This window comes from Staurois parvus, unplaced genomic scaffold (assembly GCF_062004578.1).
Source record: "Staurois parvus isolate SC_StPar_1 unplaced genomic scaffold, SC_StPar_1.0 ptg000024l, whole genome shotgun sequence".
Classification (NCBI taxonomy): Eukaryota; Metazoa; Chordata; class Amphibia; order Anura; family Ranidae; genus Staurois; species Staurois parvus.
In genome coordinates, this window is record NW_028317820.1 from 2,183,228 (window position 1) to 2,317,007 (window position 133,780).

At 44.2% G+C, this 133,780-nt stretch overlaps 3 protein-coding genes across 3 annotated transcripts; 2 read left to right on the forward strand and 1 right to left on the reverse strand.

The window, feature by feature from the left end:
- The first annotated feature begins 10,057 nt into the window (after nt 1-10,057).
- CD19 (CD19 molecule) lies at nt 10,058-70,650 on the forward strand. The gene is made up of 12 exons (XM_089693483.1): nt 10,058-10,335; nt 21,608-21,835; nt 32,426-32,680; nt 39,064-39,171; nt 49,903-49,939; nt 50,896-50,954; nt 59,859-59,960; nt 62,989-63,045; nt 65,752-65,802; nt 67,536-67,610; nt 68,769-68,936; nt 69,035-70,650. The coding sequence occupies exons 1-12, from the start codon at nt 10,248-10,250 to the stop codon at nt 69,073-69,075; spliced, it is 1,269 nt and encodes a 422-aa protein (XP_089549609.1). The 5' UTR covers nt 10,058-10,247; the 3' UTR covers nt 69,076-70,650.
- Nucleotides 70,651-76,861: 6,211 nt separating this feature from the next.
- Nucleotides 76,862-102,798, forward strand: TCTN3 (tectonic family member 3). The gene is made up of 14 exons (XM_089693495.1): nt 76,862-76,992; nt 78,618-78,741; nt 80,406-80,521; nt 84,634-84,764; nt 84,842-84,947; nt 87,310-87,428; nt 89,372-89,407; nt 89,484-89,555; nt 90,598-90,720; nt 90,877-90,969; nt 95,048-95,136; nt 95,223-95,379; nt 97,953-98,087; nt 100,384-102,798. The coding sequence occupies exons 1-14, from the start codon at nt 76,866-76,868 to the stop codon at nt 100,597-100,599; spliced, it is 1,644 nt and encodes a 547-aa protein (XP_089549621.1). The 5' UTR covers nt 76,862-76,865; the 3' UTR covers nt 100,600-102,798.
- A 2,966-nt stretch (nt 102,799-105,764) lies between these two features.
- On the reverse strand, nt 105,765-116,869 carry LOC149472077 (serine/threonine-protein phosphatase PP1-beta-like). Its single transcript, XM_089693508.1, has 6 exons — nt 116,692-116,869; nt 115,411-115,641; nt 115,065-115,169; nt 112,268-112,491; nt 111,956-112,090; nt 105,765-109,437 (listed from the first exon to the last, which is right to left on the reverse strand). The coding sequence occupies exons 1-6, from the start codon at nt 116,852-116,854 to the stop codon at nt 109,336-109,338; spliced, it is 960 nt and encodes a 319-aa protein (XP_089549634.1). The 5' UTR covers nt 116,855-116,869; the 3' UTR covers nt 105,765-109,335.
- Between the last annotated feature and the right edge of the window lie 16,911 nt (nt 116,870-133,780).

Here is a 133,780-nt window from a genome sequence, read left to right on the forward strand (position 1 = left end):
CAATATATCCGGTCTCCACGGACCCCGCATTCAATATATCCAGTCTCCACGGACCCCGCATTCAATATATCCAGTCTCCCCGCACCCCGCATTTACTATATCTGCTCTCCCCGGACCCCAAATTCACTATATCTGCTCTCCCCGGACCCCACATTCACTATATCCGGTCTCCCCGGACCCCACATTCACTATATCCGGTCTCCCCGAACCCCGCATTCACTATATCCGGTCTCTCCGGACCCTGCATTCACTATATCCGGTCTCCTCGGACCCTGCATTCACTATATCCGGTCTCCCCGGACCCTGCATTCACTATATCCGGTCTCCCCGGACCCTGCATTCACTATATCCGGTCTCCCCGGACCCTGCATTCACTATATCCGGTCTCCCCGGACCCTACATTCACTATATCCGGTCTCCCCGGACCCTGCATTCACTATATCTGGTCTCCCACAGTACACACAACATGGAAATGCAATTATTTTAGTAAATATAAACTGCTAAATATCTTTTCTCATCAGCAGTATATAGCAGTCTTGTGACTTCTATCAGTGTCCAGCCGAGCACTGGTTAAAGCTTGTAGGAGTTTTCTCTCTGCTCTAGTAGGATGCAGAACCCCTGATCTCTGTCTGGACAGTGCTGATTGGCCCTGTGCTGATTACATGCACTCTCCCAAGAAAAAAAACTATCTAGCAATACACACCAAACTGAGCAGGTGCAGCTTGCCCCCAAGGCTCGGTTCTATAAGCAGATGGATTGGGGACAGTAGAAGAAAGGGAGGAGCAGAGAAGACAGGATCAAACAGTCTTTTTACACAATGCAGAGGATTAACCCCTTAGGTCCCACAGTGAGTATAACAAGCACGCTTTACTGCATATACAGACTGATTGTACTGTTGTGGGTTCAGTAACACTTTAAAGTAGAACTAAAAGGTAAAACTTTTTTTTGTAGTCTTGGATAGAGTGGAGAGAAACAGGGAACCCCTCTCAGTTTTTACTGCTGCCCATGAACCGGATTCCGATCATGTGACCTCTGTGACAGTGGTCCCCTAAATGGATACCAGTGTGGGTGGAAAGGGGTTAAATAAGGTAGAACCCCCCTTTAGTACACCAACATATGGGGACACCACTGTGCACACATCCTTCAAGCATCGTCCGCTATCATCCCGATATCAGAGCTATAGGACCTGGAAGAAGCCCAGTGTTCTGGTTTCCCTGGCTGCATGCTTGTTCTGCTATTAGATACTATAAGACTTTCCCTATCCCTAGAAGTGTTTTTGGTATTTCACTAGCTGCATGCTTATTATTAAAGGGATCTACCTATCTCTAGAAGTATCATCAACTGCACCTTCTCCTCCACCTGTCTGCATGGAGGGTGTGCACAGCAATCACTGACACATCATGCTTTCTCTTTCATTTCTGTAGGTGGAAGTGACACCTCTGATCCTGATCTGTACACACACAGCTCCGATCCACGTCTGTACACGCGCACCTCCGATCCACGTCTGTACACGCGCACAGCTCCGATACACGTCTGTACACGCACACAGCTCCGATCCACGTCTGTAATAGCGCACAGCTCCGATCGCCGTCTGTAATAGCGCACAGCTCCGATCCCCGTCTGTACGCGCGCACAGCTCAGACCCACGTCTGTACGCGCGCACAGCTCAGATCCACGTCTGTACGCGCGCACAGCTCAGATCCCCGTCTGTACGCGCGCACAGCTCAGATCCCCGTCTGTACGCGCGCACAGCTCCGATCACCGTCTGTACGCGCGCACAGCTCCGATCACCGTCTGTACGCGCGCACAGCTCCGATCACCGTCTGTACGCGCGCACAGCTCCGATCCACGTCTGTACACACACACAGCTCCGATCAGAACTTCTACAATGTAACAGATGTAGTATTGGATACAAATGATACAATGTATCTATTCAGAGATCGGACTGTACCACTCACCCTCAGGAATGGGGGGGATTCCGGCTCAGTATTGGGGATTCTCTCCTCAAGTCCTCCGCCGACCCGCAACTTTCCTCCCGAGCAGCTCCCTGTCTGCATCCGCATGGGACACGTTTCCGTATCCGCTCGGCAATCTCCGGCTCCGCTCGGCTCCCTTTCCTCCCCCTTAGAGGCACTGACTTCGGCTCTTTCCGCCGCCCGCTCGGCTGTTCGGCTCTTTCCGTCAGAGCGCTGAGACTTCGGTAATCTCCGCCAAAGACAGGCTGTCATTGTAGCCTCGGGTGACTCGTCCCCCGGCCTGGTGTGCCCGGTACAGGGAGATATTAATGGCTGTGATTTGTACGAGGTGACCCTGCCTAGCAGATCCAACGCCTCATATTATCGACGTTAGAAAACGCCAGTAACATTAGCTGTAGAAGGGGGCGTGTTAAAAACGCTACTTTTTTGCGTTTTTCAGCTTTTGCATTTTTTTAGCATTTGTTTTGTAAATCTATACTCCCGCAAATGCTTTTAGCCCTAATTCACACTGATGCGGTGCGGCATTCGCAACAATTTCTGTGCGAATTCCGCGCCACATCAGAATCGCACCCCGGTCATGCAAACCGCTGCGGGTGTGTATGTTAAGTTAGCAAACACCCCGAAAGCGGTCCACAAAACACAGTGCGATGTGCAGAATTGGATCGCATAGGTGTGAATACTCATGCGATCCGATTTTACCTCCGGTTCACATCTATGCGGCTGTGCGGGCCGCGTTTTGCACGGGCACGAGAGCTGATTCATTTCAATGGACTCTCGTGCCTCGGGACACGCAGAGAAGAAGTCCCTGCACTACTTTGGAAAATGCAGCCCACACGAGAACCTCAGTTCCCAGTATAGTTGCGTTTTCCAGTGCAGGTGGAGTGCCATTAGAAGCAATGGCACGCGCTCGTGGGTCCGCAATTCTCTCTGCGGGTGGTGCGGCTGCACGGGTTTTCGTGCGGATCCGCAGTGGCACCACCTGCACAGATGTGAACCGGGGGTAAGTACATACCCAAAAAAAGGGTCCTGCACCTTTTTGGTGCATGTGCGGTTCAATTAGAGACATACAAAATGTATGGCTCCAATCACACCGCACACAAATCGCATGTGATCTGCAGGGAATGTGGTGCGGTTCCTGTGCGAATAACATGCGATATACCGCACCACATGTATGTGAACCCAGGCTGAGACTCAAAAGCGCTCATAAATGCAGCATTTTTTAGAGCTTTGCAGCATTTAGAGCATTTTTACAAACTCCCCTTCAAACCCGCTAGTTCTGGGGGGGGGTTTACCAGCCAAAAAATGCTGATGAAAGCCTGTGTGTGCATGGGCGCATAGGATAACATGCTGGAGAGTTTACTGGCTGTAGGAAAAAAAAAAAACGCCAGAAGCCAAAAACTGCGGCTGTAAAAATGTCCCCTGTGCATGACTTCTAAGGCTGCATTCCCATTCGGAGTTCTGTGAATGCGCACAGAAGCCACTAAACACATGCGTTTCCACGCCTCCCTCACCCTTTTTAAAAATTTGTGCCGCAGCGAACTGCATAGTGCTACAGCATCTTGTGGTTTGTTGCCTGCAAAGACGCATGCGCTAGCAGATGCATGGGGGTCTCATTAACAATTAACCCCTTGCCTACAGGGCACTTATACCCCCTTCCTGCTCAGGCCAAATTTCAGCTTTCAGCGCTGTTGCACTTTGAATGACAATTGCGCGGTCAAACAACACTGTACTCATATGAAATTTTTATCATTTTTTTCACACAAATAGAGCTTTCTTTACGTGGTATTTAGTCACCGCTGGGTGTTTTATTTTTTTGTGCTATAAACAAAAAAGCAAAAAATGTGAAAAAAAAAGTTTTTCTTTATTTCTAATATCATATGACGCCCTCCCAGGACTGGACAACCGCGTTGTAGCCATCGCTCAGCTATAGCGCACTTGGCAAGTGGTTAATGGCACAGCCACTCATCTGCTAAAGGGAGACTACTTAAAACCCCCAGACACCTATTTCCTGAAAGCAGACACCCTGGAGAATAAAATGGTGGTCGTGGCAATAATATATGTTGCAGGATATTCGCAAGCATGCAAATGTTCTGTTAAAAAAAAAAAATTCACTTAAGTGAATTTCACGGCAAACAAACACAATAAATGACCCTATTTATGGTAAAATATAAAAGACGAGTAAATGGATACCAAACATGTCAAACCCTAAAATTGTGTATGCCTGTGAAAAGGTGACAAACTTCGGTACTCCAAGCTGTCCATAGGCGTTTAAAAGGTCATCAGTGTAGAGCTAACTGTGAAAAATGCCTTGTGCTGCAGTTCCTCTGCCTTTATAGCTAATGGAGGGGTGGTAAAAATGCAGGTGAACTGCACGTTTTTACCCCCAACCGCAACTCTAAACTAGCACTTGTTTACACATTGCCATGGTATTTTTCATCTGGCTAAGGACTATTTAAAGAGGACACCGTTCCATGGTGGATCCTCTCGCTGTCACAGTTTGTGAACCTACAAGCTCTGGGGATAGAAATGTGGACCTGAGTACATGGGGACAGCCATACTGGCTCATTATATACGAGACTTCAGGTTTATTTCTGTACAGATCTACAAGAAATGGCCCATCTCACTGAAAACAGAGCCAGCAATGCGCAATCTCTAATCATATGAAACAGCCAGGATACTGCTGCTAACTAGAGACTATGTGATGTTCACAAGCAAGCTTGGCCATTTTTTTTGTTTTGTTCACAGGTATTGGGTTATTGACAGGTCCACTTTACCGCCCCCCCCCCCCCAACACAAAACCGCACAGCTCATAATCTGATAAACAAACGCCCTCTACCACAAGCAAGAAACAGGATGCAGCCGCGGTTGGCAAAACCGAGAGGAAAACCTTCCACACTTCACTGACTTCCTATCTGGCCTGTGTGTGTGTGTGTGTAGCCTGCAATCCAGCTGCTGTAGCACTGCAAGTACCAGCATGCCTCCGGTATTAGACATTAGAACAGGAAGTGAAGGGAAATCTCCAAATGAGAAACAGGCAGAAATGAAAAGCTGCCATAGGTAAGAAAACAAAACAAAAAGTCTGGCTAGATATAAAAGACACAAAACAAGCAGCACACCACAACACTAGTATCAAGTGTAGATTTTTTTTCTGCGCAGGAATCTGTAACGTGTATAAAACTCATTGTAGCGCGCATGAAAAATGATGTAAAGTGATGTCTCTGCAAGTGAAATCTGTGCATCAGTTTCCATCAGTTTTTCTGCACACATGGTGTGAATGAGGCCTAAAACAACATCCTGGGTGCAGGCATGGACTGGGATAAAAAATAGGCCTTTTAGACTGATCAGCCCTTTTTGTTCTGTGATGTACCAGGGATGTGACTGGTTGGCAGGTGGCTAATATTGGTTGGACCCGGGGCAAACATCTTTCGTGGCCCCCCCCCCAATGCAATTTCACTCTCCACCTGCTCTGAGACATACAATAAATAGCAGCTAGGCTAAAAATCAATTTACTGCAACAAATCAGGCAGCAATTGCAATTGGTTGCCATAGATTACAGCACATCGTTTCTGCTTGAGGATTGGCTACTAGAGGTTACTGCACATCATTACTGCGCACTGATTGGTTGCTAGAGGTTACTGCACATCATTGCCATTCACTGATTGGTTGCTAGAGGTCACTGCACATCATTACCACTCATTGATTGGTTACTAGAGGTTACTGCACATCATTACCGTTCACTGGTTGCTAGAGGTCACTGCACATCATTACCACTCACTGATTAGTTGCTAGAGGTTACTGCACATCACTATACTGTATCTCACTGGCTGGCTGCTAGAGGTTACTGCATATCCTGAGCAGAGGATAACAGAAGGTAAAGTGAAGGCAGCATGAGCTCTGTATCAGCACACCAAAGAGTGTCTTTTCTTCTATCAGCCGTCTGCATTTACTTTCTCTCCCTGGCTCGTGGTGTCTGCAGCAGGCGGCAGCAGTGACACCTATCCCCGACATCAGGCCATCGGGTCTCCTCCAGCTCCTCCTCCTTCAAGGTCAGCCAATCTGTAGTTACCACAACCTGGATAGCTAAACTGAATGGGCTGGCTGGCCACGGAGAGGCCAGGTAGGAAATGTAGGCTCAAGCAGCAAGCTCATCTGCCGAACCTGCAGCTGCTTTGAGCCCCGAGGACATGCAGCCTGGTGGCTCTGAATGGACCTGAACTGGGCTGAATTGAATGGGCCAGCTGGCAGCTGTTTTGGGCCCCAAGGATATGCGGCACATGACTGTGCTGCTTCTCCTTCCAATGTCCAGTCACAAGTTGGGGATGGGTCTAGGGCAACCTGGACTCAGAGGAGTTACCTTTTAATGGGCTTTTCATTTTTAATTTGTTATTTTTGGCTGGAATTCTGCTCTAAAATGTATCTAAATTCCAAACTTTCTTTTTTCGTTACATTTTGGATAGAGCGAGGAAGGGTTGGAAACTTTGTCAGCCTTTTTGTTTCTGTCTGTGTCCCATTGTATTCAATGAAAATAATACAAGATGTGATTTTTGAATGGACAAGGTGATGAGCGAGCAACCTGCAGACATCCCTGAACTGTATGGGTCCATTCACGTGGGCATATGTGTATTCTCTGTATGAACGGACGTTCCTGCTGGCAGAAGATCCTGCAGAAAATATGGATCTAAAGTACTCATATTAAGACACATTTAGATGCATACAGTACAATCCTTTCATTTCAAAGAATAGCTACATATTTACACGTATTTAGGCCCTTTTGCGCATTCACATGTCAAATCTGCAGATCAGATGCAGAGGTGTCCTACTTTTTTTCTGCACAGCTAAACGCAGCACACATTTTCACAGAAGAAGCCGTGTGTATGGATTCATTGATTACTATAGTGCTGTGTTTATATGCGCACAAACGTATGCGCTGTGCACGTCTAACCCAGAATTTTTCTGCTTATGTGAATGAACCCTAAGTCTGAGTGGGTGAAGCTGATGGTTGACACAAACAAATAAATACATTAAAATAAAAAAATGAAAATTTTTATCATTATACATAACTTCTCTGGAACAAGCACTGCTAAAAAAGAAGTACATTTTGCCTGGAGTTCCACTTTAACATACAGTATATGTCACAGAAACAAAGCAGATAAGTTGGGTACAGAAGAGTAGGGGTGCATTGGATTATGGTTTGGTATAAGAGAGGATGGGTATATGGCTGTGATGGTTTAAAGCTTGATAGAGAAATGCTGTATATAGAACAATCACCTAAGAAATTATTATTATTATTATACAGTATTTATATAGCGCCAAAGGGTATGCTCAGCGCTGTACAGTAGCAAGGGGGACAGAACATGATACTAGACAGTAACAATACAATACACGAGGGGTTTGAGGGCCCTGCTCAGAAATTAATTATTATACAGGATTTCTATGGCGCCAACAGTTTGCTCAGCACTTTACAATATAATGGGAGACAATACAGCAACAATACAGTTCAATACAAGAGGGATAGGAGGGCCCTGATCCTGGGAGCTTGCAATCTAAGAGGGAGGGGCTAGTGGTACAAAAGGTAGTAACTGTAATGGCCTTCTATAGATTGCTATGCTAGAGGTGAGAAGTGCATAGGGGGTGTGGAGCAATAATAAAGGCAAACCGAAGTTGGATGTGTTAGATGCATTGGAAGCTCACCACTCACCCTCATCTGAAATCTGTAACCCCCTGAGGGGTTAATAGAGAATTCAATTAATCTGGGTCACAACGTAGTCCCCCCCACCGAGACCACACATGCAGGAAGGGCACAGTACAGTTGTTTTGGAATGTTTGTACGCCCCTTGAGGGTTAGGGAGGGACTGATGTGAATGTACAATATATATGTAAAGCGCTGCGTAAATGAATGGCGCTATATAAGTACCTGAAAGGCTACGTTCACACTGGCTTTGTCAGCAGGCATCAGACAGGCATTTGGGAAGCGTTTTTAACGCTTCCCAAACGCCTATGAAAATTCTGCACATGGTAATACACAGCACTGTTCATACTGAAGCGTTAGCTTCGCGTCGCAGCAAAACTGACCCTCAGGTTGAGTCAGGAAGAGTTGAAGCCTCCCATCCAAGTCTATGGTGCAGCTCCTCAAATGCCTTGCAGGCGTTTATGGGGTGGCTGCAAGGCGGTTGCGAGACATTTGCGTAGCGTTAAGACTATTTAACTTTATTATAGGCGTTTGTGGTGCAGTTTTAACGCTTGGCAAACGCCTATCAAACAGCTCAACACTTAGGGCATTTGGGGAGCGTTTGAGAAGCATTAAAAATGCTTCCCAAACGCCTGTCTAATGCCTGTCAAACGCTATAGGGGCGTTTGGCAAGAGTTAGAAATAAGTCAAGTGTAAACGAGCCCAAGAAACAAATTTTTGAACTGTTTGAAAACAAGACCTGGAATTCCCCTTTACAGATGAGTAGTTTTCTTTCATTTCTTCTTTGATATACTGTATATGAAAATTTCATAATGAGATCTATGAAAGGAAGCATGGAGTAGTGTATGTAAAACTGCTCCAACAGAACACCAAGTGATATTCAAATCCATAGGCTCTTATTCATCAAGCTTCAAGTGGAACATAAGGCACCTTAAACTTTAATCTTAGATATTATTTTTGTAGGTCATTTAAACGTGTCTCCTCAGCTAGGCATTCCTTTATCTGTTAGATCAGCCATTCCCAACATGAGTTCCTTGGAACCCTTGGGTTCCTCCAGAGATTGCTAGGAATTCTTTGAAATGTGGCTGATTGACCTCCCATCTGATGGTGTCTAAACAGTTCAAAGTCACTTGGAAGACCAAGGGGCATGACACCAGTGATCTCCTAAGCTGCCTCTAACGATGGCATTCTGACCACCCTTTTTCCCGCTGAACACCATTTTAAGGAGCATTCTTCCCACTGACCACCAATGTAAGCAGCATTCTTCCCACTGACCACCAATGTAAGGAGCATTCTTCCCACTGACCTCCAATGTAAGGAGCATTCTTCAAACTGACCACCAATGTAACGAGCATTCTTCACACTGATTACCAATGTAAGGAGCATTCTTTCCATTAATCTCCAATGTAAGGGACCTTCTTCACACTGATCACCAATGTAAAGGGCATTCCACTCCACTGATCACCAATGTAAGAGACCTTCTTCTCACTGTCCTTCAATGTAAGGAGCATTCTTCCCACAGATCACCAATGTAAGGGACATTCTTCACACTGACCACCAATGTAAGGAGCATTCTTCCCACTGACCACCAATGTAAGGATCATTCTTCCCACTGACCACCAATGTAAAGATCATTCTTCCCACTGACCACCAATGTAAGGATCATTCTTCCCACTGACCACCAATGTAAAGGGCATTCCTCTCCTCTGATCACCAATATAAGAAGCATTCTTCCCACTGACAACCAATGTAAGGGACATTCTTCCCACTAATCTCCAATGTAAGAGACCTTCTTCTCACTGTCCTCCAATGTAGGGAGCATTCTTCCCACTGACCACCAATGTAAGGGGCATTTTTAACACTAATCACCAATGTAAGGGACATTCTTTCCACTAATCTCCAGTGTAAGAGACCTTCTTCACACTGATCACCAATGTAAAGGGTATTCCTCTCCACTGATCATCAATGTAAGAGGCATTCTTTCCAGTAATCTCCAATGTAAGAGACCTTCTTCTCATTGTCCTCCAATGTAAGGAGCATTCTTCCCACTGACCATGTAAGAAGTATTCTTGCCACTGATCACCAATGTAAGGGGCCATTGACACCTAATGAATTGGTTTTGGTAAGGGTTTCCTAATCCTGAAAATTATTATACAGTGATTTTCAACTTCCACAGAGGCCCCACATATATACGTTATGGATATTCACATTGTGCCGAGCAAGACCAATGTAATCGAGCCATAAAATCCAAACCTGGAGTTCAGCTTTAGTAATGAGAACACAATGCCCTTTCCTGTTACATAAATCCTCCCAGTGCTGAGGCAGAATATGTTGGTGGAGCTTTGAAGGGTTAAGTTCCCTATTTTGTACTTGCGTTTTCCCTCAGCGAACTTTATGAGATAAGGTTTGTGGTGTTGTGCTGAGTTGACTGCTGAGAAATTCAGACACCCTCTTCCTCCCCCGTACGCCCACCAGGCAGGTGCAGGCCAGCTCCCATGGGTGCCTAGGCTGATGAGAAGTTTACGTTGAAGTGACTCTCCATTCTTTGGCAACTCTTGCACACTTTGTACCTCGCTCGGACCATGTTGGTGCTTGTACTCCTCTGTTTCTGCAGCGCCAACTCTGTCCATTCGTTAGAGGACTCTGGGTTCTTTACGGTTTCAGCTGAAGGTAAGAGGACCTAGATTAACCAGTCAATGTAGAATTCACTCTAACCCACAACTTTTGTAAAAGGCAGAAACATCAATAATTTTGTAAAACAACAATTTTGTATATCATATTGATAATGTATCTTATTTCATTGTGTGTGTGACGGCTTTTGAAGTATCTATTCTACCCTAGTGGGAAGGTTTAGCCTATTCTTGTTGCCAGAGGCATTATGAGTCCCGGGCCATTCTTTCCTATGATATCCTTGAATTCCTTGGGTGTTTTCTTTTTGTTGATGTCTCGGTTCCGCACCTTATATCTTTATAAATTTTGTAGCCTACCTAAACATAGCATACATTTTTTATTTCTTATGACAGATAGGGATATAATATGATAGCACACTTACATACTTATATATGTTTATTTTATAGGTTTTAATTAGGAATAAATATTTTCCTCTGATTCTTCCTAACTTTTTTTTTTATTCTTTTTATTATTTTAGTAAAAAAAAAAGAGCTTACAAAACATATCCTCTCAGCATTCCCCGGACACAATAGTACAGTAACAAGACAAAAATAAAACAGCAACATAAATATAACAATAGCTCATTCAACACCTTTGCTAACAAGTATTACTGTCTGATTGGTATTCAAGGATGATCAGTGTTCCTGGCAGTTATAGGAGAGCAAAAAAAAGAATATGTAGTGGGAGGGTACCCATTTCAGAGTAGGGTCCCTGGGAACAGCTAGAAAACATTCAGAATTAAAAAGAGTTTGGGGGGGCAATAGGATATAAATTACTATGGTCAACAGAAAGGGGGATCCCGCATTATAAGAGCCATTTCCCTTCTCCAGGATAAAGGAGTGTCCCATTCTCCTCCATTCAGAGTTCGCATCAACCGTAGAAGGTGACTCAAGCTAAACATCCCAAATTTTATTAAACTTTTTCAGGCATTTACTGGATATATAAATCAATTTATAAAACAGCAATGCAACTTTTATGTAAGTAGCACAACACCAGATAGGTGCCCCCAAAAAGAACCATCACAGACTGCTGATTAAAAGGATATCACATAAGTGTGGTTTTTTTGTCCCTGACTGCTGACAGTCCCAGCCTGAGTGCCGTCTGTGACCCGATAGAAATGCTGAGCCCCAAGTCCCAGGACTCAAGTGGTCAAGGTAGTTACAAAATAATAGGTGCCTATTTTAATGGGCCAAGCTAGCACCTTCCCATTTGGGCAAAATAATTGAAAAAAAGGCATGTTTCCCTTTAAATCTTCCCAATGCAACTTTTACGTAATTAGCACAGCCGCTGATATCTACCCCAAAATATGACCATTAAAGTCTGCTGATTAAAGTGATATCACGTGAGCGTGGTTTTTATGTCACCGAGAGCCGGGACCAGCCTACGTACCAGCCAGGACCTGGGAGAACTGCCAAGTCCTGATGCTGTTTTAAAACAGCACTCAAAATTCAAGTGGTTCAGGTAGTTATAACCAAACTTGCACATTCCTGATTTGGGAAAAATTGAAACAAATATTGCAAAATTATAAATAATTTAAAAAATCTGGATTATTCCAAGCATTCACACAGTTGTCATGAGTAATCCCTGTAATTTGTCTAATCAGTAAATTTTCCCATGACCGTTATCTCCATCTCGTGACCATAATGCAACATTTTCATGAAATACTGCCTTCGGAAAAATTCTGTACTATGACCTCGAGATGGAGCTGATTATTATAGGAAATACATAATTCAATGAGTAGACCCCTTTTTGTTGTCACCTGTATAGGAAAGAAGAGGGAATCCCTCTAATAGAGCCCTGGGTAACAGTAACCTTTTCCCACTCTATCCAAAAAAATATAACAAATGTGGCGACCTTTAGTAAAGGCATTTTAAAGATAGGGGTCTCCAAACTATGGCTGTGGGCCAAATCCAGCCTGCTACAAGATTGTATCCAGTTCTCTGATGGGAACTTTCCTGTAATGGGGACATTGATGGGAACTCTGATGTGAGGGTACTCCAATGAAGACCCTGATGTAATGGGTGACTCTGCTGCAGTGCTGGGACAAGGTCATCTATAGTCCAGGATGAACATGCCAAATTGTGCCTCCCCCCCAAGATGTGTGAGCATTGTGTGTCAGCAATCCCCCCCCCCAAAAAAAAAAACAAGCACTAATCTGCATGCTTACCATCCAGCATAAAGTTTCCCTCCTCCCATTACAAATCCACCACTCACTGAAATCCCCCCACCCAGCACAAATCTTTGCCCCCCCCCCCCCATACACACTGCTCAAATCCTCTCCCCATATGCCCCAGAACAAATCCCCCCCCCCCCCAAAAAACAAACTTTTACTTCCTAGCACAAATAGCCCCCAATTATGCCTACTAGCACAAATCCCCCACAAAAAACAGTTTTGCTCAGCACTTTACAATATAAAGGAAGACAATACAGCAACAATACAGTTCAATACAAGAGGGAAAGGAGGGCCCTGCTCTATATATATATTCATTTATGTACTGATATGTGAACATCAGATATTGGCAGAAAGTACCGGCAAAAAAATGCATGATGGGATGTATTCGCACATATGTGTACAAGCGTGTTAAAATCCTTTCTAGCTATTCTTGGGGCAGATTTTCACCTGCATGTACAGGCCCTTTAAAACAATGTGCTACTGAGATTATTAAAAAAATGCCTGAAGGACTAAAAACCTGGGGGTACATAGATATATATGAATAGATAGATAGATAGATAGATAGATAGATAGATAGATAGATAATAGAGAGATAGATAGATAGATAGATAGATAGATAGATAGATAGATAGATAGATAGATAATAGATAGATAGATAGATAGATAGATAGATAGATAGATAGATAGACAATAGATAGATAGATAGATAGATAGATAGATAATAGATAGATAGATAGATAGATAGATAGATAGATAGATAGATAGATAGAGAGAAATGAATAGATAGATAGATAGATAGATAGATAGATAGATAGATAGATAGATAGATAGATAGATATGAATAGATAGATAGAATACTGTATATAGATATATTTATTTATTTTTTAGCATACACATCACCAAAAGCCATGAAAAACCAAATATAAGCAGTGCAAATCAAACAAAAAGTGCTCAAGTGCTAATACTGTGCACAATAAATATATAAACAGATATCTAAAAAAAATTCAATCCATGACAGTGAAAGCAAGAATGTGCTCTAAAATCAAGGTGTAAGTCCACTGATAGTTGTGTTAAATGTCCTTCTTTCCAGCCAAAACACCATGTGAATAAATAAATCTTCCAAAATGAGTGACTGATCAGCCAGCTCCGCTTCTATAGCCTCAAACAAATCGCCCCCAATCCAGTGACCCTCACCAAATATTATGGCTTATCTCACTATTGATAAGCAAATTCACTTGTGGTGAATATCAATCCCAATTAGGGATTCTCCTCCATAACAGCTGTACTTGCCAGTAAACAAAAGCTTGTATAACAGTGGGATTCCTTTATCAACACCACCCCACCAAAACGTAAAGTATGTGCATGTCCAACATCAGTGGTCCTGCAATGGTATGGTGTGGCATCAACAGTGTCTCACCTGACCATCCTCACTGGCCGGGAGCTGAATGTCACTTCCGGCGGTAAATAGGAGGCAGACACTGGTTGTAGACAATTGTCATGCGGCCCGACACTGACGCATTTCGTCACCTGACTTTGATTTAAGAATATTGCATTCAATTTAAAGTAGCAGCAATTATTTTAGTTGGGTTATCACAAAATAAATCATATGTGAGCTATTTATATATTGTTGATAGATTAAATTATAGATTTTGAGGCATCAAAAAACACTCATTTAATATCATTTACGCAGTGATTTGAAGCATAATTAATTTTTTAGTATACTTTTACTATGTAACTATGTATGTTTAAAGATTTTTTATCCTCTTCCAGAAAAGGAGCTAACACTTCCCACCTCAGTCGCCAACATTATTATTATTAACTGTATTATCATTTTTATTAATAATACAATATTACTTACCGTAGGTTTCAGTTTATTTTGGCGGTTCAGTTCCTGGAATTATGCTCTTTGTGGATATGCAGTAGGATGTTTATCATATACCTAGCGCCCACAATCAGGGATGTGTGTAGACCTTGTTTTAATTTACAGGAACTAAACTTTACACTTCTTGATTTCTAAGTTCCCTTTTTAACGTAAAACTTTTTTACTTGACCATCATTTCAGAATCCCTAACACAGATCGGAGAATATAGAAACATACACTATATTGCCAAAAGTATTGTGAGACCCCTCAAAATCATGTGATTCAGGTGTTCCAATCCCCTCCATGGACACAAGTGTATACAATCAAGCCCCTAGGCATGCAGACTGCTTCTACAAACATTGGTGAAAGAATGGGTCGCTCTCAGGAGCTCAGTGACTCCAAGCGTGGTCCTGTGATAGGTTGCCACCTGTGCAATAAGTCCATCCGTGACATTTCCTGGCTACTAAATATTCCACACTCAACTGTTAGTGGCATTATAACAAAGTAGAAGCAACTGGGACAACAGCAACTCCACAAAGTCACAAAGTTGTAGGCCACAGAAAATTACTGAAGCGCACAGTGTGCAGAAGTCGCCAACTGTCTGCAGAGTCAATAGCTAAAGACCACCAAACTTGGTGTGGCCTTCAGATTAGTACAACAACAGTGCGCAGAGAGCTTCATGGAATGGGTTTCCATGGCCGAGCAGCTGCATCCAAGCCTTACATCACCAAGTGCAATGCAAAGCGTTGGATGCCGTGGTGTAAAGCACATCACCACTGTTCTCTGGAGTGACAAATCACGCTTCCCTGTCTGGCAATCCGATGGACGTGTCTGGGTTTGGCGGTTGCCAGGAGAATGATACTTGCCTGACTGCATTGTGCCAAGTGTAAAGTTTGGTGGAGGGGGGATTATGGTGTGGGTTGTTTTTCAGGGGTTGAGCTTGGCCCCCTAGTTCCAGTGAAGGGAACTCTTAAGGCATCAGCATACCAAGACATTTTGGACAATTTCATGCTCCCAACTTTGTGGGAAGAGTTTGGGGATGGCCCCTTCCTGTTCCAACATGACTGCCCACCAGTGCACAAAGCAAGGTCCGTAAAGACATGGAGGAGCCAGTTTGGGGTGGAGGAACTTGACTGGCTTGCACAGAGTCCTGACCCCACCCCGTAGAATACCTTTGGGATGAATTAGAGCAGAGACTGCGAGCCAGGCCTCCTCCCCCGACATCAGTGCCTGACCTGACAAATGTGCTTCTGGAAGAATGGTCAAACCTTCCCATAGACACCCTCCTAAACCTTGTGGACGGCCTTCCCAGAAGAGTTGAAGCTGTTATAGCTGCAAAGGGCGGGCCAACTCAATATTGAACCCTACGGACTAAGACTGGGAGGCCATTAAAGGACATGTGAGTGGAAAGGCAGGCGGACCAATACTTTTGGAACTATAGTGTACTTTATGAAAGGCTCAGTCTACCCATAACCCAAAACTAATAGGTTGATCCATCCGCTGGTCTCCTGCATATCTCAGAAAACTCTGAGACAAGGGTTCCCAACTTCGCCGTATTCTGTAGGCGCAGTGTGGAACTCTTGAATTGGAAACCATTATTTATATGACATTATGGAGATGAGAGAGAAGATGAGGACATCTCATTTCTGGAGTCGAGATGGCTCACAGAAGACAAGCTCATTGAAGTTAATAGTTGAGGAACTGATCCTTTAAAAAACAATACAAAAGCAGTCCCACTATTAGGGTTCATGCACACAGAGATTTCATTTTAATGCCCAGCCTAATTCCCCAGCATTCCCAGCATCCCAAGCCATAGGTGCTGCATACAGACTGAAGTTTTGTGTTCAGGAAATACGTCGGGCACTCACTCGTGTGTCAACACCGATACAAAGAAGCATCAGCATTTACTATAGTATGGCCGTGTACAGCTATTCACTTTTACGGCGGTATGTATGCACATGCAGTTCCCTGGATGGGGGAAAGCGGCAGGTATAATAAATGCCTATACCTGTCAATGTGCATGAGCGTATGCATATATACGACCTCGCAGAAGTGGTGTTTATTGGTGGGGATGCATAAATGCGCTACTGTGTTTGTGCTGAGGGTTGGCTGCACAGAGACTGAGCTGTCAGTGACCATTCCAGGTCTAGGACTAACAACTGAAAACCAGTCCTCCTGATTGCTGTGACAGCCTCTGAAATTGATACATTGTATTACATACCAGATACATCATATAATACAATATCCTTGATAGAGGAAAGATTGCTAACAAAAAAGTGTGTGTAAACTTTGTAATATATTTATAAGCGATATAGAGTCGGGGATTATAAATCCCATTTCAGTCTTTGCAGATGACACCAAGCTGTGCCGTGGAATAACGTCCTTACAGGATGTCTCCAATTTACAAGCCGACCTCAATGCTCTGTGTAATTGGGCAACTATGTGGCAAATGAGGTTTAATGTTGATAAATGTAAGGTTCTGCAGTTGGGGGCTAAGAATATGCATCATACATACTGGGGGGGGGGGGGTACAACTGGGGGAATCAATGGTGGAGAAGGATCTGGGGGTTCTGGTAGATCACAAGTTTAATAATGGCAGCAATGCCAAGCTGCGGGTTCTAAAGGGAGCAAAATGCTCTCTTGTATTAGGAGAGGTATAGACTCCAGAGAGAGAGATATAATTTCCCCCCCCCCCCCATACAAATCATTAGTAAGACCTCATCTGGAATATGCAGTTCAGTTTTGGGTCCCAATTCACAAAAATAATAGATAAGGGGGGATATGATCACCATGTATAATACATAAGGGGGGATATGATCACCATGTATAATACATAAGGAGGGATAAGATCTCCATGTATAATACATAAGGGGGATATGATCACCATGTATAATACATAAGGGGGGATATGATCTCCATGTATAATACATAAGGGGGATATGATCTCCGTGTATAATACATAAGGGGGGATATGATCTCCATGTATAATACATAAGGGGGATATGATCACCATGTATAATACATAAGGGGGATATGATCTCCATGTATAATACATAAGGGGGGATATGATCTCCGTGTATAATACATAAGGGGGGATATGATCTCCATGTATAATACATAAGGGGGATATGATCACCATGTATAATACATAAGGGGAGATATGATCTCCATGTATAATACATAAGGGGGGGGGGATATGATCTCCATGTATAATACATAAGGGGGGATATGATCTCCATGTATAATACATAAGGGGGGATATGATCACCATGTATAATACATAAGGGGGATATGATCTCCATGTATAATACATAAGGGGGATATGATCTCCATGTATAATACATAAGGGGGGATATGATCTCCGTGTATAATACATAAGGGGGATATGATCTCCATGTATAATACATAAGGGGGATATGATCTCCATGTATAATACATAAGGGGGATATGATCACCATGTATAATACATAAGGGGGATATGATCCCCATGTATAATACATAAGGGGGAATACGATCTCCATGTATAATACATAAGGGGGGATACGATCGCCATGTATAATACATAAAGGGGGATATGATCGCCATGTATAATACATAAGGGGGGATACGATCGCCATGTATAGTACATAAGGGGGATATGATCTCCATGTATAATACATAAGGGGGATATGATCTCCATGTATAATACATAAGGGGGGATATGATCTCCATGTATAATACATAAGCGGGGATATGATCTCCATGTATAATACATAAAGGGGATATGATCACCATGTATAATACATAAGGGGGGATATGATCTCCATGTATAATACATAAGGGGGATATGATCACCATGTATAATACATAAGGGGGGATATGATCTCCATGTATAATACATAAGGGGGGATATGATCTCCATGTATAATACATAAGGGGGGATATGATCTCCATGTATAATACATAAGGGGGGGATATGATCTCCATGTATAATACATAAGGGGGGATATGATCACCATGTATAATACATAAGGGGGGATATGATCTCCATGTATAATACATAAGGGGGGATATGATCTCCATGTATAATACATAAGGGGGGGATATGATCTCCATGTATAATACATAAGGGGGGATATGATCTCCATGTATAATACATAAGGGGGGGATATGATCTCCATGTATAATACATAAGGGGGGATATGATCTCCATGTATAATACATAAGGGGGGATATGATCTCCATGTATAATACATAAGGGGCGATATGATCTCCATGTATAATACATAAGGGGGGGATATGATCGCCATGTATAATACATAAGGGGGGATATGATCGCCATGTATAATACATAAGGGGGGATATGATCTCCATGTATAATACATAAGGGGGATATGATCTCCATGTATAATACATAAGGGGGGGTAATGATCACCATGTATAATACATAAGGGGGAATATGATCTCCATGTATAATACATAAGGGGGGATATGATCTCCATGTATAATACATAAGGGGGTTACTCGCCATGTATAATACATAAGGGGGAGATATGATCACCATGTATAATACATAAGGGGTGGGGATATGATCTCCATGTATAATACATAAGGGGTGGGGATATGATCTCCATGTATAATACATAAGGGGGGGATATGATCTTCATGTATAATACATAAGGGGGGATATGATCACCATGTATAATACATAAGGGGGGATATGATCTCCATGTAGAATACATAAGGGGGGATATGATCTCCATGTATAATACATAAGGGGGGATATGATCTCCATGTATAATACATAAGGGGGATATGATCTCCATGTATAATACATAAGGGGGGGATATGATCTCCATGTATAATACATAAGGGGGGATATGATCTCCATGTATAATACATAAGGGGGATATGATCACCATGTATAATACATAAGGGGGGATATGATCTCCATGTATAATACATAAGGGGGGATATGATCTCCATGTATAATACATAAGGGGGGATATGATCACCATGTATAATACATAAGGGGGATATGATCTCCATGTATAATACATAAGGGGGGGATATGATCTCCATGTATAATACATAAGGGGGGATATGATCACCATGTATAATACATAAGGGGGGATATGATCACCATGTATAATACATAAGGGGGGATATGATCTTCATGTATAATACATAAGGGGCGATATGATCTCCATGTATAATACATAAGGGGGGGATATGATCGCCATGTATAATGCATAAGGGGGGATATGATCGCCATGTATAATACATAAGGGGGGATATGATCTCCATGTATAATACATAAGGGGGATATGATCTCCATGTATAATACATAAGGGGGGGTAATGATCACCATGTATAATACATAAGGGGGATATGATCTCCATGTATAATACATAAGGGGGGATATGATCTCCATGTATAATACATAAGGGGGGATATGATCTCCATGTATAATACATAAGGGGGGATATGATCTCCATGTATAATACATAAGGGGGAGATATGATCACCATGTATAATACATAAGGGGTGGGGATATGATCTCCATGTATAATACATAAGGGGTGGGGATATGATCTCCATGTATAATACATAAGGGGGGATATGATCTTCATGTATAATACATAAGGGGGGATATGATCACCATGTATAATACATAAGGGGGGATATGATCTCCATGTAGAATACATAAGGGGGGATATGATCTCCATGTATAATACATAAGGGGGGATATGATCTCCATGTATAATACATAAGGGGGATATGATCTCCATGTATAATACATAAGGAGGGATATGATCTCCAGGTATAATACATAAGGGGGGATATGATCTCCATGTATAATACATAGGGGGGGGATATGATCTCCATGTATAATACATAAGGGGGGATATGATCACCATGTGTAATACATAAGGGGGTTACTCCCCATGTATAATACATAAGGGGGAGATATGATCACCATGTATAATACATAAGGGGTGGGGATATGATCTCCATGTATAATACATAAGTGGGATATGATCTCCATGTATAATACATAAGGGGGGATATGATCTCCATGTATAATACATAAGGGGGATATGATCACCATGTATAATACATAAGGGGGTATATGATCTCCATGTATAATACATAAGGGGGGATGTGATCTCCATGTATAATACATAAGGGGGGATATGATCTCCATGTATAATACATAAGGGGGGATATGATCTCCATGTATAATACATAAGGGGGGGATATGATCTCCATGTATAATACATAAGGGGGGATATGATCTCCATGTATAATACATAAGGGGGATATGATCTCCATGTATAATACATAAGGGGGGATATGATCTCCATGTATAATACATAAGGGGGGTATGATCACCATGTATAATACATAAGGGGGATATGATCTCCATGTATAATACATAAGGGGGGATATGATCTCCATGTATAATACATAAGGGGGATATGATCTCCATGTATAATACATAAGGGGGGATATGATCTCCATGTATAATACATAAGGGGGGATATGATCTCCATGTATAATACATAAGGGGGGGTATGATCTCCATGTATAATACATAAGGGGCGGTATGATCTCCATCTATAATACATAAGGGGGGATATGATCTTCATGTATAAATACATCAGTGGTTCATATAGAGAACTCGGTGTAGTCATTCACCCTGAGGTCATCACAGAGGACAAGGGGGCGATCTTTACATCTGGAGGAAAAGAAATTTTCTTCACAGTAAGAGCTGAGAATGTGGAATAGACTCCCTCAAGAGTTGGTTGTGGCCAGCTCAGTGGATTGCTGTAGGAAAGTCCTGGATTCTTTCTCAGATACACAGAATATAACTGGATATAACATTTATAGGTAAAGTTTATCCAGGGAATATCCGATTGCCTCTCGGGGAATCAGAAATAATTTGTTTTCCCTGCAGAAGCAAATTGGATCATGCTTTGCTGGTTTTTTTGCCTTCCTCTGGATCAATTGTGGGTGTAGGATTATAACTTTTTTTTTATGGTTGAACTGGATGGACTTTTGTCTTTTTTCAGCCAGACTAACTATGTAACTATGTAACTATAAATGACTTGGGAGTCTTATGATGACCTTCTGGCGCTCTAATTGTCAGTTTCACTTGGAGGTCCGCATTTAGGAGGCTATCACCCCAGTCTTGGTGGTTTTGGTGCATACGATGGAATACATTCTCTCAGGTCTCACATTTTTCTCTCTTTTAGGTAACTTCTCACTGCCCTGTAATCAATCAAAGCTCATTCCGTTGAAGGTGAAGATATTGGTGGAGGAAGATAGAAATCAGTTGTGGGTCGACCTGGAGCTGAATTCATCAGTTGTGGAGCTAAACACTACAAGGCAATTCTTGAAACTGCAAGAATACCTGACCAATGACACCTCCCCACAATTTTTCTGTTCTGCAGGTTACAATGCACATCCTAAAAAGGACACAGGTAACCGTTTCTCTTATTCTGTATGGCAGGTGTCATTCTCGGTATCTGTCCTTATTCTGTATGTATGGACCATGGGCGGACTGAAAACTCATGGGGCCTCCGGACAATAGGGAAACATGGGGCCCCTGTGTCCTTGCCCACACTCAAACCACACCCAAAAAAGCCTATGAAAAACAAACCAGGGGCATCTCATGGGTGTCATTCTCAGTATCTGTCCTTATTCTGTATGTATGGACTCTGCACAGTCCCACTTCTCCTGTCCTGTATGCCGGGTGTCATTCTCAGTATCTGTCCTTATTCTGTATGTATGAACTCTGCACAGTCCCACTTCTCCTGTCCTGTATGCCGGGTGTCATCTCGGTATCTGTCCTTATTCTGTATGGATGGACTCTGCACAGTCACACTTCTCCTGTCCTGTATGCCGGGTGTCATTCTCAGTATCTGTCCTTATTCTGTATGTATGAACTCTGCACAGTCCCACTTCTCCTGTCCTGTATGCCGGGTGTCATTCTCAGTATCTGTCCTTATTCTGTATGAATGGACTCTGCACAGTATCACTTCTCCTGTCCTGTATGCCGGGTGTCATTCTCAGTATCTGTCCTTATTCTGTATGGATGGACTCTGCACAGTCCCACTTCTCCTGTCCTGTATGCCGGGTGTCATTCTCAGTATCTGTCCTTATTCTGTATGGATGGACTCTGCACAGTCCCACTTCTCCTGTCCTGTATGCCGGGTGTCATCTCGGTATCTGTCCTTATTCTGTATGGATGGACTCTGCACAGTATCACTTCTCTGGTCCTGTATGCCAGGTGTCATTCTCAGTATCTGTCCTTATGTCTGAATGCAAAGTGGAGGGTACGACTTCTGTTGCTTCCTGGAGTCCTCTGCCCTGTGTAAGCTCCAAGTCACCACCAAGAGCTTACACACGGCTTCTTCATTATGTTCCCAGAGGTTGCTGGATGCATTAACCACTTGCTGTTGCCATCATTCGGCTACCTATATCCATCATAGGAGGTCCTCCCAGAACAGTGCCCCTGCGCGGTCCCTGCGGTGTGCACTCGGTGCTCTCTGTGATCGCTTTGTCCTTTGGATACAGCTGATCACATGTCATGGTGAAGGGCCAATCACAGTGTCCTTTTACCACATGATCGGCTTTGTCCAATCATACCTGATCGCCATGTAAACACAGTTGACGATTTTCGGAAGTGAGTAAAAATAAATGATGGTTGTCGATAGCACTTATCTCAGGCTGTCACAGCGTGAGGAACGTACTGCCGATAACCGGCAACTGTGAAAAGAGACATCTACACTGATAATCAGGGCACTGATTATCAGTGCACCCCCAAAAGTGCCCATCAGTGTTGCCTACCAATGTCAATCAGTGCCCAGCAGTGCTGGCAATCTGTGCCCATCAGTGCTGCCAATCTGTGCCCAGTAAGTGCCACCTGTCAGCGCCACCTGTCAGTGCCTATCATTGCCACCTATTAGTGCCACATATCAGTGCAGCTTCATCAGTGCCCCCTCATCAATGCCCACCAGTGCTGCCTCACCATTACATAGTTACATATTTAGTCTGGCTGAAAAAAGACAAAAGTCCATCCAGTTCAACCATAGAAAAAAAAATTACCTGTTTGCAAACTTTTATAATAGAAACTAAGATCCCCAAATCTTCTTTTTTCGTTTGTTTAGAAAAAAAATAAAACACCCAGTGGTGATCAAATACCACCAAAAGAAAGTTCTATTAGTATGAAAAAATTGTAAAATTTCATATGGGTACAGTGTTGCATGAGCGCACAATTGTCATTCAAAGTGTGACAGCGCTGAACGCTGAAAATTGGCCTGGGCAGGAAGGGGGTAAAAGTGACTGGTAGGCGAGTGGTAAAGAGAACCTGTTGCTTCCCCCTGCTTGGGTTATAGTACTAAATTACAGCCATGTCACATCAGTAGCCGGGTTGGAAATTTATAGGACGTACAAAGACAAAAAAATTTTCAGTTTTGAAAAGAAATTTTAATGTTAAAAGAACTTTTTATCAACCTCTTTGATTGCTCTTTCTTGTAATTTTCTGTTTTTGCAAAGTCGGCTTTATGAAACCTTCTTTTATGTGACCTATACCGCCTCCTCCCCCATCTTCTCCTTTTTTTCTTTTTTTAGCAACCTCATTCCATCACTTTCATATTGCAACACTCTTTTTTTCTATTTAAAGATTTCTTTTGTGCCAAGGCAGGCTTTTCCTGCAGACGTATTTGTGTCCCCTCCCACAACAACCACCGTAGTCCTTTTTGAGCTACTTTGTTCTCAAGCACGGAACCTTTTATCGGTAGAAAAACATGGCAACCAGTAAGGAGTCCAAGCTTTTCTAACAGCCCATTGGCCCTTGTTTAGAAAGTCCAGCAGGTTGGTAAGCAGGTCCTTACAGGAGTAGAATCAAAATGTACTTTATTTTTGTATTATTGGGGATAGTGTGAAGTTGTTGCCAGGGGCGGACTGACAACTCATGGGGCCCCCGGGCAATAGGGGATCATGGGGCCCCTGTGTCCTTGCCCAAACTCAAAAAAGCCTATGAAAAAGGTACCAGGGGCATCTCATGGGGCCCCCTACTGACCCTACTGTGGGTTTAACCAATCATTTTTTGTACAATCCTCCTTTAACCTCTTGCTGACCACACTTTAGCCGAATGATGGTTACAGTACAGTCATCCAGTTCTGGGAGGGTGTCTATTGATATCTTCCCAACCCCCCCGCTAGTCCCTGTGGCATGCATCAGGCGTGCTCTGTGATTGCTGTGTCCTTTGGACACAGGCCAATCACAGTGGCCCTTTACCATGTGATCAGCTGTGTCCAGTCACAGCTGATCACATTGAAAACAGGATTTTCCAGTTATCAGCAGTCCTTTCCTGCTGCTGACAGCAGAAATCTACACAGGGGAAATCTACACAGATAATCAGGGCACTGATCAGTGCAGCCTATTAGTGCTACCTATCAATGCCCATGAGTGATGCCTATCAGTGCCACCTCATCAGTGCCCATCAATGCTGCCTCTCAGTGCCCAACAGTGCCGCCTTTCCATCGGTGCCACATATCAGTGCAGCCTTATCAGTGCCTCTTCATTAGTGCCCATCAGTGATGCCTCATCAGTGCCACCTCATCATTACCCATCAGAGCCGCCTATCCATCGGTGTCGCATATCAGTGCAGCCTCATCAGTGCCTCCTCATTAGTGCCCATCAGTGCTGCCTCATCAGTGCCCAACAGTGCCACCTCATCATTACCCATCAGTGTCACCTGTCAGTGCCCATCAGAGCCTCCTATCCAACGGTGTCACATATCAGTGTAGCCTCATCAGTGCCACCTCATAAGTGCCCAACATTGCAGCCTATCAGTGCCCATCGTGAAGAAGAAACATTACTTATTTACAGAATTTTATTACAGAAACTAAGAACTTTTTTTCTTAAAAATTTTCGGTCTTTTTAAAACCCAGGTGAATAAATACCACCAAAATAAAGCTTTATCTGTCTAAAAAAAAAGATAAAATTTTTGTTTGGGTGCAATGTTGCATGACCGCGCAATTATCATTCAAAGTACGACAGTGCTGAAAGCTGAAAATTGGCCTGGGCAGGATGAGGGTGAAATTGCCCATCACGCAAGTGGTTTAGGGGGATGCACGCCACACTTTTCAAAATTTATTTGTAAAAAATGTTAAACTATTTATCATTTTCCTTCCACTTCACAATTATATGCCTCTTTGTGTTGGTCTATCACATAAAACCCAATAAAATACATTGACGTGTTTGGTTGTAACATGACAAAATGTGGAAAATTTCAAGGGGTATGAATACTTTTTCAAGGCACTGTGTATAGTCCACTTCCTCCAACCGTAGGGGGTTCCGCTGTTCCCAATATGCCCATGTTGATAATAACAAGGGCCTCTTGCACACAACCCTAGCCTGGTGATCATGGAAGGCCTGTAAATGGGGGGCTTATTGAAATGTGGAAGCCCCCTTTAAAAATAAGTAAAATAAATAAGTAAAGTAAAAGTCAAATAAAGTAAGGACACCACACCTTAATATGTCCTTTATTACAAAAAAAAAAAAAATATCCCACAATGTAAATCCATCACCAATCATGTCCACAATTCCAGTAATTTTGTAAATGTTTTTACTGTAGTAGCTTGTATATAAATCGTACAGATGTAGTACTGCACAGGCAGGGTCTGGACACCCCTAGGTGTGTTATTTAGAGGAATTATGCATATCTAAAGTTTCACTTTAAGCATTAATAAAATAGCTGCTCCCCTCCAAACTACATTTTAAACATTTCTTAGTCACAGGTAAATTATATATTTTACGTTTACCTGTCTACATTCAGCTGCTCTGTAAAAAAAAAGCCTTTCCTCTTTTATGTTCATGTTTTTTGGGTTTTTTTTTTGAATCAGAGAGACAGTTTGAAGGCAAACAGCTTCTGCTATGCTGCTATTTTAGTCCATTGTCATGGGTGCAACGTGTATTAATTTTTTATTTGTGAGATTTGTGCACATTTAAATATTTTTTGTCAAAAAATCCACCATGCTTTGCCTGTGAGTAATACAGGTTTACTGGTAAAAGACGTTTTTATAGAAATAAAATTATGTAAAATATCAGTTAAACTGTATGTCTTACTTCCTCCCCCTAACCATGACCCAAAGGGCAGTACCCTGCCCCCCATCAGGGGCGAATTTACCACAAGGCAAACAAGGCATTTGCCTAGGGTGGAATTTTTTAGGGGGGCAGCACTGCTCCCCAGAAGAAGGAACATATGCGGCATGGGGACCAGATGGGTAATCCCAGAGAGACTTGTGGGCTGATTGATGGTGTATGCAAAGTCAGACTGTTGTTCCTGGGCATGGCCCAGAGCTGTGAAGGTGAGTGTCTTTCTCTCTTTCGCCGGGGGGGGTGTTAATGGAAGGCTCTCTCGGGTGGGGGGGGCGGGGCAGGGGTGTTGTTGGTCACTGTCAGGCTCCCTCCGCGGGAGTGGGTCTGGTGTTGGTCGATGTCATGCTTTCTCCATCTGGGGGGGGGGGGGGTGTTCGACTTTTGTGTTGCCTGGGGCAGCGCAAATCCTAAATACACCACTGCCCCCCATGCCATTTGTTTGACAATCCCTTGACTATTAGCCTAGAAATGGCTCTACTTCAGTGGAGTTCAAATTCAACATCCAAACTTTAGTAAAGTTCACCAAACCCACACCAAACTGAACTCAAGTACAATCGGCTCATCACTATCAGGTTTTGGATATGAGTCTTCTCTTTTTCCACACGTATGTGCAACCTGAGTGTGCTTCCTGTGAGCTCCAAGTCCCTGTGACGCTCAACTTCCTAAGCATACCATCAGTTTCTCTTACTATTAACCCAAAAACTTTCAGTTTCCCATTAGAAGGAAACAACAGCAGAAACTTCAAATCCTCTCCGCAGTCTCAGCCGCAGAGCAGGTGGGCTGTTTAAAGGAAAGCTGGATTTCTCTACACATAGTATATCAATCCTTAGTCTATCCCCAGGTGAGGGTTGGAGTACTCTTCAACACCTATCTCCCCCATCCATGAGAGGGCACTGCTCCTATCTTCACTTCCTCTGAAGAACACCCTAATGACCCAGGTTGTGCTGTTTGATGGACATTCATGCTCAAATATGGCTGCTGAAATCTTGTGGAAACTTTATTTCCAGATAGACACACGTTTCCAAAATATAGCACTGGGAACCCATAGCAGAGGACACAAAGGTCTAGTGTTGGACTCCCTCTATTGAGTCACCTGACTGCTCTGTCGATGTTGCCTAAAGAAACAGAAAGCGACTAGCAGTACAAGTTCAGAACTACCCACCCAAGCTCTCAGGAAGAAGGGTTCCGGCATAAAGCCGTCACCTGACTACCTTCTACAACAGGGGTCTCCAAACTGTGGCCTGAGGGCTGGATGTGGACCTTTGCTAGCCTTTATCCGGCTCTTGGGGCACTATTCCTCCCAGTGATATGAGGTACTATTTCTCCCACTGATACCAATGATGGGACACTATTGCACCCACTGATACAATGATGGGGCACTATTCCACCCACTGATACCAATGATGGAGCACTGTTCCTCCCACTGATACCAATGATGGGGCACTATTCCTCCCACTGATACCAATGATGGAGCACTATTCCTCCCACTGATACCAATGATGGGGCACTATTCCTCCCACTGATACCAATGATGGGGCACTATTCCTCCCACTGATACCAATGATGGGGCACTATTCCTCCCACTGATACCAGTGATGGGGCACTATTCCTCCCACTGATACCAATGATGGGGCACTATTCCTCCCACTGATACCAATGATGGGGCACTATTCCTCCCACTGATACCAATGATGGGACACTATTCCTCCTACTAATACCAATGATGGGGCACTATTCCACCCACTGATACAATGATGGGGCACTATTCCACCCACTGATACCAATGATGGGGCACTATTCCACCCACTGACACCAATGATGGGGCACTATTCCTCCCACTGACACCAATGATGGGGCACTATTCCTCCCACACTGACACCAATGATGGGGCACTATTCCACCCACTGACACCAATGATGGGACACTATTCCTCCCACTGACACCAATGATAGGGCACTATTCCTCCCACTGATACCAATGATGGGACACTATTCCTCCCACTGACACCAATGATGGGACACTATTCCTCCCCCTGATACCAATGATGGGGTACTATTCCTCCCACTGATACCAATGATGGAGAACTATTCCTCCCACTGCAACCAGAGAATTACTGCATTATGGCCACTAGATGGAGGCCGCAGTTTGGAGACCCTTGTTGTAGAAGGTAGTCAGGTGCCGGCTTTAGGCTGGAACCCTTCTTCCTGAGAGCTTGGGTCAAAGATAACGCAGTAATTCCCTGGTTGCAGTATTTTAGGAAAATACCACATTATGGCCAGTAGATGGAGCTGACGATCATAGGAAATACACACATATTAGACACATTATGTGAATGCTTGTGGTAATCACACAGCTAATTCTTTCTGTGTATTTCCTATGATTGTCAGCTCCATCTAATGGCCATAATGTGGTATTTTCCTAAAATACCACAACCAGGGAAATACTACATTATGGCCACTAGATGGAGCTGACGATCATAGGAAATACACACGTAATAGATACATTATGTGAATGCTTGAGGTAATCACACAGCTAATTTTTTATGTGTATTTCCTATGATTGTCAGCTCCATCTAGTGGTCATAACGCAGTATTTCCCTGGTTGTAATATTGTAGGAAAATACCACATTATGGCCATTAGATGGAGCTGACGATAACAGAAAAATCACATATTAGACTTTGTAGACTTTTTTTTTATAGACCCCATAGTGTGAAGGGGGCCTAAGGATCCCTTCAGCCTTCATAACACCCGAATAATTATAATAGTGCTTGATAGGTTAAATGGGGTTCACCTAGAGCTTAGTATATCGCACAGCCCGGGAGCTGCACACTGCAGCCATGTTTACAGAGAGGCTGATAGATGTGAGTGATACTGGATAGTCCTTGTGTCAGGCACTTTCACATCCCCATTTGTGACTATTTTCTCTATGATTCAGCAAGAGGTCATCATGCTGCAAACGGCACATTCTGCAGAAACGTGACTGTGATCAGTCAGGATGTAGGATGAGACAAGAGTTGTCTCTGCTGACCTTCTCTGGAAAATGTACATTATGCTGATCCTGTAGCTTCAATACTGTCTGGTTTCACTGACATCGAGACACCATCCCTGACAAAAAGAGCTGAGCATTTTCCAAAGCAAAATACATTCAGCCAATTAACCCCTCGCCCTCCAGAGGATTTACCCCCCCCCTTCCTGACCAGGCCATTTCTTGCGATACAGCGCTGTGTTACTTTAACTGACAATTGCGCGGTCATGCAACGCTGCACCCAAATGAAATGTATGTCCTTTTTTCCCACAAATAGATCTTTCTTGTGGTGGTATTTGATCGCCTGTGCGTTTTTTATTTCTTGCGCTATAAAAAAAAGAGACCAACAATTTTGAGAAAAAAACAATATTTTTGACTTTTTGCTATAAAACATGTCCAGTAAAAATAATTTAAAATCAAACTTTGTCATAAATTTAGGCCAAAATGTATTCTGCTCCGTGTCTTTGTTGAAAGAAAATCCCAATACGTGTAAATTAATTGGTTTACGTGAAAGTTATAGAATCTACGAATGGTGGTATATATACTGAAGTTTTTGTTTTTTTTTAATACTAGCGGCGATCAGCATCTGATAGTGGGACTGCGGTGGGCATTCTGACACTGGGGGGGGACTGACTAACTGCCACTGACATCTCCAGTGACACTAATATAGTGATCAGTGCTAATAAAAAGCACTGACACTGTACTAATGGCACTTGGCAGGAAGGGGTTAACATCTGGGGCAATCAAAGGGTTAACTGTGTTCTGTTTTACTGTGTGCTTTACGGTGTAAGCACACTGCTTTGTATGACTCTGCTATGCAGAGCCATACAAAGCAGTGTACAGGAGCTGACAGGGGAGAGATCTGTACTGTTTACATACAAGTCTCTCCCCCGTCGGTGAAACACGGCAATCGCTGGGCGCCGGTGGTCAATCACTGGACGGGGCCCTGTGATCGACAGGTGAGGCCACTAATGGCGGCACAGGTAGGGCGCGCGTGGCTCATGCATTCCCCCTACCTGGAAATGCAAAATGACGTATATATACATGACTTTGCGCACCCCTGCCGCTTTGTAGCAGTATTTCTGCTATAGGGCGGTAGGAAAGCAGTTAAAGGTATAGTCTACTTTTGTCTGTTTCTTTTTTTTACTTGCTATTGCTGTAGCCCTATGTCCAACTTCCCTGTGCAGGCAGCATGCCGGACCTCTGTGGGAGAGCAGTGATCTAGAACTGCAGCAGTCCATCACGCCCCCCTGCACAGTGATCCAATCAACATCTCTGCCCAGGAAATGTTAGTGTTGCTGATTGGAGTACAGCAGTTGTGACTGGGCAGGGGGTGTGTCGGACCAGGGGTGGACTGACCATTTGGAAACTCGGGCATTGCCCGAGGGCCCGGGGTCTGTAGGGGGCCCCATGAGATGACCCTGGTACCTTTTTCATAGGCTTTTTTGAGTTTGGGCAAGGACACAGGGGCCCCATAATCTCCTATTGCCCGGGGGCCCCATGAGTTGTCAGTCTGCCCCTGTGTCGGACCACCGCAAAATGAAACCATTGCTGTCCCACAGGGGGCAGTGGTCTGGCTCTCCCGTGTGCTGCTGGCACGGCTAATATTGGCATAGGACAGGCTGAACTAACGAATTAAGAAAGAAAAAAAAACACAGACAATATGCATTGTAGTGTGCTTTATTTGCGAACAAACGAAAAAAAATCAAAATTTTTAAGGGTTGCATGCTCTACAGCTGAGCAGTTAGCAGTTCCCATGTTCCCTCCTGATAGGAGAGCTACCCTAGCTCTGACTCAGTAGGGGGCATGTTGGACCTTTGCAGAGAGACCACTAATTCCACACAGAGAGCAAGCCTCCTTCTCTGCAGGGAACAGGCTTTTCTACTCAGGTTTGCAAAGATTCAAGCTTGTAAGACTTTTCACACCTTCTGTTTTGAGGCATCTGGAATTTCTTTAGCTGATAAAAAAAATAAGTTAAATTTTTTTTCACAAGCAATATACTGTATATAGTGAGTGCATAGAGATCTGGGAGCAGCTAGCACACATGGTGAACCCACCCCATAAATCAAGAAAGTACATCAAACAAAAGTGCTGCGCTATAAACAACAATACAAATGTCTCCAGCTTCTACTTTACGCAGGCGGGTCCCTTTGAGAACATGCGTGTGCACGAAACATGTCAGGGAGGAGCCTACGTGCTGATGTCATGCAACTTGAGTGCCATAGACTACAATGAAAAACGTCAAAAGTTGTATGAAAGTTGTGCCTGAATGTTATACATGCAACAGTTGTCCGTTATCAATAATGAAAGCCAAAGTCGTATCCAAGTTGCACACATCCAAACTTACGTCAAAGTTGCACCCTAAAGTCTTGCAACTTTGGAGTTGTACAAGTGTGAACACAGCAAAAACTTCACGTTTTTGGTGTGGATGCGGTGTGGTTTTAGCCATACAAAATGTATGGCTCAAATTGCACCGCACAGAATTCGCATGTGATTTGCACAGGAATGTGGTGCGAATTGGGATTTGAACTGGAATTCGATTCCTGTCTAAATTGTTTCCCCACTGCTCCTGTGTGAGCTCAGGCTTGTCATCGCCACACAGAAGTGGTGCTGGGAGGTTTCCTGCAACAGAAATCGGGTGTGGAGGCGTGTGGGGATGTAGATGCTCCATATTTTCAGTGGTAGGAGAGGAGAGAAAGTGGCGGGGATTTGAACCCCCCCGCTGCTTTCCATGTGATGGTGCTGACCAATCAAAAGCTGTGTAGCCTTTTTTTGATCCTGTTGTTGAATTCTTGGGTTCAATTCCAGGCCTAAAAGTGAAGAGTGACTTCTAAAAGTGAAGACTACATACCAATTCCCTTCTCTCCTCCATTTGTAGAGTTGACCAATGTTACAATTGGCCCAGGAAACATTCATGTTATTTACTGCAACACCTCCGATAAATGGATGACCCTGGAGTGGTCTCAACAAGACCTCCTCATAGCGAAGGTGACCAGAGGGGAGACGAGGATTAATATCCGAGTGGTGAGGACAGAGCCATCGTCCATCACTATCATCTCCACTATCGCAACACATGGTGGCCAGCAAGAAACACTGGAGAAGACCGCATTTTTGTCATGCAAAGTGGCAACAGGTGAGATTAATGGTTCATATAAACTACAAATAAAAGGAAAAAAAATAAAATTATATATATAAAAGGGCAACACAATGGCTAAATGGTTAGCACTTCCGCCTGGCAGCACTAGGGTTGTTGGTTCGTTTCCCAACCATGGCACCTCCTGCCTGGAGTTTGCATGTTCTCCCTGTGCCTGCGTGGGTTTCCTCCAGGTACTCCAGTTTCCTCCCACACTCCAAAGACATGCTGGTAGGTTAACTGACTCCTGTGTAAATTGTCCCTAGTATGTGTATGTATGAATGTAAGTTAGGGACCTTAGATTGTACGCCCCTTGAGGGTTAGGGACTGATGTGAATGTACAATATATATGTAAAGTGCTGCGTAAAATTGAAAGCGCTATATAAGTACCTGAAATAAATATATATATATATATATATATAAAATGCGCTCTACAACTAGGCAACCTAAAATGAATAATCCTTGAATAATAGTTCAGAGTGTTCTGTTTTAAATGCCGCATTGGCATACCGACTTAGACCGCAACTGCAGTGGAACTGACTGCGCTAGTGTGAACTAGGGCCAATGGAATACATGAAAAACACTGTGCATGCATTTTTAATGTAGTAAAAAAACGCATTGGACTGCATCCGGTGTGACCTGGCCCTTAGGAAAATTCTGTCTGTCAAGCCTGAGAGGGACACTCTATGACTGAAAGTAGAGAGGTCGATGACTGAAAACTAACAATCATTATAATCAATTACAAGGTAGAATAAAGAGTTAAATAATAAAAAATGAAGAATAAAATAATAAAACATGGAAAAAAGAACTAAAGAATGAAATATAAGGAAGAAAAAATTTTAAAATGTAGATTAAAGAATTAACAGAAAACAAGGAAGAAAATAAAGAATTTAAAATATGGAATAAGTTAATAAAATGTAGATTAAAGAATTAACAAATTTCTTGGACCCCTGCTCTTGGTTTTGTTATCTTTTTTTGTTTTGTACTCATCCTTCCTTTTCTTTTTTTTGTTTGTTTTTGGTGTGGCAGTGGATAGCTGCCTTTAGTTTGAGTTATTGTCCGTGCTAATGTTTTTGTCATTTATGTGCCATTGATAGCCCCTGCCTAGGCACACCTTTTGCTCTGTTGGTGTTAGAGCACTGTTTTTTCTATTTTTTTATGTGCAATTGATGATTTTTTTGCTCCTGTCTTAAACTGTTTAAAAATTAATAAAAAACCAACATGTGTATCGTGATCCGGACAGTAGGTTTATCATTCTTAAAGGCACCCTTTCAGGACGAGAACTTACTATTGCTAATGTATATGCACCGAATTCAGCTCAAGCTACCTTTTTTTCAAAATTTTTTGGTACTCTGGATAGGTTTTTGTCCCCTCATCTCTTGGTGGGTGGGGATTTTAATCTGGTGGCAAATCCTCTTTTGGACCGTAGTTCCCCCTCGCATTCTTCCCAGGCTTTCCCAAAATCCCTTACTAAGAAATTAGATACCCTCCAGTTGGTGGATGCCTGGAGAGCGCACAACACCGGAGCCAGGGATTACACATTTTATTCCCACCCACATGACTCTTATGCTAGATTAGACTATATATATTGTACCCCAATTTTACTAGCTAATTCTAAGGTAGCTTGCATTCATTTGAGCCCCTGGTCGGATCACAGTATTGTGGCCTTATCTATCACATTTGTGGGATTGGCACCTACTCCTTTCTCTTGGAGACTTAATGATTCTATGCTAACCGATATCGACTCTCGCCAGGAAGTGGTTACATCTATTCAGGAATATTTTCAATCTAATTTAACCCCTGATATTTCCCCAGCCACACTCTGGGTAGCCCACAAGGCGGTCCTACGAGGCCGACTTATCTCCATGGCCTCATCCAGAAATAGAAAACGTTGGCAGCAAATACTACTTCTAACCCGAGAATTAGAAGCACACTATAGAAGCCATGTCGCTAATCCATCTCTGCTTAATAAACAGCTACTGTCCCAAAAGCGCTTGGAACTGAATGCCCTGCTTTCCCAAAAAACTGAAAAGGCCCTTCGCTGGTCGAAGGCCTCATTCCTATTACATAGTAACTCGGCATCTACCATGTTCGCAAGGAAGTTGAACCACTCTCTGCGCCCCCCACACGTGTATAAATTACGCACAAATTCGGGTGCTATCTCATCTCTACCTCAGGAAGTCTTGGGTATTTTCGAACATTTTTATTCAAAACTACTAGCTCCTCCGCAGTCGGATTCTGTCCCTCTGTCGGACTCTTGGCTGGACTCTATACCCCTCCCTGCCCTTACACCCTCTCAGATTGTCACTCTTAATGCCTCCTGTACTTTAGAGGAAGTAACATGTGCGATAGGCGCGCTCAAGCGCTCTACTGCGCCGGGTCCTGACGGATTTACCGCTAGCTATTATAAACATTTTGCCTCTACATTGGCTCCATACTTGATAACTTTATTTAATGATGTTTTGCAGGGGGGTAAGTTCCCTGAGGAGATGTTATTGGCTAACATGTCTCTAATACCCAAGCCACAGAAGGACCACTGTTTGCCACAAAACTATAGACCAATCTCAGTCATGAATAATGATCTAAAGATATTTAGCCGTATTTTGGCGGACCGGTTGGCCCCTATCATCTCCTCTTTGGTCTCTCCAGACCAGTCGGGTTTTATTCCCGACAGATTTATTACTGATAACATTCGTCTCACTCTAAATGTTATTCAAGACGCCAATTTACATTCCAAAGAGGTTCTGTTGATGAGTTTGGATGTAAACAAGGCCTTTGATAGTGTCCTTTGGCCCTACTTGTTCTCCTTGCTACAGAAAATGGGCTTTAGTGAGGGGTTTTTGGCAGGCATACACGCCCTGTATGACTCTCCTAAAACGAGAATTAGGCTTCCTGGCTGTAACTCTGACTTCTTTACATTGGGTAGAGGTACCCGCCAGGGCTGTCCTCTTTCACCCCTTTTATTTGCGCTGGTGCTGGAACCTTTGGCATTGGCGATTAAATCACATTCGGATATTTCTGGCTATTCATTATTAGTTTCACATTTTAAATTGAGCATGTATGCTGATGATGTTATGCTTTTTATTACTAACCCGTTGACTTCTTTACCTAACTTGTGTGCTGTATTGAACGATTTTGCCAAAGTGTCAGGTCTCACCGTTAATTTTACCAAATCTGTGGTCATGCCTGTTAATGTTCCTGACTCCCTAAGTGCATCTCTCCGTAGTTCTTTCCCATTTTGCTGGGTCAAGGACAGGATATCCTATCTGGGGATTAACCTCACTCCCAGATACTCGGATATATTTGCGGCTAATTATCCACCATGTGTATCGCGTCTCTCTACTCTACTGAAGATCTGGCACGGTTATCATATCTCCTTTCTGGGTAGAGTCACGGCGGTTAAAATGAATATTTTGCCCAAATTGCTTTATCTTTTTAGAGCACTTCCAGTTCCGGTCTCAAAAACCTTTTTGGATCATTTTCAGCGGACTATTAATAATTTTATTTGGGGAAATAAGCATCCACGTTTTGCCTCATCCATTTTGTATCGCTCACAACGGTCGGGAGGTCTCGGTCTTCCTAACTTTTGGCTATATTATCTCTCGGCTCGCTTTGCGCAATTGTCACAATGGGCTACTATTAACTCTCAAATCCCGTGGATCAAGTTTGAGTCTCAGTCGATACGCCCTTTTTATTTACCGGGAATTTTATGGTCTAACATCTCCCCCCGATCGACTGTTTTTCATAACTCCATAGTGACTCACTCACTGACGCTTTGGTCCAAACACAAATCTAAATTGGGTTTAGTCTCTTCTATTCCCCCAGGTGTGTCATTTTTTGGGGATCCTACTTTTGTTGTAGCCTTTTCTTCCCCTCATATGTTTCGTTGGTGGTATGATCGATCTTTTATCAGATTGTCTGATTTCCAAAGAGGAGGATCTTATATTACCTTTGATATGCTGCGCGTGTTGTTTGATGTTCCTCTTCGCGAGTACCTTCGTTATAGACAGATTAGGCACTTTTTTAAAGCGCACTTTGGCCTTGCCCCATCCTCTCTGATTTCCTTTTTTGAACGTGTCAGCCGTGACTCTCCCAGGGGTAGGGGTCTTATCTCAAATCTTTATCACCAATTTTTGATCTGTCTTTTTCATGCTCCCCCTTTGTACAGACGAAAATGGGAGGAGGATTGTGGCGTCACTTTTTCGGATGAGGATTGGGATTCCATGGTGGATAATATATGCAAGAGCTCTAGATCTCTTTCGGTTCGTGAGACGGCCCTTAAAGTTCTAACCAGATGGTATTATACCCCGTCAAGACTACATGTACTGTTTCCACAAACGTCCCCTCTATGTTTTCGGGGCTGTGACTGCACGGGTACTTTGGTTCATATATTTTGGGATTGCCCGACCATATCTTTGATCTGGCGTAGGATTTCTGAGGTCGCTACCTTATTGTCGGGCGCCCCGATACGATTGTCCATGCAGACCTGTTTGTTGGGGGCCCATATCCCAGGGGTCTCTGATGCCAATCTGAGATTGATACACACATTATGTATTGCCACTTTATGGTCTATTGCCCTACATTGGAGGTCCAATGTTGTACCCTTAGACTCCGTTTTACACAGAATTGACACTGTAATGCTTATGGAACGTATTCATTATACACTACTGGATAAGATGCACTTATACGATAAAAAATGGGAGTCATGGAGAGATTGCAGACACTTATTACATGCTTAATAACATCCCCAGTAAAAGTTGGCTGGCATGTACTATTGACAGGTGTATCACCTAACCTATTTTGTCGTTTACGTACTTCATGCACTTGTAACTTCCTCTTTTTTTTCTTATCTTCTTTGTTATGTTAATATACCTTTATGTATTGTACTTTTCAAAAGTGCCTTGTTTTTGCTGACAATATCACTTTTAAAATGTGCTGTTGTTCTACTGTCTACTCTTGTACAATAAAATCGTTTGTAAACAAAAAAAAAATTAATAAAAAACGTTGAAATACAAAGAATTAACAAATAAAAAAGGAATGAAATAATAAAATGAAGATTATAGAATTAAAAAATACAAATAAATACATTTAGAAAAAAGAAGAAAAGAATAAAAAACAAAGAACAAAATGTAGAATACAGAATGAAAGAATAAGAAATAAATAATAAACTGTAGAAGAAAGAATGAAGGAATAAAATAACAAAATGTAGAATAAGGAATAAAGAATAAAAAAAGAATAAAAAGTAGAATGAAAGAATAAAAAAAATAAGGAATAAGATAATAAAATGTAGATTAAAGAATTGACAAATAAAAAAGAAATGAAATAATAAAATAAAGAATAAAAAATAACACAATAATAAAATGTAGAATAAAGAATGAAAGAATAAAAAATAAGGACTAAAGTAACAACATGTAGAATAAGAATTAAAAAAGAATAAAATAATAAAATGTTAAATAAGGAATTAAAGGATAAAAAATAAAGAAATGTAGAAAAAAAGAAATAGAGAATGAAAAACAAAGAACAAAATGTAGAATAAAGAATTATAGAATAAAAAATAAAGAATAGAATATTAAAATACATAATAAATAATTAAAGAATAAAAAAAAACATGTAGATTGTAGAATAAAGAATTAAAGTAGAACTATAGGCAAAACTATTTTTTTCATTTTGGATAGAACAAGTGAGGGCTGTAACCTCTGTCAGATTTTTTTTGCCATCTGTGTCCCAGTATGGAGATTTTCCTTCACTTATTGTCCCATAGCCAAACAGGAAGTAAGAGGAAAATTAAGGGAATTCCTTGGGCCCCCCAGGTCACCAGAACTAGTGTCCTTATTGGAAGATTTCCCCCCTATTACTTTCCTGGGGACATCCCAAAATCAGGGATTTTCTTTTACATTCACTTTCAATGATAATAGTAAACAGGACAAATAGAGAGGGGGAATCTTCCTAACGGGGGCACAGGCAGCTATTAAAACTGACAGGGGGTCTATTCCCTCCCCACTGTGTCCAAAACTAAAAAAAAAGTTTTGCCTTTAGTTAAATTTTTAAAAAAAAATGTTAATAATAAAATAATAATGTAGAATATAATCAATCATAATAAATTATAATTGATTGTTAATCATATTGGACTCATTTAGATTTGGTTTTACACAAGGGTGGTACATGGACTGTTGGATATTTGTATTTGCTGTATTGCTGTATCAGGGCCGCGCCAAGGTTTGCTTCCTTTTTTCTTGTCATTCCAATGGAATAGCTCTGGTGATCCTGACGACAACCAGCTGTTCCCGCACTTTGGCGCAGTGGGTCACAAACCAACGACTTTTGATAACAAGTGTGTGCATATTTCTCTGACTATGTAAATGATCATATGTACTTTCTGACAGGTTTCCAGAAATTCATGGAAGAAAAGTACTGGATCATCGTGGTAGCGGCCTTCAGTTATGTCCTGTTTTGTTTAACAGCAACGTGTGGCTACATGACCATCAGACGCAGTGCGTGTCCGTAGGCTGCCTATCTTTTATTCCATAAATATTCTCTATAATAGTGAGAGCGGAGCGGGGGAAGTGTGAGAAGAGAGTGCTGAGCCAATGACAATCCAAGTGTAATTATATCACATAAATCCACTAAAACAAGCCAACACATTCCACAAGTTCAGAGGTGACCTCTCTTCATCATGGCTGGAAAATGAGCAATAGATAAGATAGAGATCTAGTAGAAAAGCTTTCTTTTTCTTTCTTTCCCCCTTTTATTCTTTCTTTCTCCCTTTCACCCTTTCTTGCTTTCCCCCTTTCTTTCTTAATCTCTTTTTTCTTTCCCCCTTTCTTTGCCATTTCTTTCTCTTTCTTTCTTTCTTTCTTTCTTCCTTCCTTTCCCCTTTTCTTTCCCTCTTTCTTTCCCCCTTTCTTTCTTTATCTATTTTTTCTTTCCCCCTTTCTTTGCCATTTCTTTCTCTTTCCCTCTTTCTTTCTTTCTTTCTTTCTTTCTTTTTTCCTTCCTTCCTTTCTTCCTTTCTTTCTTTCTTTCTCTTACCCCTTTTCTTTCCCCCTTTCTTTCTTTATCTCTTTTTTCTTTCTCCCTTTCTTTGCCATTTCTTTCTTTCTTTCTTTCTTTCTTTCTTTCTTTCTTTCTTTTTTTCTTTCTTTCTTTCTTTCTCCCTTTCTCTCTTTCTCCCGTTCTCTCTTTCTCCCTTTCTTTCTTTCTTTCTTTCTTTCTTTCTTTCTTTCTTTCTTTCTTTCTTTCTCTCTTTCTTTCTTTCTTTCTTTCTTTGTTTCTTTCTTTCTTTCCCCTTTTCTTTCCCTCTTTCTTTCCCCCTTTCTTTCTTTGTCTCTTTTTTCTTTCCCCCTTTCTTTGCCATTTCTTTCTCTTTCTCTTTCTTTCTTTCTTTCTTTCTTTCTTTCTTTCTTTCTTTCTTTCTTTCTTTCTTTCCCCTTTTCTTTCCCCCTTTCTCTCTTTCACCCTTTTTTTCTATCACCCTTTCTTTCACCCTTTCTCTCCTTCTTTCTTTCCCCTTTTCTTTCCCCATGTCTTTCTTTCACTCTTTCCCCTTTTTTCCCCTCTTTCACTCTTTCTTTCTTTTTTTAGCCCTTTCTTTTGCCTTTTTGTCCCTTTTTTTGCCCTTTCTTGCAACAGAGTTGACATGACTGCCATTGAAATTTGCATTTTCTGCAAAAGAGGCAAACCTCCATATTTCTCTTATGACAGACTTCTTAAAACTTCTGGACAGAACTAGGTCTTTAACTTTTCAGTACCCATATTTACACTCTGCTCTATACAGGTTACATGCACCCAGTCCATTCTGACTTTGGTGCAATATCCCTTACTTAAATGTCAACGGGTGTAGACCACATACATATGTGTGACCAAACACACTGCATGTGATCTTCCCAAGAATTGAAAAAACGTGAGCTTCACACGACTTCACTTCACAATACAAAACGCACAATATAAATGCACAGTATAGTCCAGTCATCAAAAAGACATAGATGAGTGTATTTCAATGAAATCCTTATGATGCATGTAGTCCGGCGATGTGCAGAAGAAATAATTAAATTGCGCACTCACCGGAAGCACAATTTAAATTGTGCGTTTGTGTCTTATACACCAAAGGTCACTCCGACTGTAGATGAAGGGAAGCTCTGGATAGGTGGTTCTATGATGAAAGATATCACATCCGGGGATTCCCTCTGGCAGGCAGGCTCCAAAACAGGGTCAACTGAATTTTTCTCTGGGCCTTGGGATAATCACCTGGTGGTCCTGAGGAATTAAATGCTCGATGTGGAGCAAAAAGGAATACCCATAGTGTAGTAGTTGTGTCAAATTTAAAAGGATTTATTGTATATTAAAACAAAACCACTTAACATAAGTATAAGAATAAAATCAATCCTTGTGCACTAAGGATATCATGAATGACACACTGACCAGCTGGTATAGAAGAGTGGCCGCCGGACCCCCTTGATCCGGCGGCTTAGCGTCACGGCTAGCAGAGGCTCCTCCTTGACGCGCGTTTCGTATCACACGTACATCATCAGAAGGAATAAGAGCCATAGCTGCCGGACGCCACAAAAGTCATATATATAGTGTATTGTAAGCCTGTATTCAGGTTAATTGGGTGCCATTTTGTCAAAGTCCCGCATACTGCGCATGTGCGGGCGTCCGGGCGCCATTTTATAGTAGCCCAATGGTGTATGTATCCACCGCATACCCAACCGCGGTGGAACATATTATATATAAATCTATAAGCTAGTGGGGAGGAGCTCATCCCTCTCTCCCACATATCACAGTCCCAGGCTTCCCCAGGTGCCCCCAAGAGGAGATAAAAGAGGCGCCGATCGATACAGGTCGGCGCCATATTCCCGGGGGCTGGCTGTATAAGTGCGCATGCGCAGATGAGCACAGCGGACCGACGCCATTTTGCCGTGGGCCGGTGCAGCAGTGCGCATGCGCGAACGGAATCGCCATATTCCCGTGGTCTAACAGGATGAGGACACACTCTACCTGCACAAATACAGGGACAGTGAATGGACAATATTATAGTGAATGAGCACAACGGACCGACGCCATTTTATCGTGGGTCGGTGCGACAGTGCGCATGCGCGAACGAAATCGCCATATTCCCGTGGTCTGACAGGATGAATACACACTTTACCTGCACAAATGCAGGGACAGTGAATGGACAATTAAGGATATATTTAAAATTTAGATAATGTCCTATTCACCTAAGGGAGGCTCTGATGTGTAGATTAAATACATCATGCTTCATTAGTAAGTGTCAGACATGGTATCTTATGTACCCATTAACACCACATGTTTACTATTGAACACTCCGTGGTGATAAAAAATCACTATAGTAAGACTAAAGATATTTTATACAATGCTTAAAACCACTGTGTATAAACAATATGGTTATATACAAAAATGTATAAAATTATACACATGTTAGCCGTTAGGGGTCATATAAAAGCAAAAACATGGGGGCTATGATGAGTGTTCATAACTATACAGTATATGTCCTCATTGAACCCACTTCAATACAATAAAATACATAAGATAAAAACAAAAATATATAAAAGTTGCAATGACAAGTATCAGAAAAAATATGAATGAAATTTCTAATTTCTAAGTGGGCCATATTAGAAAACCTTATAGGTCATAATCCACAAATAAGTGGATTGTTATAGTAGCTAAGGTCGTCCTAATCTATATTCATATGATGTTGCAATGCTCCCGACAATCCACAATGTGAATGTGAATAATCAGAATTAGACAAAGGGCCATATAAACAATTGAAGACATAGATATTAACTATTATCTATATAGCAATTTATGTCTACCTCTACATTATGGCCAAGAGGGGATAATGTTCTCATCTCGTATATCCACCTCGTTTCCATTTGGGAGACTTGTCTGAGCTTATTTGTACCTCGCCAGTGACTATGAACTACATCGATCCCTGCAAATTTCAAAAAAGTGGGGTCCCGGTTATGGTGGTATCGGAAATGTCTAGATAGAGGATGTTCTTTCCGGCCCTTTTTAATACAGTTAACGTGCTCTCTAAACCTGTCTCTGAGCCTTCTGGTGGTCCGACCAATATATTGCCGTTTGCATGGGCACTCTAAGAGGTATACCGCATAACGGCTATGACAGGTGATCAATCTGGAGATGTCATATGTTTTCTGAGTTATAGTGGAAGAGAAAAATTCAATTTTCTTTTTGCGTATACCATCTAACTTACATATAACACACTTGTTACATGGGTAAAAACCCGTCATATTGCCAAAAAACGTAGTTCTAGGGGGAGGATCTACCACATTTGGTGAGATTTTATCTCGTAAGGTAGGGGCCTTTCTGAAGACTATTTCAGGCCTATCAGGTAATGCTCTAGCTAGGATTGGATCAGCCTTAAGAATGTCCCAGTTTTTCTTAATAATCTTACTGATTTGTTTGTATTGGATAGAAAAAGATGTGATAAAGGGACAAAATTTACCGTTCTTATGTGAGGTAGAGGTGGTTAACATCATATCTCTATTCATATTTGCCACTCGGGCCATGTCATCATCTAATACTGTAGCGTTATACCCTTTCTCAATAAACCTTTCCTTTAGGACGGCGGCCTTCTGATGGTAAGTGTTAACATCTGTACATATTCTCCTTATCCTCATGAACTGGCCTTTAGGAATATTGGCCAGCCACGAGGGATGGTGGCAGCTGTCCATCGGGATGTAACTATTCCTATCCGTGTTCTTAAAGAAGGCTTCTGATATTATAGAGCCTCCATTATTGATCAATGTTACATCTAAAAAATCAATTTTGATAGTACTATAGTTAAAGGTAAGTTGAATATTGAGATTGTTATTATTTAGAGACCCGAAGAAATTGATAAGTGTCTGTTCATCCCCCTGCCAGAGGAGGAAGATATCATCAATATACCTTTTGTAGAATAAAAGTTCTGGCCAATCACGAGAGTATATTATATCTTCCTCCCACCTGGCCATGAACAAATTGGCCAGGCTGGGAGCAAACTTTGCTCCCATTGCTACGCCTCTTTTTTGCAGGTAGAATCTGTTATTAAACCAAAAATAATTGGTATGCATGGCAAAATCCAATAATTCCAGGATATATGACTTCAATTTCTTGGAGATATTAGTAGTGGTATTAAGATAGTACTTAACTGCTGATCTACCATCTTCATGGTTAATGTTACTGTACAAAGAGGCTACGTCAGCAGTTACCAAGAAAGTCATATGTTTAGGATTCCATGTAAGATTCTTGATTTCATTTAGAACCTGCTTAGTGTCTTTCAGATAAGAGGGGGTAGCTGTCACTAAGGGCTGTAGGTGGTAATCTATAAATTGACCAATCCTAGAACACAAGGATCCGATTCCACTAATAATCGGTCTCCCTGGTGGATGCACTGGGTCCTTGTGCACTTTAGGAAGACAATATATAATCGGAAGTCTTGGGGCCTTTGGACACAAGAAGTTCTTTTCTTTTGAGTTAATGATATTATTCTCAAAACCTTTACTTATCAGTTGTTTCAAAGACCGCTTGTAAGTAACAAGTGGATCTTTGGGTAATAGTTGATAGGTTTCTTTATCGTCCAGTATTCTTTGGACTTCTTTTATATAGTCTACCTTATTTAGCAGAACTACCCCTCCACCTTTGTCCGCGGGCCTTATGACTAAATCTTTATTTTCAAGTAGAGACTTTAATCCCATATCTACGCCTACTTGGTTATATGGGCGCTTTATTTTAATAGATTCCATGTCTTTAAGTACTGGATTTATTGTATATTAAAACAAAACCACTTAACATAAGTATAAGAATAAAATCAATCCTTGTGCACTAAGGATATCATGAATGACACACTGACCAGCTGGTATAGAAGAGTGGCCGCCGGACCCCCTTGATCCGGCGGCTTAGCGTCACGGCTAGCAGAGGCTCCTCCTTGACGCGCGTTTCGTATCACACGTACATCATCAGAAGGAATAAGAGCCATAGCTGCCGGACGCCACAAAAGTCATATATATAGTGTATTGTAAGCCTGTATTCAGGTTAATTGGGTGCCATTTTGTCAAAGTCCCGCATACTGCGCATGTGCGGGCGTCCGGGCGCCATTTTATAGTAGCCCAATGGTGTATGTATCCACCGCATACCCAACCGCGGTGGAACATATTATATATAAATCTATAAGCTAGTGGGGAGGAGCTCATCCCTCTCTCCCACATATCACAGTCCCAGGCTTCCCCAGGTGCCCCCAAGAGGAGATAAAAGAGGCGCCGATCGATACAGGTCGGCGCCATATTCCCGGGGGCTGGCTGTATAAGTGCGCATGCGCAGATGAGCACAGCGGACCGACGCCATTTTGCCGTGGGCCGGTGCAGCAGTGCGCATGCGCGAACGGAATCGCCATATTCCCGTGGTCTAACAGGATGAGGACACACTCTACCTGCACAAATACAGGGACAGTGAATGGACAATATTATAGTGAATGAGCACAACGGACCGACGCCATTTTATCGTGGGTCGGTGCGACAGTGCGCATGCGCGAACGAAATCGCCATATTCCCGTGGTCTGACAGGATGAATACACACTTTACCTGCACAAATGCAGGGACAGTGAATGGACAATTAAGGATATATTTAAAATTTAGATAATGTCCTATTCACCTAAGGGAGGCTCTGATGTGTAGATTAAATACATCATGCTTCATTAGTAAGTGTCAGACATGGTATCTTATGTACCCATTAACACCACATGTTTACTATTGAACACTCCGTGGTGATAAAATTTACTAGGAGATTGGCAATCAAACGTTTTTTTCTTAACAAACCATTAGCGATTGATCAGAATAGTACCCAACCATCTACATCTCAATTAAGAAATGCTTCCCTTTTCAACCCTCCTCCTCAAACTCAGTCACATATCAATACCTTTAAGGAAATGGTACTTAAAGACATGGAATCTATTAAAATAAAGCGCCCATATAACCAAGTAGGCGTAGATATGGGATTAAAGTCTCTACTTGAAAATAAAGATTTAGTCATAAGGCCCGCGGACAAAGGTGGAGGGGTAGTTCTGCTAAATAAGGTAGACTATATAAAAGAAGTCCAAAGAATACTGGACGATAAAGAAACCTATCAACTATTACCCAAAGATCCACTTGTTACTTACAAGCGGTCTTTGAAACAACTGATAAGTAAAGGTTTTGAGAATAATATCATTAACTCAAAAGAAAAGAACTTCTTGTGTCCAAAGGCCCCAAGACTTCCGATTATATATTGTCTTCCTAAAGTGCACAAGGACCCAGTGCATCCACCAGGGAGACCGATTATTAGTGGAATCGGATCCTTGTGTTCTAGGATTGGTCAATTTATAGATTACCACCTACAGCCCTTAGTGACAGCTACCCCCTCTTATCTGAAAGACACTAAGCAGGTTCTAAATGAAATCAAGAATCTTACATGGAATCCTAAACATATGACTTTCTTGGTAACTGCTGACGTAGCCTCTTTGTACAGTAACATTAACCATGAAGATGGTAGATCAGCAGTTAAGTACTATCTTAATACCACTACTAATATCTCCAAGAAATTGAAGTCATATATCCTGGAATTATTGGATTTTGCCATGCATACCAATTATTTTTGGTTTAATAACAGATTCTACCTGCAAAAAAGAGGCGTAGCAATGGGAGCAAAGTTTGCTCCCAGCCTGGCCAATTTGTTCATGGCCAGGTGGGAGGAAGATATAATATACTCTCGTGATTGGCCAGAACTTTTATTCTACAAAAGGTATATTGATGATATCTTCCTCCTCTGGCAGGGGGATGAACAGACACTTATCAATTTCTTCGGGTCTCTAAATAATAACAATCTCAATATTCAACTTACCTTTAACTATAGTACTATCAAAATTGATTTTTTAGATGTAACATTGATCAATAATGGAGGCTCTATAATATCAGAAGCCTTCTTTAAGAACACGGATAGGAATAGTTACATCCCGATGGACAGCTGCCACCATCCCTCGTGGCTGGCCAATATTCCTAAAGGCCAGTTCATGAGGATAAGGAGAATATGTACAGATGTTAACACTTACCATCAGAAGGCCGCCGTCCTAAAGGAAAGGTTTATTGAGAAAGGGTATAACGCTACAGTATTAGATGATGAGATGGCCCGAGTGGCAAATATGAATAGAGATATGATGTTAACCACCTCTACCTCACATAAGAACGGTAAATTTTGTCCCTTTATCACATCTTTTTCTATCCAATACAAACAAATCAGTAAGATTATTAAGAAAAACTGGGACATTCTTAAGGCTGATCCAATCCTAGCTAGAGCATTACCTGATAGGCCTGAAATAGTCTTCAGAAAGGCCCCTACCTTACGAGATAAAATCTCACCAAATGTGGTAGATCCTCCCCCTAGAACTACGTTTTTTGGCAATATGACGGGTTTTTACCCATGTAACAAGTGTGTTATATGTAAGTTAGATGGTATACGCAAAAAGAAAATTGAATTTTTCTCTTCCACTATAACTCAGAAAACATATGACATCTCCAGATTGATCACCTGTCATAGCCGTTATGCGGTATACCTCTTAGAGTGCCCATGCAAACGGCAATATATTGGTCGGACCACCAGAAGGCTCAGAGACAGGTTTAGAGAGCACGTTAACTGTATTAAAAAGGGCCGGAAAGAACATCCTCTATCTAGACATTTCCGATACCACCATAACCGGGACCCCACTTTTTTGAAATTTGCAGGGATCGATGTAGTTCATAGTCACTGGCGAGGTACAAATAAGCTCAGACAAGTCTCCCAAATGGAAACGAGGTGGATATACGAGATGAGAACATTATCCCCTCTTGGCCATAATGTAGAGGTAGACATAAATTGCTATATAGATAATAGTTAATATCTATGTCTTCAATTGTTTATATGGCCCTTTGTCTAATTCTGATTATTCACATTCACATTGTGGATTGTCGGGAGCATTGCAACATCATATGAATATAGATTAGGACGACCTTAGCTACTATAACAATCCACTTATTTGTGGATTATGACCTATAAGGTTTTCTAATATGGCCCACTTAGAAATTAGAAATTTCATTCATATTTTTTCTGATACTTGTCATTGCAACTTTTATATATTTTTGTTTTTATCTTATGTATTTTATTGTATTGAAGTGGGTTCAATGAGGACATATACTGTATAGTTATGAACACTCATCATAGCCCCCATGTTTTTGCTTTTATATGACCCCTAACGGCTAACATGTGTATAATTTTATACATTTTTGTATATAACCATATTGTTTATACACAGTGGTTTTAAGCATTGTATAAAATATCTTTAGTCTTACTATAGTGATTTTTTATCACCACGGAGTGTTCAATAGTAAACATGTGGTGTTAATGGGTACATAAGATACCATGTCTGACACTTACTAATGAAGCATGATGTATTTAATCTACACATCAGAGCCTCCCTTAGGTGAATAGGACATTATCTAAATTTTAAATATATCCTTAATTGTCCATTCACTGTCCCTGCATTTGTGCAGGTAAAGTGTGTATTCATCCTGTCAGACCACGGGAATATGGCGATTTCGTTCGCGCATGCGCACTGTCGCACCGACCCACGATAAAATGGCGTCGGTCCGTTGTGCTCATTCACTATAATATTGTCCATTCACTGTCCCTGTATTTGTGCAGGTAGAGTGTGTCCTCATCCTGTTAGACCACGGGAATATGGCGATTCCGTTCGCGCATGCGCACTGCTGCACCGGCCCACGGCAAAATGGCGTCGGTCCGCTGTGCTCATCTGCGCATGCGCACTTATACAGCCAGCCCCCGGGAATATGGCGCCGACCTGTATCGATCGGCGCCTCTTTTATCTCCTCTTGGGGGCACCTGGGGAAGCCTGGGACTGTGATATGTGGGAGAGAGGGATGAGCTCCTCCCCACTAGCTTATAGATTTATATATAATATGTTCCACCGCGGTTGGGTATGCGGTGGATACATACACCATTGGGCTACTATAAAATGGCGCCCGGACGCCCGCACATGCGCAGTATGCGGGACTTTGACAAAATGGCACCCAATTAACCTGAATACAGGCTTACAATACACTATATATATGACTTTTGTGGCGTCCGGCAGCTATGGCTCTTATTCCTTCTGATGATGTACGTGTGATACGAAACGCGCGTCAAGGAGGAGCCTCTGCTAGCCGTGACGCTAAGCCGCCGGATCAAGGGGGTCCGGCGGCCACTCTTCTATACCAGCTGGTCAGTGTGTCATTCATGATATCCTTAGTGCACAAGGATTGATTTTATTCTTATACTTATGTTAAGTGGTTTTGTTTTAATATACAATAAATCCTTTTAAATTTGACACAACTACTACACTATGGGTATTCCTTTTTGCTCCACATCGAGCATTTAATTCCTCAGGACCACCAGGTGATTATCCCAAGGCCCAGAGAAAAATTCAGTTGACCCTGTTTTGGAGCCTGCCTGCCAGAGGGAATCCCCGGATGTGATATCTTTCATCATAGAACCACCTATCCAGAGCTTCCCTTCATCTACAGTCGGAGTGACCTTTGGTGTATAAGACACAAACGCACAATTTAAATTGTGCTTCCGGTGAGTGCGCAATTTAATTATTTCTTCTGCACATCGCCGGACTACATGCATCATAAGGATTTCATTGAAATACACTCATCTATGTCTTTTTGATGACTGGACTATACTGTGCATTTATATTGTGCGTTTTGTATTGTGAAGTGAAGTCGTGTGAAGCTCACGTTTTTTCAATTCTTGGGAAGATCACATGCAGTGTGTTTGGTCACACATATGTATGTGGTCTACACCCGTTGACATTTAAGTAAGGGATATTGCACCATCTTCAATATTGGTACAGTCATATAACATCTAGCGCTGCACTATTTATTTTATATTGTTTGTTTGAAGGTTGATGGTTTTCCTTTTTAGTGTATCAGCTGCTGTGTTGGTTAGCGCTCACTGAATCCCTCATTACCATTCTGACTTTGTCCCTGTTAGAGTTCTCTTCAGCACAATGCAGTATATCACAGGGTGGAAAACACAATATGCTCCCTGTTTTTGCTCTATCATTATACTAACACTGACGATCAGATACTAATAACAGGATAAATGTGTGTATTCAGACAGTGACAACTTTTACTTTTCAGGAAGGAAAGCAGAAAAACGGAGGAAAGCCCAGGCACGGTAAGAAAATTAAAATTTTTTTTTAAATCCTGATTTGTATCAGACCGGGTCTGCAAGGCCAAAAATAATATGTGCTTTATACCACCAACCAAATGCATTATTGTGGTAGCACAGCGGTCGCTGTTTGCATGTATGGGAGCAGGCACGCTGACTTAGCGCCCCCAGCACTTTGACTGTGCGGTTAGTGAAGCTCCCAGTATGGCAGGCTTCCAATCACATGACCACCGAGACAGCCAATCACAGTGATCACACCTACCCACCGAGTCGGCAGTAAGGGGATTAAAAACACTGTCACTGTTGGGATTTTACAAGAATTTTATTATTTTTTATTTTTTTAATGTGTAATAGAGATATACCATTTGCCCTCTTATTTATCTTTACTTTTTATCCAGCCCTGGAACTGGAAGGCCCCCTGAGGTCTGAGGCCTGCTGCCCTATAAACTTCCTTATGCTGCCTTCCATCTCCTGAGTGCGCCTAACAGTGGCAAACCACAAAGCCTCATAGTTAAGAGTCATGTAACTCTAAATGGCTATAAGATTTGACACACTCTGGAGCTGTAAAACCGCACGGGTCCTCCTCGTGGGATCAGGCAGCTGACAAAGGCAGCAAACAGCAGACCCCAGAGAAGACTCTTAGCTCCAGCTCCTGTCTCCAGAGTCAGCCTCAGGACCTCCGCCCATCAAGGTGTTTTCATTTGTGTATAACTCCTCCCACGGCTTTCAGTGGAGCTGAGAACTCTTGAGAGGAGTACTGAGGCAAGGAGCTGTGATGTTTTCAGGAAGCTATGTACAGCACCCTGCTATCCCCTCCCACCAGCCATGATCTGTCTCTAGTATATAGAGAAGCACAGAGACCCAGTGATGACATCCCTGGGAATAAAAGAAGATATGTAATGAAAATGTTGCATGCTTCAAAGCAACATGGGTAATACATTATCATTCCCTCTTCATGTCAGGTTTTTCAAGGTGAGCACAGCCAGGAACCTGTACATGGAATCCATCAATCAGGATCCAGGTGAGCTGGTGTGGCTGACCGCCACAGTATTCTTCTCTCATTCTGCGGGTGCCATGAAGAGAACCAGTCATGGCTGGGCTTATGCAAGAAACTGAATGTTATGTCTAAAATAAGTATAACTGTCTTATTTATGAAAGATGCAAGAATTAAAGTTGGAAGGAAGCCTGCTTTGTCTACTGCATAGCCTGGTAACAAATGCTGTCAAAGAGCTCCTGAGTGTGCACAGCAGTATAAAATGACAACTTGGGGGGCTGTTGTTTGATTATGTTATGCACACTCAGGAGATGGAAGATGGTGTATGTTATCAGCGGGGGTCAGGCAGGTGACAGGGCAGCAACTGTCAGATCTTAGGAGGCCCCTCATCTCTGACTTACATGCTAAAGAGTCAGCCTCAAAGTAAGGTCAACCATACATTATGCCATTTTCTTTCCTTCAACCACGGGTGGAAGGAAAAACAATTGCTTGATTTCCACAGCAACACTGTGTTGATGGGGGAATTCCTTTGGCAGTGCTATTGTGTTCTGCCAGCAAGGAGCTCGGGGAGTCTTCTACCATCAGAATACAAAAAAACCCAACAGGCGGGTTCTACTGACGTAGATCGATGGATCGACTTCAGTACACCTAGCTTGCCCACAGACGGATCAAAATTCAGCTGGTTCATGCTAAACCGGTCAACGTTCGATCAGTCTAGGTGTGGCTTTTGTAAAGCCAAATAAAAAAGGGGGGGGGGAGGGGTAGGTCATTGTGAAAACTTCATATGCAGACCTGAACAGGTTCAGAAATATAAAGCAAATCCTATATAGTTAGTCCGGCTGAAAAAAGACAAAAGTCCATCCAGTTCAACCATAGAAAGAAAAAAAAAAAAGTTATAATCCTACACCCACAGTTGATCTTCACCCTAAATAAAAAATTATTTTCCCTGCCTTCTCCCCCCTTCCTCTCTCACATATAAAGTATACCGGCATACCTCAGTTTACGAATTTCATGCGTTCTGCGGGACTTTTCGTATTGCGGAAAATTTGTAAACCGAAATGCGGTTTCCCATAGGAATGCATTGAAAACCAATTAATAAAAGACTTTTATCTGTTCAAAACGCTTTATATAGTGCACTTTAAAGGCATAAATACTGTACAGGGACATGATTAAAAAACATTGTAAATGCATTGAAAACAGGGGCGGACTGACCATTCGAGCACTCGGGCACTGCCCGAGGGCCTGGGGTCAGTAGGGGGCCCCATAAGATGCCCCTGGTACCTTTCATTGGCTTTTTCATAGGCTTTTTAGGGTGTGGGCAAGGACACAGGGGCCCCATGATCCCTTATTGCCCAGGGGCCCCATGAGTTGTCAGTCCACCCCTGATTGAAAACCAATTAATCTGTTCCAGAGGTCAGAAAAAAGTCAAATTAATCCGTTCATATTGAGAAACAAAATCGTAAACCGAGGCATTATTTTCAATGGATTTTCATTCATAAACTGAAAGTTACGCCTGTATATACATTTGTTTACATCTGCTTTTTTGTTGCAATTCAGCACTTCATAGAATGATATTTGCTCTCCCCCCCTAAGATTTCACGTGTGCATAGATATGTCACAAGGTTTTGGGTGCCCTGTGCTGCAAACCTTGCTGTGTCTGTGCAGGCATTGAAACAATCGCATGCACGCACAGATGTGCTGCAGGGCTCTCCTGGGAACCAAAGGGCTCTACCCTTGCTTTGGGTCCCGGCAGAACCCTGTAGTACACCTGTACATGCTCCATTTATATGCAGATGGATGGACAGAGCCCTTCAGCACATGTGAAAAACCAAGAAGTGCCAGGTATGGGGCAGGGCCAGAGGTAATAAGGACTGAAGTTCCCCTGTAAGACTCAGGGGGTCTATATAATTTATTTATTTCAGGTACTTATATAGCACCATCAATTTTATGCAGTGGTTTACATATATTTATATGTTGTACATTCACATCAGTCCCTAACCCTCAAGGAGTGTACAATCTAAGGCCCCTAACTCACATTCATACATACACATACTAGGACCAATCTCAGATAGGAGACAATTAACCTACCAGCATGTCTTTGGAGTGTGGGAGGAAACCAGAGTACCCAGAGGAAACCCACGCAGGCACAGGGAGAACATGCAAACTCCAGGCAGGTGGTGCCGTGGTTAGAATTCGAATCGCAGACCCTATTGCTGCCAGGCAGAAATGCTAACCATTTAGCCACTGTGCTTCCCACATTGATGTTTTCACCTAAGATTCACACAGCTCTCACCCAAGATTTTTCACAAACTGTTCAATTTAAAAAATGGGTGAATCTTGGGAGAAAGTTGTGTGAATTCTAGGAAAGCGCATTGATAATGAGACCCCTGGATGTTCAAATTCCAGCCAAAGCGCCCTTCCAGCCTTCATTGGATCTGTTTATATTCCAATAGTGTTTATTGAACATTTTTTCAAATAACAGGTAATACTAATGAAAAATGTCCTGTCAATAATATAGATCATAACACAATGCAAGTAGGAAAGTTGATCAAACATAAAACATGTAACAGGAGATTAAGAACTCTGTAGAGTACTTATTGAACCATCTAGACCACGGGTGTCAAACCGGTGGCCCTCCAGCTGTTGCCAAACTACAAGTCCCATGAGGGGACAATTACAAGCATGACTTCCAAAAGCAGAGGCATGATGGGACTTGTAGTTTCGCAACAGCTGGAGGGCCAGCAGTTTGAAGCCCCTGGTCTAGACCAAGGACCAGAACCCTTATCTGCCATACATAGGGGACTGGCACAGCGGAAGGAAAGGGAAGAGGGAGGGAACAGGGAAGGGAGCCGGGAGAGGGGAAGTTAGGAAGTGTAGTGAGAGGGAAAAGAGAAGAACCACTGTTCATGGACCTGAAATTACACACAGAGTAATTGTCGTTTAAGGCAGGATAAATATTGTAGAACATATAAAGATTGAGGATAATCCACCCTAATAGACAAAGAGAAAATGATAAAGAATAGAAAAAGGAGAAGGAGAGGGTCAACTTGGGGGACATTATGGCACAGAAATATATTAAATCCACGGGTCCCAAATTTTGTCAAATTCTCTAGTATCATTGTGTAGTATACAGGTGAGCTTGTCATTAATCTAATCCAGTTCAATGTATTCTTAACATAGTCAAGCGGGATAACCAATTGCTTCCAATGTCTAGCTATAGGAATTCTTGCTGCCAACAACATATAGGTGATCAATTTATGGGACTTTTTGGGAACATTATCTGGGAACTTATGAAAGAGGGCCGGATCTGCAAATATTTAACCCCATTACCGAATTAATGAAATTAAACATGCAAATCCAAAACCTGGTTGCTATCAGACATTGCCACCAGATTTGAAACATAGAACCCACCTCAATGCCGGAAACATATCGTTGAAGCAGATGGATGCATCCTCACAGTCCGAGTAAGGACCAAGTACCATCATAACAACGCTTTATAATTTGCTTCAATTAGGGTAGTATTGATGGAAACTTTAGAAAGTGCAGGGCAATGTCTTGCCAATCCGATAGGTCATAATTGACATTCAGGTCCCGTTCCCAATGCTCCATATAGAGAAGCGTACAGTTCGGATCAGTGAGGAGAGCATTCACTGTGGAGACATGGCCTCTAGGGCACGGGTGTCAAGCTGACGGTCCTCCAGCTGTTACCAAACTACAAGTTCCATGAGGCATTGCAAGAATGGCAGTTACAAGCATGACTCCCAAAGCCAGAGGCATGGTAGAACTTGTAGTTTGCAACAGCTGGAGGGCCACTAGTTTGACACCCCTGCTCTAGGAATATCCCTGTTCTGACATGAGTTCAAAGTTAGTAAGTAAGGGTGGTTCATCCAATAAAGTAAACTTCGAACGAATAAATTAAACAATCTGATTATATCTGAAGATTTCGATAGTGGACATTTGCAACTTTAAAATACTGTAAAGAGTGTATTCCATCACCCTTAAAGTAGTCACCTATCCGCAACCATCCTTTATTGATCCACCATTGAAACGGGGCAAGTACTAAACCAGGTACAAATTCAGGATTACAAAAGATCGGAGCCTAGGGTGTATGTGGAGATGCCAATGATTTGCGAAGATGTACTCTGTCTCAGACTGTCAATGAATGAGACAAAATGGGGCATAGTATAGGAGGATTCGATCGATTAGGAAGCCAAAGTAATGAGCTGACTGCTAGGGGTGGCAGGAAAGAGCTTCTATAGAAACCCAGAGAGGGGTAAATCCTTTAGCAGTGGTGTAGGCCAGTTGAGCAATTTGAGCAGCTTGAAAATATGCATGAAGATTAGGAAGGCCAATCCCACCTCGTGGTTTAGAGGCATATAACGGTTTATTTACTAAAGCTGGAAAGTGCAAAATCAGGCTCATTTCTGCATAGAAACCAATCAGCTTCCAGGTTTTATTGCCAAAGCTTGATTGAACAAGCTGAAGTTAGAAGCTGATTGGCTGACATACACAGGTGCACCAGATTCGGAGTGAACCAACTTTAGTAAATCTCCCCCATAATGTCTCTTGGTTCACCTGAGGTCTTCTATTATTCCAAACAAAGTGGAGAACCTCAGCTTGTAGATGCTGCAGCTCCCATCTAGGAATTGGTAAGGTTCTAAAATAATATATGATTCAGGGCAAAAATGTCATTTTAATCAAGTTGACTCTGCCAAACCAGGACAAGGAGTAATCAGCCCACGTTTTTTACAAAGGGGAGGATAATTAGCTTGACAGAGGGTCTCGACTGAAGCAGTCAAGTGGATTCCTAGAAAGGGTAAAGAGTTACCTGCCCATTGAAAGTCATAAGTAGTTCTGAGCTGCCTATCTACAGAAACGGGTAAGGAAATGTTAAGGCATGTCGTTTTTTGGGAGTTTAGAAACGGCACAGAAAGAGCAGAGAATTGGCACAACAGAGACAGTAAGTATGGTGATCAAAGGAGAGGTGATATACATAAGGACATTGCCAGCAAATAGGGCACATTTATGGTCTTGTTGTCCACAACGGATGCCATGGATTTTAGGATGGGAATGGATAGCTAAGGGTTCAATCGCCAGAGCGAAAAGCAATGGGAAAAGTGGACAGCCCTGTCTAGTGCCACGTTGAATTTGGATCTATAACCTCTAATGTAAATTTGAGCCAAGGGAGTATCATATAACGAATGCAATAAAGCAAGAAACGTAGGATCAAATCCAAAGGCCTGTAGGGTAGCAAACAAATACTCCCAAATGAAGCTATCAAAAGCCTTATGAAGGTCTGAAGAGAGAAGCACAAGCTTCCTTGAGAGAGGAGCTTCCCAGTAAGAGCTCATGTACACTGCAACTGATAAACTCACGTTTAGGAGCTGTTCAGCGTTTTTTTCAGCAGCCCCTGAACTCTCCCTAATGTTTTCCTATGTGTCCATGTACACATCGCCAATTACAAGCAGTTGAGTTTACAGTTGTTTTCTTGAACTCACCAAAATTGCGTTCAGGAGTAGATTTTACTGGAGTTTCAAACGCCAAACCGTGTTTACAAGCGTTTGCTTTTAGATGCGTTTTTTGACAGGTTCATATCCAGATGCTGTCCGGAGCCTTTTTTCTTTATCAAAGATACATGCAAATCGTTTTCCATGTATTCAAATGGACCCGGTACACCAGCGCAGTCAGTTCCAGGTTTCACGTGAAGGAAACAATGGCAGAACGCGCCGCATTATGCTCATGATGGGATCCATAGTGAATACAACCAGAAAAGACAGGTCATCTCCACACATACTGCTCTCTCTGCTTCTGCTCTCTCTATTCCTCTCAAAATTTCTGAAATAGTTAATTTTTTACTGTTTTTCAGTGCATTCTGGGCATTTGGGAGGGTCTCTTGAGGTTATCTTTTAACCACTTCAGGTCTGGACACTTTTACCCCCTTCCTGTCCAGGCCAATTTTCAGCTTTCAGCGCTATCACACTTTGAATGACAATTGCGCGGTCATGCAACACTGTACCCATATGAATTTATTTAGCATTTTTTTGAGACAGACTTTATTTTGGTGGTATTTATTCACCACTGGGATCTTTATTTTTTGCTATATAAATGAGAAAGTCCAAACATTTTGAAAAATTTTGCAAATAAATAATCTTTTTTCATAAATCTTGGCCAACATTTATTCAGTTATCTTTTTAGTAAAAAAAAATAACGTAAATTAGTTTATAAACAAAAATTATAGTTTTTCAAAAATGTTTTTTTACATTTTTATTTGTATATTATTATTTATGTTTTGTTTTTTAACATACTGTCACCCTAGCAGTACAGTGTCACCATGGTGACACTGTACTACTTGTGGGGGGTGATGAAGATTTTTTTTTTTTACACTGATTGCTTCTACACCCATAAAGGCTGTAAAAGCAATAATTTCTCCTCTCTGGCTGCATTCCTGCAGACATTGAGAAATACTATGTCACATAGTACAAGGCTGTTGTGAATAGCCCTGTACCATGTGATCTCTGTGATCATTCACAGATTTCACACGTAGTAAGCAATGTCAGAAGTGACATCTTGCTTACACCTATTTATGTGATCACTGATTGGCCAATCAGTGATCACATGATCAAGATCTCACACAGAGGTCCCGTACACAGCGGGCACTGGATCGCTGTTCTGCACGCTCCCAGGAAGCGCGCACAGTCAAGAATGGCGGGTGCCGTTTATGAATGGCAACCGGCCCCTGCACTGCCACCCTCCGGCCATTTATATACAGCGGCCGGACGGAAAGTGGTTGAAAATTCTTCTAAACGCAAATTCACATAAACGCGGCTAAATGCGCATAAACGTGATTAGCAAACGTGGCTAAACTGCCGTTTTTTAACCTACGTTTTCTAGCAGTTTCCAGCTGTCAGAAGAGTTTTCCAAATGCGCCGTGTACATGAGCCCTTAGAGCGGACAGCTGAGATCAGAGTGATAGACCGGCGAATCTGTTCCAATATTTGATGACCAGAGATGAAACCCGACTGGTCCTTATGAAATGAATGAAATGGGGCGATAATTGTGAACATCAGTAGAGTGTTTATTAGGCTTCAGAATGACACGGATATACGCTTTGTTCTCCTATAAAGGAACCACACCCTTCTCTATTAAAGAATTAAAATAAAGAGTCATATGGGGGAGAAGGTGTTCGGAAAAAGTTTTATAATAGTTATTTGGAAGACCGTCGGGGCCGGGGATTTATGTGACGATAGTAATTTAATGACTTTGCTAAGCTCCGCGTCAGTAATAGGTTGTTCCATAAGTCCTCTATGGGCCTCGGTGAGGGATGGAAGACGTAAAGTTTCCAGAAAATTTTGAATTGAGATATGCTCAACAGGCTGGGGTTGGCCATATAGGGTAGCATAAAAGTCATGAAATTCCTGAAGGATCTTCTGAGGATCTTGATATGACCCCCCCCCCACCCCCCCGTGAGCCCACGTTTGGGAAGCACCGAGTGAATATATTTAGGGGTAAGTTTATGTGCTAATAGGAAACCCGGTCTGTCCCGCCACATGAAGAGTTTATGATTCATCCAACGTAGTTGTTTTTCTGCTTTTGTGGTGAGACGGAGGTTAAGTTCTAAACGAGCTCGCTCTGCTTTAACCACTTACCCTCCAGAGGATTCCCCCCCCGACCAGGCCATTTTTTGTTACGGCGCTGCGTCATTTTAACTGACAATTGCGCGGTCATGCAGTGCTGCACCCAAATGAAATTTACGGCCTTTAATCCCCACAAATAGAATTTTCTTTTGGTGTATTTGATCATCTATGCGGTTTTTATTTTTGGCGCTATAAATGAAAAAAAAAACAACAATTTTGAGAAAAAAACTATATTTTTGACTTTTGCTATTAAACATGTCCAGTAGAAAAATTTTAAAAATCAAATACAGTCATAAATTTAGGTGAAAATGTATTCTGCATGACTTTGCTAAAACAAAATCCCAATACGTGTAAATTAATTGGTTTACGTGAAAGTTATAGCGTCTACAAATGGTGGTATATATACTGGAATTTTTCTTACTAGTAATGGCGGCAATCAGCAACTTATAACGGGACTGCGGCGGGCATTCTGACACTGGGGGGGGGAGCTGACTTGGTGTCCCTGACATCCCCAGTGACACCAGTACAGTGATCAGTGTTAATAAAAAGCACTGACACTGTACTAATGACACTGGGCAGGAAGTGGTTAACATCCATCTCCGCCACCCCCCTCTGCCAATCCCTCCACTGGCTTCCGATTGCGCAACGGATCAAATTCAGAATCCTAACACTGACATACAAAGCCGTCCACCATACTGCCCCGTACTACATCACTGACCTAATATCCAAGTACCACCCAGCATGCAAACTCCACTCCTCACAGCAAGCACTTTATAAATACTGTATAATAATAATAATAATCTGGGATGATCAAAGGGTTAACTGTGTGCGGTGTGATTTTTACTATGAGACTGTGTGTGTGTGCTTTCCACTGTAAGCACACTGCTTTGTATGGCTCTGGAGCTGACAGGGGAGAGAACTATATTGTTTACATACAGTTCTCTCCCCCATCAGTAATGCTCGGTGATCACCGGGTGCCGGCGAGTAATTACCGTCTGGAACCTGGTGATTGACAGCCGAGGCCGCAAATGGCGGCGTGCCCCCTACCCAGACATGCAAAATCATGTATATATACAGGCACAGGGTGATTTAAACATAAGAGGGATATGGGGAGCTGAGACAGGGGTCTCCCCACCTCTCCAAAGTGAGCTGGGTTCCATGGGCCCCCCACCCAAAATGACTCCCGTCACACGGGGCATAAGACTTCAAGTGTTCTATTGGATCTGTTTAAATGTCACTTTTCCTATATGTGTGTGTCTGTTATTGATTTTGTATTTCTGTTTCCTCCAATCAATAGTAAAAGGGAAGCAGGATGACATGTATCAGAACGTCTCTCCGACCAAAGACATCAGCGGTGACCATTTCTCAAACAAAAGCTCATTTCTGGACGTGTCTGAAGGTACGTAAGATGAGCACGTTCTCCTGGAACCCTTTAACCCCTTGGCGACCGCGCCTCCTGGCCCTTTAAATTGTTTGTGACACCGGGAGGCGGGGCGTGGTTTAGGGTCATGTGCCGCCATAATTGGAGGTCACATGATCGGAAAGGTCCCGATCACAAATAGCGTTTGGAACCTTTCCGTGAGGGGTTGTAAATGTCCTGCGGCATGTGCTCTCGACACACATGTGGTTTTTTTGGGTGTGCAAACATGTGACCTCTCAGTGTCAAGGCCCAGCTGCCGAGAGGCCGCATATTTGTGTATGGTCAGCGCCAATAGGTTCGAGTGACACTGAGGATTTGTTCACGCTTTGTGCATGTCAGGAACATGGACTTTCCCAACATGCACAGAAACGCGTTGCCCTTTAGTAGCCACAGAAAGTTGTCATTAATCCTTCCTGGCAAGGCCATGCATCGGCTAACGAGCGCGGTCTTGGATCGGGGCAGTATGGTTTTGCAAAAGGATCAGGGACTTCTTTTGCGTGTTTCTAGCACATAATGAAGCCTATTAAAAATGAATGGGCTGCACGGAGCCCCCCAAAAATTCTATTCCAGTATGTAAGATTAACCCCCTCTGTTGCTGTCAGTCTCCTCCAAATTCTTTTTTTTTTGTGCTGCTGTGATCAGACTTCCTGACATTCTTTCTTCATGCTCCCGCTGTATGTAGGAACGTAGCCACCCTCTCTTGCTCTCCCTATGGACTATGGGATTTGTAGTGTCCATTGAGCAGTGTACGTGACCGCAACTGGCGTACACTGCTTGTACCAAACAAGTGAAAGTGAGCTGGAAAAGGAGGGGTTCAGGAGCTCACAGAGGAAGTTACAAGGAGGCAGGAAAACAAAGAAACAATTGAATGAAAATAGATTACAAGGCAATTAAAGTGTTACTAAACCCACAACAGTGCAATCAGTCTGTAGATGCAGTAAAGCATGCTTGTTATACTCACTGTGGAACCTAAGGGGTTAATACTCTGCATTATGTAAACAGGATGTTTGATCCTGTCTTCTCTGATCCGCCCCTTCTTCCAGTGCCCCCTTCTTTTCTCCTGTTAAGGCATACCGTGTGGAGTCACTTTGCACATGCTCAGTTTGGTGTGTATGCTAGAGGTTTTTTTTTTCTTTGGAGAGTGCATGTGATCAGCACAGGGCCAATCAGCACTGTCCAGACAGAGGGTCAGGGGTCCTGCATCTTCCTAGATTAGAGTGAAAACTCCTCCTACAAGCTTTAACCGGTGCTTTTTCTGAACACTGATAGAAGTCACAAGACTGCTATATACTGCTGATGAGAAAAGGTATTTAGCAGTTTATATTTACTAAAATAATTGTATTTCCGTATTCTGTGTACTGTGGGAGAGCGGATATAGTGAATGCAGGGTCCGGGGAGACCGGATATAGTGAATGCGGGGTTCGGTGAGAGCAGATATAGTGAATGCAGGGTCTGGGGAGACCGGATATAGTGAATGCAGGGTCCGGGGAGAGCGGATATAGTGAATGCAGGGTCCGGGGAGACCGGATATAGTGAATGCAGGGTCCGGGGAGACCAGATATAGTGAATGCAGGGTCCAGGGAGAGCGGATATAGTGAATGCAGGGTCTGGGGAGACCAGATATAGTGAATGCAGGGTCCAGGGAGACCAGATATAGTGAATGCAGGGTCCGGGGAGAGCGGATATAGTGAATGCAGGGTCCGGGGAGACTGAATATAGTGAATGCAGGGTCGGGGGAGAGCGGATATAGTGAATGCAGGGTCCGGGGAGACCGGATATAGAATGCAGGGTCCGGGGAGAGCGGATATAGTGAATGCAGGGTCCGGGGAGACCAGATATAGTGAATGCAGGGTCCTGGGAGACCAGATATAGTGAATGCAGGGTCTGGGGAGACCAGATATAGAATGCAGGGTCTGGGGAGACCAGATATAGAATGCAGGGTCCTGGGAGACCAGATATAGAATGCAGGGTCCTGGGAGACCAGATATAGAATGCGGGGTCCGTGATTTAGTAACACTTTCAAACTTGGATGTACAGTATATGGATTATTTCTGGAAAATAAGGATATCATTTAGTGTCACTTCAATAGTCATTTCGGGGTCCCTGTCCCCAATGAATCTCCCCCCCTCCCCCAGTCATAATCAGTTGTTAATATTTTGTACTTTTTATTGTTACCCCATGAACAGTCAGAACAGAAGAGGAAATGAAATTCAGTTTCCCTTTGGCGTGTTGTTGTCATGCATCGCAGATTCCCACAGCCCAGCCCAGCCTTGAAAAACATTTTGGTAGAACAAACGTCTGTGCAGGTCGGAGAGGAGAGGCGAAAAATAAAGTACAGGCGTTGTGAATCTACAAAACATCATCGGTGGGGTGGATGCAAGCAGCTGACTATTCTCCCACAATGCTGCTAGACTGTAATTACCAAAGCGGGAGGTTTTAAATCTGACCCCCTGCCTTTCCTTCAGTCTTGCAGAGTTGTACCGGCTCCTCTCCTGCACTGGAAATCCTTTTTCTGAAATCACTGCACACTGTGAGCTCCTCACAATGTGCATCAGAAGCTGCAGCATTACCCACCTCATTTCCTGGCTGCAGGACGCCCAGTATCATCCAACACTTTTATCCCCAGCCTGACTGTTCTAGCTCTACCCTCCTCATTTATTGGGCTTTCAATAATGGAGGTTCAGCATCCCATGTAGGCATTACCCACATGCAGCCTGCCTAGGAACACCCACTACTCCAGGCTGACCCCTCAAGGAATTTTGATATTTTCATAACTCCTTCCAAGAACCAGCCCACTGCTTGCATTGCATAGAGAAGTGCAGAGACCCAGTGATTATATCACTAAAATAATGAAAATAGGATATGGATGGGTTCCAAAGAGGTGGGGGGATTGACAACAATCAGCTCATGCACTGTTGCTGGAACATCTGCATTTTATTGACTGCTGTGTGAGAATTTAGATACCATTCATATTTAGTGAAGGCCTATGTGTCTATGTTTTATACAGGAGGCGATTCCTATCTGGAACCGATGGCCCTGGATGAAGCCGATCAAATATCTGATGGTGAGAGATCTAAAATGTTAACATTCACAAGAAAAATTGTCAGGCAAATGTCTCACCAAGAGTGACGGGCAGTGGCATTGTTGACCCTCTTAGCTACACCACCAGCATGGACAGCGATCTTCTCTCTGTCTTGGTCAATGGATGATAGCAAAGGTCACACAAAGAAATGATTGATGATTGATGTCTAGTCCAGGGGTCTTCAAACTTTCTAAATAAAGGGCCAGTTCACTGTACTTCAAACTTTCGGAAGGGCCAGACTGTGACCAGCCGGAGCAGAACATGGCATTAGGGGGGAATAGTTTACCATCATTGGTGTCAGGGAATAGTGCCCCATCATTGGTATCAGTGGGGGGAATAGTTTACCATCATTGGTATCAGTGGGAGAAATAGTGCCCCATCATTGGTGTCAGGGAATAGTGCCCCATCATTGGTGTCAGTGGGAGAAATAGTGCCCCATCATTGGTGTCAGGGAATAGTGCCCCATCATTGGTATCAGTGGGAGGAATAGTGCCCCATCATTGGTATCAGTGGGAGGAATAGTGCCCCATCATTGGTATCAGTGGGAGAAATAGTGCCTCATCATTGGTATCAGTGGGAGGAATAGTGCCCCATCATTGGTATCAGTGGGAGGAATAGTGCCCCATCATTGGTATCAGTGGGAGGAATAGTGCCCCATCATTGGTATCAGTGGGGGGAATAGTGCCCCATCATTGGTGTCAGTGGGAGGAATAGTGCCCCATCATTGGTATTAGTGGAAGAATAGTGTCCCATCATTGGTGCCAGTGGGAGGAATAGTGCCCCATCATTGGTATCAGTGGGGGGGAATAGTGCCCCATCATTAGTATCAGTGGGAGGAATAGTGCCCCATCATTGATGTCAGTGGGAGGAATAGTGTCCCATCATTGGTATCAGTGGGAGGAATAGTGCCCCATCATTGGTATCAGTGGGAGGAATAGTGCCCCATCATTGGTATCAGTGGGAGGAATAGTGCCCCATCATTGGTATCAGTGGGGGGGAATAGTGCCCCATCATTGGTATCAGTGGGGGGGAATAGTGCCCCATCATTGGTATCAGTGGGAGGAATAGTGCCCCATCATTGGTATCAGTGGGAGGAATAGTGCCCCATCATTGGTATCAGTGGGAGGAATAGTGCCCCATCATTGATGTCAGTGGGAGGAATAGTGTCCCATCATTGGTATCAGTGGGAGGAATATGGCCCTGTTGACAGTGTGAGTGGCAGGAAGCTCTCATTTTGTTTAATCACCTTCAAAGACCAGACTGCTAGTGAAAGGAAGGAATCCATTGATTTATTGTGTTTAATTGTTTATTTGTTTATGTAATTTTCTCCTGGGACTCGTAATGTGTACATAAAAATGGCAACTGCCCCAGTCTATAACTGTCCTTCCCAGTAAGAAGCACAAGGAAGGGCGATGCATGTCAAGCAACAACAAGGAAAAATTCCCGGCTCACTTACCAACCAGGCTGCAACCAACCAAATGATCCTGTCTAACACTTCACGTTAAAAACAGAGGTTTAGTTTGCACAATGCTGTCCTGGCACACATTGTGTATTTTTGTTGGTGGAATAGGGTACTGTCTACTCTTTGGTAACGCAGTCTGGCTCTGTACACGCAGGACTGAACTACTAACACAGCTATGTGATGATTATGTGACCTATTCTTCCATCTGTTGGTCCAAGGTCAACTGGCCCATAGTGGGCAATCTATCTCTTTTAGCTTCTCCTTCACCTTCCTGGGTGTATCTGTTATGTCTGATCTTGTTGATGTGATACTTAGGGCCAGTGACAATGGCCTTTTGTCAGCATCAGAAATGGTTTTATCTCCATACAACCTTATAGGAATGCAAAAGCACCTTGAACCAGGTCAAATGCAGGTCACAAAATGGTTAATTGCAGGTCAAATGTAGGTTGGAAGTAGGCTGACTGCAGGGCAAATGTAGGTCTGATGGTGATCAGTTGCAGGTCACAAGGCAGTCACTTGCAGGTCAAATGTGGGTCAGAAAGAGGTCAACTGCAGGTCAGAAAATATGGAAAGTCTGAGACGCCGCTCACCCAACCCAAGTCATATAAATGTAGGTAACAGCCCCAGCCAGCACTGTTTCAATGTCCACACCTCCCTTGACACCAGCTTCCCTACTCCTGAGCACCAGCGGAGAAGAATATTTTACTGCAAAATTTAACAGGTCACGGCAGCACAGAAGATGGTCAACTGCAGGTCAAATGCAGGTCAGAGGATGGTCAACTGCTGGTCAAATGCAGGCTAGAAGGTGGTAAAAGGCAGGTCAGAAGGTGGTCAACTGCTGGTCAAATGTAGGTCAGAAGGTGGTCAAATGTAGGTCAAAGGTTGTCATCTGCAGGTCAGATGTGGGTCAGAAGGTGGTAAGCTGCAAGTCAGAAGGTTGTCAATGGCAGGTCAAATGTAGGTCAGAAGGAGATCAACTGCAGATCAGATACACCTGTCAGTGAATTATAAATGACCTCAGAAGCATTGCAAACTGATATCACAAGCATACCGCATTTACCCATCTACACAAACCCAAAGTCTGATAACACAGGATATAAGGCTAGCCGGTCAACTAGGGTACAAGGAGGATTGGTGCAAGGCAGTGGTCACAGGGGAACAGGAAATATAATGGCTAACAGGTAAAAGAAAATGGATGACCCTTCATTGCTTTGATTTTTTTCCAGATGGAGACTGCTATGAGAATGCCGCTGAAGAAATAAAGGAAGGATCAATAGGTAGTACTAGTAATATATGACTGTTGACTTTGTATGTATAGATCAACCAACCCCATCCCATATAAACTTCAAACAGCTCCAGCATACTATGGTTCCTATGCTCCTAGGTGTAACTTACAAGATATTGTCAAAGGAGGGAGAAAACTGTAGAAATATCACCCCATTGTTCGAAGGTTTCCATTATGGAATTATTGAGCAGAAAGTTCACCGTGTGCTAGAAAGTCTTCTCACCAAATGCACCACCTTCATTTGAAGCTCTTGTAATGGTTCAGTGCGTTTTGATTATTCCACCATAAATTAATTATCTAGTAGTAGTAGTTGGTCACATTCAACTGGACCTGTTCTGCAGGAAATGCTCAGTACAGAACCAAAAAAGTAGCTTAGAGAAGCTAGAAAATGTCTTCAGCATTTCAGAACAAGTGCAGATCTACATGATTAACTACTACTAGATAGACCATGGCGTGGATAAATGAGAACCTTCACAAATATGAATGCATTAGAAACTATTTTCCAGAATCCTATGGTGGAAGGTATAACATTTGTGTATTGTGGCCCATTAACAATTACTATGGTGGGAACACTGGTTCATTTGAAAACACTGACCAGAAGATTTAACTGTAACTAAGCAGAGCTTGATGTCCCATCACCGCTACTGGATGGACCCTGTGCCACTCATTTGTCTGTATTAGGCTTCATTCACACATGCAGCCAGGGTGCAGTAAAACCAGGCATTTGAGCCGCAGTTTTACTGCCCCACCATCCACCTGAACACTAACATATAGCCGCTCATGGCTGTACACATGCTGCAGCGAAACTTAAACAGCAAGTTGCTTTTGGCAGGCGGTGCCATTGCCGAACGTGATTAATGCAGTTCTGTGGGTATGCTCTGCAAACACAACACAACCGCAAACAATGCACACATTTGTGGTATGGCAATTATATGATTAAATCAGCCATTGAGGAGGCAACATGTTGCCTCTTCTCATTATTGCCAAACTCCTTTGAAAAGTAATCTGAGAATGGCTTTTCAAAGGAGCGGCAATCCCTGTCATACATGTGGACCAGAACTTAGTCTCCAACATGCCTTCTCTGATGAAGTTCAGTTCTTAGTAAATGGAACTCTTTAGCAAACAAATATGGAAAATTGTATGAAATACTTTGTGTAATTTTCCTTTACTGGCACCAATCCTTGGCAGCATACATGTGGTAGTATGCTGCTGTGTTGGTACCAGAAAATTAGCGTAACCATTTGATCAACTAGACAGCTAGGCCCCTCACCGTAGGAGTTCCCTTTGAGTGAACCCAACTTTCCATCATTTGGAGAGGCCATACCTCTTTTGAAACCAAATCCCTCTATTCCTCTTCCCTCCTTTTTTTGCTCTGGTTTTATAGATCATTGTACCATTTAACAACCAAAAGTGTTATACAATGCTAAACCTTTCACCCAACCTATAAATTATTATGCATTTACCTTGAAAAGTCAGTATAAAAGAAAAGAAGTGGCAAAAAAAGAACTTATGGATTTAACCAATCATTTTTTGACAACTAACTTCCTATGGTCTACTGAACTGGGGGCATGGCAGGGGTTTTCCTTGTCTGCTTACTTGGTGCTAAAAGGTGAGCCCCATTCTCATTACAGGAAAGTTTGGAGATACACAGATACAAAATCAAGCAAAAGGACAGAACTGCAAAATATTTACATTTTTAATGTATGGAACATTCCCTTACCATAGATTCACAGTCCTACGAAGACATGAATGGGCCAAATAATGGACAGCCTCAAACTCCCGAGAAGACCCATGAGGAAGGTGAAAAGTTGTTTTTAAGTTTCTCTTTTTCTCAAAAGGTGTTTACTGTAGAGAGAATACCCTTTATGTTTTACCTTTCTGTATTTAACATCAGTCACTTTAGTTGCCATATCCTACAGGACGCACAATTTTGTTCATGCAGTAATTAGTAACTCTGCTCCGGTTTGAAATAGCTAATAGTAGTTGGTCACAATCAGCTGGATTTATTTTATATTGTCGAAGATTTTTTAACCCAAGTAGCTTCCTTAGTTCAGGGACAAACCTAAAGATCGATAGCCACATGGGCAGCTCAGTTACCTTAATCCAGCCTTTTTCAACCAGGGTGCCTTCAGGTTTCTTTAGGGGTGCCTTCGCAAAATGCCTAAAAATTGCCCAAAAATGTGTGCAAGCCAGCAGATGGATGAAACCTGCCTTTCAGTTAAAAGATTTTCATTGTGCACCATTACAACCTTCCAGCCGATAATGTCATTGGTTGCTAAGGCGGACATTAGGCACCTGCACAATATCCCTGTTCGCCACTTTCTTGCCTCTCTCCATCACCACTGGGGTCACATTAGCTGAGTGAAGGAGAGAAACTGAGGGAGAAGAGAAACTGAGGGTCACTAGTCAGTACCAGTATGCAAAGGTGTATTTGCTTTGGAAGAATAAATCACTTATAACGTTGGGTGTCCTATGTCTGTAGATGTTGCTGCATTATATAAAACTATTTTTTTTAGTTTTTTACATTTTAGAATGGGGCGCCTCGAGGTTGTGGAGGATTTTAAAGGGTGTCTTAACTGAAAAAAGGTTGAAAAACACTGCCTTAATCCAATAACCATGATGTCATGCAATGTGCCAAGGCAGATGATAATTTTCCAAGAACATGATGGGAGGTGTGAATGTTTCACTTCTCACTCAAGTATCTTCCCCACTTCCAATGAATGTCATGAACATACCCCAGGGTTGATAGTCATGTGAGCAACTTGGTTACCTTAGCTACCTTGGAATGAAATTAAAAATGGGCGAAAAGGAAGGAATTTGAATTCAGAATAGCTATTTAATGCCTTAGCCTTTAATGAGATCTACGATCAAAAACACATGGGGGTTATGACCTTTGACTTATCAATAAAGATTTCATTTAATAAAACCTTAACTCTGTTACATTCTTTGTGTTTGTAGATGCCGATTCTTATGAGAACATGCAGGCCCCTATATACTCCCAATTGAACCGTTCTGTCAACTCGCTGGCCCATTCCACTGAAGACGGGGTTGAACAGACAGGGTCAAATATTTCAGACGTCTCACCAAAGCAACAGTTGCCCAAGAGCACCGAGCTGAAGCAACTAAGTATGAATGTTCAGGATATGCCTGAATGTACAAGTGTGTGATGTATGTAAGGGTAGGATAAACTTGTCAAATGTAATTTTCTATTTTCCTTTTTTCAGATGGAGACTTTTACCTGTCCTATCAAACCAACAACTTCTGAGAGTTCTCATAGCAGGGATGGACTGTAAACTGTTCAGTAAGAGTTAAAGAAAACCGACAAATCACAATGGCCATCAGAATGAAGGATAACTGTCATTTTTAGCGTGACAAAACGTGACACTGGAGGATGGACCACCAATAGAGAGACATTGTGGATTTCATGTGGCACCCTTTATGTTTGACCATGGAGGCTTGTGGAATTTTAGTTGCAATTGAAAAAAGTGGAAAGCCACCCACCTGTCTTCTCTTATTTTAATGAATGAGGGCCATTAGTGGCATGGAAAGAAGAACTGTCATTGGACTACAGAGACTTATCACGGCACCGTGTGCTTCTGGCATAGTTGGGTTTTCACGAATGGCACTGACCAACACAAACCCATCGTTTTTCCATTTCCAGTAAACTCTTGTCAATTTAAAAATGAAGCCAGCTCTTCGATACATACGGATTATTAATTTTCATGTTCTCTGGGCCAAAAACGTCCGTGCTATAATGGTGCAAAAACTCACATGTTGTCCTGGATTGTAGGCCCCTTACTGTAGACAACTGGGTCTGATAGATTGGTTATCCGGTGTAAGAAATTGAGGAGATGATGTGCAAAATTGTCTATTATGTTGCAGTGAACCTAATTTTAATTTATATAGAGCAGGGTTTCATGGAATCCTAGGGTTCCTCCAGAGGTTGCTAGGGGTCCCTTGAGCAAGCAGCAATTTCTGCTTCTCAGATAAGTTCCCACTAACAACCTTGATCTTTTTTGCTTGTTGTAAGGGGACAATTCTTCCCAATGTCCGTAAGTGTAAGGAACATTCTTCCCACTGGCGATCACACTATTGTATCATGAGTTATAGATTTAGTAATTTTTCCTTGAGCCCGGAAAGTTCTTTCAAGGGTTCCTAAGTGTTAAAAACGTTGATAAAGACTATTTCTTCCTGGGTACTCTGCCTGCTGTTGGTGAGCCAGCCAGAATATCACACTAGGGCCAATTTTAGACAGGAGACAATTAGCCCACCTACACTTCTGTAAAGTGTGGGAGGAAAGTGAATTGCCTGGAGGAAATGCAAGTACAGGAGAAACATGCAAACTCCATGCGGATAGTGTCCTGGCCAGGATTCAAACTGAGGACTCCAGTGCTGCAAAGCAGAAGTGCGAACCACTAATCCGCTGTTCTGCCCTTACAGCTGATATGGAGTGCGCCGACTACTTGGTGCACTAATGCGCCTATTTAATGTGTCCAAAGTATATGCAGTCATTTCAGTCACACGTTGCACCAATTGCAACAGCTCTGTGAAATGTCGTAAGTAAGGACTTTCCTATTTCTGACGTCACGTGTCACATTCAACAAGAATATTCTTTGTGAATCAGTGTTCATTCGAAGCACTGGTAAAAATGCTGCAGTCTGCACTGATTTAATGTTGCACCCCTCTGACTTGTTGCAGACCTATCGACTTGTTCCATTTGCATCTGTTTGGAAATATTTTAATCTTTGTCATGTTTTTAAAATGTATTTTGGATTTAAAGAAAAACAAAAATGTACAAAATGACTTTTATAAATGCTAATAAATATACATTTTCACTTGCTCTATGCAGTGCTGAAAGTCATAAGAAAAAAAAAAGCTTTTGGAAAGGTTGGGACCTCTGTAAGGTTTTCATTGTTGAACCACACTCTATATCGGTCCTAATAACCATTATTGTTAGAGACGGTGCCGGGGAATCCAGCTTTGTATAGTTGTCCTTGGAACAGGAGATGTGGGCAAATCTTCCAACAACAAAAAATAAGGTTTCTAACCAGGGGCGGACTGACCATTTGGAAACTCGGGCACTGCTGGGGGCCCGGGGTCTGTAGGGGGCCCCATGAGATGCCCCTGGTACCTTTTTCATAGGCTTTTTTGAGTTTGGGTAAGGACACAGGGGCCCCATGATCCCCTATTGCCCGGGGCCCCATGAGTTGTCAGTCCACCCGTTTCTAACCATTCTCTGCTATATTTACAGCTTTATACGAGCAAAGTAGGGGAACCATCCACGAGCCAAAAGGCTGCCACACCCCCAAATGGCTAGAAAATGGGAAATTCTCCCGTTGATGTGGCACTGCACTGCATCTGAGCGCCACAAACCAAAAATGCTATTTCATTCGTTTTTAATATTCAAAGCAAACTCGCCCCCCCCCCCCCACACCCCCCATCCATCCATGTCTCCATGCTTTATTTTGCTGAGAAATCACTTTGAAAAACACCCCCTGGCATTTTTTGCAGTGGCCAACTTGAGTAAGGGCAGATGATTCATGTATTATTTACTTTCTGGAATACATCTGCCCTTAGCTCAGGCATAGGCTGATGAAGATGAGCTGAGAACCCTCCCCTCCTGAAGACTGCTGGGATGTGATGGGATGGAAGTAACTGAAGAAATGTAAAAAAAAAATTTAAAACAAGTAAATATAATATATATTTCTTATCTAATTACTAATTCTAGAAGCATAAGGATTAAAAATAGTTATAAAGTGTTACTAGATCCAGGACCCTGCATTCACTGTATCCAGTCTCCCCGGACCCTGCATTCACTATATCCGTTCTCCCCGGACCCTGCATTCACTATATCCGCTCTCCCCGGACCCCGCATTCACTATATCTGATCTCCCTGGACCCTGCATTCACTATATCCGGTCTCCCTGGACCCTGCATTCACTATATCCGGTCTCCCTGGACCCTGCATTCACTATATCCGGTCTCCCTGGACCCTGCATTCACTATATCCGGTCTCCCCAGACCCTGCATTCACTATATCTGCTCTCCCCGGACCCTGCATTCACTATATCCGGTCTCCCCGGACCCTGCATTCACTATATCTGGTCTCCTTGGACCCTGAATTCACTATATCCGATCTACCTGGACCCTGCATTCACTATATCCGCTCTCCCCGGACCCTGCATTCACTATATCCACTCTCCCCGGACCCTGCATTCACTATATTCGCTCTCCCTGGACCCTGCATTCACTATATCCGCTCTCCCTGCACACTGCATTCACTGTATCCGCTCTCCCCGGACCCTGCATTCACTATATCCACTCTTCCTGGACCCTGCATTCACTATATTCACTCTTCCTGGACCCTGCATTCACTACATCTGGTCTCCCCGGACCCTGCATTCATTATATCCACTCTCCCCAGACCTTCCATTCACTATATCCCACAGTACACACAACATGGAAATGCAATTATTGTAGTAAATATAAACTGCTAAATACCTTTTCTCATCAGCAGTATATAGCAGTCTTGTGACCTCTATCATTGTCCAGCAGAGCACTGGTTAAAGCCTCTAGGACAGTGGTTCTCAACCTTTCTAATGCCGCGACCCCTTAATACAGTTCCTCATGTTGTGGTGACCCCCAACCATAAAATTATTTTCGTTGCTACTTCAGAACTGTAATTTTGCAGTGGGAGGAGTAGTGCCCCATCATTGGTATCAGTGGGAGGAATAGTGCCCCATCATTGGTGTCAGTGGGAGGAATAGTGCCCCATCATTGGTGTCAGTGGGAGGAATAGTGCCCCATCATTGGTGTCAGTGGGAGGAATAGTGCCCCATCATTGGTATCAGTGGGAGGAATAGTGTCCCATCGTTGGTGTCAGTGGGAGGAATAGTGCCCCATCATTGGTATCAGTGGGAGGAATAGTGTCCCATCATTGGTGTCAGTGGGAGGAATAGTGCCCCATCATTGGTGTCAGTGGGAGGAATAGTGCCCCATCATTGGTGTCAGTGGGAGGAATAGTGCCCCATCATTGGTGTCAGTAGGAGGAATAGTGCCCCATCATTGGTGTCAGTGGGAGGAATAGTGCCCCATCATTGGTGTCAGTGGGAGGAATAGTGCCCCATCATTGGTGTCAGTGGGAGGAATAGTGCTCCATCATTGGTGTCAGTGGGAGGAATAGTGCCCCATCGTTGGTGCCAGTGGGGGGAGGAATAGTGCCCCATCGTTGGTATTAGTGACACCAATGATGGGGCACTATTCCTCCCACTGACACCAATGATACTTACCTTGCTGACCCCTGCTCCAGCCTGGGCTCGCTCTCTCCCTCTCCCATCTACAGCCTGCAGAAGCAAAATTTGCACTTACCTGTCAGCTGTCTTCCTTCTCTGGCCTCTCTCCTCTTCACTCGGTCCTGCAGCTCCCTCGATCTTCTTCGATCTGCGCGCTCTGCCGCTCGGCTCCTCCTCTCCAAGCTCCACCTCCTCTCCGGTGATTGGCCGCCTGTGTGCCTCTCCTGAGCTACAGTTCCGGTGGCCAATCAGCGGCGAGGAGGCGGAGCTGTTGAGTGATCCCGGAGGTGTGGCCAGGTTACAGGGGCAGCATATCATCCCGCCCACAGATCGCGAGACAGAGCAGCGGTGTCTCGGTTCCTAAGACCATCGGAAATATGTCTTCCGATGGTCTTAGGCGACCCCTGGGAAATGGTCGTTCGACCCCCAAAGGGGTCGCGACCCCCAGGTTGAGAACCGCTGCTCTAGGAGGAGTTTTCATTTTGCTCTAGGAGGATGCAGAACCCCTGACCTTTGTCTGGACAGCGCTGATTGGCCCTGTGCTGATCACATGCACTTTCCCAAAAAAAGAGAAAAAAACTCTCTAGCAATACACACCAAACTGAGCATGTGCAGAGTGACTCCACACAAAATGTCTTATTAGGAGATAATAGGGGGGCACTGCAAGAAGGGTAGGATCAGAGAAGACAGGATCAAACAGCCTTTTTACACAATGCAGAGGATTAACCCCTTAGGTTCCACAGGGAGTATAACAAGCATGCTTTACTGCATATACAGACCTATTGTACTCTTGTGGGTTTAGAAACACTTTAAAGTTGATTGAGAGAGTGAAGTTCAACTTTAAAAGAAGTTTTTCAGAATGCTCTGGTTTGAATAAATTCACAACCAAATACTCCAGAACTTCAGGCATAGAAAGGTCATTATACATATTTTTGGCTTTAAATATACAATAAAGCAGGGCTTTTTTTCAGCGGGAACACAGTTCCGGCACCTCCAGCACTGAATGTGTGTAATGGCAAGGGATATGGGGTGTGCTGGAGGATCTATTGATGGTGCCTGCTGGGGGACATATTGTTGCAGGGGGGTCTATTGATGCTGGTGGGGGATATATTTTTGCTGGGGGTCATTTGTTGATGGGATGGATCTACTGTTGAGAAAGGGGTCTATTATTGCTGATTGTTGGGAGGGTCTATTGATGCTGGAGGGGAATCTATTGTTGCAGGAGGGGGATGTATTGTTGCTGGAGGGGGATGTATTGTTGCTAGAGGGGGATGTATTGTTGCTGGAGGGGGATGTATTGTTGCTGGCTGCTTTTCTTGTTATCATTAACAAATTCAATACACATTACTTAGCACCACAAAATGATACTTGGTTCTGTGTTCTCTAAAAGGGTGGTACTTGGGGGGGGGGGGTACCAAGGAACAGTGCTTGGAAGAGGGTAGGGGTTGGAGACAAGGGGTGACTTGCAAAGGGAGAATTCCTGCACCTACTGTCTGAGAAAAAAAGCCCTGCAATAAATTAATGTAAATCCAAGAAGAAATATGTCATTTATTGCAGCTTACCATTCCTTGGATGTGATGGCTGCATTAGTTTTCTTTATTTCCACCTACTAATCCCACAAGTAGCACACTTCCTGCCCTAGGTTGACAACAATGACTGTACTCTATTTATGGAGAAGCAGCGTTGTCGCCCAAAGATATGAGTACAGAACATCTCCACCCTCGCTTCTTCTTTATCATTTATACCATGGGGGGGTAGTTTATTTATTTTTATTTATTTATTTCAGGTACTTATATAGTGCCGTCAATTTACACAGCGATTTACATATATATTGTACATTCACATCACTCCCTAAGGCAGGCCATACATGGGTCAAATTCTGAAAAATTTTCTTTAGAAAATCAGAAACTTCCATGTGTTTTGTAATCTGATGTTGTTGTCACCATGGATTTCGAAATTTGACCAACCGAGCCTTCAGTTTAATCTCATGTTGCTTCAGAAAAGAATTTTTGTGGCTGGGAATCTTTTCTTTCCAGGCCATTTCTTTTTTTATTATATCTCCCATCGTTGATTAGAATTTCTTTCTTGGTTTTCAAGTAACTTCTTAACCCCTAGACACCGAGTGCATGCAAATATGTGGCCTCTCCGGGTCTGGGTCTTGATGCTGAGTGGCCGCATATTTGCGTTCCATTAGAAAATACATAGGTGCTGAGAGCGTGCACCCTGCGCGCTCCCAGCACATATGTCCGTGACTCACGGAAAGGTCCCGATCTCCCCTTCCGATTGGGACCTTCTCCGATCATGTGACCGCCGTCATGGTGAATCACGGTGGTCATATGACCATAAAATCCCGGCTTCTGAAACTCTTAAAGGGCCGGAAGGCGCCAGCGCAAAAGGGTTAACCATGATGTATTTTTCCATTATTCCTATACCCCTGCGTGGGTTAACCTCTCTAAAAATACAATCTTTTGTTCTGTTACCTTCATCGTTTACACATTGTATGCTCAAAAACTCTTTTAACCTCTTCACCCCGACAGTGCGCAAATATGTGACTGGGCCTTGACAAGTGGCCGCATATTTGCATACCATTTGTAAGCAAACGTGTGCTGAGAGCACAGGCCCTGTGTGATGGACGTGTCTGGGTTTGGAGGTTGCCAGGAGAACAGTACTTGCCTGACTGTATTTTACCAAGTGAAAAGTTTGGTGGAGGGAGATTATGGTGTGGGGTTGTCTTTCAGGGGTTGGGCTTGGCCCCCTAGTTCCAGCGAAGGGAACTCTTAAGGCAACATTTTGGACAATTTCATGCCCCCAACTTTGTGGGAAGAGTTTGGGGATGGCCCCTTCCTGTTCCAACATGACTGCCCACCAGTGCACAAAGCAAGGTCCATAAAGACATGGAGGAGCCAGTTTGGGGTGGAGGAACTTGACTGGCCTGCACAGAGTCCTGACCTCAACCCCATAGAACACCTTTGGGATGAATTAGAGCGGAGACTGCGAGCCAGGCCTCCTCCCCCGACATCAGTGCCTGACCTGACAAATGTGCTTCTGGAAGAATGGTCCAACCTTCCCATAGACACCCTCCTAAACCTTGTGGACGGCCTTCCCAGAAGAGTTGAAGCCGTTATAGCTGCAAAGGGCGGGGCCAACTCAATATTGAACCCTACGGACTAAGACTGGGGGGCCATTAAAGGTCATGTGCGTGGAAAGGCCGGCGCCCCAATACTTTCGTCCATATAGTGCGTGTGAAGCGGGTCTATGAGCGGGATTACCCTCACTGTGGGAGATTTCCTCTCACTTCCTGTTGCGTCTCTGGGACAGGAAGTGAAATTTCCTCAATGAAAAAATAAACTGGCAGTTCAAACCTTCCCTGCTCCATCCATATATAAAAAACAAAACATTTTGGGGATGAAAACTTTATCTGTATTGCCTGAAAGGTGATTATTGCCTAAAACGTTCCAGAAACAGTTCTGAAGTCTCCTGGCGATCAGGAAGTGTGTCTGTCCGGTGTGTGGACTGTGAAGTGCGATGTGATGATAAATGATTTGTTTTTCCGAGAAATGAGATAAAACCGTCTGTTATTTATATTGTTTGTGTTGTTTCCATGGAGACGCTTCTCTATGGGCTGCGAGAAAACAAACTACTACCACAGCGGCCTCTGCTGGTGGACAGCGATATTACACCGTCACCAACAGAGGCCTGCGCGGCGTGACGTCGCGCGCTCTCATTGGCTCCGCCGGTTAGACTCTGTTGGTGTCGCTGAAGAATGACATCGGGCGAAGTGGTTGCTGTGGCAACGGGACGCTGCGGCCTTGTCATGGCTCTCTCCCGGGTTCTGCTCCTCATCTTCGGCTTGTGGGGTCAGGCCGGGCCGGTGAGGGGGGCCTCCAGCGGTAAGCGGAGCCTTAGAGTGAAACCCTGTGTGGGAGGAGGGGGCACCCGGAGCCCCGTGCCTCGCCACTCTGCAGGGATCAGATAGGCTGTGTAGTGGTGCGCTGCACACATGGCCCCCCCTGTGCTGGGATCCGGGCAACTCTGTGTTCCCTCTGATAGCCCTCCAGATGTACACTGATACATCCACATGGGGGGGGGCTCTGAGGATCAAGCTTGGGGGGCGCTATGGGGAGCTGGAGGTTCTGCGTGGTGAGGGGAAGGGGTGATGTCGGGATGCATAATGGGGGTGCTGTGGGGAAGCATGATGGTGGGGGGATGGGGGTGCTGTGGGGAAGCATGTTGGTGGGGGGATGGGGGTGCTGTGGGGAAGCATGATGGTGGGGGAGATGGGGAAGCATGATGATGGGGGTGCTGTGGGGAAGCATGATGGTGGGGGGATGGGGGTGCTGTGGGGAAGCATGTTGGGGGGGGGGGGGATGGGGGTGCTGTGGGGAAGCATGTTGGTGGGGGGGGGATGAGGGTTCTGTGGGGAAGCATGTTGGTGGGGGGGATGGGGGTGCTGTGGGGAAGCATGTTTGTGGGGGGGATGGGGGTGCTGTGGGGAAGCATGTTGGTGGGGGGGATGGGGGTGCTGTGGGGAAGCATGTTGGTGGGCGGTGCTGTGGGGAAGCATGATGATGATGGGGGTGCTGTGGGGAAGCATGATGGTGGGGGAGATGGGGAAGCATGATGATGGGGGTGCTGTGGGGAAGCATGATGGTGGGGGGATGGGGGTGCTGTGGGGAAGCATGTTGGGGGGGGGGGATGGGGGTGCTGTGGGGAAGCATGTTGGTGGGGGGGGGGATGAGGGTTCTGTGGGGAAGCATGTTGGTGGGGGGGATGGGGGTGCTGTGGGGAAGCATGTTTGTGGGGGGGATGGGGGTGCTGTGGGGAAGCATGTTGGTGGGGGGGATGGGGGTGCTGTGGGGAAGCATGTTGGTGGGCGGTGCTGTGGGGAAGCATGATGATGATGGGGGTGCTGTGGGGAAGCATGATGGTGGGGGAAATGGGGGTGCTGTGGGGAAGTATGTTGATGGGGGTGCTGTGGGGGAAGCATGTTGGTGGGGGGGATGGGGGTGCTGAGGGGAAGCACATACACAGGGAAGCATTTTTCTTCAGCTTTTCAGGCACTTTTTTTTAACGTAAAAATGCTTCAAAAACTCCTCAGTGTGAAAGTAGCCTTATACTCAGGGCATGTCTTGAGTGAGAACTGTCACAGTTGCTTGTGCTCTCAGCTGAACTGTCAAGACAATAAATGGCTACTGTCATACCTGATCACATGTGCAGCACCCTGGCTACTGCGGATCAAACAGAAGCTAAGATGGCAGCTTCCTTGGCTGTAAAGGATCGGAGGGTTTAGTTCTGCTTTAATCTCAGAAACAGTGAAGACATTATGTATAGCCTGGGCCTGCGATCCAGAGATTGATATGAAGGCTGGGGCGGTCCCTGCAGGCAGGTGGGAGGTTATAATAGGCATTTCTTGGCCTAGGTTAGGTTCTCTGGAAGAATGTCCTCTAAGCACTATATGACTTCTGAGTCCAGAAAACGTTTCTGTCCGGTAATCAGATTCTCTTTTGGTGGTCAGGTGTGACAATCTGCTCCTGTGACCTTTCCCCCGGGAACTGTGACCTGAACTGCTGCTGTGACCCCGACTGCTCCCTGAGTGATCCCACCAGTGTCTTCTCTTCTTGTGTACCCGGCAGCACCAAGTAAGGCCTTCATCTTCTATCTCCCACATACACCGGATCATGATGATCATTATTTGGGCTTCAAGCAGACTTTGTATTCCAAGGCAGATCTCATTCCTTTATGTTATTATTATTATACAGGATTTATATAGCGCCAACAGTTTGCTCAGCACTGTACAATATAACGGGAGACAATACAGCAACAATACAGTTCAATACAAGAGGGATAGGAGGGCCTGATCCTGGGAGCTTACAATCTAAGAGGGAGGGGCTAGTGGTACAAAAGGTAGTAACTGTGAGGGATGGACTGGTAGGAGGAATAGAAGATTTCATTATTAGCTGAAGGCAGGATAGGCTTCCCTGAAGAGATAGGTTTTCAGAGATCACCTAAAAGTGAGCAGAGTAAGTGATAGTCTGATAAATTGGGGTAGAGAGTTCCAGAGGATGGGGGAAGCTCTGGAGAAGTCCTGGAGATGAGCATGGGAGGAGGAGACAAGGGAGCTAGAGAGCAGGAGGTCGTACGGGGAGCGGAGAAGACAGTTTGGGTGATATTTGGAGACAAGATTGGTGATGTAATTTAGGGCAAAGTTATAAATGGCTTTATATGTTATTGTTAATGTTTTGAATTTTATTAGTTTGGGCAATGGGAGGCCAGTGGAGGGATTGGCAGGGAGGGGTAGAGGACACTGAGTGGAGGCCAGTGGAGGGATTGGCAGAGAGGGGTGGAGGACACTGAATGGAGGACAGTGGAGGGATTGGCAGAGAGGGGTGGAGGACACAGAATGGAGGACAGTGGAGGGATTGGCAGAGAGGGGTGGAGGACACTGGAGGTCAGTGGAGGGATTGGCAGAGAGGGGTGGCAGATACAGAACGGTTAGTAAGGTGGATGAGTCTGGCAGCAGCATTCATGATAGACTGAAGAGGGGATAGCCTGCGATGAGGTCGGCCAATGAGGAGGGAGTTACAATAGTCAAGGTGAGATATAACAAGGGAGTGAATGAGTTGCTTAGTGGTTTCCGAGGTTAGGAACGGGAGTATCTTGGAGATGTTGCGGAGGTGAAGTCTTCAAAATTTGGACAGCGATTGGATTTGGGGCTGAAAGGACAGATGGTAGTCTAGGATTACACCTAGTACCCTGGCATGAGGGGATGGACTGATGATTGTGTTATTGATCTTAATAGAGAAGTCAGGGGAGGGGGCACGGGCTGGGGGGAATACTAGGAGCTCAGTTTTGGAAAGATTAAAGTTTGAGGAAGTGGAGTGACATCCATGCCGATATGTCACTTAGTAGGCTGGGGATGCGATTGGAGACTGAAGAGGTGAGGTGAGGGGTAGAAAGATAGATTTGTGTGTCATCAGCATAGAGATGGTACTTAAAGCCATGGGAGTTTATCAAGTGACCAAAGGAGGAGGTGTAGATGGAGAAGAGAAGGGGTCCAAGGACAGAACCTTGAGGGACCCCTACAGAAAGAGGGAGTGGAGAGGAGGAGGCAGAGTTATAGGTGACGCTGAAGGAGCGCTGCGATAGATAGGAGGAGAACCAGGAGAGAGCGGAGTCTCTGAGGCCAAGAGAGTGGAGTTTATTGAGGAGGGGATGGTCAACCGTATCAAAAGTTGCAGAGAGGTGCTCCATTCCTTCTATGTATGGGATTTTTACAAATATTTTCTCTCTGGTTTCTGCTCAGGGCGGAGAGGTTGATCTGTCTGTACAGCTGGCTGATATTTCGCAACAACACCCCTTACACCACCACCGTGGTCGGCTCACCCCCTACTCAGCTCTTCTGTGTCCTCTCAGCTGATGGTAAGTGTCTTATGGTTCCTTCTGGTTGTAGAGGTTGTCAGTCTGGGGGAGGAAGGGTTAAGTGCCTGTGTTGTCCATGGCAACTTTTAGGCCTCCTTCACACGGCCCTTGAAGCCGGCCATACACGGGTTGAATCTTTTCTAAGAATTTTCGTTTGAATTTCACATCGTTAGTGGGCCACAGCAATGGGTAATTTTCGAGCGACCATCGAATTTGAGTGATCGGCCATGTTGGAAATTTTTTGAAAAACGAACGGATTTATAATTAATGATGGGGGAATCGTTCGAGAAATGTAATTGGGAAATAAATGAGCGTGAGCTGTGACCTGGAAGGAAAAGAAAATTCTTGGCCACGAAAATCCTTTATTGTAGCAACAGGAGGTGGAATTAAAGGCTTGGTTGGTCGAATTTCGAAATTAATGGTGGCGCCATCGGATTACAAAACACACAAAATTTCTGATTTTCTAAAGAAAATTAGTTCAGAATCCGACCCGTGTATGTCCTGCATTAGCCACATGCACCAGATTCCAGCAGCAAGAATCGGCATATTCTTGCAACTTGAATGCCCAGTATTATTATTATTATACAGTATTTATAAAGCGCCGATAGTTCGCTCAGCGCTGTACATTACAAAGGGGGACAGAACATGTGACAGAACAATACCAATACAATGCAAAACATGAGGGGATCGAGGGCCCTGCTCTTTGGAGCTTACAATCTAGAAGGGAGGGGATAGTGGTACAGGAGGAGATAGCTGTGGGGGATGGAGTGGTAGGAAGGGTGGAGGAGGTCGGCAAGTTAGCAGGGGGTAGGCTTCCCCAGCGTCCCTGGGTTTTCAGGGTGCGCCTAAAGGAGAGGAGAGTTGGTGATAATCTGATGGGTTGGGGAAGGGAGTTCCAGAGGATGGGTGACACCCTGGAGAAGTCCTGGAGGCGGGCATTGGAGGAGGAGACCAGGGAACTAGAGAGAAGGAGGTCTTGTGAGGAGCGGAGTGTGCGTGCTGGGCGATACTTGGATATTAGGTCGGTGATGTAGTTCGGGGCAGTATGGTGGACAGCTTTACATAGTAACCCCTTCACACCAACGTCACACAAATATGCAGCCTCACAGAATTGGGCTTTTTTCCATATTTGCGTACCTGTCTTTGTGCTGGGAACGTGCCGCACGGTGCTCCCAGCACAAAGACTGGGGTGTCACTGAGAGTCCCGGGTCCTGTTCTAACGATCGCTTGATTCCGGGTCACATGATCGCTGTGATAGCTTCTGATTGGCTATCACAGTGATCAGTCACTGTACAGCCCGGCCCTCTTGTTTTTTTCGCTCTCTATGAATGGAGGCGAGAGATACATTGTATATCTTTCTCTCCTTGCAGAGAGAAGAAAAACTAAAATAAATAAATAAATACATATTACAAAATAAAATAAAACATAAAGAAAAATACCTAGATCAAGGTTTGGTCTAGTTTAGTGCCAGGGTTAGTGTTTGGCTCAAGGTCAGGGTCAAATGTCAGTTTTTTTTTGTTTTTTTTTAAATTGGTATCATTGTCAGTGTGTGTAAAAAAGCAAAATGTGCACTGCTGTTTCTGGGCTGTATTACGGGTACAAACAACAAATAACATACACATACTGTATGTGGTATCGCTGTGATCGTTAAGAGCTGGAAAATGTATTTTGGGTTGTTCTTTGGTGGTAGGTTATGGTCGGAACAAGAAACACACAGCTAAATAAAAAAAATTTTTTTTTTTTACTATTTTGGGCCAGTTTTCCTTTTGATAATAAAAAAAAAAATCAAGAGATATCCATTACTATTTACCACCAAATGAAAGCCCAATTTGTCCTGACAAAAACACGGTATAATTCACCTGGATGTAAAAAGTAGTTGTACAGTAGTAATGACATGTATGGTTTTACTAACACATGTTAAAGTTGTAAAGTTTAACCTAAAAGGCTTTAAGATTTGTTTTTCCCTTAGGCAAGAAGGGGTTAATAGTGGTGACCACCACCCTTTATGTACTAATGACAGGCTGACAGTTGTCACCTCTGTTCTCATGTAGTCACACAACATGGGGTTACCTGCAGTTATGGATGGCTGTCCAGGACTGAACGCAGTCAGCTGTGTCCAGATGTCCCTAACCAAAGATAACTGCTTAGTGTGCGGCCACCAATGATAGCCCCTCTTGGACTGCCTGCCTGCAACGTACTTTGGACAGGCAATCCATTCAGGCACAACAACGTACTGGTACATCGCTGACAAAGCAGCATGCTGGTGCTGACAGGGGAGAGATCTGTGTTGTTTACATACAGACCTCTCTCCTGTCAATGTTCCTTGGCGATCGCCGGGTGCTGGCAGAGAATCTGTGTCCGGGACCCGGTGATTGACAGCTGTAGCCGCCAATGGCGGCGCAGGTAGGGTGGCGCGCACGCTACCTACCTGCAAATGCAGGCACAACAGTGCACTGGTACATCATTGCCTGCTTCTTGATCTAGGGTACGCGCATGTGCCCCCCCCCCCCCCCCCCAACACACACTGTCATTGTACACAGCGTGAGTCGTTCAGCATCTACTGGCCAATGATTCATGCTGGGACCTACTGCTCGGCTGTGTCCAATCACAGCCCAGAGCCCTATGTTGACAATCAATACAGGGATCTGTACAAAGGGAATTATCTCTGTTTCTCATCCCTGCAAAGCAGGAATAAGAAACAAAGAGAGTAAAAGCAGCACGTAATACACTACACACATTACACATTGTTAGATACACATTTAACCCTTTGATTGCCCTAGATGTTAACCCCTTCCCAGCCAGCATCATTAGCACAGTGACAGCGTATAGTATTATCACTGATCACTGTGTTTGTGCCACTGGAGATGTCAGTGGCAGTTAGTTCCCCTCAGCATCAGTGTCATAGTGCCCGCCGCACTCCCACTATAAATTGATTACTGCCATTAGTAGTATTAAGAAAAAAAAATTCCAATATATATTCTATAGTTTGTAGACACTATACCTTTCATCCAAACCAATCCATGTACACTTATTGGGATTTTTTTTTATCAAAGACATACATTTTGGCCAAAATGTATGAAGAAATTAGATTTTTTTCTATTTTTTACTGGACATGTTTTAGCAAACAGTAAAAAATATTGTATTTTTTTTTTTTCAAAATCGCTCTTTTTTTTAGTTTATAGCACAAAAAAACCCAGTGATGATCAAATACCACCAAAACTAAGCTCTATTTGTATGAAAAAAAATTGTATAAATTTTGTTTGGATATAGTTTTGCATAACCGCGCAGTTACCAGTTAAAGTAGCGCAGTGCTAAATAGGATAAAAATGGCCTGGTAATATAAAACTAAATATCCAGTGACTCTTGCCGCTGCAATCTGGTGTGTGCTGCTAAACAGCCATGTGAAGTAGGCCTAATGCCCCGTACACATGATAAGAAAATCGTACGATTTCACGGAACCGCTGATCGAACGATTTTCTCTTCGTTGATGAGCAGGATGTTTTAACTGATAACGATATTGTGAACGAAAAAATCCGGTTGAACAACAGTGAAAAATGTTGTCGTTTTGCATACGAACGACCGATTTTCTATGCGGTGTTATGACGGTCATACGAAAAAAATCCATCAAGCGCTATCACGCATGGGCGGAAACAGAAGATGGCCCGGATGTTTATGTCCAAGGAATCTTCATAAACATGAACAAAATATCCAAATGTTAAAAGTAGATCGGCCTCATGAGATATTGAAACCAGAATTGTGCAGATTATATTTTATGTATCACTATTTATGTATATAGGTCATGGAATAAACCATATCATACTCATTGCTGGTCATTGTTGTGTATATCGCTCGTTCTGGCCGGAAGAACGTGACTATGTATTGCCTGACGAACAATTTTTTTTTAGATTGGTTAATGTGGGCCACGATTTCGACCAACGAACTAAAGCTTCTCGGTCATCGGATGACCGATCGGTCGATTTTCTAATCGTGTATTCCCACCTTAAGTCTCATCAGCACTTTTTGCTTCCACTATCTACCTCCTGTAAAAAATGACAGCTGAATTGTGGTCGGTCAGTATGGGACATAATGCTCTCTATGCTCTGTCATTGCAGCCACCCTGAATTTCTTTGTCACCCCTCGGACAGTGGACGCATCGAACTTCCTATCTGTCAGTGAGCCGTACAAAGGCCCGTCCTTCTCTGCTGCCTCACAGAGTGTCCCTGTCTTCTCCAGCTTCTACAAGGTGAGGGGGATTAGCTGGAAGCTGATGCAGAGCTTGTGTCTATAACCACATGTCTGATCTGTCGTTCTTCTCTCCAGGCCGGTGATCCTGTCCTCACAATGTCTTCTTCCAACACTCTGAGCGTGCTGAGACAGCCAGCGCCTGTGGGGGCTCAGAATCTCTGTTCAGACAACAATCCTGCCAGTAAGAGTTGCTTTGTAACTGAAAGAGAACACTGATGTGTCTACCTGTATGTACAAAATCTGGGTGTCAGATCTCTCCCAAAAAATACAATATTTTAGTGCCACATCGTAAATATACCAGTCAAAAATGAAGGAAAGGAAACGGAGGAGAAATTGCAAATGGACTTTAAAGGCACAGACCTTTCATACACATATTGGTAAAATGATTTGTACTTTTTTATTATTATTATTATTATTATTATACAGTATTTATAAAGCGCCAATAGTTCGCTCAGCGCTGTACATTACAAAGGGGGACAGAACATGTGACAGAACAAAACCAATACAATGCAAAACATGAGGGGATCGAGGGCCCTGCTCTTTGGAGCTTACAATCTAGGAGGGAGGGGATGGTGGCACAGGAGGAGATAGCTGTGGGGGATGGGGTGGTAGGAAGAGTGGAGGAGGCCGGCAAGTTAGCAGGGGGTGGGGTAGGCTTCCCTGAAGAGATGGGTTTTCAGGGTGCGCCTAAAGGAGAGGAGAGTTGGTGATAATCTGATGGGTTGGGGCAGGGAGTTCCAGAGGATGGGTGACACCCTGCAGAAGTCCTGGAGGTGGGCATGGGAGGAGGAGACCAGGGAACTAGAGAGAGAAGGAGGTCTTGTGAGGAGCGGAGTGTGCGTGCTGGGCGGTGGTTGGATATTAGGTCAGTGATGTAGTTCGGGGCAGTATGGTGGACGGCTTTGTACGTCAGTGTTAGGATTTTGAATTTGATCCGTTGCGCAATCAGAAGCCAGTGGAGGGATTGGCAGAGGGGGGTGGCGGAAATGGAGCGGTTGGAAAGGTGAATGAGTCTGGCAGCCATATTCAGGATCGACTGAAGCGGGGATACCCAGCGGTGAGGCAGGCCAGACATTATGACAATGAGCCATGAAAAAAACATCTTGCAGTTTAAAAAAGATCATTCTATACTGTCCCCGCAGACAATGTCCCACAACCCACCATATTACAAGAAACACACTAGTGATGAGGAATACAAAACCATCAGAAGGATCCTATGGGGGGTGAGAGACATTAAAAAGGAAAATGGCCCAGCATGTTTCGTGACAATTATTGCTTCTTCAGGGGCTTAGTAGTAAAATCTAAAAAAAAGTCATATTATATTATTGTATGACCTTTCCCTTTTCTTGTAGGTACATGTTGTAATTCGATATATTCAATATATGTATATCTTTTTTAGATTTTGTGGAATATTGTCTGCGGGGACAGTATAGAATGATCTCTTTTAAACTGCAAGATGTTTTTTCATGACTCATTGTCATAATAAAGTACAGATGATTTTACCAATATGTGTTTGAAATTTCTGTGCCTTTAAAGTCAATTTGCAATTTCTCCCCCGTTTTCTTCCCTTCATTTTTGTCTACCTGTATGTAATCCTGTAGTACATTTACTAGTGATCAGTTTATGGTTAGCCATTGCTTTAAATCCCAACTCTGGGAAACTCAGCTATGGATGTTTCACTATGAGCCTGTGCTTCTTAATGAAAACTACGGTCTAAGATGGCAAATGCCTCACCACGTAGTTCACACCACATAGGGAAAGAAATACACCCGCTCATAGTGTAGTATTTACATAAAAGATGTAATACACTCACAACAACCAGAGTAAGAATCAGCAAATAAAAGTAATGTTTCCAAGCAAGAAGATGGCCATGGTCCATGGCGGTGCACAATGACGTCACACGTAGCTCCATCCTACGCGTTTCGTCACTCAAAGGACAACGTCAGGGGCGATGTCGCGCCTGATCAGTAGGGACAGGAATGAACCATGCCCCATTTCAATTGCGCTCCACACACCAGAACAGACCTTAATGACCAGGAAATCCAACCCCTAACCTTGGATCTAACTGGTCAACAGACCATTGACTGCATTCCAAGTACGGAAGCGAGACCACTAGCTTCAAAGGCTCTGGGGAAAAAAAAGAAAAAAGGATGGAAACTTTTAACTTCATGTAAATCTGTATTTGTACAATATATATATCCTAGTGTAGGTGTTGCTATAGGTAAGAGCAGGCAAGTGGCCTTCCCACATATTTATCAACGCATGCAAGCTGAGACCTCTGTTTTCTATTAACATCTAGAAACAAACTTGCATTAGGGTTTTCTTTGCTGGCTAGCAATCCTGAGTGTTGGAAAACTTTTTTGCACTTTGTAATGATTGCACACCTTCCTAGAGGGATATCCATTCACTGGGCTCATACCAATTGTCCTTTTGCTCAGTTAGGGGTAAAATACTTTTGACTAACATCTGGCTAATATATAACAAGCAGCTTCATATCTAACACATACACAACTGTCTGCAGATGCCTGTGTTTTATTTCCCAGGATTCTTGCTGAGCGGCAGCACATTATGCCTGCGGGTGTTCAGTAATCTGACGGACAGCTGTGAGACGGACCCCTCCCTGGACTCATCCTACTATCACCAGGATATCGCAGTGCTCAGGGTAACCTCATGGCTGGCTCTGCCAGTATTACAGACCTAATAGGTGGACATTTATCGGAAGGATTGATGAGAATGTGGATAGAACACTGATGGGGGGTACAATGTGGGATCTGAACAGGGGCGAACTGACAACTCATGGGGCCCCTGGGCAATAGAGGAACATGGGGCCCCTGTGTCCTTGCCCAAACTCAAAAAAGCCTATGAAAAAGGTACCAGGGGCATCTCATGGGGCCCCCTACTGACCCTGGGCCCTCGGGCAGTGTCCGAGTTTCCAAATGGTCAGTCTGCCCCTGGATCTGAGTGATCATGGTCTAGAGCAGGGGTAATAGGAAGAAGGGTCAGCCGCACACCGGAGGAGACATGAATATAGCTTAATCATAACCACGAGATTAAGCAGGATATCGTGTGAAACGCATTAACAGGTCCTGTATTCCTGTCCTGGTGTTTTGTGTGTCCTATGGATTAATAAATACACACTATAGTCATCTATCCTCCGGTGTGCGGCTGACCCTTCTTCCTATTGCATCGTGTGTGGTGGCGAGCCGGAGCCGGCACCTGTTGTGGATTGATCTGGATTGGCTTCCTGAGCGGTATACCTTTGTTCTTTGGCTAGAGCAGGGGTAGGCAACCTTAAAGAGGTGGAGATCTACCCGAACAACAGTCAAAGATTACCGGGCATGGTGTCACCTCCTCACACCTGATTTAAACCTCTAATTGCTGTACCATCGTGTTACAATTGCATGGGTTCAAATCACGTGGCAAGGAGGCAACATATCACCTCCTCACCACCTGTCACACACACTCGGATCGCTTTTCAGAGGAACAGCAGTGTCTGCTGCACTTGTGAATGAGCTGTTAGTTGCATCCAGCAGCGGCACTCTTAGGGCTTGTTCACATGTTAAGTTGAGGGGGCGGGGGGGGGGGGGGGGGTTAAAACCCTGTGGTTGAGTCATGGTTATACCACCCCCAGTCCCTACCCCCTTTATCTGCTGAGGGAGCAGCCAAGGGTATACACATGCCGCAGCAGGAATTAAACCCCCTGTTGCTTTTGGTACCTTTCATTCGAGACCCATTCAAGCAAATGGGGCCACTCTGCAAGTACCCCACAACTGCATGCTTCCGCGGGGTCCAAGGGGTTAAAAGCAGGTGGTGAGAAAGCACCACACCACTGCCTGTTTAACCCCTTGTTTGCTGTATTATACAAGGTTGCCGGGCACTTGCACTGTGGCCTCATTCACTTGAATGGGTCATGCTTGACAAGTGCTACACCCACCAACCATGACAGGGTGTAGGAGCCAGGACTACAGAGGAGGCATCGGCTTATGCGTCTCTTGCTCCCTACTACAGCTCCAACTTTGCAAGTAGTCCCTCTGCACTGCACTCTGATGCTCTGGGATGGCAGGTCAGCAAGCCCAGACCACAATCTACCAGTCACCTGGCCGAGATCTACTGGTAGACTGGAATCTACTGGTTGCTGACCCCTGGTCTAGATTATGTCTTGCATCCTAAATTTAGTGGGATGTCCCATATGAGAATATATGAGTTTTTAATGGCAGTTTTAATATGTTTTTCTTATATACTCTGATTTCATCTATGGTGATCCTACCAGAATTCCTTTCCTATGGTGACAACGCCTGCCTGGCTCAGCTGTGGTGTTGTCACCCTTTCCTGTGTTGGAACACAAGCAGCTGTGCCAATGCAGGTTCTGCAGTAAAACTGTGATGTCCAGTCACCTGTGGAGTGCGCACAGGTCCACAGGAAGTTCATACGAAGAATCCACAGGATGTGCGCACTGCAGAGAACAATGAAAACAGGAAATTACATTTTTCATTTGTGAGACTTAAGTTCTATTTTAAAATATCTCAAAAAGCGCTGTCTGTGAATATATTGCTTCAGATGATGGATATAGCCGCACTGTAATGTGTTCTTCTCTCTTCCCTAAAGGTGCCGGCAGGTGTCTCTGGTCTGGGAGTCAGTACGGTAAGAAGAGGATGGATTGGATACAGAATACAGTGTGGAATCCGAACAATCACACGTTAATCCTTTCCCTTCACAGGTCACAATAATCCCCTCCGTGAGAGTAAGGCCCGGTCTACTGGGGGACCAGTGTAACAATGTTGTCTCCAAGGTAATAACAGTCTTTGCACAGTTGTACCGGCTCCTCTCCTGGACTGATATGGCTCTGATTTCACTGCACACTGTGAGCTTCTCACAATGTGCATTAGAAACCGCAGCAAATCAGATAGCGCCCCTCTCATTTCATGGCTGGAAAAAGTACTGTACATCATCTAGCCCACGGGTATCAAACATAAGGCCCACATACATACATACATACACACACATATATATATATATATATATATATATATATATATAGTACATTCACATCAGTCCCTAACCCTCAAGGGGCGTACAATCTAAGGTCCCTAACTCACATTCATACATATACATACTAGGGCCAATTTAGACAGGATCCAATTAACCTACCAGCATGTCTTTGGAGTGTGGGAGGAAACAGGAGTACCCTGAGAAAACCCACGCAGGCACAGGGAGAACATGCAAACTCCAGGCAGGTGGTGCCGTGGCTGGGATTCGAACCAACGGCCCGAATACTGCCAGGCGGAAGTGCTAACCATTTAGCCACTGTGCTTCAGTGCTGTGCAGGGATTGGAGGAGACTGTCCTGAAGCCTCCTTGGATGTGTGAGGCTGCAGGGGGGGAGGGGAGGCGGATCCAGCAAATGCCATCCTTGCCTAGGCAAGGTGTAAGGAAGTGGGAGCAAGCACCTTCTTTCAGATGCACAGGAGTGTAATGTGAACACAGCCTTGGAGCCTCATTGCATTTACTTGCATGGTTCACACCTACAGGTACAACCAAGCAAGAGCACAGTTCTGCGCATGGTGCGTAAGGTGAAAACACGGCACCATGGGGCTTGGCACATGCGAAAACACAGCTCATTTGCAGATGATGGGGGTACCATTTAACAATGAATGCACCATCTTGTATCTGCTAAAGCAAAGCATGTGTCTTATCATGTTGGGAAAGCTCACGTTTTTGTGCGCTTTGCAGACACGCAAAGATCTGAATCTAGTGTAACTACAGCATCATTTTATATGTCATTTTGAAAAAAAAAAACTTTGTTAGATTAAAATAACAAACAATTTTTTTCAGGTGACGTACACAGTGCGGTATAACGGAACTCAGGGCATCTCTGGTGTAAGTGTTGACTTTGTACTCAGCAATGTGTCCATCACAAGTACCAGCATACAACAGAATACCACCGTCCTATATAAGGTAAGGTATGACACCTCCTACTCTGTGTTATGTCACGGTCTGTGACAGTTCTCTCTGATTGATCTGTAATGATTCTGTAAAATGTTTTCATCTGATCCCCTGTGCTGTGTGTGATGTCACCTAGCTTTGTTGATGATGTCATATCTCTACTTACAGTCCATCACTGCAGCCGTTGGCAGTTCCGTACAGGCTCGGAGTGGGAATCCCGGTTATCTTGTTGGATACCCTGTGCTGAGCAACATTGGAAATGTATCCTAACTAAAACCTTCCCTTTATGGAACCAAACATAATATTTCTCTGATCTTGTTATGGTTATTGTATGTTCTAAGGGTGAACAATCCACAAAATAACTCGACTACTTATGATGCGTTCACACTAGCGTTGTCAGCAGGCGGCAGACTGGCGTTTGGGAAGTGTTTTTATCGCTTTCCAAACACCTCGGAAAATTCTGCACATTGCAGCACATAGTGCTGTTCACACAGAAGCGTTAGCGTCGCGTCAAAACCAACGGGAATGTGAGCTAGGTTTAATATAGAAAATGGTCTTAAAGCGTAAATCAACTGCTGAATAAATCTCCTGCCCCTTTTTTCCACCTTTAATGTGACCTATAAACTGTAGAACTCAATTGAAAAACAAATTGAAATCTTTTGGGCGGGGAGTAAACATTAAAAAACTAAAAATGTGGTTGCGTAAGTGTGCACACCCTCTTATAACTGGATGTAGCTGGGTTCAGAATTAAGCAATCACATCCAAATCATGTTACATAGGAGTCAGTACACACCTGCGATCATTTAAAGTGCCTTTGATTAACACCACATAAAGTTCAGCTGTTCTAGTCGGTCTTTCCTGACATTTTCTTAGTCGCATTCTACAGCAAAAGCCATGGTCCTCAGAGAGCTTCCAAAGCATCAGAGGGATCTCATTGTTAAAAGGTATCAGTCAGGAGAAGGGTACAAAAGAATTTCCAAGGCATTAGATATTCCATGGAACACAGTGAAGACAGTCATTATCACGTGGAGAAAATATGGCGCAACAGTGACATCACCAAGAACTGGATGTCTGTCCAAAACTGATGAAAAAGACGAGAAGAAAACTGGTCTGGGAGGCTGCCAAGAGGCCTACAGCAACATTAAAGGAGCCGCAGGAATATCTGGCAAGTACTGGCTGTGTGGTCTATGTGACAACAATCTCCCGTATTCTTCATATGTCTGGGCTATGGGGTAGAGAAGCCTTTTCCTACGAAGAAAAACATCCCAGCCCGAGTAAATTTTGCAAAAACACATCTGAAGTCTCCCAAAAGCATGTGGGAAAATGTGTTCTGGTCTGATGAAACCAAGGTTGAACATTTTGGTCATAATTCCAAAAGATATGTTTGACGCAAAAACAAAACTGCACATCACCAAAAGAACACCATACCCACAGTGAAGCATGGTGGTGGCAGCATGATGCTTTGGGGCTGTTTTTCTTGAGCTGGAACTGGGGCCTTAGTCAAGGTAGAGGGAATTATGAACAGTTCCAAATACCAGTCAATATTGGCACAAAACCTTCAGGCTTCTGCTAGAAAGCTGAACATGAAGAGGAACTTCATCTCCCAGCATGACAACCACCCAAAGCATACATCCAAATCAACAAAGGAACGGCTTCATCAGAGGAAGATGGAAGTTTTGGAATGGCCCAGCCAGAGCCCAGACCTGAATCCGATGGAAAATCTGTGGGGGGATCTGAAGAGGGCTGTGCACAGGAGATGTCAGGATGTGCCATGCTGATAGACTCCTCCCCAAAAAGACTGAGTGCTGGAATCACATCAAAAGGGGCTTCAACAAAGGATTAGTTTAAGGGTGTGCACACTTATGCAACCATATTATTATGGTTATTATAGTTTTTTATTTTTACTCCCCTCCCCCCCCCCTCTAAAAGATTTCAGTTTGTTTTTCAATTGAGTTGTACAGTTTATAGGTTACATAAAGGTGGAAAAAGTTCTGAAATTATTTATCTTTGTTTTATTTTTTACATCGTAGAAACCTGACATTTTAACAGGGGTGTGTAGACTTTTTATATCCACTGTATATTCTGTGTATCTAAGAAAGAATCGGGCCTTTTTTAAAGAAATCCACGGAGCTGGCCAGAGCCAACTCTTGAGGGAGTCTATTCCACATTCTCACAGCTCTCACTGTGAAGAAACCTTTCCGTGTTTGGAGATTAAATTTCTTTTCCTCCAGACGTAAAGAGTGCCCCCTTGTCCTCCGTGATGACCTCAGTGGGAATAACTCTACACCGAGTTCACTATATGAACCACTGATGTATTTATACATGGATATCGTATCCCCCCTTATGTATTATACATGGAGATCATATCCCCCCTTATGTATTATACATGGAGATCATATCCCCCCTTATGTATTATACATGGAGATCGTATCCCCCCTTATGTATTATACATGGAGATCATATCCCCCCTTATGTATTATACATGGTGATCATATCCCCCCTTATGTATTATACATGGAGATCATATCCCCCCTTATGTATTATACATGGTGATCATATCCCCCTTATGTATTATACATGGTGATCATATCCCCCCCTTATGTATTATACATGGAGATCATATCCCCCTTATGTATTATACATGGAGATCATATCCCCCCTTATGTATTATACATGGAGATCATATCCCACCCCCTTATGTATTATACATGGTGATCATATCCCCCCCCTTATGTATTATATATGGAGATCATATCCCCCCCCCCCCTTATGTATTATACATGGAGATCATATCCCCCCTTATGTATTATACATAGAGATCATATCCCCCCTTATGTATTATACATGGTGATCATATCCCCCCTTATGTATTATACATGGAGATCATATCCCCCCTTATGTATTATACATGGAGATCACATCCCCCCCCTTATGTATTATACATGGAGATCATATCCCACCCCCTTATGTATTATACATGGTGATCATATCCCCCCCTTATGTATTATATATGGAGATCATATCCCCCCCCCCTTATGTATTATACATGGAGATCATATCCCCCCTTATGTATTATACATGGTGATCATATCCCCCTTATGTATTATACATGGAGATCATATCCCCCCTTATGTATTATACATGGAGATCATATCCCCCCTTATGTAATATACATGGAGATCATATCCCCCCTTATGTATTATACATGGAGATCATATCCCCCCTTATGTAATATACATGGAGATCATATCCCCCCTTATGTGTTATACATGGAGATCATATCCCCCCCTTATGTAATATACATGGAGATCATATCCCCCCTTATGTATTATACATGGAGATCATACCCCCCTTATGTATTATACATGGAGATCATATCCCCCCTTATGTATTATACATGGAGATCATATCCCCCCTTATGTATTATACATGGAGATCATATCCCCCCTTATGTATTATACATGGAGATCATATCCCCCCTTATGTATTATACATGGAGATCATATCCCCCCTTAATCTCCTCTTCTCAAGAGAGAATAAATTCAGTTCCTCTAATCTTTCCTCATAGCTGAGCTCCTCCATGCCTGTTATCAGATTGCTTGCCCTTCTCTGAACTTTCTCCAGTTCCCCAAAATTCTTTTCGTGAATTGGTGTCCAAAATGTGCCCACACAGCCATCTTTCAAAATCCAGCACATGCTCAGATATGCCACTGGTCTCTGCCATTTATTTTAGGAGCTGGCAGATTTCGATAGAAATCTGCTGCGTGTACGCACCAGTGCCCCCATTTGAGCTTAACACTATAGCTGTCCACAGTACTTGTGCATGAGCGCAAACATCCACCATGTGTCTGTTCTCTGCATACACCTTTAGTAACTTACTGCCTCCTGGGATAGCTACACACACCTATACCAGGAGGCAGCGGGGCCCGACCTAGGCTGGAAAGCAGGAAGTGCTTCTTTGCAGCACAAAAATCAATAAAAAGGTAACTTTTTTGTTTACATTTCTGTAAGGGGGGGTGGGGGAGACAAATAAAAATTAAGATTTCCTTGCATTTCATGGCATTGCTTCTCTTCTGAGGCTGCTGTGAGCTTCACTGTGTATGAATAGCAGTTAGAGTCTGGTCAGGGAGCTTCCTTTAAGGTGGACATAGATGATCTTGTTGCCTGAAGCAGCCAATTAGCTTCTCCTGTTTTGCTCTGAGGAGGATGAAAGGGAGAAGCTAATTACTGCTGAGGACAAAAAATGTCCTTCAAGTTCCTTATTCTATAATGGGAGGGAGAGGAAGCTATCTGGCGCTCCCAATTCTGTGATGTATATATACTCCTTGACCCCCAGCAGCTGTTGTTACTCCGGTCTCTGGTTGGAGGGTCATGCTCCTACAGTCCAGTCCAGTTTGGAATGAATGCACTGAGTGGCTGTACAATCAGGTAATGCCTCTGGTTTTGTTTACTCCGTGGGAAATTAGTGGGCGTATTTGCTGTATCTCCTAAAACTCTACCCCTCTTTTGTTTAGTGGTACAGCCCAGGATTCTTGCAGTACTTTCCAGGCTCGAACATACCAAATTCTGCTAGGGGGGAACGCACCTCAAAGTCTGGCCGTATATGGCAACATCACAACTGCACAGAGCGTGTACTGGACCCAAATCATCTATCAGAACTGCAGCAGTCAGGTAATCTCTGGACCGTCGTTAGGTGCTCTGTGTCACCCGTCATCAAAGGCATACTCCATCTTTTGCAACAAATCTATTCTAATAGTTCTACATAACGCAGCAACATACACACATGTAGGACACCCAACATTAGAGGGGATTTATTCTTCCAAAGCAATACACTTTTGCTCGCTGGTACTGACTAGTATTCCCATGTTTTATCTTCTCCATCACTGAGCTAATGTGACCCCAGCACTGATGGAGAGGGGCGGGGGAGGGTCAAGCTAGGATGCTGTGCAGGCAGGTGGGTCCTCCTTATCAACTGATGATGTAATTGGTTGTCAGGAAGGTCGTAATGGTGCACAATGAAACCTGTGAATTTGTGTAATTAAAAGGCAGACTTGTTCCACCCGCTGGCTTATACATGGAGATCATATCCCCCCTTATGTATTATACATGGAGATCATATCCCCCTTATGTATTATACATGGAGATCGTATCCCCCCCTTATGTATTATACATGGAGATCGTATCCCCCCTTATGTATTATACATGGAGATCGTATCCCCCCTTATGTATTATACATGGAGATCATATCCCCCCTTATGTATTGTACATGGAGATCGTATCCCCCCTTATGTATTATACATGGAGATCATATCCCCCTTATGTATTATACATGGAGATCATATCCCCCCCTTATGTATTATACATGGAGATCGTATCCCCCCTTATGTATTATACATGGAGATCATATCCCCCTTATGTATTATACATGGAGATCGTATCCCCCCCTTATCTATTATACATGGAGATCGTATCCCCCCCTTATCTATTATACATGGAGATCGTATCCCCCCTTATGTATTATACATGGAGATCGTATCCCCCCTTATGTATTATACATGGAGATCATATCCCCCCCCTTATGTATTATACATGGAGATCGTATCCCCCCTTATGTAATATACATGGAGATCGTATCCCCCCTTATGTAATATACATGGAGATCGTATCCCCCCTTATGTATTATACGTGGTGATCGTATCCCCCCTTATGTATTATACATGGAGATCATATCCCCCCTTATGTATTATACATGGTGATCACATCCCCCTTATGTATTATACGTGGAGATCACATCCCCCCTTATGTATTATACATGGAGATCATATCCCCCCTTATGTATTATACATGGTGATAGAAAGGGGCGGGGGAGGGTCAAACTAGGATGCTGTGCAGGCAGCTGACATTCTCCCTATCAATTGATGATGTAATTGGTTGTCAGGATGCCGGCGGCTAGAAGGTCGTAACGGTGCACATTGAAAACCTGTGACTTTGTGTACCTAAAAGGCAGACTTGATCCACCTGCTGGCTTGTATGCAAATTTTGGGTAATTTTTAGACATTTTGCCAAGGCACCCCTGAAGAAGCCTCAAGGCACCCTGGTTGAGAATGGCTGCTCTAAAGTATGCTTGTCCTTCGCTGTAACTAAAGTAAAAGTCCTTTCTTAGAACAAGCGCGCAGTTTGCCTTTACCTATATTAGCAAAAAAAAAATCTTCTTCTGTAACCCCTCCCTAATTTGTTTTTGTTTAGCTTTGTTACTATAGTCTGACTTCATGGCCTTACCCTCTGCCATTCCACCATCCAGTGAGCCTCTCTAGCCAATAAGTAGACAAATGGGACTGACTGAGATTGCTGCAGGATCTTAAACTGGCCAACAGAGTGATTACTCCATTGAGGTGGATGGAGGAATCCTCCTCTCGTAGACATATTCTGACACTGGGGACTCTCTTTTGTCAGAACACGCTGACCAGTGGCTGCAGCTGCTGATTGAGAAACATTTTTCAACATTCCCATCTGATGGAAGACGATCATTAGATCGTAAGCTCCCAAGATCAGGGCCCTCCTTAACCCTCTTGTATTGAACTGTATTGTTGCTGTATTGTCTCCCTTTATTTTGTAAAGCGCTGAGCAAATTGTTGGCACTATATAAATCCTGTATAAAAAATAATAATTAGATCGACTTCTGTCGAGCAGAAGCAGCCAAACATGGATTGAAGTTTGTCCGGTTCTCATTGAACTGGATGAATTTCGATCCATCTATGGCCAGCTTTAGTGTGTGCAGTCTTATTGCTTTGATGAATTGAACAGCAAAATATTTCATAGGTAGCTAAACCTTATGGAGGATCTTGGGGTGCACAGGAAAGTCCCAAAAATAGGGAAGTAAGGGGTTATTTTTTTTTTTTTTTTGAGAATCCAACATGTTTCAGGGGTTACCAAATCCCCCTTCCTCAGGGCTATCAAGTATTAAAACATAAACAGATGTACTTTGAAGTCACAGTTCGGCCAGTAAGGACACTGTTATGGGACAGGGGAGCAGAGCTTAGCTATGGGACAGGGGAATACGCACAGAGCTTAGCTATGAAATACTGACATTCCTTTGTGTCCCCATTTTGCCAACCTGCGTTGCCAAAAAAGTCTCATTGACGGGATTTTTATTAAAAAAAAAGAGGAAGAGATATAAGATTTTACACCCCCTTGTGTCTTCTGGTCCTATTAATGATTGTGATTCTCTGGTCACTCTTTCACAGGGCACCTGCTCCTCTGGCTGCCTCATTCCAGTCCTTCTGGACATGCAGATCATGTGGGCACAGGTTGGGCTCATCTCTAATCCTCAGGCTCAGCTGCTGGGTGCCCGCTTCCTCTACACATGTCAGTCTGTCAAGGTGAGTGTGACAAACATATCACTGGAAAGTTAACATGACCCCTCTTAAAGAGAAACATGACTTTTGTTTAAATGAACAGTCAGCAGCTGCAAATACTGTAGCATCTGACTTTTAAAAATAAGGTACTTAGCAGTGTCTGAGGGTCCAGCGCTGTCTTCCCACAGACGGTTCTTCTTTCCGCTGCGAGTGCCCAGCACCTCCGTTTTGGATGTGGAAGCTGACTGTGAGTTCACAGCCTGCTCCCCACTGTGCTGCGTGAGATTACACGGTGCTGCTGCTGGACTGGTCGTACAGTCTCTTGGGACGTATGACGTGTCTCATGAGGCTGCAGGTGGGGGAGCATACATAAGTGCACATTATTGTTGGTGGTCATACAACCCAATTTTTTCTGCACATGTGATCACCCTCTAATGTCCAGGTTTATATTTAGAACGGCATTACCTTTCTGCTTTATGGTGGTTTGGTAATAATTGAAGTAGATGGTTACTGAACTCAATGTGAAATAATGCTGTGATGGGGGGAGCTGTTATCAGACCTATAGAAATAGGAGCACATTTTAGCTATCGCAGTGTTCTTTGATATTGAGGTCAATAACCATTGATTTCTAATGCAAATAATCCACTCTAGATTTCTTACCTCCGATGCACCATCAGAAAGGTACCAACTGCAAACAGTCTTATGACCACCTGAAGACTGCGAACTTCAGAGTCCGAAATAAGTTTATTAAAGTTACCCAGTACAAGATAAATCCACCCGCACTCTTTGATGCGTTTCACTCTAAAAACACCCTTTCCACCCTGCAATCCTCACTAACACCTAAGAGGAGCAGGTGGAATTATCTTGTACTGGGTAAAACCCACTTATGGGCACACAGCATCTCCATGAATAAGAAAAGTGCCAACACATTTCTGCCTGCACAGCTTTAGAGCTGTGATTAAGGCCCTTTAGCCTGAAATGCATTAGCAGTTGTTACCTAAAGTGGTTGTAAACTCTTTCATTGATCCAGTGAAGTGACTGGCCTCAGGCGATACACAGAGATGAAACACATCCTCCTACATAAGTTGTACATGTCTGTCTGCAGTATTTTTTTCTCTACAGATGTAAAAAGTGCCTACTTTTAAACCTTGTCTGCGAGTTAAGAAAAAAAGGGGCGGAGAGTTGCAGTTACACTCTGTAGAGCTCAGTGAAAGCTGATTGGAGGGAAGGGACACATCTCTTCACACAGGGACAGAGCTAAGGCTGTCAATCTGCTAGAGGTCCCTCCCATCACCATTTTTCTCTTGGGTGTCAGGAAATCTTGTCAGAAGTGACTCATGCTGATAGCAAATGAAGGAAGCAGAAGACAGAAATTATACTTGGTGCTTTTAATTGAGACTCGTACACACTAAAGAGGGATATACTTTGTTCATATTTCATGGCTGACGTTTACAACCACTTTAAGCCCGGGTTCACACTGATGCGGTGTGGAATTCGCAGTGTTTTCTGTGCGAATTCTGCACCGCATCACAATCGCACACCGTTCATGTGAACCGCTGCTGGTGTGTATGTTAAGTTAACAACACCCCGAAAGCGGTCAGCAAAATGCGGGGCGATGTGCAGATTTGGATCGCACAGGTGTGAATACCCATGCGATCCGATTCTAGAGCAGACCAAAAAAAAGATCCTGCACCTTTTTGGTGCGGTGCGATTAGAGCCATACAAAATGTATGGCTCCAATTGCACCGCACATAAATCACATGTAATTTCTACAGGAATGTGGTGAGGTTCTTGTGCAAATCACATGAGATATGCCGCACTGCATATGTGAACCCCGGGTTACGCAGAACTAAACGCATCAATTTAATGGTTTCCTGTAAATGATAACTGTCAAGATGTCAAATGATTGGTGTCATAACAGATCACATGTTCAGCACCATGCCACTGCAGATCAAACAGAGGCTCGGATGGCAGCTTCCTTGGCTGTAAAGCATAGGAGGGTTTAGTTCCACTTGAACATCATAAAGTACTATTGGAGAAGATGCTGTGTGCTGGTCATTGGTTTTACATATCACTGCAATGGGGAGAAGATGCATTGGGAGGATGAAGAGTGGGGCAAAATAGGCGGTTGAGTGGTGTGTGTCCAGCTTTGTGGCTGTGGAATGCCATCCTGGTTCTAGGAAGCAAAGACTAGTCATTTGTTTTTGGGATGCAAAGGATTCAGATGTGTTTATACAGCACCAACATTAAACTCACATCTCAGACAGGACTGTGCTCTTTACTTGCTCTTTGACATTTCTTCTTCCGCTTTGTTCCTTAGTGTCAGGACGCGACAGTTCTGCAGACTCAAGTCTCCTTCACGGATCTCACCAGACGCGGTCCCGCCCCTCGATCCGGCCCTGGTATTACTGATAGGGATCCAGTGGATTTCTTCTTCCCGTTTCAGATGAACACAGCTGTGACAAATGCCAGGTCTCTCCTCCTGTATTTTGCAGTATATTGCTGGCAGATAATACAGTTGCTGAGAAGTGTATGACCACCAACAATTTGATCCGTGTTGGCGCAGGTATAACAGATTGCCCCATACACCGACCCTTCCAGACAGCGAAGGCCTGCCTGCCTGCATGATAAATTCTTGTGTGAAACCTGTGGCAGGGCAGCAAACTTGAATCTATGGAGATCACAAATGACACGTACTCCAGGAGACGCAGCTTCTACTTTTAGATTTCTCACAAAAAGTATAGAAGGGCAACTCTTGCCAAATTTGGCTGAAAGGCAGAAGTTGATATTTGTTGTGCGCCTGAAAACCAGTGCTTACCACAGCAGGGTATCAAGAATACTGCCTATCAGTAGTATTAGGACCCATTCAGGCTATGCTCCAAGACACTATCACTTTTCCCATGCAGATCATGGTGACAATGGCTCTGCAAGGGGCATCACCCCAATATTTATCTTAGGTGTAGCGCAGTGGTCCTTGGTAGCCGGTCAGCATTGCTGGGTATATGGGGGAGAGGGGGAATGTGTAAGTGTTCAGATCGAACTACCAAGCAATAGGCCTAAAGTACTGTCAGATGAGCAGGGGCCGACTGACAACTCATGGGGCCCCTGGGCAATAGGGGATCATGGGGCTCCTGAGTCCTTGTCCTCACTCAAACCACACCCAAAAAGGTACCAAGGGCATCTCATGAGGCCCCCTCCTGACCCCAAGCCCTCGGTCAATGCTAGAGTGCCCAAATGGTCAGTCTGCTCCTGCAGGGAAGTAGCATCACTGCCTCCTCTATCACCAACACAGGCAATTTCAGCACCATCCTCGGGAGAAAGGAAGGAGATGCAACATTACACAGCTCGAGGAAGGGGGGGCAACACAGATTAATTTTCCAAAGACCATGTCTCTTTAAGGACTTGTTCAAACCACATTGGAACATGCAGTAGAATAAGCATTACTGCCGTGGGTGAGAAGTTTTCTATGGATCCTGTTCCTACTATATATGACGTGGGAGGTGGTATACAAAAAGAAATCCATTGGGGTTGATTTACTAAAGGCAAACAGACTGTGCACTTTGCAAAGGGTAGTTGCCCTCTGCAAGAGCAGTTGCTCCAGAGCTTAGTAAATGAGCAGATGCTTTGTTGACTTCCCTCATGCAAGCAAAAATGCTGTTTTTTTTTATTTTCCTTACATGTGATTGGGTATTCTTTGCAAAGTGAAGCTTTACATCATTTAGGGAGCTCTGGAGCGACTGTACTTGCAGAGTGCAATGTCTATTCGCCTTTAGTAAATCAACCCCCATAGTATTTACTAAAACTGGAGAGTGCAAAATCTGGTGCAGCGCTGCACAGAAACCAATCCGCCTCCAGGCTTCATTGTCAATGCTTAATAATTGAACAAGTTGAAGTTACAAGCACAGATGCATCAGATTTTGCACTCTCCAGTTTTAGTAAATCAACCCCAATGTGTTACCAAGCACAAAGGGTTAAGTCATCCACCTGAACTAGAAACAGTCAGCAGGGGCTGTGTACATGGGGCAGCATTTTTAACAGCGCAGTGTGTGATGGGCATCAGCACCTGGCAAACTCATCCATTGAGTTCAATGGGAACATAATTGCAGCAATATAGGGATAAATCAGGCAGTGAAGGTGGCTCTCAAATTCCCTCTGAATAGCAGTCTAAACACTGATCACTGCTCAGAGTCCACCACAAATGTGAAAGAGCCCTAAGGTGGCCCATTCATGTTGAAGGAACTGGCACCACATGGCAACATACAAACAGTCCTGATTTCTATGTGCAGACAGCCTGTGCAATGTGCATGCCATTCAAAATGTATGTAGTGCTGCTCAATTTCAAGCACATTTTAACATGATGGGGCCCTTCCTTGGGTAGTTTACCAACACTGATAACCCTTGTATTTGCAGTCCCATCAGTTGAGCTGAGCCAATAGTCATACATCTGGAACAATTATGCAACTAGTAATGTCAGGACCAGCGAGCGAGCAAGCGGTGTACTTGCACTCAACCTACAAAGAGCAACAGATCAGGACAATTGCAGTTGGCATTTTCAGCTGCATTTCCAATGGCAACCATCTTATGGCATGAGGTTTTTAAATGGGGACAAACTAGTGGCTGCACAGTGAACAAGATTTATCATAAATCTGGCCAAACAGGATCAACTTTTTTTTTTTTTTTTTAAATGGAGTATTTACTGAATTATTTTGTATAAATAAACTATTTTTATACCTTATTCATAGGTGTTATTTGTCAAACACATTCTTGACTTCTGCACTGAAATCACAGCTTAATTATTGGCACAAACTTGTCTCCAGATGTGTGTGTTCAACAACAACACGGCTCATTTATACTTGCTTCCACTTTCACACACATTAAAGCACCTACTGCTTCATCCTTTGATACTTTACTGATGCTCCTTTTTTTGCCATTTGTGTTGATTTTCAATTTGTTTTAAAAGGGGCCCAGTAGTACCCCCCCCCCTCTGCTAATGCCCCACACAATAATAACCCCCTCCAGCTCTGCTGATCCTCTTCTCTCTGGTCCCCATTCACCTCACTTTGCACAACACCTGTGATATCACTAGTTTCTCCTGCTCCTGTCATCCAGCTCTTCTGATCCTCTGCCGCTCAGTTTTCTCTCCAGTACACACTCACCTTCCACTACAGCATTCCCAGGAGATGACATTGGGTCAGGGGCGGACTGACAACTCATGGGGCCCCCGGGCAATAGGGGATCATGGGGCCCCTGTGTTCTTGCCCGAACTCAAAAAAGTCTATGAAAAAGGTACCAGGGGCATCTCATGGGGCCCCCTACTGACCCTGGGCCCTTGGGCAGTGCCCGAGTTTCCAAATGATCAGTCCGCCCCTGCATTGGGTATACATTTCACAGCAAACACATGTAAACAGGACTGTAAGGCCATATATTATACAATATTCTTGTACAGTTTTCCTTTGACTTTCCAAAACCATACAATAGGTCATTATAGGACTTTCAATGTACATGCAATCAGGCAGGCCCTTGCACTACATAATTGAAGGTAAATGTAAAGGAAATTGGCAATAAAGTATACATATTTCTTATTCAGTCCAAGCTTACCATTCAGTGATTTGATTGGCAGAATGCTCTTTATAATAATAATTTAAAAAAAAAACCCTCTGTAATACCACATTTTGAACGAGCCCTTAAGAGTTGTACATTTGTGCTCTTGGGCTTTTAGATATGGGGGGGGTGTGTGTGTGGTGTGTGTGTGGTGTGTGTGGGGTGTGTGGGTGTTTTTTTTTTTTAATTTAAATACAGGCTTTTCTCCCCTCTTCCATTTTACCTGGTGAGCCTGCCAGTAACACTTAAGGGGTTATTGAATAAAAACTGGGAGCATGAAAATTCTGGTGCAGCTCTGCATAGAAACCAATTAGCTTCCAGGTTTTATTGTTAAAACATAACAGAGCAAGCTGAAGTAAAAAGCTGATTGGCTGCCACGGACAGCTGTGGCAGGATTGAGTGCTCCAGTTTCTGTAAATCTACCCCCATACAGGCCTAGGGTGCTAATGCATGCAAAACATTTCAAGTACATCTTTAAGAAACAATCTTTTACAGCTCATTCACAAGTGCTTGGATTGCTCTTTAGAGATATCCGACAGGCAGTGAGGTGGGCACTGTATTACCACCTCACTGCATGTTGTAACCCTTTGATTGCCACACTAGCCCCCCCACAACCAAGTGCATTGGATGCAGCTGTGGGGTGCTAGCAAAGCACCACATTTACGCAATTGGGTCGCATTTGTTGAGCATTGCGCACAGAGACAGAGTGGTATAAATTCCTGCCATGGCCATGAAGCAAAACATCTCAAATATGGCATGTGTAGAGCCCCAGCTGCTGCCTCTGAATGAGCTCTAAAGAATAAGGGGATCTGTCCTCTGATATAACAGATCCCACCATCCCCAGATCTCACCCTCCCCTTCAATTCAGTGGCCACTGTTTTGAGCTTTACATCCATTGCCACAGGTTTCCACTGTCCTGGCTGTGCCTTACAGCCTCCTGTAAAGCCAAAGGAGTGTGTCTCAGGGGCAGAGATGAATGGAGACTAGCCCATAGAAGACTAAGGGGCTGACTAAGGTAGAGCTAGGACAGTGAAGACTGGAGGAGCTGGATGTAAGCTGCACAACCATCTGATTGATATGAGTGTGCATCTATTGAAAGAGATGGTGGAAATAAAGGACAAGTGCACTTTTGTTTACAGTGAATATATCCTTCAAATGTTGTTTGGTCAGTCACTTGACCCCATAGTTACAGATAAGAAGCACAAGGTATGTTGAGAGCTTACACAGGGTTTTTTCTGTTCCCTCCCAGTTGCCAGTCGTAGCATCTAGTGGGTGAGGGAGCGCTAAGACGCATCTACCCTGTGTGCGTTTTGGGGATAGACCATCAGCAATGGGGGTTAGTAGAAGGTCCATGTGGAGGTGGTGTCCAAGTCCATCTGTAGTGGGCAGGCAGCTGTAAGCTTGTGCTAATGCAGGTAGAGAAGAGAAACAGCAGCGCCACTCTAAGTGTAGACTGTTAAAATTGGGCAGATTTAATGGTAAAATTGCATTCACATTAGGTAGGTGGCAGGCATGTCAAGTAATGGAGGTCCAGTGGGAGCATCAGGTCCTTTGGCCACGCACTGGAGCGGCGGGAAACCACCCAGAGCGTGGCCATAGGACCTGATGCTCAAACTGGACCTCCATCACTTGACATGCCTACCTGTTACCTACCTATGTGAGTGAAATTTTTACCATTTAAGTGTAAACGGTTAAAATCAGGTAGATTTAATGGTAAAAATTGCACTCACATAGTTAGGTAACAGGTAGGCATGTCAAGTGATGGAGGTCCAGTGGGAGCATCAGGTCCTTTGGCCACGCTCTGGGTATTTTCCCGCCGCTCCAGTGCGTTGCCAAAGGACCTGATGCTCCCACTGGACCTCCATTACTTGACATGCCTGCCACCTACCTATGTGAGTGCAATTTTACCATTAAATCTGCCCGATTTTAACAGTCTACACTTCGAGTAGCATCTGGTGGGGCCAGCTTTAAAATGACCTGTTGCTTTGTCCTGCAGAGGTTCACCACGTTTAAACTTGCCTAAAACCAGCATTTACATGTCCAAGAATCAGCTTCCGTCCTCTCCCAACCACTTCCCAAAATAAAGACAAGGAGTCCAAATTATTTCTCAACATTCATTTCATTCACAATAAAAATCTCAAAAAGCTACAATTCAGCTTTTTAAGTGGGAAAACGAAAAGACACATTTCCTCCCACCCTCAGTTCTTACAGCAGGCCCACATGGCTTCTTACAGGGATGGGTGACAGCTATGGCAAGGGGGTTCTCAGTGGTGGTTCATGATCCGATCTGCAACAGGAGGCCCTGTGAACCTGAACTGAGAGCTTAATATTTGCCATTTCCATCTATAATAAATTTAGTGCAGACACAAACCCCCTCACTGCATGTCTGCATTGTTGTGGTCCCTCAGCAGAGAAAGGGGTTAATGCCTCACCTCAGTGATCGACATTGCACCTATGTAGCACTGGGAATTGTACAGCAGGCATGTGTAAGGAGATAGGCGCCATACCTCAGAAAGCACTATTTGAAGCAGGTTTAAAAGACAAACACCAATCCCGGTACCTGGGCCTGCACAGCCCATGGTGTGGAGAGGCAGCACAGCCATCCACTGGGATAAACTCGAACACCAAAGCTTACTCAGGGCAGGTTGTTGCAGCATGGAGCTTGGAAGGGTAGGCCATCAGGAGTCCTTGTCATTGAAGGCACTTACCTTCCCGACACAGTCTTTGCAGTTCCTCTACTAAACAGGTGACATTACAGGGCTTTTTTTTTTAAACTATCCATACATAGTTCTTTACATACAAAGTTCACACTTGGTGAAAACTGGTCTGCCAACTAAAAGGTTAAAAAGAAACTAAAAATTCAAGCGGAAAACCAGCAGCAGTGTAGTAGGTAGATCAGGTTTCCAGCATATGTGAAATGTTTGGCGATACAGCAAGGCCACAATCTGTGCAAGGCTCTGCAGCAGTAGTCTGAAGACATCTACAGTGGTTCCACCTAAAGCTCACCCCGCAGCAGTAGTCTGAAGACATCTACAATGGTTCCACCTAAAACTCGCCCTCCAGCAGTAGTCTGAAGACATCTACAGTGGTTCCACCTAAAGCTCACCCCGCAGCAGTAGTCTGAAGACATCTACAATGGTTCCACCTAAAACTCACCCTCCAGCAGTAGTCTGAAGACATCTACAGTGGTTGCACCTAAAGCTCACCCCGCAGCAGTAGTCTGAAGACATCTACAATGGTTCCACCTAAAACTCGCCCTCCAGCAGTAGTCTGAAGACATCTACAGTGGTTCCACCTAAAGCTCACCCCGCAGCAGTAGTCTGAAGACATCTACAATGGTTCCACCTAAAACTCACCCTCCAGCAGTAGTCTGAAGACATCTACAGTGGTTGCACCTAAAGCTCACCCTGCAGCAGTACTCTGAAGACATCTACAGTGGTTCCACCTAAAGCTCACCCAAGTCACCACAATCCTAAAACCCAACTCAAAAAAAAAAAAAAAAAAAAAAAAAAAAAAAAGGAACTTCCATTCTTACTCCTGTTGCATGGTTCACCTGGAACAGGCACATCAGGAGTTCAGACACCTCCATACACACATAAATTCAAGTTACCAAGTACTGAAGTACTGGAGCCAGCATGAGGACCACATGAGAAATCAAGACATACTTCAGACCTAGAAATGGTATCTTGTAGGGCTCGTTCACATTGGCAGTTGAGCTGTATTTTTATCACACCCTCAACATTTGCCTCCTTTAGCTACAGAGGCAATGGGGTGGGGGTTGTAGCTACACATGCGGCAAAATGTAACACATTGCTTTCAACGGGTATAGCACTTTCCAAGTACAACCTATTCAAGTGAATGGGGCTTGCTCTGCAACTGCGGGGATCAAGGGGTAGCGAGGAGAAGTTACACCACCACCTCACCACTTGTCAAATGCTTTGAAGATGAATCCAAAAAGTAGATCACTCTTTAAAAACCAAAGCAAGTGTGTGAACAAGCTCTTGAGTTTATCAGTCAGTCATTCACAGTGGAGGTGTAGAGACTATATCCCCTGTGAGAAAGTAAAAACATTAAAAAACACTTTTGGGAGCTTGCTAGCACAAAACAAGCGTTTCACACCTTTCCATACCAACCTGAGAACAAACAAAGTGCAATGCTCTTCCTTATGCCCTAATCAATGTGATTATAGCGGAGTCGCTTTCGAATAAATATTCCCCTCCGTGTGAATTAGTACAATCAGTAATTAAATAAAAATCAGAAATAGAATTTATATATATTGTGACTTTTCTGTAATACCACTCTGTAATTATAGATTGTAACAATTCACATGTAGGGGGATATTTGTTCATGAGCTACAATCACATTGATTAGGGCATAAGGAAGATAGAGAGGAGAGCACTGCATGGTTTTTCAATCTGTTTGTTCACACAGTAGAGGTGGTCATTGTGGTCCAGCCAGTTCAAAGATCCAGCCCATCAATTTCCTGTAACATAGTACCCTCCACAGCTGAGAGATATACATTTTTTTTTTTCAATCCCCCAAAACTGTCGAGGGGCAGCACTCTCTCGATAGATCGCACCCACTTCTATGACCAGTGCCTGAGGTTTTTATCAAAATACAAGTGTCACAAATCTTTACATTTTACTGTCCTACAGTCACCTGAGCGGAATAAGATTTCAGCACCTGAAGTGGTTTTGCCTTTTTTTTTTTTTCTTTAAAGACAGAAAAAAGTAGTGAGATCCCAGAGAAATAGACATCATTGACAGGCTGAAGCCGCCATCTTTAAGGCTATAAAATGTCCTTACATGGAGGGGCAATGACCAAAGGGATTAACAAAAATGGCCCTACAGCAGTTTATTGTAACAAAATTTCAGCAGACTGCATAGTTTGGTATTCAGAACTCCAAAAAAGCAAAATGACCTGAAAAATTTAGACATTTCAATACTGAAAATGCTTCAGCCATCACAGCCCCGTTCTCACCTGCCCCAAACATGGCAGCTGTGCACTGCTCCTGCATTGCATCTCATAGCCAAAGAGGGTTTAAAAAAAAATTATAATTTAGACCAGTGGTCAAAGTAAACAGGCTCTCACAGTGAGGAGCCCAAGTCCCAGAATGCCCTGCATCAAAAGCAATTGATGGCGATTGCAGAGGATGCTAAACCTATACCAGAGACAATAAAAAGAAAGCATTTCACATGACGGATACACCGAGTACCCTGCGTTTTGTGTCAGAGAGGTCTACATAGCATTGCTAATTATCACAAACTGAGAAGGGGAATCACACCAGCCGGCACCCACAGACATAAAGGGCTTGGTTGTTGTTCTTGCCATTATGTACAGATCCATGCATAACCCTGAGATCACTGGAGCACAGTCACTTTGCTGCTGTAAGGCACCACCGTGAGATTCTATCTGCACCTCACTCAGCGGCTTAGGAGTTTGGACCCCATGAAGCTTCCCACATTAAAAAGGATTAAGGCAGAGAAGTGGCTCCTGTTGCAGGGGCTCTCAAGTCTCTTCCTCCTTCTGTCAGTGTGAGGTAATGTGAAGGTTCAGATCCCCCTCAGTATATTATAGGAGGGGGGTGGGGGGGAGGAGAGGTCAGGAATCCGAGAGGGAAGTCTGTGTCCGTGTGTCAGGATTAGGGAAGAGACGGAGGGGGATATTGGGGTCAATTCTTCTGCTTGTTCTTTGAGTTTCGAGGTGGAGTAACTGGGCGGGACTGGTTCACACCTCCATAGGCAAACAGTTTCTTGTCAGCAGGCTTTAGGATCTACAGGAGAAAAAAAAAAAAGTCAGATAACCAATTTATAACAAAAGGACTGCAATAAATGTCCTGTACAAAGCTGTCACAAAACCAATTTTCCCTCGAGAACTTCTCTCATGCCTTTTTTCTTTCTTTTTGATCATGCAGAGAGCACAGTGGCTAAATGGTTAGCACTTCCACCTGGCAGTACAAGGGTCATTGGTTCAAATCCCAACCACGGCACCACCTGCCTGGAGTTTGCATGTTCTCCCTGTGCATGTGTGGGTTTCCTCCCACACTCCAAAAGACAAGCTGGTAGGTTAATTGCATCCTCTCTAAACTGGCCCTAGTATGTGTATGTATTAACGCAAGTTAGGGACCTTAGATTGTACGCCCCTTGAGGGTTAGGGATCGATGTGAATGTACAATATATAGCGCTGCGTAAAATTGACAGCGCAATACAAGTAACTGAAATAAATAAAATAACCCCTGCCTGGCCAACTTCAAAGACATGCTGGTGGTTTAAACTGGTCCTAGTATGTTTACGTATGCAATGCATACATGTGAAGTAGGGACATTAGACTGCAAGCTGCTTGAGGGCAGGGACTGATGTGAATGTGCATCAATTTAAAAAAAAAAAAAAAAAAATGTATTTTTTCCCCCATTTTTTAAAATGACAAGAACGTCACTCTTACCTGCTCTGCAGTAGGTTTGCACAGAGTAGCCCCGATACTCTTCTTCTTGGGTCCCCCAGTGGCACTCCTGGCTCCTCCCCCTTGTCCAGTACCCCCCCATACCAAGCTGCTTGCTATGGGGGCACTGGTGCATGCTTGCTCCTAGCCCCGCTCTATGCATACATAAGACAGAGCCACGGCACAGACCTGCCTCCTGCTCTCTCCTTATTGGCTCACTGGCTGTGATTGACAGCAGTGGGACTCAATGGCTCCTGCTGTTGTGTTTCAGCCAATGAGGAGAGGTAGACATGCCGAGGCTCCCGTGCATAACAATGGATCGAGAGAGAGCTCACGAGATTATTGGGTAAGCTATTTGGGGGGGGTAATCGCAATACCCAGCAGACATAGAATACATGGAGAAAAAAAAAAACCACACACAACAAACACACACCTTCAGCATTAAATCACTTTAGTTCACCAAAATCCCCGTGACGTAGCACTATGGAGGGGGTCACGCAGTCAGTCATTCACACTAGAGTGTTCTGACATGTTCTAACTTGCACTCACCTTGGTCGCAGATGGGTTGATTCAGTCTTTACAGAGTAGTAGAAAAAAACAAAAAAACAAAAAGCCACACAAAACCACCACAAGTGTGCGCTGTTGGTGTAAAATGAGTGACAGGAATTTGGAGAAGCGGATTAACATCAAATTTTGAATGAAAATTGGCAAAAATGGCCACAATAACGCAAGATGTCGGCAGCCATAAAACGCAAGACGGATGCAAATGTGGAAAGAGTGCGACCCCTCGTACGCTCAGACTGAAGACTTAGTGTGTGAATGATGGCAGAATTGAATATGAACAGGGAGACAGTGCAGCAGACAAAAAAAACTGAGGATTTGGGGATGAGAAAGAATTTCTGCAAAGATGGTGCCTCGAATCTGGACAGAAGATCAGAAAGAACATCCTCTTCAAATGTCATATGATCTATTGAAGAATACAGGTGTGTTTGACAGTTACCAGTCCATTCTGGGAATTAAAATGGTCACACCTAGTATGTGAAAGTGCTGCATAAAAACCAGTCAGTGCTATAAAACTGCCTGTAACGAGCCAATGAATATTTCAACATGTGACATCCCTGCCAATTATCTTATAACCTTCCACCAACAAAACCCATGCCTAGTACGGTGTGACAGATTTTTTTGGTTGTTCTATTAGTGAAGCTAGGTTTACACTATGAACCACATGTGCATTGCTCAGGAACGGCACCACATTTCAGTGCGATTCAGCATGGTGCGATTTGAGGCCATTCATTTTGAACACGGTCAAAATCATACCAAAGAAGCGCAGGCACTTTTTTTTGGAGCAGCACCACATAGTCACTGCATGGTCGTTTTGTACCATGGGATCCCGTGCAGGCATACCACAATACAACTGCAATGCATTCAGGGCAGGGGTGTCAAACTGGCGGCCCTCCAGCTGTTGCGAAACTACAAGTCCCATCATGCCTCTGCCTTTGGGAGTCATGCTTGTAACTGAATCTTGGAATGCCTCATGGGACTTGCAGCATGGCAACAGCTGGAGGAGCGCCAGTTTGACACCCGTGATTTGTCGTTAACGTTGTTTTGTCAAAGCGGATTGCAAACAGTGCAATTGCAATGCAGTGGGGGAGACACACACACACACACACACACACACACACACACCTTTTAAGACCAAGGAGTTGTTTACATTGGATACGCATACAGGCCCTGTGTAGACAAGCAAATGCCGCATGCTTTCAGGGGCAGTCAGCGCACCTCTGAACTGCATTGACTTTTACGGAGAAAAGCAGTTTTGTCAAATGCCTGCAACTGAGTTGCATTGGACTGACCTGGAAAGAGCACATTAGTGTTTCATCCACACTCATCATGGAACCAGCGTTGTCAAATTCACCGCAGTAATTTGGTGCAGAGAACAGAGTCACCAGCTGTCGTTTTGCAAAGAACTCATAACCGTCTTCCACCACCTGTAGGGACAGCAGTGTGGGGGGGGGGGGTAAGTGAGAAATCATACAACATAAATAGGAGGTGCACAGAATACAAAACTACAACCACTTCTTAAAGCTTCTAGAAGCACTCCCTATTCATCCTCTGAAGTGCGACTGGCCACATTGCTAGTCGGGACAGCAGCGTTTCCTGCTCACCTGATGTGCTCGGCAAATGAGATCCAGGTCATGCTTGTGAAGGAATTTTGCTACAACATCAGCCCCAAAAGTGAAGGAGACCCCCCTGTCATTTTCTCCCCAGCCGAGAACATCCTTGTCTGGATCGGACCATAAAAGGTCACACAGGAGACCCTGGTCTGGTACGTCTGTGGGACGCAGTATCCTTCGGACTTGTTCCATTGACTGCAGGTCGGGGGAGAGGCCTGGGAGAAGAAAAAAAAAAAAAAAAGTAAGAAGGACAGAAGATTAGCAGATGGGTAACAAAACTACACAAAAAGAAAAAAAAAAAAAAAAAAAAAAACACATACACACCCCCCTAGGTTTGTACAGCCTGCAGGGCACACTAGGGCTGAAGTCCTCAATCCTAACTGAACAACATTAGGCTACAAGGAATGTGTAAACAATTGCCCAAGAAAGTTTATCCTTTTTTGCATCTCAGCACTGTTTATCTCCTGCACCCTCTTTGCAGCCATTTCCTTTACACATGCACACTAGCAACTGCTGCGCACAATTTCTAAAGGTGGTTTTCCTGATGGGGACAACGGGGAATGCACATGTGTAGCATGCCCTGGAACAGTCACTTCCATAGTCTATCCAGAGAACATGTGATGGACTGACAACACAACATAGGGAGGACAGAGTCGCAGGCTGGAGGCAGAAGAACTTTGTTACTGAACTGCAGTAGAGAATCATGTCAGTCCTGCCAGATACAGCTGTGTACATCGGAGGACGGAATATGAAGAGCAAATCCTTAGCCAGTAAAAACTCCCGATATGTATTCATTCTCTGCATTTACCAGTTTGTCTGGAGCTCAGCTTTGAGATGACATTTTAATGACTGGGTTTACATAGACTTTTAAACCTGGAAACCTTGCGGGCAGCAGATCATATCAGTAGATCAAAGTACAGAATATTCTCCATGCATGCGCAGTGTGTAAGCAATGATGTCAGACCGAAACGGCCGAGTCAGTTAGTCATTTCCCTACATGTAGGATGTAATGTTTGGACTTGTGCTGTCCTGGATATTGTCACGGCTGCATCAAGGTGTGGGAAATAGTTTTCAGATGCACACTAAAGGCAATACATAGTTTCTAGTAATGTCTGAACAGCAGTGACTGCAGACATCAAGAGCCTCGGGGTCTAAGGTGTCATTTCTCTGCTGTAGGGTCTGGCAATGTGCAACAAGAAATAACAGGACTAGGAACACTACTCATTTATATTGTATTTTGGACTAACAATTCTCAGCACAATCCGGATGCTTAGCTGGATTATGTACCCCTTCGTTGCAGGCAGGGGCTACGAGGCACCAAAAATAGGCTAGATGCAAAACAAAACAAAACAAAAAAAAACACAACACACACCACACACAAACTCTTGGCGCTGTCTACAAAATTCTATGTAATGGTACAGACAGGGAAGAACTGTTGTGGGCCAAGAATGCCTTATGTGTGTTATACAAAAGAAAGCAATGTCCACAACTTGTGTGAGAAATGATTTTGGAAGGGGGACAGTGGGGTGGACATTTGGGAAGAACAGGAATATTAATGTAGGATTCAGGTCTAAAACTAAAAAAACTAGTCAAGAAAAAAAAAAATTATAATAAAAAAAAATAATGAAATGAAATAATGTTGTTCCCTCCCCTAACACCTATTGATGCTGGCTAACCTGCATAGAAAGAAAAAAAAAAAAAAAAAGGAGGATTTATATATGTACCTATATTCAGTCCGGCCACACAATCTGTCTCAGCTGGCGGTGGCTGCAGGAGAGAGAAGGGAGCGCAGACCATGGCTAGGACATGGGAGCCTACGGGTGACATCACAGCTCCCAGAATGGTATAGGCTGAAAATAGTAAAGCTGGCCATGCACGTCCGTTTTTTGTTCGACCACAGTAGCCACACGTGGAGCAAAATTTAGCTTTTTTTTTTTCTTTTTAAATATACCACACATAGGTTAGCCAGCAGAAGTGTTAAATGGAGGGAGGGGATATTTTGAAAAAGCTTAGGCTGGAATTTTACTTTAGGATGGAAGGTGGTGGGGGGGGGGGGTAATGGAAGTTGGGAGGAAGGACCCCCAACCCTCAAGCTGGGGGTAGGAGGAGTGCAGGAACAAAGTTTGAGGTCAAAGAATATGAATTCCATGATTCCGCCATAACATTAAGACTCCCCAGGTGAGGGGAATCTGAGGCATCGCTCAGGAGAATTAAAAGTAGAGGATTTGCATTTACTCCAGTAGAAGTACGATTTCCTGGAGCTTTCAGATATGTCCATTGGGCAAGAGATTTTACATTTCTAACTACAAGATCCTACCCAAATATTTTGAAATTAACTCCCTTGTTCCTACTTAACCAACTAGAAGATATTTTAAACTGATGCCGTGTACCTAAAAATGACTTTTAGGCCTCATTTACACCATATGTGCAGAAAAACTGAAGGGAAAAAAAAAGTGCACGTCACTTGCAGAGAACTCAATTTACATCAGTTTTCATAATTTTTTAATATAGGGAACAATTGTTTTTGTACCCTTGCAGAAAAACTCACATCTCTGCACACTGGTTTGAGCAAGGCCTTACAGTATTTTTGAAAATCTGTTTTTAAAAAATTTTGTTTGCACTGGCTAGTAAACATCCTGGATGCTCTCCTCCCCCCAGTACTAGCCAAAACTATTGTTTTCATTCAAAAAGACCCACTCAGGTACTAGTCAAAACTATTGTTTTCATTCAAAAAGACCCCCCACCCACCAAGAACTGCATTCCATAAGCTACATAACAAGCAACTCACCTCCATGACAGCAGAAGATCTTCTCATCTACTATAGCAGCAACAGGTAAGCAGTTAAAACAATCTGTAAAGGTCTTCCACAACTTGATGTTATACCGTCTTTTACCTAGATAAAAATAAAAAAAAAATAAATAAAAAACTCATTGGAGTCACTGACAGATTAAAAGTCAGACAATAACCGCATAAACTGAGGCTAAACCAAACCCGTGTATATTTACATTTATCTAAAAAAAATAAATCATGTACAGCCAAAAGTTTACAAAAATAGTTCCTAATAAAAATGCAGCCCGATCAAAAAAAAAAAAAAGAAAAAAAAAAGGCCCCATGTGTTGGTGCTTTCCACTTACATTCGTCGTAGAATCCATAGATACGGTTGATACTGGCGCACTCATGATTCCCGCGCAACAAGAAGAAATTTTCTGGGTATTTAATCTTGTAAGCCAACAGCAGGCAAATGGTTTCCAGAGACTGCTTGCCACGGTCCACGTAGTCGCCCAAGAACAAGTAGTTACTCTCCGGGGGGAAGCCACCATATTCGAACAATCTTAAGAGATCGTAATACTGTCCATGTACATCACCTGGGGGAGAAGGAGAACACATCAATTCCTATTCACATAATATGAGTGGACTTCAGGCTTGTATCATAGGAATAAATCGATCCAATTCAGATTAAAAAGATCTGATAGAGATCAGCCATGAATTAGAGCCAATCACATGGAATAGCTCAGTGATGTGCCGTTACCCACAGATGAAGATCAAATTCGCATATAATACAAAAAACGGACTTCCAGAGTTTTATAACTTTAGCATTCCAGCCGCCAACCCCCCCCAACACTCTTTCCTTAGATCAGGGGTGTCAAACTGGCGGCCCTCCAACTGTTGAGAAACTACAAGTCCCATCATGCCTCTGCCTTTGGAAGTCATGCTTGTAACTGTCAATCTCGCAATGCCTCATGGAACTTGTAGTTTGGCAACATCTGGAGGGTCACCAGTTTGACACCCGTGCCTTTGTTGCTTCAGCTTGTATACCATGACTTTACATGCACTGAGGCAGGACAGCCAACCCTAAGAGCCAGGTAGCAAACAATGTCTCAGTCCCAAATTTTAGGAGCCCCCCTTTATTGTAGCCACAATGAAAAAAAATGTATACATTTTTTTTTTATAAAAACCAAACAATTTCTGCCTGCTAGCTCTCAAACCCTACTCTGATCTGTCCACAGACAAGATGAATCCATCCCACCCATGTTAAGATATAGTGGGGTTCATGTCCTAAAGCTGGTCCACCAATCTCGTACACTTTTGCATAGAAACCAATCAGCTTCCAGGTTTTATTGCTAAAGCTTTACTGAACAAGGAGGTTAGAAGCCGATTGGCTCCCATGCACAGCTGCACCAGAGTGCTCTGGTATTCGTAAATAAACCCCAGTGTGTGTGTGGATTCAGGCCCAAGACCCAAAGTACCGATTACTATACAGCACCCAATCCAGCCCAGTTACCCGAGGAAGACGGGAAAACTGATTTGGAGTAACTAACACAGATTTACCTAGTCAGAGTGTTGTACTAGACACAGGCACCAGCACTCACTCAGCCGAGTCCTCCAGCCACATGATGACGGCATTTCTCACTCACCACAGATCTTCAGTGGGGCCTCCAGCTCCAGAAGAATAGGTTGGCTCAGGAAGATCTCACGAGACTTCAGACACAACCCTCTGATCTCATTCTCCGTCAGCTGGACGTTCTTCCCTGGACGACATCCTTTTACTGGAAGACACAGAATTGGTAAAGAGTACATGAATATCCCAGAACATAAATATACTGATACACAGCTTTGACCAACTTATTTCCCCACTTCAAAATCCAAAAGTGTCTGGGGTAACCTTGTGACTGGAAGGCGGACAGACTTTCCTCAATACAATCCACTTTCATCAGCCATCTCACTGCAAGTACATTCCCAAGGACACCTATGCCCCATATTACTAGGCCAACCAATGTGTCCAGGACTTGCCAAGAAATCACAACAACTTTAATGGGTGAACGGTTCAAGAATGAGATCCAGAAGACCAAAAAAAAAAACCCCAAACTGATTGAAACTGTTAATGTAACCAACCCCATCTCAAAAAAACAAAAAAAAAAAACAAAAACCTACTACTGGACCAGATAGTGCTCCATTCTGGAGTTGCCATACTTGAGTAGACGGATTGCATAAGAATCGTATTTTCTATGTTCAGTCTCCACAGACTTCAGACAGACAACTATGAACATAGGATGGGGAGGAAGAGCCAATGACCGCAAGTCTGGGTGGACATAGAATTTCTGCAACAAGGTGTGCAAAGTTGCATTAAACCTGAAAGGAAGGGTCAGGACAAGGCAATTTGTGGTTTTATAGAATGTCCCTTCCTCTAACTGTAACTGAGAACAAAAACAAAAGCGCACACACCTTGCGCATTACCTCAGTAAAAGGGTGAATTTATTAAATTGAGATATATACACTCACAAAAGTAGCAAAGGTAAAAGCATATAAAATCCATCATCAGCGTACTAGAATGGCAGACAGGTGCGGGTCCCATCAAGAGAGGAGACTCAGAACGAAGCTGACGTGTTTCGAAGGGTGATCCCTTCTTCCTCATACCTCCCTTCAAAACACATCAGCTTCATTCTGAGAGTCTCCCCTCTCGATGGGACCCGGACCTGTCTGCTATTCTAGCACGCTCATGTTGGATTTTATATGCTTTTAATATTGCTGCTTTTGTGAAATATCTCAATTTAATAAAATTACCCTTTACTTGCTGAGGTAATGCGCAAGGTTGGTGCGCTTTTGTTTTTGTTCTCGGTTACAGTTTCTATTGGTCTTCCCCAGCCTTGTGTTTAAGCTGCACAACCTCTGATCAGCCATTGGATGAACCTTTATATATGGTTCTACCCGCTATATTCTGATCTGGGAGTGCAGGAGGTTTTGTATCTGCTTCCACTGGTCCCTTCCTCTAAAGCAGGGGTCTTCAAACTATGGCCCCCCAGATGTTGAGGAACTGCAAGTCCCATGAGGCCTTGCAAGACTGACAACCACGGGCAACACTCCCAGAGGCATGATAGGACTTGTAGTACTTCAACAGCTGGAGGGTCATAGTTTGGAGACCCCTGCTCTAAAGGGGTAGACCTGAAGCCAATATTACCCCCCCATTTTGGACAGTGACAGGCATAGAAAACCCCCTTCTCAGGGTGGTTTGCCATCAGTTCTGCCCTGTTGGCACACAAAATGGAATGACAGTAAAATGTCTCCAAAGTGATGGGAATTCCCTCTTCGTTGTCACCAGAGCAGGCATCCCTATTAGGTTAATATCTATTCCTGTTCTGAGGACTAATCAGGGTTTGGATTTTCCACGTTTTCAGGCCCAGTGACAACGGTCTCCAGGAAAGATAGAAATTCCCTAAAATGGTCACAGACCGCAATCCTGAGAATGAAAAATTCCCTCAACCCCATCCAAAACTAACAATTTCACTTCAACAAACAGCCTAAACACCGATGATGAGATGAAGGTCATTTCCTCTGCAGAAGGGGAAAAAAGGTGCTTTTATTAGAGCAATATTAAAAAATACTGCCTTATGGCCACCAGATGGAGATGAAGAGCACAGGAAATACACGTCTTTGTAACAAGAGATACAATGTAACAATTCGAACATTTGAGGGAAATTAGAAAATATGTAATCAGTTATCTTTGTCAAGTCCCTCCAGCATTCTATGTAATGGTTACATTGCATCTCTCATTACAAAGCCATAGCCCCCCCAAGAGCCATATTGTCCATAATAAACAGAACCTTTGTTCAGAAGGGAGAAAAGCCTAAAGAACATTTATTTCAGGTACTTATATAGCGCCATCAATGTACGCAGCGCTCTACATATATATTGTACATTCACATCAGTCCCTAACCCTCAAGGGGTGTACAATCTAAGGTCCCTAACCCTCAAGTGGCGTACAATCTAAGGTCCCTAACCCTCAAGGGGCGTACAATCTAAGGTCCCTAACCCTCAAGTGGCATACAATCTAAGGTCCCTAACCCTCAAGGGGCGTACAATCTAAGGTCCCTAACCCTCAAGGAGCGTACAATCTAAGGTCCCTAACCCTCAAGGGGCGTACAATCTAAGGTCCCTAACCCTCAAGGGGCGTACAATCTAAGGTCCCTAACCCTCAAGGGGTGTACAATCTAAGGTCCCTAACCCTCAAGGGGTGTACAATCTAAGGTCCCTAACTCACATTCATACATACACATACTAGGGACAATTTAGACAACAGCCAAATCACCTTCCAGCATGTCTTTGAAGTGTGGGAGGAAACCGGAGTACCCGGAGGAAACCCACGCAGGCACAGGGAGAACATGCAAACTCCAGGCAGGTGGTGCTGTGGTTGGGATTTGAACCAACAACCTGACAGGTGGAAGTGCTAACCATTTGGTCACTGTGCTGCCTGTATTGTTTCTACCCAATTCACACAGAACAAAACATATATGCAGATTTGCTGCAGGAATGGCTATGAATATTTTATTATACACACACTGGTTACTTTATTAGGTACACCTGTTCAATTGCTTGGCAACACAAATTGTTAATCAGCCAATCACATGGCAGCAAGTGGGTCCTGTGCTCACTGCCTGGCACCATAGAGCTGGATTGGCATTTGCCATTGAACCCCAGAATTGGCGGGTCCCCCACTGGCACCCTGTGCTTTTCACAGATGAGAGCAGGTTCACCCTGAGCACATGTGACAGACGTGAAAGGGTCTGGAGAAGCCGTGGAGAACGTTTTGCTGCCTGTAACATGGTTCAGCATGACCGTTTTGGTGGTGGGTCAGTGATGGTCTGGAGAGGCCTATCCATGGAGGGGTGGCACAGAGCTCTACAGGCTGGACAAAGGCACCCTGATGGCCATTAGGTATGGGGATGAATCCTTGGACCCATTGTCAGGCCTACGCTGGTGCAGGGGGTCCTGGGTTCCTCCTGGTGCAGTGGGTCCTGGGTTCCTCCTGGTGCAGTGGGTCCTGGGTTCCTCCTGGTGCAGTGGGTCCTGGGTTCCTCCTGGTGCACGACAATGCCCGGCCTCATGTGGGGAGAGTATGCAGACAGTTCCTGGAGGATGAAGGAATTGATACCATTGAATGGCCCCCCACACTCGCCTGACCTAAATCCAATAGAACACCTCTGGGATATCATGTTTCGGTCCATTGGACGCCACCAGGTTGCACCTCAGACTGTCCAGGAGCTCAGTGATGCCCTGGTCCAGATCTGGGAGGAAATCCCCCAGGATACCATCCGTCATCTCATTAGGAGCCTCCCCCGACGTTGTCAGGCATGTATAGAAGCACATGGGGGCCATACAAACTACTGAGGACCATTCTGAGTTGCTGCAAAGAAATTTCAGCAAAAGGGACTCACCTGCCGCATCTTTTTACTTTGGATTTTCGGGTGTCTTTGAATGCAGTCCTTTGATGGAAATGAATGATCAACCTACAAACGATGGGGCGTCCTTACATTCCTAACACATTACCCCGTCCATATCAGTACAGAGATCCAGCAGGAGATGTTTTCCCCATTGAGATCTGATGGGTTTTCAAAGTGTTACTTTCATTTTTTTGAGCCGTGTATAATATAAAAAGTTTACACACACAGATTTAGGTTATAGTTTTAGGCTCTGTAACACATGCTGGTAATAGTGTTAGGAGCATTTTACAGTACATGGGGGGGAAGAGGGGGAGAGGGGGAGCTGTTTGTAGCGTTTAGCTGAAAAGCACTCCAAATAATTAAAAAAAAAAACAGCTTCCAGGAGTTTAAAGCAAAGCAACCCCCCAGTGTGCATTGACTCTTGTACTGTATTTTCCCCCCATGCAAGTTTGCTTTAACAGATATTAAATATAGGCCTCATAATGGAAAATCACTGCAGGAAAACTTCAACCCCTGAACTGTGACAGGGAGTGCTTTTATTCCATTTACAAGGATGTTATTGTTGATTTAACCTGCTGAAGTCATTTCCTCCAGCTATGCACAGTATCTGATCCCAGCATGGAACACCACCAAGAATTTAATCTTGTGATTAACAAATCAGTAATCAAACAATATCATAGAATTTATTAAAAGAAAAAATAAAAATAAAATAAAATCAGGATTATTTAGCAATATTAGTCCTGCAGATTCAATACAGGTGAAGTAAATATGCAGCTGGAGCAAGGAAAAAAAAAAAAAAAAAAAAGAAACCCTCCCATTTTTTACATTTAAAAAAAGTCTAATTTGCACGATGTCGGTCTATGTATGAGAAGATGAAAAAACATAACTTGGTTTTTCCCTACATTTTTATTTTAGTAAGACAATAAAAGCAATGCAGGAGGGCTTTGTACAGCAAGCCCATAGAACACAAGAAAATAAAAAGGAAAAAAGAAAATGCTCAGGAGCTTACTACAGCAAGAGCCAACTAAACAAGATATAAAAAAAAAAAAAAAAAAAAAAAAAAAAAAATTATATATATATATCTCAAAACCTACCTCACCAGGTACACATTAAAATACATAAATTCCATTTAAAGTAAAAGGCATCTACGGCACAGTGGCTTAGTGGTTAGCACGTCTGCCTTGCAGTAAATGGGTCATGGGTTCAATTTCCAACCATGGCGCCTCCTGCATGAAGTTTGCATGTTCTCCCTGTGCTTACGTGGGTTTCCTCCAGGTGCTCCGGTTTCCTACTAAACTCCAAGACATGCTGGTAGGTGAATTGGCTCCTGTATAAATTGTCCCTAGTATGTGTATGTATGAATGTGAGTTAGGGACCTTAGATTGTACGCCCCTTGAGGGTTAGGGACTGATGTGAATGTAAAATATATATGTAAAGCGCTGCGTACATTGATGGCGCGATAGAAGCACCTTAAATAAATAAAAAAAAATCATTAGGATCCCTCCCTTCCCAAGCCCAACCTAAATCCACAAGACCAGTCCTGTGTCAGGAGTGTAACAATACAGGTGCGCCATGACAGCACATGGCTGTGACCACAGAAAGCAAACAAACCAGTATAACCACAGCACACCAACCTGACAACCCAGGCAACTGCAAACACTGACAACCAGGCAAAGATCAGAGCAAACACACTAATGGGCAGATCAGTGACATCAGAGATTTACAAGTGTGTGGAAGAGGTGTGGAGATTATCAGGTGCAGCTCACACAAGGTGGCGGTCTGATGGGAATCACCCAGAAGGTGCGGGTGATGGGAGAGGTGTATGGAGAACATCGGCTGATGTAATGGAGCGCAGTGTGTTGCTATAGAGGTGAAGGTCATTGTATACATTTCATTACCCAGAATGCTTTATTTAAGCCCAATATTCCCAGAAGTCATTTCCATTCCCAGAAGTCAGCCATTCCCCATGAGGACCTGGAACATTAGACACCAAGACAGACATCTTTATATAGGAAATATCTGACAAGGCTGAGAACAGAGGGCATGTGATCAGGAGAATATAGATACATAAACGGTACAAGTATTGAATGTCACCATTTTTCTCAGTAAATACATTTCCAAAAGGTGCCATTGACATGAAATTTTCACTACATGTCAGTAACAACCCATGCATACAAAAAAACAAAAAAGTTCACAAATTAAAGAGGAGCTCCACACAAAAAAGGGGAAGTTCTGCTTTAAGGCTTTGTCCTCCGCTCTCCGTTAAGGATTGGCACCTTTGGGGAGCAGGTACCCGCTCCCAATTTTGGTGCCACGGCGATCAGCAATTGTCCTTCCAGCCCCCACCCCCGTCTTCTGGGACTCATGACAGGTCCCAGAAGACTACAGGACCATTCACAAAGCACAGAGCTACTCACATGTGGAATGGGCATCCGGCTGTGAAGCCTCAAGCTGTAGTAACACATACACACACATGTATGTATGCATGTATGTATGCATATATACATAGTGTATGTGTGTATGTATAATAGTGTGTGTTTTTAGGTTTTGTGCTCCCCTAGGCAATGCAAAAATTGTCCATCCCATATATATATATATATATATATATATATATATATATATATATATTATATTATATATATGGGATGGACAATTTTTGCATTGCCTAGGTGAGCACAAAACCTAAAAAAAAAACCACACTAATATATATATATATATACACATACATACATACACACACACACATATATATACACATATACACACACATATATACACATAGTATAAACACACACAGTATCTCACGCCTGGGGCTGCACGTTTGACACACTCCATCAGCATGTCCCAGTTGAGGTCAGCCAACACTTAGCCAAAGCTTTTAAAAAAAAAAAAAAAAAAAAAAAATGGAACTCCAGCCAAAAATTCCATTTGCTTTGGATACTGTTGGGAGGACTCAAGATCTTTGTCCACTTTTTTTGTAATAAAACTCCACTGGGAAGAGGATTGCGTTGCTTTCCTCCACACGTACATTCTCCAACAGGCAACTCCAATATAAAACATTTATGATGGGAAGACTACATCCTAGCATCCTACTGCTGCTTGTGCCTTTATTAGCCATTCCGCCCCCCTATACTGTCCCAGCCACAGCTGTCCCTAAGGGCTTGTTCATACTAGCAGTTGAGGGACAGTAAAATACTGCAGCTGAGCCGCATTTTCTTCACCCCACCTTCAACAGCAACATTCTGTAGCTGCAGAGGCCAGGGGGTGTACATATGCAGCAGCAGAGCTTTGCGGCTGGTGAGAAGGATCGCTCTCTCCGCCGCCTGTAAAATGCTCTCTGAAGAATGATCCAAGCAAATTTAAGATAGGAAGTGATGGGAAATCTCCTCAGTGGGGCCACAGACCTGACAGAGGAATGTGTGCTCAATTCCAAAACGAAGAAAGTCTTGCTGGCATTACACCCAACATTCAAATGTCAGGTTGTTGCTTTGTCTCTGCCAACTTCATTGTGAATCAGCATCGAAACTGCCGCTAGGTGTTCCCACCTCGCTGACATCACTCACAGAAGTCTCATGTATATTGCCGTCCTGATGCACAAGGCTTCCACATACGTCCCTTACCAAAGAACAAGGGGGGGGGGGGGGGGGGGATTACAGAACTGGATCACTCAGTATCTGGTGCAGCTGTGCATTGCAGCCAATCAGCTTCTAACTTCAGCTTGTTCAATGAAGCTTTGGCAATGAAACCTGGAAGCCGATTGGTTTCTATGCAGAGCTGCACCAGATTTTGCACTCAAGTTTTAGTAATTCAACCCCATTGTGACAAGATCTCCTTTGTCAATCAGGTAATACATTATTATTATACAGGATTTATATAGCGCCAACAGTTTGCTCAGCACTTTACAATATAATGGGAGACAATACAGCAACAATACAGTTCAATACAAGAGGGATAGGAGGGCCCTGATCCTGGGAGCTTACAATCTAAGAGGGATCAAGTCATATAAATGTTGTTCTTTCTCCAGATATTCAGCCAATACACAGGTCAGTCACCTGACCATCAAAGTGCCTCAACCGAACGGGTGTCATTAGACATAATTGATAGATCACAGCTGTATGGGCTATTAGGAGCCAAGTCACAAACCGTATGAGCAACAATAAAAATCTAAATGACAGAAACATGTTCCACAGACGATTACTGGGGCCAAAACACAAATTACAGTCCAGGCTCTGAACACATAATGAGTGTGTACCTGTACAGGCAAAAACGCACTTCAGGCTTCCACATTCCAAGGAGCCGTACTGACTTTGAAATAAAACAAATATGCTATATTGCCAAGAGTATTGGGACGCCTGTCTTTACACGCACATGAACTTTAAAAAGGGATACTAAACCCCGGACCCAGCATTCCCTACATCCACTCTTCCCGCATTCACTATATCCAGTCTCCCCGGACCCTGCATTCACTATATCCGCTCTCCCCCCATTCCCTACATCCGCTCTCCCCGGACCCCCCATTCCCTGCATCCGCTCTCCCCGGACCCCCGCATTCCCTGCATCCGCTCTCCCCGGACCCCCGCATCCGCTCTCCCGGACCCCCGCATCCGCTCTCCCCGGACCCCCGCATTCCCTGCATCCGCTCTCCCCGGACCCCCCATTCCCTGCATCCGCTCTCCCCGGACCCCCCATTCCCTGCATCCGCTCTCCCCGGACCCCCGCATCCGCTCTCCCCGGACCCCCGCATCCGCTCTCCCCGGACCCCCGCATTCCCTGCATCCGCTCTCCCCCGGACCCCCGCATTCACTACATCCGCTCTCCCCGGACCCCCGCATTCACTACATCCGCTCTCCCCGGACCCCCGCATTCACTACATCCGCTCTCCCCGGACCCCCGCATTCCCTACATCCGCTCTCCCCGGACCCCCGCATTCACTACATCCGCTCTCCCCGGACCCCGCATTCCCTACATCCGCTCTCCCCGGACCCCCGCATTCCCTACATCCGCTCTCCCCGGACCCCCGCATTCCCTACATCCGCTCTCCCCGGACCCCCGCATTCCCTACATCCGCTCTCCCCGGACCCCCGCATTCCCTACATCCGCTCTCCCCGGACCCCCGCATTCCCTACATCCGCTCTCCCCGGACCCCCGCATTCCCTACATCCGCTCTCCCCGGACCCCCGCATTCCCTACATCCGCTCTCCCCGGACCCCCGCATTCCCTACATCCGCTCTCCCCGGACCCCCGCATTCCCTACATCCGCTCTCCCCGGACCCCCGCATTCCCTACATCCGCTCTCCCCGGACCCGGCATTCCCTACATCCGCTCTCCCCGAACCCGACATTCCCTACATCCACTCTTCCCGCATTCACTATATCCAGTCTCCCCGGACCCTGCATTCACTATATCCGCTCTCCCCGGACCCCACATTCCCCACATTCGCTCTCCCCGGACCCCCACATTCGCTCTCCCCGGACCCCCACATTCGCTCTCCCCGGACCCCCACATCCCCTACATCCGCTCTCCCCGGACCCTGCATCCCCTACATCCGCTCTCCCCGGACCCTGCATCCCCTACATCCGCTCTCCCCGGACCCTGCATCCCCTACATCCGCTCTCCCCGGACCCTGCATCCCCTACATCCGCTCTCCCCGGACCCTGCATCCCCTACATCCGCTCTTCCCGCATTCACTATATCTGGTCTCCCCGGACCCTGCATCCCCTACATCCGCTCTTCCCGCATTCACTATATCTGCTCTCCCCGGACCCTGCATTCACTATATCCGCTCTCCCCGGACCCGGCATTCACTATATCCGCTCTCCCCGGACCCGGCATTCACTATATCCGCTCTCCCCGGACCCGGCATTCACTATATCCGCTCTCCCCGGACCCTGCATTCCCTATATCTGCTCTTCCCGCATTCACTATATCCGCTCTCCCCGGACCCTGCATTCCCTATATCTGCTCTTCCCGCATTCACTATATCCGCTCTCCCCGGACCCTGCATCCCCTACATCCGCTCTCCCCGGACCCTGCATCCCCTACATCTGCTCTCCCCGGACCCTGCATCCCCTACATCCGCTCTTCCCGCATTCACTATATCTGCTCTCCCCGGACCCGGCATTCACTATATCCGCTCTCCCCGGACCCGGCATTCACTATATCCGCTCTCCCCGGACCCGGCATTCACTATATCTGGTCTCTCCGGACCCTGCATTCACTATATCAGCTCTCCCCGGACCCCGCATTTACTATATCCGCTCTCCCCAGACCCCGCATTCACTATATCTGCTCTTCCCGCATTCCCTATACCCACACCTCCCACTTGGCACAATGCAGTCAGGCAAGTACCGTTCTCCTGGCAACTGCCAAACCCAGACACGTCCATCGGATTGCCAGACAGAAGCATGATTGGTCACTCCAGAGAACACGTCTCCACTGCTCTAGAGTCCAGTGGCGGTGTGCTTTACACCACTGCATCCAACGCTTTGCATTGCACTTGGTGATGGAAGGCTTGGGTGCAGCTGCTCGGCCATGGAAACCCATTCCATGAAGCTCTCTACGCACTGTTGTTGGGCTCATCTGAAGGCCACACCAAGTTTGGAGGTCTTTAGCTATTGACTCTGCAGACAGTTGGCGACTTCTGCGCACTGTGCGCTTCAGCATGCGCTGACCCCGCCCTGTCATGTGACGTGGCCTACCACTTGGTGGCTGAGTTGCTGTTTCCAGTTGCTTCCACTTTCACCAATGTTTGTAGAAGCAGTCTGCATGCCTAGGGGCTTGATTGTATACACCTGTGTCCATGGAGGGGATTGGAACACCTGAAACCAATGATTTGGACGGGTGTCCCAATACTTTTGGCAATATAGTATATGTGCCGAGGAAGATGTCGGAAATCAATGAAAAGATAAAACAAGAATTGGAAAAATCCCAAAGAGGCAGCAAAAGGGGCCTTAAATATTACAACTGAATTATTCTGTTAAATGGAAGCTAAAAAAAAAAAAAAAAAAAAAAAAAAATCCCCAAAAGGATTATTCTGCCTGCCTGTCATGTCTTGCACGAGTTCCTGAATGAGTTCCCTTTGCACTGCTCAATGCAAATGGATATGGGGAGGGAAGATGAATTAATAACACACTGCTCTATACACATCCGATAGTCTCTCTCGAGTAAGCAAGGGTGGCTACCTTCCTACATACAGTGGAACTGTGGAGAACCAATGTAGCCACCATCTGAAAAGGGAGTCAGACAACACAAACAACCCAGACATCTGTCCAGGATGCATTTACCATGGAGGCAAACAAGGCATTTGACTTGGGTGGCATTTTTGGAAAGGGGGTGGATTCACGTGGCAGGGGACAGAAGATGGGGACCAGGGGAGGCACTTCCTAAGCTCCGACGTGGGATCTGAGAGAGGCTGTGGGCTTCTGGAGGGTTCAGGTAGAGGCCGACACTGGGGATGGCTGGCTGCCTTCATTCTGAAGAGGTACAAGTGAGTGCTGGAAGAATGCATCTCCGTTTGTGGCTCTGTGGATGGCTGGCTGCCTTTTCTGTCCTCTCTCCCCTCCCCCCCCCCACTCACCTTTTGTGTTTGTGGTTTTTTTTTTCAATGGGAGGCGCACAAAAACAAAATACACTACAGCATGGGTGTCAAACTGGCCGCCCTCCAGCTGTTGCCAAACTACAAGTCCCATGAGTCATTGCAAGACTGGCAGTTACAAGCATGACTCCCAAAAGCAGAGGCATGATGGGACTTGTAGTTTCACAACAGCTGGAGGGCTGCCAGTTTGGCACCCCTGCACTACTGCATCTGTCTTCTAGGTACAGACAAGTGTTGGGGTTTCGTAGAACCCGGAAAAGGAGCCATCACTCTCACTCAATGAAAAACGTGGCCAGGGCATTCCTCGCCCTGCAGCTGCACAGAGGCAGGGATGCTAATGACAGCATTGATCTAATATGGACAAAAAAGGTACAGACCAAACCCACACTCATCTCTACTCCTAGGCGCACCTCTTCCAGCCCAATCACACTATACGGTACATTTGGCATTCATCGTAAAGAGGTTTGAAGGTCACAAAACCAAACAAACATTACCAAATTTAATACTTTTTGGGCACTGCAGTGCCAGTGTGTTCCCACTAATGTAGGCAACAAATGTAAGTATAAAAAGGAGCTATAAAACACCGGCGACTTTATCATGTTTGTTTTCCATCAACAGGCTTAGGGCTAAATTACATGAGCAATTTTAATCTCTGACAGATTAAACTTGCTGGGCTAGAGCCGTACAGCAGATTGCTTGGTAGCTCAATCAAGAGGCTTAAAACACACACACACACACACACACACACACACACTTTTTGTTGTTTTCAGCAACTTCTCCATCTTCCGATTTATTTTGCAGGGTGACCACCTTCCCTTACGGAATCCCCAGAAGCCGCACAGTAGTCACCCTTAGGGATGCGCTCCCCCACGGGGACTGCAGCCTGGCCTGAGGCTCCTCGGTGTGCCAATACAGACAGGCAAGAGGAGGGTTTACAGTGGTTGTGAAGACTGAAGGTTTCTTACCTTGATGCATGAAGGTATAAAAAAAAAAAAACAAAAAACAAACAATCACCCTTTCTGGATGTAACAGCCCCCCGAGCCACCCCAATACTTACCTGAGCCCATCGCAATTCCATGATGTGCATGAGAGCCTCGGCTCTTCAGGGACTCTCCCGGTTAAGACAGCAGTGGGAGCCATTGGCTGCCTCCACAGCTGTAAAATGACCCATGGTTAGCAAGCCAACAGTATCCGGTCGAGCAGCATGCAAGTATAGACCCGAAAACATCCCACCACAGAGATATAGATAAATACACATCTTTATCATCACTAAAACCGGCTTCAAAATGTTAAAACCCAATCCTATTTTTTCAACACACACACAGTCCGGGGAGAGCGGATACAGTGAATGCGGGGTCCGGGGAGAGCGGATACAGTGAATGCGGGGACCGGGGAGAGCGGATACAGTGAATGCGGGGACCGGGGAGAGCGGATACAGTGAATGCGGGGACCGGGGAGAGCGGATACAGTGAATGCGGGGACCGGGGAGAGCGGATACAGTGAATGCGGGGTCCGGGGAGAGCGGATACAGTGAATGCGGGGACCGGGGAGAGCGGATACAGTGAATGCGGGGACCGGGGAGAGCGGATACAGTGAATGCGGGGACCGGGGAGAGCGGATACAGTGAATGCGGGGTCCGGGGAGAGTGGATACAGTGAATGCGGGGTCCGGGGAGAGCGGATACAGTGAATGCGGGGTCCGGGGAGAGCGGATACAGTGAATGCGGGGTCCGGGGAGAGCGGATACAGTGAATGCGGGGTCCGGGGAGAGCGGATACAGTGAATGCGGGGTCCGGGGAGAGCGGATACAGTGAATGCGGGGACCGGGGAGAGCGGATACAGTGAATGCGGGGACCGGGGAGAGCGGATACAGTGAATGCGGGGTCCGGGGAGAGCGGATACAGTGAATGCGGGGTCCGGGGAGAGCGGATACAGTGAATGCGGGGTCCGGGGAGAGCGGATACAGTGAATGCGGGGTCCGGGGAGAGCGGATACAGTGAATGCGGGGTCCGGGGAGAGCGGATACAGTGAATGCGGGGTCCGGGGAGAGCGGATACAGTGAATGCGGGGTCCGGGGAGAGCGGATACAGTGAATGCGGGGTCCGGGGAGAGCGGATACAGTGAATGCGGGGTCCGGGGAGAGCGGATACAGTGAATGCGGGGTCCGGGGAGAGCGGATACAGTGAATGCGGGGTCCGGGGAGAGCGGATACAGTGAATGCGGGGTCCGGGGAGAGCGGATACAGTGAATGCGGGGTCCGGGGAGAGCGGATACAGTGAATGCGGGGTCCGGGGAGAGCGGATACAGTGAATGCGGGGTCCGGGGAGAGCGGATACAGTGAATGCGGGGTCCGGGGAGAGCGGATACAGTGAATGCGGGGTCCGGGGAGAGCGGATACAGTGAATGCGGGGTCCGGGGAGAGCGGATACAGTGAATGCAGGGTCCGGGGAGAGCGAATACAGTGAATGCAGGGTCCGGGGAGAGCGGATACAGTGAATGCAGGGTCCGGGGAGAGCGGATACAGTGAATGCAGGGTCCGGGGAGAGCGGATACAGTGAATGCAGGGTCCGGGGAGAGCGGATACAGTGAATGCAGGGTCCGGGGAGAGCGGATACAGTGAATGCAGGGTCCGGGGAGAGCGGATACAGTGAATGCAGGGTCCGGGGTTTATTAACACTTCAAAGCGATGTAAACCCAGCACAAAGTAAAGGAATCTTTGTTGTTTATGCAAAACAAGTGTTTAGGAAACACAATATAGAGCATGAAGAAGCATGCTTAGTTTTTTTTTTTCAGCTTCCACCCTTAATCCACACCATCCATCTTGCATCAGACGTTTCATGGAGAGGAAAAAGAACAGCAAATGCTGACCACCTTTCTGCAGATCTCGGCACTCCAGGATGCTGGGAATGCACTAAACTGCGCATGCAGAAGGGACAGTCAGAAGTAGATTCTGCGATATCTCAGCAGGGAGAAGATTTTAGGGGGAAACTGCTACTATGAGACAAGGTTCACACCTAAGCATTTTCCACTGCGTTTTGTGGAAAAGCACAGCAGCCCATTAACATGATTTCCTATGGGACAGGTTCACATCTCCGCATTTTCACCCGGTGCATTTTATTTTGGAAAGGGTCAGGGACTTTTTTTTTTTTTTTTAAAAGCAAAACATGGTGTTTTTAGATCTACAGACTTCAATGCAGATGCTGCAGAAAAGCATGCAGTGCATTTTTGATGCATTTTGTGTTTTTTTCTGCCTAATAAAAAAAAAAAAAAAAAAAAAGTAAAACGCACCAAAAATGCGGTAAAAACGCATGTGCAAAAAAACACTGTACAAACGGATCAAAAGCAAAATGCATAGGTCTGAACCTAGCCTAAATCAAATATACGAAAAATTCATAGCTTGCATGTTATCCCTGTGAAAGCATGTAGTGTGTTTTTGATGCATTTTGTGTTTTAATCTGCCTAGCAACAACAAAAAAAAAAGCAAAACACATCAAAAATGCAGCAAAAAAAAAAAAAAACCACGTGCAAACACACAAAATGAACTGTAGAAAACGGATCAAACGCAAAATGCATAGGTCTGAACCTAGCCTAAAAATATAGGAAAAAAAAAAAAAAAAAAAACACATAGCTTGTATGTTCTCCCTGTGCCTGCGTGGGTTTCCTCCCACACTTCCAAGGACATGCTGGTAGGTCAATTGCCTCCTGTCTATATTGGCCTTAGTATATGTATGAAAGTCCGGGACTTTTGATTGTAAGCTCATTGAGGGCAGGGACTGATGTGAATGTGTAATATACACGTAAAGGGCTGAACAACAAAAACCACCTTGCCAATGGGGAAAATTAAGTTTTATTCCTGTTTAAAGCCGCATCTGCATAGGATACGCAAAGCTTCAACAAACCATCTGTCACTCAGTTGGAGTTTACATCTACTTTACTGTACAAGAACAAAAATAAAAAAAATAAAAAAAACAGACAAAATGGCAAAAGTCATAGGTTGACTGATATTTACAAGTGCCTGTGCGCCTCCCTCCCCTATCTCTACTGTCTAAAAAGGAATGCAGACACAGTATGTACAAAATGCTAGGAGTGACCAGTATTGTTCAAACAAAAAGGACACATATCAGCACCGCACTTGTTTCCCAAAGCAGCGTTCTCCAATTTCAGTGAAGTTAGAATAGCAGACTTATCGCCCGGATCAGCCATATCCATTACCTGCTACACTGCCCAGCTGCAAGTTTAGGGTCTTCCTATAATATACCGCCAGCCAGGACTCACACCTGACAGATGGACCCAGCGGCCTACGCCGGCACACCCTCCACCCAGCGGCCTACGCCGGCGCACCCTCCACCCAGCGGCCTACGCTTGTCGATTTAGTGGTCTACACCAGCGCTTCTCGATTTAGTGGTCTACACCAGCGCTTGTCATTTTTTTCAGTTAAGGCACCCTTTAAAAATTATGGACAGTCCCAAGGCACCCCATTCTAAAATGTGAAAATGATTCCAATTCTTTTATATAACCCAGCAACAGCCACACATGTAGGACACCCAACATTAGAGGGGATTTATTCTTCCAAAGAAGATACACTTCTGCACACTGGTACTGACTAGTATTCCATTGTTTCTCCTCTCCCTCAGTTTTTCTCCATCACTGAGCTAATGTGTCCCCAGCACTGATGGAGAGGGACGGGGGAGAGTCAAACTAAGATGCTGTGCAGGCAGCCAACATCCTCCTTATCAACTGATGTAATTGGTTGTCAGGACTCCGGCGGCTAGAAGGTGGTAATGGTGCACAATGGAAACCTGTGGCTTTGTGTAACTAAAAGGCAGGCTTGTTCCACCGCTGGCTTGTATACAAGTTTTGGGCAATTTTTTTAAATTTTGCCAAGGCACCCCTGAAGAAACCTCAAGGCACCCCTGAAGAAACCTCAAGGCACCCCTGAAGAAACCTCAAGGCACCCCTGAAGAAACCTCAAGGCACCCCGGCTGAGAGAGGCTGCTCTATACTACAGAACGTAACAGAATCCGGAACACTTGAGTAGAAAGAAAAAAGTGACACCAACTAAATTCCTCGTTTCACTTTCCCGGTAAACTCAACCGCTCCATTGTTGCTCTAGTTTTTACACTTCAATCCTAATGAGAACTCAAGACAGCCCTGTGTCCAAGAGGTCCGTGTTAGCCCGGGGTCACACCTGTGCGGCTCTGTATATCACATGTGATTCGCACAGGAGCCACACTGCATTCCTGTGTAAAACACATGCGATTTGTGCGCGGTGCGATTGGAGCCGTACATTTTGTATGGCTCAAATAGCACCAAAAAGGTGCAGGACCCTTTTTTGGGTCCACACTAGAATCGAATTGCATGGGTATTCACACCTATGATCTGATTCTGCACGTTTTGCGGACTGATTTCGGGGTGTCATTAACCCCTTGATGCCGAGTGCAAGCAAACATGCAGCCTCTTGGCATCTGGGCCTTGCCACCGAGCAGCCACATATTTGAGTGCCATTAGAAAATACATATGTGTCGAGAGCGTGCGCCCTGCGCGCTCCAAGCACATATGTCCGTGGCTCACGGAAAGATCCCGATCTCCTCATGCGATCGGCACTTTTTCCAATCATGTGACGGCAAATCACGACGGTCACATGACCCTGAAACCCCGCCCGCCTCTCGGCTTCTTAAACTCTTAAAGGGCTGGG

Bases quoted from the DNA above. Each gene is read 5' to 3' on its own strand.
- CD19 (XM_089693483.1), top strand. From the start codon at position 10,248: ATGTTGGTGCTTGTACTCCTCTGTTTCTGCAGCGCCAACTCTGTCCAT. The intron at 50,955-59,858 runs GTGAGCTGGTGT...TCCAATCAATAG, and splicing joins ATCCATCAATCAGGATCCAG to TAAAAGGGAAGCAGGATGAC. The intron at 67,611-68,768 runs GTGAAAAGTTGT...TTGTGTTTGTAG, and splicing joins CGAGAAGACCCATGAGGAAG to ATGCCGATTCTTATGAGAAC.
- TCTN3 (XM_089693495.1), top strand. From the start codon at position 76,866: ATGACATCGGGCGAAGTGGTTGCTGTGGCAACGGGACGCTGCGGCCTT. The intron at 87,429-89,371 runs GTAACCTCATGG...TCTTCCCTAAAG, and splicing joins AGGATATCGCAGTGCTCAGG to GTGCCGGCAGGTGTCTCTGG. The intron at 90,970-95,047 runs GTATCCTAACTA...GACCCCCAGCAG, and splicing joins TGCTGAGCAACATTGGAAAT to CTGTTGTTACTCCGGTCTCT.
- LOC149472077 (XM_089693508.1), bottom strand. From the start codon at position 116,854: ATGTACTCTTTACCAATTCTGTGTCTTCCAGTAAAAGGATGTCGTCCA. The intron at 115,642-116,691 runs GTGAGTGAGAAA...CTTCTCCCCCAG, and splicing joins GGCCCCACTGAAGATCTGTG to GTGATGTACATGGACAGTAT. The intron at 109,438-111,955 runs GTCAGTCCAATG...TTTCTCCTGTAG, and splicing joins CACTAATGTGCTCTTTCCAG to ATCCTAAAGCCTGCTGACAA.